General features: G+C 42.7%; 2 protein-coding genes, 1 long non-coding RNA gene and 1 pseudogene across 4 annotated transcripts; 2 read left to right on the forward strand and 2 right to left on the reverse strand.

Moving 5' to 3' along the window:
* Positions 1 to 3336: 3336 nt before the first annotated feature.
* On the reverse strand, positions 3337 to 75106 carry BAZ1B (bromodomain adjacent to zinc finger domain 1B). The gene is made up of 20 exons (XM_045048043.1): positions 74713 to 75106; positions 66686 to 66802; positions 61371 to 61515; positions 52569 to 52770; positions 48323 to 48444; positions 45790 to 45987; positions 36105 to 37806; positions 29446 to 29584; positions 28826 to 28956; positions 26708 to 26813; positions 25657 to 25755; positions 22659 to 22836; positions 20560 to 20742; positions 12680 to 12827; positions 11504 to 11651; positions 9214 to 9329; positions 6791 to 6936; positions 5579 to 5682; positions 4880 to 5252; positions 3337 to 4370 (listed from the first exon to the last, which is right to left on the reverse strand). The coding sequence occupies exons 1-19, from the start codon at positions 74817 to 74819 to the stop codon at positions 4895 to 4897; spliced, it is 4449 nt and encodes a 1482-aa protein (XP_044903978.1). The 5' UTR covers positions 74820 to 75106; the 3' UTR covers positions 3337 to 4370; positions 4880 to 4894.
* A 228-nt stretch (positions 75107 to 75334) lies between these two features.
* Positions 75335 to 83085, forward strand: LOC102901253. Its single transcript, XR_442127.4, has 2 exons — positions 75335 to 76480; positions 82851 to 83085. It is a non-coding gene; the product is annotated as an uncharacterized LOC102901253 (long non-coding RNA).
* A 1290-nt stretch (positions 83086 to 84375) lies between these two features.
* On the reverse strand, positions 84376 to 103489 carry BCL7B (BAF chromatin remodeling complex subunit BCL7B). Of its 2 annotated transcripts, none has more exons than XM_045048056.1 (6): positions 103398 to 103489; positions 97926 to 98001; positions 88751 to 88847; positions 86381 to 86551; positions 85716 to 85795; positions 84376 to 85451 (listed from the first exon to the last, which is right to left on the reverse strand). In XM_045048056.1, exons 1-6 carry the CDS (start codon positions 103478 to 103480, stop codon positions 85359 to 85361), a joined length of 600 nt encoding a protein of 199 aa, XP_044903991.1. In that variant the 5' UTR covers positions 103481 to 103489; the 3' UTR covers positions 84376 to 85358. The 2 variants fall into 2 exon arrangements, with proteins under 2 accessions (XP_044903991.1, XP_003998603.1); XM_003998554.5 differs by lacking the exon at positions 103398 to 103489 and adding an exon at positions 101342 to 101564.
* Positions 103490 to 106122: 2633 nt separating this feature from the next.
* Positions 106123 to 106827, forward strand: LOC109495040 (annotated as a pseudogene).
* Positions 106828 to 120273: the final 13446 nt, after the last annotated feature.

Genomic DNA, 120273 nt, shown 5'->3' on the forward strand with positions numbered 1-120273 from the left:
CAAGGCCGACTGCTTCCTGTGAAGCAGGGCTGAGTGCCTAAACCCAGGGCCTCTCAGGCCGGAGCTCTTTGCCCTGCACCAGCCACCAAGCTCTGCGGGACAAGAAGGAAGCCAAATGGAGACCCAACAGGCTGTGTCAGACTCCCATCAGGAGCTAAGGAGAATTAAGGGCTGTCCCTCAGCACAAGCAGCAGCCCAGAGCCCCCAGGAGAACTCTGCCGCCTCGGGACCTTGGGCTTATGCATTTCATGCATGGGACGGCCCAGCCCATCCAAATCTTTCCGTCTCAGAGCACACAGGAGGCCCTCTTGCCTTCTTTACGGCAAAGCCAAGTGACCCTAACACCTTGTAACTCCCTAGGAGGGTCCTTGACTGACAGATTGCGCCTACTGAATGTGACAGGGTTAGGGTTAGGGTTAGGCTGGAAGGGGAGACGGTGGCTGCGTGGAGTTAGGCTTGCAGGCCAGGTCTGCAGGGAGTGGCCCCAGTTCACCCCTGTCCCTTGCCAGTCAGCGGCCCTGGGAGAGATGATGCTTGACTAAGTCCCACCCAGCAGAAAAAATTTGGGCTCCCAGGACAACTGGGAGGGGGGTGATGGAGGGTAAGGGGCTCTGCCAGCAGCCTCTCAGCACTTGGGGACACTGGAAGGTCCCAGACCCCGGGAGAGAAGGAAGGAATCGTTTATTAAAGACCTTTTACAGAAGTCCTCCATTAGATCCTTCTCTCCCCATTTTCCAGCTGGGAAGTGTTGAGTGGCTGGCTCAAGGTCACGCAGCCAGGTAGCGTGCAGCCTCCAGAGCCTTTGTGATTTCCACTGCGCCACGGATTCCACCTGGGTGGGCAAGGGATGGCAGGTGTTATAACCTAGGGTGGTTTTGTCCAGAGAAACACCCCCCCACCAGCCCCCAAGAGGAAATTCCAGAGCCCAAGGGAAGTGTCTCGGAAAGCAACACCTGCTGGCCAGTCACTGTGTGTCCCCGGCCCCTCCCTGCCGGGCTTGTGCGTGGGAGACCCAAGTTAAGGGAACTCCTTAGCCCTGACCTATTAGTTCCAAGGAAATGATTCAAAGTTCACAGGAATCAGTGGCGGTGATCTTGACCAAGGTCAGCCTGAGGAGAGTGTCAGTGGCTGCTCACGGCCACACCCCAGAGGCAGAAACTCCAGGACTGCCCTGAGTGTGAAAAGGTCTGAAGGCTCCGGGCAGGGGCAGTGGTGGAAACTTCTCTTCCCACCTGGTTGGAGTTTCTCAATATCCTGCTAAAGAGGCCCTGGCTCCCGGCAATCCAGATACCACCTCACTGCCACACACCACCCCCCACCTTCCCCAGACACCGCAGCAAACCCCCCATCCCCTGGGGACACTGCCACCCCACACACACACCCGCAGCACCCTCCCCCATCCTCTGGGGACAGGGTCTGAGGAGAAAGCGCAGGCAGGATGGGGGAGAGGTCTCCGTTGATTCCCAGGAGCAATGCCTCAGACCCCGGTCCTCAGGAGGAAAAGTTCTCTTGTCCCCTCTTGCAGTAGTCAAGGGAAGTTAGGCGGCTCCCCGAGGTCGAGCCCACAGCAGGGAGGATGGGCTGATGGTTTAACAGGACCAGGGTGCTGACCTCAAGAAGACGTGGCCCCCGGAACACCATCCTAGGGGAGCCTGAGAAGCTGACTGAGGAGAGGACATCACAGAAGTGGCCGAGCCCCTGAGTCCCGCCTGAGTCCCGCTGTGACTGTGTAGGAAATGCACAGAGGCCCACAGCTCCCTTCCCCAGAGCCTGAGCACTCGTCAGACCGGAGCTGACCTTGGGGCAAACTGCTCACTCAAGCCAGGGGCCTGGCTCGGAGCTCACACTCCCCGAGTGTGGACTCCACAGAGCAACCCAGGGTTTTGGTTTCTCCTTTTTTTAAAGCCCATTTTAGCCACCGCTGCCCCAGGTTCAGGTGGTCAGGAGTCGGCAGTGTCCCTTCTTGGTCAAGGGGCTCACAGAGTGTGCTCTGCAAAATCTTTGAATTCCAGAAGCAGATTGCCACCTAGCAGTGACCTACTGAACCAACCACTCTGACTTGATAAAAACGCCCAGCATAAAAAATAAATGGAGACATAAATAAAATTGCTTATGTGGTAGAACTGATGAAGCAGAGTACAAGGGAATTCATATTTTCACTCTTTTTTGCGTTATGTTTGAAATTTTCCTGGAAAAGAAGTGTTTTAAAATGTCTGGGATGCCTGGGTGGCTCAGTTGGTTGAGCGTCCCACTTCGGCTAAGGTCATGATCTCACAGCTTGTGAGTTCGAGGCCTGTGTCGGGCTCTGTGCTGACAGCTTGGAGCCTGGAGCCTGCTTTGGAGTCTGTGTCTCCCTCTCTCTCTGCCCCTCCCCCGCTCATGCTCTGTCTCTGTCAAAAATAAACACTAAAAAAAATTCTTTTTAATGTCAGCAATTACCCCTAAATTAATTCTTCCATCCCCAAATTCCCAGCTAAGCCTTTAGAAATATTTGTCTCTAATTACTAGAAAAATGTTTTTAAAGTTTGTTGTGAGAGAGAGAGAGAGCGAGCGAGCGAGCGCTGGGGCAGGGGGGCAGGGATGAGGGCAGAGACAGGGAGAGAGGGAGAATCCCAAGCAGGCTCTGAACAGTCAGAACACAGAGCCTGATGCAGGGCTCGAACTCACAAAACCATGAGATCATGACCTGAGCCAAGATCAAGAGTCAGACGCTTAACCAATTGAGCCACCCAGGCGCCCCCCCCCCCCCCGGAAATTTCCAATGACAATTTTGGGGGTTTCAGAGACCAGGCCAGAAGCTTGAAAGTCACACTCTGATTACTGGGCACCAGAAATCTCTCCAGGAAGCAAAGAAATGCAAATGGATGTGGCCTGTGGTTAAAAAGATGGTCAGAAGTCCTCTGAGCTCCGGGAAAGAGCCCTGGGGGCCACATGTGCCACTACCGCCCCCACAAACACAAAGAAAGATTCACCAGAACTGCTGCTTCTTTATAAACACAAGTACATAATGTTTATTTGAAATTCCAATTTATTACAAGTTTACCCTTGAACGGGGCCCTTCCTCCTTAAAGACAATTAAAAAAAAAAAAAAACAACAAACAATTCAGGTGTCACTGAAGTGGGAACACAGGATTCTCACTGTTAACAAGAACAGACTGGCTCTAGGGTAAGAGGCAGGGGGAGGTGTTGGTGGCTGGGATCACGGAACTGTAGCGTCAGTGCTAACTCCGAACCTGTGGGAGAAGGGACAGTAAACCTATCCAGCAGCCACTGGAGCAAATCCCCCCCGGTCTCTGGGCAGGGTAGGCGGGGCGAGACAGGGAACACACCTTGAAATTCAGTATTAAGAGGCTTTATTCTCAAGTTCTAGGAGCTGCAATCCCCTTGGTGGACATGTTTTCCCTTAACTTAAATAGTTACAGAAGAGCTGAGGTGCTCACATTTGCTAAATTCAAAGCTGGTAGAAAAGAAAATTAAACCCTGTTTTGCATTTTATCAAAATCTGCCATAAAAGGGAAAGACGACTAGGAAGTCCTGCCCAACCAGAGCCACTAACGCCAGACTCCTTGCGGAAGGGCCGGCAGAGCTCCTCCACACCCCCCCACTCCCACCCCACGCGCAGCTGGCGGACCGGCAAGATTCAGCTTCGTGGGGACACGGTGGGGGGAGGCGGGAGGTGGCGGCTGTAGATGGAGGCGGCAGAATCGGCGCTCGGGGCAGGCAGAGGGACAGCCCTTCCCCCCCAGGTCCCACCACCTGCCCCGATGACCCTCCAGCCCGGCTTCTCTGAAGGAGAGAGGATGGGCTGAGGGAGGAGACGGGGCAAAGTAAAGCGAACACGTTATCATATAAACTGTACTGTACATGTGCCAAAGCAAGATGACAGAAATATCTTACAAGATGTTCTTTATACAATATCACTGCTGAAACAAGCAACTTTTAATAACTAGAAAAGTCAATTAAAAAAAATTAAACATTTAAATTCTTCCTGCTTTTCTTCTCCCCTAAGAGCTTGTCTGGTACGTGGGTGGGCTGGGCTCCAACACCCCTCTGGCCAGACCCATTGAAGTAAAGGTTATATGCATGATTATAAGCAGGACTCCAGTCTCTAAGTGAAGTGCCTTAGGTTTTTTGTGGGTTTTTTTTAGTTTTTTTTTTAAGTTTTTTTTGTTTTTTTGTTTTTTCTGAGGGGGTGAGGTGGGGTGGGGTGGGAGCAGGGAGAGAGCGGTCACAAAGAGGGGGAGGGGTTAGATTCAGGAATGGCTCCGGGACGTGTCCCTTTACTCTGCCAAGAGCAACTCAAAGGAGCACAAGTGTCTCATGATGCTGGTGAATACAGAACGTGGTGTGGCACTCACTGATAGCGTCACCTGAGGGAGGGGGAGCGAGACACAGAGGACGGGCTTGAAGAAACAAGACTGGGTGTAAATACAGATTAAAAAAAACCAATACCACCTCCCCAGTTGGCCTGATTACCCCCAATCCTTCTATGTAATGCAGTAACCCCTCCCCTAGAGACCAGAGGCTTGGCACTGTTGTGGTGGCCAAAGCGAGAGGGACCCCGGGAAAGAAGGTTAAAGGACAGGGGCTCACGACAAGGGCTGTACCCCCAGACCCTCCCTGGACACTTTCAGGGCCAAGGCCCTCGTCTACCACCCGCCGTGTCTCTGGGCAGAGACCACCCAAGAGCAGGTTCTCCAAAGAGCTCTGCGTGCGGAGGGCCCTCTGGAGAGCTGGGGAGGGCGGCAGAAGCTCGGGATGACGGGCACTTCAGGACTCCCCGTGACTCCCTCCCTTCCACACTCCTGTCCGCCTTCCTCTCCCGCCCCCAGCTCACCCTCCCCAGCTCTCTCCATTCCCCCCACCTCAGCTCCCTTACCAGGGCCCTGCCTCTCTATTTCTTCTGCCTTCGTCCCCTGGACTGTCCAATGGGCTCTGACTCACTGTCCCCTTCATCTTCAGCAAGCCGATCGGGAAACTTCTTGCGTTTCCTGCGGACATATGGGTGGCCAGGAAGGTGTTTATGCAACAGAGCCACCAGACACTGTTCTGTCTTCACCATACAGTTTAGCACATGGCTGCCCCGGCAGTTGTAGAGCTCAGCATTGGTAAACACTTGCTTCATGTCAGTAAGAAACTCCTGCACAGAGCGGTAGCTCCCACAGGAACATTTGTTCTGCATTGTCTGGAAGTCCATGGGGTGGGTGATGACATCATAGTAATCCTCGGCCTCGTCTCTGGTCACCGGCTCCCTGTGGAAGAGAACCAAACGGAGATGTGAACGTAGCCTCGAGAACAGACACAAACCTTGTTATCAAACCACCGCTCCCAGAACGCCCGCCCCTGCGGAGATCGGCCAGCTGGCAGGCGGAGAAGAGGTGCGTCCACCTTGTACAAAGTGCTCTCCCTTACCAGTTTGGGAAGCTAACTCTTCCACCACTCACACATGGCCTAAACAAAGGGATCGGGGTGGATCCCACGGCCTCCGCTCAGCACGCCCCGGGCCAGCTGCCTATCTGCACGCTCTGAGAACCCACAGGTGGGTCCTGCTTCCCTGTGCTGGAGACACAAAGCCCACCTGAAAGGCCAGCTGAAGCGGTACTTCACAATCTTGTGGAGGATCTCTTCACACTTCTGCAACTCCAGGCTTTGCCTCCGGGAGCTCCGCTTGGTCTGGAGTACCTGGCACCAAAAAAGAGAGACATGTTATTACAGGTCCAAGAGAAGAGTGGACGGAAGAGAAAATGTGTGTAAGGAGTTCAACCATTTTCTTGGAGCAGAGATAGTCAACATCTGACATTCAAGTCGGGGAGTGCGCTCAGCCAGGGGGCAGGCGTCTTCCCATCAGCCCACTTGCCTCTTCCCTGCAAAGGGGGCAGCAGAGGGCAGGCAGCAGTTGCCGTATTACAGCCGTCCTGCTGGAGGTCAGCTAGAGAGCCCACTGTCACCAGGACGGCGGCCTGAGAGCAGATGGACCTGGGATTATGTGCACACCATGGAGGGGTATAAAACAGCAAGTGCGGAGAGCTGGACTGGTTACAGGGACCACTGGCGGCTAACTCTGTGGGGGTGGAGGGCCTGAGGGAAGAAAAGCGAGAGGCACGACTCCTTTCCCGGGCTCTCCTGCTGCAGGCATGTGGGAGCTAAGTGGCTGAGGAGGAAAGGGCGGGTGTCCCCTCCAAGGAGTTATCACTGCTGCGGCTCACAGTGGTCAGAGCCACGGGCTTGAAGAGTTAGTTAGGGTCGGGCCAGCAGAAGGATCTCACAATGCCCCCGAGCTCCCTAGAGGCTCACTTTATGCCCCCAACCCCAATTTGCTCTGTCAGAATAAGTTAATTTTCAAGAGCCTCTTTATTGTTCTTGGAAGCTCAAGTAAAATCTGAAGTAAAACCACTAAAATTACATTGGTTGGGGGAGCAGAGGGGAGGGTAACACCCCTCCACGACAACTGTCGGCAAAAGACTCAAGAGTGAATGAGGCTCCAACATTGCTGACATTCCCACAATGGAGACCCAGCCCCTCTGAGCCACTGGAGACACATGGATACTATTTTAAAATCCCTAACAAGTCACAGGCTGCCTATTAACTAGGGGAGACGATATCTGCAGGCTACAGCAGGGGAATGCCGGACATAGCTGCTCCCGAAGGGCCTGCTGCCTCCAGGCCCACCCATCTGCCACACGCAGCAGCCTGCAAAGTTGGGGAGGGGGGCGCCAGGGGGAGGCTTCCACCTGTTGCACACTGGCGGGGGAGGGGGGGAGCGTTAGAGGGAAGGGGAGAAATCACTTACCAGCTCCTCCACCTCAGCGTCGTCCACAGGTGGTACCTTCGGCCGAGACTTCCTAGCAGGATGAGGCTTCTTGCCTGGCCGTCGTCCTGGCCTCGCTGCAGGAGGGATGACACCATGCTTGCCCCGGACAGTCTTTCGAGGTCTCACTGAAATAGAAAACATGGATTTGGAGTCGAACAGCTGAGGAAGAAGGGAACACATCTATGGAATGGGAAGAGCACCCAGCCGAGCAAAGCAACGGCTCCCCGTGGTTGTAAGGAGCTCTTACAGTTTCTCTCTTGCCTTACCTAACAGGACACTTTAAAGGTAGAGAAGGAGATGAACGGATAGCTTTCATCAACTGCCAAAGACCTGCTAAGAGTCTCTTCGGCAGGCTCTCTTCAGAACGGCTCTCTCTGCCCCACTGTTCACAGTCACTCCTGGGAACGAACGAGTCAGTGGTGAGCTGACTCACCCAGGAGGAGAGGCCGTCTGCTAACAGGTCTGCCTGGAATTCCCACAGCCCCAGCTCAGCCTGTCAACGTACGTCCTTACGTGGAGGGGGACTCTGAACGTAGAACACTTCCTAGTTCCCCAAGGAATCCTACATTCACCACAACCTTCTCAGAGAAAAGCAGATACCTATGCAAAGTCTCCCTCATCGAATCCAATTTCTGGCTTACCCTAGTCCAGCTTTCTTGCATTTCTGCAAGAAATGCACAGACAGTGGACCAGGCCACTTCCACAAGAGCCCTTGCCCACAACCCCGAAAGGAACAATAAAGAATACAAAGACCCCCAAGATGACCTGTGTCTCAGGTTTACAACAGGTGGTCAATGTCAGACAAACCAACATTTCTCAATATGTCCTCCAGGAGCGATGCTCCATAAGGATTAGCTCAAAGCTTCTCCACTGAACACAGGGAGGTGACATGTGGACAGAGACGGGGATATACACAGTCGGTGACACAAAGAATCAATAAACAGTGTTTTACATTCACTTCTGGACCCTGATAACCCTTCATAAGCTATTTTAAGGTCTCTAAGCTCAAGACCAGGCTTGAAAGAGAGAATAAAAAACTGACACCAAGGATGAAACTCAAAATGCTAGAGACAGCCACCAACCCAGGGCCTCGAGCTATACTAAGGAACACATCTTTGGTGGCCTAAAAGGTGCAGCAGACAAAGGGCTCAGAGGTATACTAATACTTCCTAGACCCTTTTGGCAGACAAGAACCTAGAAACCTGGAGAGAGAACAATTCCTTGGAAAGAGAAGATAACTCACAAGTGAAAGCATCCACTACTCCGAAAACAAACCAAATGAGTACACTGTTACATTCAGAATCTATTCCCAGACAACCGTGCATCTGAACTGCACTCTCTAGCCAGCAGATGAAGTCTCTTCCTGTAAGGGACTACGTGTCTCCTTACCCTGGATAACTGGAAAATTATGCCTGGGGAAAAACAACAACAACAACAACAACAACAACAAAAACCCTATAGGAATGAGAGAAATTAATGGGTCTCAAATTAGAGCCCTGCAGGACTGGGAAGATGGGGGCAGGCGGGCACACCCAAACCTCTCAAGGTTTTAGCAGCACCACCGCCAGAAGACTGGTCACACCAAACACCTTCTCAGACTCTATACCAAGATGTGAATGTTCAGAGTGCTGTGATCTTGGGAACTGTATCATCTGTTCAAAAGCTCATCAAAATCTTGACTTGTGGTCTCTTTTCTACCAACCTACAAGGAAGGGTATATACTTTGCAAAGGAGAAGGCTGTTGAAAGTCTAGACTGCAGGACTTTAGGCTTAATCATGAAAAGGACTCATGAAAAATGACCATCACAGAAGTGAGAGAGTCAACGAAGTAAAGTGTAAATGATGAGGCCTCCCCAACCCTGGCTCTGCTGGCATCTAGTGAGAAACAGATCTGAACCTTCCAAACAACCACCCTAACCCATGAGAAAACAAGTCTTCTCTTTTTAAAACCAGCAAACCTATAGACCTGCATGCCACATAAATGAGAAAAATCACTGTAACCAGAGAAAAAAAAATCACTTCTCTGACAGCAGCACTGAACCAGAGGCTAAAACAACCGTTAAGAGATGACAATGGGCCTAGACCTTCCTTACCCATTGTCCCCACTGTCCCCATACACTGAGAGGTTTGAATCAGGAGACTCGTCATCAACACACTTGGGGGCTTGAATTCCACTCAATCTTGGACCAACTGGACCTACCATAGGGCTGATCCAACCTCCCACTAGGAAAGTGGTTAAATGGCATCTTGAAAACCCATTTGAAACCATGGCAGTGGAGTCACCCACCCCACAGCCACAACACGTGAGAGCAATGCTGGGTGGGGGTCCGCTGCCAACGCAGTCTTCCTAAGGCAGCCTGGAAAACTGTGAGGTCAACTATGAAGGCAAACTGAATACTTACATCGCAAACCAGCCACCTCATAATCTTCTTCCTCCTCCTCCTCCTCCTCCTCTTCCTCCTCTTCATTGCTCTCATCATCTTCACTGTCCTCAGAGGCAGACTCTTCAGTGTAATTCCTGTGGGGAGGGAAAAGCACGTAGGGAAGGACCGTGGTTCTAGGCCTAAGCGCTCCTGAGGAAGGATGAATTCCCACACCCCTGTAGCTTTCTCCTCTTCACCAACTAGGCAGGTTTGATGACAAGGCCAGGACACAGGAAGCAGAACGAAAGCCTAAGCTTCAATGGCATCTCTCCCCAACCAGGCCATAAATGCTTTGGATGAGACACCAATAGCACCAGAAATCAAGCCCAAAGTACAACCGCACCTCTCCTCACATAAAACAACACAAAACCTGTTTCTTTTGTCTCAACAGAATCAGCCAGGTAACGTAACATTTCAGATATGAAAAGTTGCTCCCGACCTTGGGGCAGACTGAACGAACGAGCAGCCCGGACAGGTGTTGCTCCACCTTGACGGCCCCGTTCCAGGAGTGGGACAGCTTACAGATGACCACGACATCAAAGCAATGCTAATCCCGGCTCTGAACAGCTGGTCTAAAGCCCCGCCATTTCAGAGGAGTGTGCCTTACTCGGCTCTCAGTGTGGCTGGAGCGGAGTGAGAAATAACTGAGTAACGCTGTCACATGGGGTCAGGATCAAACAGCTCTGCCCTCTCGGAGACCAAGCCAGAGCACCCAGAAGCTGCCCTTTCACAACCTCCAACTGCAATGTGGGAAACAACGGGATTAACTTGGCCAGTATGAAGGCATCTCCTCTTTACAAGGCCCCGGTGTTCGGCCTTGTGGGGGTCAGGGTGGTGAACAAAGCACCACCTCCACTCTCGGGGCAGCAGCAATCTCCTGGAAGACAGTCACTTGTAAGCCTAATCATGGAGGCACGATGCACCAAAGACCGCGAGACTGGATGCTCACTTGGAACACAGAGGAGGAACAACTAATTTTACAAAGACAAAAACACTTCAAAAAAGTGAAATTTTAGGTAGGCCATAGGCAGTTCCCTCAGTACTGGGGAGAGGGAATATTCCCAGCTAGGAGGAACACACAGAGGCAAGGATACCCAATGAACAGTCTGTAACAAGCACACAAAATGGGAATAAGGGCTCATAAAAACAGACCGGGGAGGGATCCCACATCAGGCTCTCAGCTGTTAGCATGGAGCCTGGAGCCTGGAGCCTGCTTTGGATTCTCTGCCTCCTTTTCCTCTCTCTGCCCCTCCCCTGGTCATGTTCTCTCTCTCGTTCTCAAAAATAAATAAATGTTAAAAAAAAAATTTTTTTTAACACAGACTGGGTGCACCTAGGGCTCAGTCAGTTAAGTGTCCAACTATTGGGTTCAGCTCAAGTCATGATCTCACGGTTTCATGAGTTTCAGCCCTGCCATTGGGCTCTGTGCTGACAGTGTGGAGGCTGCTTGGGATTCCCTCTCTCTTTCTCTCTCTGCCCCTGCCCTACTTGTGCTGTCTCTGTCTCTCTCAAAATAAATAAACAACAACAAAGACCAGCATTCTATAACAATCTCAAAAATTAGGCCCAGGAATTTGGACTGTATTTCTAGAGGCAGTGGAAAAATTAAGGTTTTTAAACAAGAGAGTAACACGAACAGATCTCTGCCTTATGTAAACTGTTCTGGTATCACCACAAAAGCTGGACGAATAAGAGGGGGAAAGACTGGAGGTAAGGAATTAAGAAGCCACTGGAGGAGCCCAGATGAGAGAGACAGGAGGGCCAAATGACAGCAGGGACCATGGAGAGTACACAGCAGATGACTGATTTTGTAAGACGTCTGGACACACAGATAATGTCTGGCAAATGAGCACGGAAGTTGAGAGAGAGGAAGACTTTCAAGTTGACAGCAAAGTTGTAATCGTGATCAGGAAGGAAAACAACAGGTATGCGTAAGGAAGGTCAGGAGTTTCGGGATTTTTAGTGGTGGGTGGTTGCAGAAGTGATCGCAAATCAAGAAGTGGCCCAAGTGGAAGTAAAAGGCAAAAGGAGACATACTGCTAGGCAGGATCAAGAAGACACAAAACGTGTCTCACAATGAAGATGAGAAATGTCAACATTAAGCTAAAGTGAAATCAGAGTCCTTTGAGCTCTTACTGTAATACCTTAAATGATCAGGCTCCATACGCAAAAGATGAACTTACAGCTCCTTAGAATAATTCAGTTTGAATAACTAAAGCTTAATTATAAACCAGCCATTTCATCTGTTTTTAAAAGAAGAAATTCTCACCTGCCACGGGAGTTGCGCCTGGCAGTAGCAGGCTGGCAAGCGGGGCACTGCCACTCACCATCTGGCACCTCATAGAGGGCTGGCCTCAGACAAAACAGGTGGAAGGCTTTGTTACATTCATCACACAAGATCAGTTTGTCATCCTCACCTGCAAGGAGATAAACTTGTAGAGCACTGTCCGGAGCACAGCAATGGTTGGCAAGCTGTAACAAAGAGCCACTCACCCTCCATTAACGCCACAGGGGAGCCAACAGTCTAGCAAACTGTTATCCCTTTTTAGAAAAAATGCAGTCATTTCTGAGAAGAAATGAAGCATAACTACACTACTCGTAATTTAACACTCAGGTCTTCTGGCTTCTATCCCCAAATCCAACTCCATCTAGGAGAGGACAGTTAAAAACATTTACAAAGTGGCAGCAAATACCAAGTCCTAGCAGGAAATGTCACTGCTCCTCTCCCACTAAGAAACAAACCCCCATGAAGTATTAACATTTCCTATCCATCCTCTTCCTCGATACCCATCTGATATCGTTCTCTTAAATCACTCGGTTTCAAAATATATGAAATCAACCTGATATGGTCACTTCCCTCTAGAACATTTATTCTAAAACAATGTTGAGAGCAACTGATGGGTTTTACACAGGATCTTTTCATCCTTGGGAAGGGAATTAAATCCTAACCTAGTTCACAAAATAACTTCAGCCACTGAGAAAGCACTTGAGGGCTATTAGTCATTAAGTTCCTTTTACACGGGTTCTGAAAGCTACAAGCATTAAAGAGTCCCAAACCCCTTGCTCTGTAGGACTGTGACAGTTGGCCCAAACCTGAGTATTCTTCCCAATGCACAAATACTGCCCTCTGCTGGTAGAATATCTTACTTCATGGATGACTAAAAACTCAGATTTAAAATTGTAGGTTAATTTTGTTCCCTGTAGAAAATTTAAAGATTGGCAAGATAAACCGCTCTTATATTCAAAACTGAGGAACAAAGGATTTTCTCTGATTTGCTGTCATGTTACTTCAAAGGGCAGCATTTTACAGATCTCTAGAAAAAGGCAAATTCTGTTCCATTACACTTGAAAGTTGTGCACAGAAATCTTCAGGGGGGGAAATATCTTTGGAATGGAAGCCCCAGTCCCTATTACACTCAGACACACAACACTGATTTAAATATACCTTTCTTTCGACAAACTTTGCATCTAGCATTTTCTGCTGACATATCCCACTTGATACAGGCATCAAGCATCCCAAGTAGAACATGCATTCTGGAAAAAGTCTGAGCTTCACGGATTGCTGTCTTCCATTTCTCCAGAGCAGACGCAACCTAAACAGAGACCACATCAGGTCAGCGCTGCCACAGCGACCTCAAGGACATGACATGCAGACTGTTGGCGAAATGCTGCCGGAGAGCATGAACTGACAGCATCAGGAACAGGTGGAGGGGTGAGAGAATGCTGGATACATTTAACTCCTAGGGCTTTTCCAGTCTCACCCGTTTAGTTTATAGAAGAAATCAAGGCTCTGAAGAGTGGGAAAAACTTACCAAAGGTTACATAAAGAATTAAGGCAGGGGATGGGGGGCGGGGGAGGGTGATCAGACACCTGTCTCTTCCAGTGAAATCCACTTAAAGATTGAGTGTCATTTAAAAGCACGAACACTTGTGTACACGCTAAGCGTGCAGTGACATCATGTAGCTACCGCAACTCTGGTCAACAAGATGATCGGTTTCTGCGTTATGTGCCACAACCCCAGTTTACAGGGCCTGGAAATTATAGTAAATACTCTCCATGAAACATTCTACAACACTTAAAAAATATTTTAATTTTTTTAAAATGTTTCTTCATTTTGGAAAGAGATAGTGTGAGCAGAGGAGGGTCAGAGAGGGAGACACAGAATCCAAAGCAGACTTCAGGTTCTGAGCTGTCAGCACAGAGCCCGATGCAGACCCAAACCCACAAACTGAGATCATGACCTGAGCCGAAGTCAGCCACTTAACCGACTGAGCCACCCAAGCGCCCCAATACTTAAAAATACTATGCACTAATCTGAAGTATTCCTCTTGACTTTATCACCAACTTGTAAGTGAAAATTTCAGAGGCCCAGGGCTCAGACTCACTTCTTCCCGGGAGTTACTCTCAGCATAATAAGCACTGCCTCTTCCCATCTTCAGAAAATGCAAATTAATTCAGAATAAGCCAGGGAAAACACAGTTAGGAAGGGGGAGGAGGGGTTAAAACTCTCAACAACAGGGGCACCTGGGTGGCTCAGTCAGTTAAGTGTCCAACTCTTGACTCGATTTCAGCTCAGGTCACGATCTAAGGTTCATGAGATTGAGCCTGCATTGGGCTCTGCGCTGACGGTGTGGAGCCTGCTTGGGATTCTTGCTCTCCCTCTCCTTCTGTCCCTCTCTCACTAGCACGCATGTGTGCCCTCTCTCAAAATAAATAAACTTAAAAAAAAATTCAATGATAAACACAACCCTCTCTCCTATAAAATATACATTCTAAGGAAAACCAGAAATGCCATTTTTGGATAATTCCTTTATTGGTATTACTGTTTCATTAATCAAAAGGTGTTTACATCTTCAAAACATTTCTTACCTCAATGATGAGGTAAGCATCTGCATAAACAAATGCCTCTAAAGGGATTATCATTCTCAGACAGTCAGAAAACACAGCAGCGATGGACGAGGGAAAGCTTGGGAGCTACACCGGAAGCTGAGAGATTAGGTCATCCTACTGTCATCCACCTTGTGGGGATCGTATTGCTTAACCCGGCCAACCTGGCCGTAACTGAACTCAAATTCAGGGAGCGATGCCTACTGCTTTTACAACTTGGCTACCAGGCCTAGCTGACTAACAATACCACTGCTGCACATCTCTGCTCTACCCTAGGCAGAGGTCTATTTTAAGTAATATAGTCTTTATCTTGTAGGAAAGGCTAGTTATCCTGGAAGCCCACAGGCTTTAAAATAGAGCTGCCAAGGGACAAAGACCGTTGAGCTACTTCTGAAGCTGTGGTGTGAGGTTTGAGAGTGGGGAACAAAGGCTGCCCTTTCTCTTTCTTATGGAAACAGAGAACCACAGAGAGCCCTGTGTGTATCAATTCACGAATAACAAGAATACGTAATATAAATACAACAAAAAGTCTATTTAAGGGGCAGCTAAAATTCTAGTAGAATCTGGCTCATTCCTTACTCCAACTCCACTGCAGATAATTTCAACATCTGCCTTCAAAATACAGTACAATTTCCTTCCTTCCCTCCTCAGAGCTCCTCAGTAAAATGTGAAGTCCACAATCGCAGCTTGCCTCGCTGGGCTGGGCTGTTCCCATGATGCCAGGGAGAGCTGACCTATGGTACACAGATTCTTGTAGCATGGTTAACAACCCACATGCCTTCAATGGAATACAAATTTAAGAATTTTAGGTTCAGGGGCACCTGGGTGGCCCAGTCGGTTAAGCATCTGACTTTGGGTCAGGTCATGATCGTGCAGTTCCTGAGTTTGAGCCCCGCGTCATACTCGGTGCTGACAGCTCAGAGCCTGAAGCCTGCTTCAGATTCTGTCTTCCTCGCTCTCTGCCCCTCCCCCGCTCATGTTCGGTCTCTCACTCAAAAATAAGTAAACATTAAAAAAAAAAAAAAAAAAGATTCAGTCCTTAAAGAGTGCCCTAACAGACAGAAATGGCTCAAATGGGCTTTGCTGTCCTCTAGTGGACAGATGCATGAGAGCATTCAAGAGTCCTATTAGCATATAGTACCCTTTTTTTTTTTTAACTATTTCCTATGAATTACAAGATTTGAGTGCTCAATAGCACATCTGGCCTCGTTAAAATAAAAAAAAATTTTTTGGAAAGATCCTGGAAATAGGCTTACTTAACTTCATTTTAATACAGACTTGAGACATAATTTATGTTAACAAGTTCACCTGTAAAGAAACAATGGTTTTTCATGTATTTGCAGAGCTGTACAACTAGCGGCATAATCTTAATTCTAGAACATTTGCAGCACCCACTAGTAGCCACTCCACATCCTCCACCCTAACCCACCACTTCCCCAGACCTAGGCAACCACTAATTCACTTTTGGTCTAGAGATTCTCTTATTCTGGACATTCTGTATACCTTTTGTGACTGACTTCTTTTACTGAGCATAATTTTTCTAGGTCCATCCACATCGTAGCATATAACAATACTTCATTCCATTTTAACTGCTGAATAATAACCACTGAATGGATAATTCACATTTTGTCTATCCATTCATCAGTTGAGGGACATCTGGGCTATTTCCATTTTTGGGCTATTATAAATAATACTGCTATGAACATATGTGCACATTTGTATAATCTTCATTTACTATTTTTGCCCGAAGTCTCAGCAATTTGGGGCCAGGTCTCCTTCACATTTCTAGATCCCCAATCCCAGTGCTCTTGACATCATAGATACTGGATAATCACTAGCATCCTGTTAAACCCACTGAGTTATCCACTTAGACCAGCCTACATTCCAACCAGCCTCTAATTTTGAGGGCAAAACATTAGGCATTCAAGATTTGAAAGACCATCCTGTTCTCCTGTCACTGTAAAAACTTCCAAACAGTCCAGCACATTAAAACAAAAACCCCACACCATATTCAAGACACTGGGTTTTTTGTTGTGCTTTTAAAGACACCGTTTTCAAAACAGATATACAGTGGCAACAAAGTTTTGACATTCGACACTGGTGGTATCCAGTAAATCCTCTAGGTCTTACAATGCTGCTGGAGGCTAAACACATTATTCTGATGGAAAATTCAAATCTCTAGCATGTTTAAATAAAATTGGTCCCTAGGTAGAAGTGGATGTAACAGAATCAAGGGGAAGCCAGCTTACCTGCAAAGTTCCCATTAATCCTTTCACTAACAGTAAAAAGGCAATATCCTATCTTGGTTAGGATATGACAAGGCTTTCAACCATATTCTTCCACAAAAGAACATTTAAAATGGAAAAACAGATAATCAAGTTTAGGGACAAATGCATCCAAAGTAAATAGCCTAAAAGAACTCAGGATTTTGCCAATTTATACAACGGCTTTCCCACTTAATGCAAAAAAAAAAAAAAAATTAAATAAACATTAAATATCTGAAATCATCAACTATTACAAAAAGGGATTAGAGAAACCATCTACTTTTGTAAGTAAGGAAACTGAAGCCCATTTTAAAGACTGATATTAGTTCAAGCAACCACCTAGTGCCAGCTGAAAAACCCTAGCCTGTGCTAAGTGGAAACCTTCAAAGCAAAGGGCAGTGGAAAATTTCAGAGCTGTGGCAAAGCTGACCTTTGGTCGGGAACTGCAGGCAGGGCATAATGCCATTTTAATGGAGAACATTGTTGAACTACTTAGTAGGCAACCTAATTGATTTTCCAAGAAACTCTTCCATGCTTTCCATTTGTGTACCATGTGTCTGGGCCCCAAGGTTAAACCAGCAAAACGCTCATATTTTCCTCCCCGATCAAGTTAAGAATGAAGTCTCATATGACAAGCTAAAAAGAGGTTACTTTGCTATGGGGAGGAATATTAAAAAAGAACTTTTGACAAGAATTCTATAGCTACTGCTGCGCAATGAGAAACTGTTACTGGCAAAGAAATGTCAAGGGAACATCACATCAAGAGACTCTTCTGGATACAGTTAAAAATAAAGCCCATGCAGTACTCAGCAAGGCTAAAACTGAGGCCTAATGAGAAAAGACTTAGCAAAGGAGACTATTAACCATCTAACATCTTAGACTTCATCTAGAAGCTTACCTGAATGCCGTGCCACCATCAAAAGAGAACACAGAGAACTGGGAACTAAATCCCAGGAAGATACCAACATGTGTGGAGTGTTTGAATCTAAGTCATGAATTAACAGTTAAACCTTTATTTGGGGTGCCTGGGTGGCTCAGTCTGTTAAGCATCCGACTGCAGCTCAAGTCAAGATCTCACAGTTCATGGGTTTGAGCCCCGTGTCGGGCACTGTGCTGACAGCTTGGAGCCTGGAGCCTGCTTCCGATTCTGTGTCTCCCTCCCTCTCTGCCCCTCCCCACTCACGGTCTGTCTCTCTCTCTCTCTCTCTCTCTCTCTCAAAAATAAATAAAAACATTAAAAAAAAATAGTTAAACCTTTATCGGACTGAATCTTAGCTCTCTGCTCTGCTTACCTCCTTCCCAAAAGCATCCTTTTATCATGCTTCACCCTTGGCCTGAGGGAAGAAACGGAGAGTAACTTGACAACACTGTACAAATACCTGAGGAGCTTTAGAGAATAAACTCATTCTGTGTTCTGTATCAATTTGGAGGGAAAACAAGGACCGGCTGGCCCGTGAGGAGAAAGCCAATGTCAGCTCAATCTAACGAAGCCTATGCGCCCTTCCACAACTGGATTAACTCCTACTTATTCCTCAAAACCCAGCTGACATGGCCTCTCCTCCGGCCCCGCTTTGCCCTAGGTACCCCTCACAGGCAGGCTGGCTCCTGCACTTTCTCATCAGCGCTCGGATGCCACCAAGACCATCCTTCCCATGCCAGCGGGACTCCTTGAGGGCAAGGACTTCTGGCTTCTACTCATCACCATCACCTCCAGACTTCCCACACGACTGGCACAAGGCAAGTCTTTACCAGATGTTTGTGAACAGAAGGAAATGAGGGAGTGGAGAAAAATAAAAAACAGGGAAAAGTGTTCTTCTATGGGATAATGCCTGGGACCACTCCCTTCATGTAGTGTTTTCAAATTCTTTTCTTCCTAAGTAATCTTAAGCAGAAATCTAATAGACAAAACAAAAAAATGGAGCTAATTATTCTAATAAAGAAAAACCAGAGACATTTCATCAGTAAGGAATTAAGATACTCAGAAAACAGTGTCATGTGGATCTATATGGACTGAAAGCAGACAGACAGAGATTATGCTGAGGGGTGAAAAATCGCAGAACATTATGCAGATGACTCCATTCTGTACAACTGCCATAAAACTATCTTCATATGTATACAGAAAACACACCAAAGTACTAAAGACTGATATCCTTGGGGAGCAACACCAGGATAGGAGTGGTTTCATGTTTTACGGTACCTCTCACACTGGATTTACTTACAATGAGCATGTTACTTTTAAAACTTAAAAACCAAAAAAACTGGATATCCACATGCAAAAAACTGAGGTTAGACCCTTACTCTACAAAAATTAACTCAATATGAATAAAAAATTCATTTAATTATTAATTTTTTTGAGAGAGAGAGAGAGCACGCGCGCACACACACCCGTGTGCACAAGCTAGGGAGGGGCAGAGAGAGGGGGAGAGACTCCACGCTGTCAGCACAGAGCCCAACGCGGGGCTCGAACCCATGAACCACGATATCATGACCTGAGCCGAAATCAAGAGTCAGGTGCTTAACTGACTGAGCCCCCCCAGGTGCCCCTGGATCAAAGATTTAAGTGTAAGAGCTCAAACTCTAAAACCTGTAGAAGAAAACAGAGGGGAAGGACATTGGATTTGTTGACACTGGATCTGGCAATATTTCCTGGATGTGACACTAAAAGCAGAAGCAGCAAAAGAAACAACAGGTAAGGTGAATTCTGTCAAACTTTAAAACTTTTATACATCAATGGACATCACCAAGAGAAGTAAAAGGCAGCGCACAGGATGCGAGAATGTATTAGCAAATCACACACGTGATAAAGGATTAATACCCAGAACGCATAAAGAACCTACATAACTCAACAGTGAAAAATATACAACCCAATTAAAAAGCAGCCAAAGGACTCAAAGCAACATTTCCCCCAAGAAGACAGACAAAAGGCCAACAAAAACATTGCTCAACATCACTAATCATTAGGGGAATGCAAATCAAAACCACAAGAGATCACTTCACACCCATCAGGATGACTGCAACCAAAGAAACAGAAAATACCAAGTGTTGGCAAGAATGCGGAGAAATCAGAGCCCTTGTGCACGGCTGATGGGCATGTAAAATGGTGCAGCTTCTATGGAAAACATGACCGTTCTTGAAAAAATTAACCAGAATTACTATAATGATGCAGCAATTCTACTTCTAGGTATACAGCCAAAAGAACTGAAAGTAAGAACTAGAACAGATAGCTGTACACTGGTGTTTAAAGCAGCATTACTGGATGTGAGGGCCACCGGCTGCAATATCTGTCATGCCAGTTCTCCAGGATGGATCTGGCACATGTGGTGGGCTAGCTGAGTGTATCCTTCCTCCCTCACTGTACAGCCCTCCTGAACCTTCCCCCATAGAGCAGGACCATTCTTCAGTCAAGGGTATACAGTGGCACTCCCCTGCTAGAGGCTCCCAGCAAGCTCTCAAGGCCCACAGCAGCATCACCCACTAGAGCCAAAAGGTGGAAGTTACCCAAGTGTGCATGGACGGATGACTATGGAATGTAGTATATACACAGAATGGACTATTACTCAGTCTTAAAAGGGAAATTCTGGCACGTAATATAACACAGATGAGCTTTGAAGACGTTATGCTAAGTTAAATAAACCAGTCGCAGAAGGACAAATAGCATGATTCCACTTCTATGTAACGGTGCCCAGACTAGTTGAATTCAGACGCAGAAAGAAAGTGGTGGTTGCCAGGGATTGAGGGGAGAGTGAAATGGGTAGTTCAGTCTTTAAGGGGCAGAGTGTCAGCTTGCAAAGGTATAAAGGTTCTGGAGATGGACAGGGGAGATGGCTACATAATACTGTAGGTACTTGACACACAACTGACAAAGAGCACAGAAATGGCTAAAATGACTAAGTGCTCATTACGAGTATTCTACCATTTTTGAAAACTTAAAAACTGCTACCACCTTTTAAAAAGAAATCAGCTCTGGCAAAAGGGGCTGGGGACACTCTGAGCCATTATCCAGCTCTGCTCCACAGACGAATCTGAAAACCACAAAATTTAGTGAAAGTGATAAAAATGGACCACTGGTGCAGGAACAGTGCTTACAGAAGGTAAAATCACAGGGTGAGACCATTTTAAAACCAGACCGCACTCTTCCACAGTCATGAAACTGCATCTTCATGAACAAAATACCTTTGCTTCCTCTGCCATTTTCTTCTCTTCATCCACCTCTTCTGTCTTTGCTGAATCTTCGCTTTGGAGTTTTCTTCTCTTTTGTTTGGGAGCCATGAAGCCTTGGAGAAACTTCTTTATGACACTGGCTTGTAGGGCAATCACACACTCACCAAAATCCTTCAGTTTCTCTAATGAGATCACCTACAGGAAATGATGGAAACACCAGAATGAATGAAAGGCCAAGATGGAAACACCAGAATGAATGAAAGGCCAAGATGCGAGGAGACTATCCTCAACTAAATTAAAATCAACCTGGACCCCAAATGGGTCACATAGCATGAATTTACCTCGGTGCCTCAGTTCAGTGGGTGGTTTATACATTGAAAAGCAACTTATTACTTTCCCTGGCAATGGGACCCACGGGATGCTGAAACTTGCTCCCCTCAAGAAGTCATTCATTCACTCAGCAATTGAGTACCTACTATGTACAAACTGCAGTCTCAAGGCAGAGAGAAAATGAGAAGGAAAATAAACATTACCTGACCCACCAGCTTACAAACTATGTAAGCCAGGTAAATATGCTTTCCATACTTTTTCACCTAAGCCTCTCATTTATGTCCTGGATAAGGAAATCATTTTGATTCAAAGCATGCACTTAAGTGAACACTACCTTCTCAGTCACACAAAACATGTCAATTAGAGATAGCATTTTAGAACAACAAAGAAATAAAGATGAATGATGACAACCCGATGTTAGCAAGGTGTGAGCCTGGGTCTGGCACAAAGCAGGCAATGGATAAATATTTGATAAATAAACAAAAAAGTATATGTTGATTTTGAAACTGGCAAAATCCTTTAGGGTTGAAGAATACTTTAAAAACATCATTAAGAACAACAAAGATGTTTAAATCCTTTTTCTCAGGAAATGTGCCACGCATTCATAACCAAATTACAGAGAAAAGGCTGGGGGTGCCTGGCTGGCTCAGTCAGTGGAGCAAAAGACTCTGGATTTTAGGATGGGGAGTGTGAGCTCCACAATGGGCATGGAGATTACATACATACATACATACATACATACATACATACATACATACATAAATGGAGAGAAAGCTGCATATATGTTTTACTAATTCTAATAGTAAAGACACAGAAATATGGAAGTCTGGCTGTAAGACATCTACCCTCTCAACTCCTACCGTTATTATGTACCCCGAAGTAATATAAAGACGGAGAACAATGGAATGTATTTGTAAATTAGGAAAAATGGGGAGAAAAGATGCAACTGCTCATAAAAAAATCACACAACTAATACTTGTTTAATGCATACATATAATTTGAAAAGACCCACAAATGTTATTACCTTTGGAGTTATATGGACTTTATCATTTAAAATCAGTAAAAAGCACTTTACAACAACTGGTGGATAGTATTTTCCAATCTTCTCTCAGGCTGTGGTATACTAAACCTACCTCACATGGAACATGGGGTCTCCTGAACTGGTTCATCCACAGCACGTGACAGTCTTTTGGAGCAGTAAATGACAAGACCGTAAATGGGCCTTGAAATGTATCCATTCACCAGCACCAGTGCTACCCAACATTAAGCAAACCCTTCTGAGCCAATCAGTGACAAGGATGGACAAATGGGAATACACAAACATGTTTCAGACCTTAAAGCATAGGCACCAATTACATGGGAATGTTAAATAACAGATAGGTTAAGCAATGTTCCAGAACTGTGACTCCAAAACCAGTTTTCTATTCAACTTAATAGAAAAGAGATTTTTGGAGAGCTTGGCTCAGTTGGTGGAGTGTCTGACTCTTGATCTCGGGGTTGTGGATTCAAGCCCCACAATGGGTGTAGAGATTAAAAATAACATCTTTAAAAAAAAAATAGAAAAACTCTTTTTGAACAAAGGATCTAAGTGTATGATGAGATTTTCCAGATATCAAAGGAAAAATACCACATGTACACAGAGAATTTTTGGTTCCACAGGTCTTTCAGGACAAACCCACATGTGATTTCCGGGGTCATCTGGGGAAGTCAAGAACATCAGGGCACAATTCCGAATTGAGTTTACATAAGTAACAGATTTCATTGGGTGTTTATGTTCTTACCCGGGCTTCAAATTCTGATGTTTCTTCCACATAACCAAGTCCCCCCTTTTGTAACCTTGTTGCAACTTCAATGAGATCACTACGAAGAAAGTTTAAAAGCTCCTGGTTGCCATCACAGGATTTTAGACCCAAATTTGGCTTCCGGGCCAGATGAATAGAATGAATAATGTCCTGGTACCTAGAAAAGTTGGGGTAGAGGGAAGGGGAAATAAAGAAACATTTCAAAACGGTCTATAAATTTCAACGACTTGAATGGCAGGTCTCATTTCTAGAAGACTTACTCAGACTGTTTTTATCTCTCCTGGGTGTTTCTTCAGACCCACGGTTTCTTGCACAAATTCTCAAATTTTTCTTACTCATTTTAAAAACACCCTTCTTTTATTCTGTATTTGATAATCCCAGTATCTGAAGTGGACTGCTTTACCTGGCTCTCATTCACATTTCCTGGTCTGGGTTTTGTTTTGACCTTTTTACCTTGAGTTTCTTGGATTTCTATCTGTGGAAATTCTTTGAGGCCTGGTTTGAAGCTTACTTCTCCACAAAGAATGTGCACTTGCCCATGTCAGCTGCCAGGAATTGCTACCAACCTGAGATAACTTTAAATCACCTGCCTGGAATTCCTTACAACATAGAAAAAAACATGAAACTGAGCAGACACCCTATAGAAGGACCTTCAAGTTCACTCTCACACTACAGATTAACCTGCTGAAGTCCCAGCAGCAGACTCTCTTCTCTGTTGGCTTCTTACAACAAAATGAAAACTAAAGCTCAAGGTCATCTCCACTGAGTTAGACTAAGTTTCCATTTCGTTCATTCCAAGCACTTTTCATATTATTTTCCTCTGAATACAACCTTCACTGTATCCCATGGGTTTTCTTACAAAGGATTTCCCTTTCCTTGCTTTCTAGAATTCCCTTTTATTTTCTTCTTTGATACGTTATCTAGGAATACATTTAACTTTAAGATCCTTTGGTTATCTTTAAAGAATTTATTTCTAACTTTATCATAATCTGATCAGAGAATGTATCCTGAAATTACTTTTTTAAAAAAAAATTTTTAATGTTTATTTTTGAGACAGGGAGAGGGAGAGGCAGAGACAGAACATGAACGGGTAGGGGCACAGAGAGATGGAGACACAGAATCTGAAGCAGCCTCCAGGCTCTGAGCTGTGAGCACAGTACCCGATGCCAGGCTTGAACTCACAAACTGTGAGATCATGACCTGAGCCAAAGTCAGACACTTAACCAACTGAGCCACCCAGGCACCCCTTACATCTGTTGAAATTGCTTTTGTGGCTGAGTATATGATTATCTTTTATAAATGTTGATGGATATAACAAAAAACTTCACTTCTGTTTCCAGCTGGCCTGGTATCTATCATTTTGTTTTTAAATTCCTTTTTTATTGAGATAATTGAGTGCACACTCTATATCCTCCATCACTTATTTTCTTGAAAAGAGCATATACATTTTTGCTTTATAAATTTGAACCTCAAATGGTTTGTGATACATTATCCTATCCTTATCCCCTTGGCCACCCAAAGGAAATTCAAATAACCACCAACAAGAGAACAGATAAATTAGATTCACAAAGATTACACAAATTCACAGAATCATATATAGAAAGGAAAATGATGGGAGTTCAGTTATAAAAATCACGGATGGAACCTGAAACTAGTATATTGTATATCAACTATACTTCACTTAAACACAATGATTTTTTAGTATAAGAATGCTAACTAAAGAACATTACATCTCAAAGACCACATATGCTTGATAGCCTTTAAAAAGTTCAAAATCAGCAAAACAAGATATGTGAGATTTTTTTAATGTTCAACAAAAGAAAAAAGTTTAAGTTTTGTTTTTAATTCCAACTATCAAAAATACTTTATCCAAACAGAAGGAAAGTCACAGAACTATATTCCTTTGTGATTCTATGTATTGACATTTTTCCTTGTCTTTCTTAATTTGCCTGGTCATATCTATATTAAAACACCATGATTCAGAATGCAATTTTAATTAATCTCCACATTAAGTAGGAGACTAAAACTAGTATACTGTACCCACCATAACTCACAAAAGTCTGGAGAACTTGCAACATACTGAATGGTATTTTCCTTCTCTCTTCAACCAAACCTAAATTAAACCATGAAAGCATGCACTTGATACTAAAGGCAGCCTTAAGCCAAAACTTTGCCCTTTGACAGGAACAACGGCTAGAGCAGGACGGACACTAGCAAATCTTAGATGTAGACAGTTGTTTTGAGGGGCTTTTTAAGACAGAATTCACATTAACATTAAACTCACCATTTTAAAGCATACACTTCAGTGGCTTTTATGTTGTGGAACCATCAAAACTACCTAATTCCGAGACTTCCATCACCTCATGAAGAAATCCCACACCTGTGAGCAGTCACTCCCAATTCTCCCCGTCCCCCACCCACTGGAAAGCACCTGTATATTTTCTGTCTCTATGGAGTTGTCTATTCTGAAAGTCTTACACAAATGGAATCCTAAAACATGTGTCTGTTTACCTGGCTTCTTTGACTCCACCGTTTCAGCCACGTTGTAGCATGTACCAGTACTTTCTTTTGTCGCTCAATTTACGGCGATGCTACATTTTGTTCATCCATCAGCTGAAGGACATTTAGGTTGTTTGCATTTTTTGGCTATTTTCAACACTGACAGAATACTTCCGAATGCCAACTGATGTGGCACTGACCTTGCAAAGATGCCTAACCACAATGAAGACCTCAGCTCGCTGCACGGCACACACTAATCAACAAATAACCCTGCCACCCTGTACATACGTTAAAGTTTAAAAGCAGACTTTTCCAAATAAGCAGGAGTCAAGAAAATACCAAGCAACAAGGACATTAAAGGGTTACAGACACTTTTAAAAAATGTATTTTAACAGCTTTTATGAATAAACAAACAAAGATCCCCTAAGATATTTAAATGCTGAAGAGAAGCCGTGAGGAGCAAGATGAAAGTCCTTACCTCTTCTCCAGTCTCTCTTTAAGTTGACTTTCTCTTATTCCCTGAGGGTGAAGGCAGTTTAGCAACTCATCCAGTTCCTTCTGACTATCACATAAAAACCTGCAAGGAGCAAAACAGACCTAGTGACTCTGAAAAACAATCAAATACTAAGAAAGAGATCTACAGAGATCTAGGGTTGTTGGTGGGAGTTGGGAGAGAATTCCAAACTTGCTTACAAGTAGAATAATTTACTATTTCCATGAAGTGTAATGTTAAGTTTACCCTAGAATATTGAAGCCAATGTTTCCTACTAAAATAGACAAATTTTATAAAGTTAATAAGCACAGTTGTCACACACCTTCAAAAGAGTAAACTTATATACAAAACTAAAAGATACAAGGTCATTAAACCAAAAGGTGGATCAGAGGTGGAACAGTTAATGCAATCACAAAGTGAAAGGGACCCTCTCAAAACCTAGCTCCCTGTCTGAAAGAGAACTGACACAAAAGATTATTACTATGTATACAATATTTTATTCTTTAATTAATAAAGATGAAAATCCTAAATCTATTCCCAGAATTAAAAGCACTGCCAACGTAACGTAAGATCTATTATAGAACATACACAGTTACTTTATAAGGGGGAAATAAAATTCCAAAGCTTAGAAAAAATGTATTATCAAAAAAAAAAAAAGTGTGCTTTTAAAGCAATGAGTTTACATATTCAAGAAATCAAAGTCATACAAAATGATCTTAATAATCACTGGTATCACTATATTAAATATTTTCCTTCTTTTTCTTAATTTATTATCTTGGGAGAGAGTGTGAACATGTGCACACAGGTGTGTGATCAGGGAAGGAGCAGAGAAGGAGGGAGAGAGAATCCCAAGCAGGCTCCACGCTGTCAGTGCAGAGCCTGACGCAGGGTCTGATCTCACCAATCGAACTGTGAGATCATGATCTGAGCCAAAATCAAGTCAGAAGCTCAACCGACTGAGCCACCTAGGTGTCCCTAAAATATTTTAACGTGAAAAAAGAAAAAAACAGAGCAACCAGATAAATGCTCACATTACCATAGATTCTGTCCTTGTTTGGGTATGGTGGTCTCCACAGCAACTTCTGCTGATGGGCCAGGTTGTACGTTCATGCTTACGTTTTTGCCTAGGTTTGCTTTCTTACCTAAAAAAAATTAAAACATTTGGTTGAATATAGTAAATCCCCAATTCCTACTTTCAAACCTCAGTGGGACACAGTGCCAAAGCCAACAACTAATAACACAGATGCTGCATATTGAATATAGCCAATGTACAGCAGGTGCTAGTTTCTCTTAAACATCTTATGTACAGCACATCATCTGAGATAATTGCTCTCTATGCAGCTGAACAGCTGCACAGTCCAAGGTTCAGAGTGTGGCAACTTAGAATGGAATGGGAGCACTGAATAACTATCAAACAATTTACTTCTTGTACATCTGTAGTGAAGTAGAGACAACTGAAACATATAAAACCATAAACTTACCCCTGGAGGCTTCAAATGTCAAACATGATTAACTTTTTTGTAAACCAGCTCCTATCTACCATTAGGACATGAATACAGACAGATCTTAAGCCAATGTGAAGCCTGTACTAATACTCTCATGGCTCCTGTCCCTTGCTCCCATTCTGCCCTCTTTACCCTGCGGGCACTTTCCCTGCAATAGAACACATGACCCTGTAGTCTTGAGTCAAGTGACTCTGAAGTGACCTTGCCATGCCTGAATGAGGGAGCATGAAGAAACAACATCCGCCAGGATGCGCTGGAAGTGAAGGGACTGATGTCCATCCTCTCTTGAGAGCTAGAACTACGGAAACCTGATTTCTAAAGACAGCCATTAAGCTTTTGAACATCATAAAATCAGCCTCTCCTCCTGCTGGAAACTCTCCCCCAGATGTGAAGATCCGGACTTCACATTTACTGCTCTCAAATACAACTGCCCTCATGTGGGTATTTACAAAGTTTACTAAAACTAGATCTTTCTACTAAGTACTACAATCTAACACTTAATACAATGTGCAATATGAAAATACCTGTGAAACTTTGAGCTATATATTAATTTCTTTAACAATTTTGAGTTTTAAGTTTGGGTTAAGAGTTTCTCTAAAATGAAGGAAAACTGCATTTTACAAAAATCTCTCCAAGAAATATAATGATCTAATATTTGAGAAGTAATTTGCATTAGGTCGTAGAAAGTAGAGCTAGAAGGAAGCTTGCAGATCATTTAACCCAGGGGTTCTCAATTGGGAGCCACGCTGCCTCCCAGGAGCCATGTGGCAATGTCTAGGGACATATTTGACTGTCACTATTGCATCTAGTCCACTGAGGCCACGGATGCTGCTAAATATCCTACAATACACAGGAATGACCCCCAACTACAAAGAATTATCTCACCCAAAATGTCAGTAAGGTTGAGAAATCCTGACTTAACCTCACCATTTGGTTTTTTTCATTAAAAATTTTTTCTTTTAATTTCTTTCTTGAAATATTATACATATTATATATGTAAATGTTGTTATATATAATATATATTCAATATATACCTCAAGAAAAAAAGTGCCCCTCTGTATTTATTTTACAAACTGAATAGACCCGTGTAACTAGAACCCAGATCAAGAAAAAGAACATCAGTATCCCTTTATGACCCTTTCTCCGTCACTTATTTTTAGTTATTTGCTGTTTCCCCTCACTAGAATCTTAGTTAAATGACATTCAGGACCTTATGTGTCGTGTTTGCTATCTTGTAGCAAAACATGAAAAATTGGTTGGCACACACAAGATGCTCTATAAATACTGAATAAGTAAGTTTTGGAAGATGTGTAACTGCCTTCTTAGCCCCTTCACCTCAATTCCAGCCATTAAGGTACCTATAAAGAAACTTTTAAGGAACAAAGTTTGAAGACTACTTGTATAAAATCTAATACCCAAATATCCTAATATTCAAGCTCTTTTCACACTATACCTGGAACAAAATTGGTAATCAAATGTTAGTTTCCTTCCTTCTTCCGTGCATTTCACATTCTCCCATCCCACTCAAATACATCTACCTAAGAAGACAATAAAGAATTCTTTCAAATGCAAAAAGTGACAGAGAAAAGACAGTCCTTATTAATGACCCTACTCAAGCAGGGTAAAAGAACTGGTAGATATATACATACTTCGGGGACAGTAATCCTCATCAGGAGAGTCCGCACGGTCTTTGCGGTGATTGAATCGGTAGTCGATGCTGTCATGTACCCAGCCTTTTTCAATGAACAATCCTGGAACTTCATCTGAGAAAAGCCAGTATCTATAAATCACAACCATATATTAGTAAGACAATGACAGATTATGAGCATGACTGTTAGTGGAGATGATCACACAATATCACTGAAAATTCAGATAGATACAAATGATAAAGTAAGGCACACAATACCAACATTTTTGAAATTTGAGATTCAAAGCTGTAATTTTTATAACTTCTAATATTTCTGTTTAGGTTCCACACAATGTACACATGCAAAATGTATCGCTATTTTTAATAAACTCTATTTGAATTACATTTCGCAAATCACAATAATTTAAGTTTCATATTTGTAGTATCTTCAAGAACAGGGTCATGTCTTAACTTTGTAACTAGCATGTGGCACAGAAAATATTCAATAAATGTGTGAAGAGCAATTGTTTCTGAAATCCATAAATAGGGAAGCCTGTCTATTCTTGGCACTTTAGGCAGTTTCATAACTAGGAACAATATAACAGCTCTAGAAGATAACAAAAATTAAGTTTAGTAACTTACCTGTTATGGTTTCGATCTGTACCAATAGGAGTCCTGCGCATGACCAGCTTTGCCTTGGCAATTCCTTCCTGGAAAGCCTTCTCAGCAGCTGCTTTGTGCTTTCGTATTCGTTCTTCTTCAGCTTCACGTTCTAGTTTCACTGTTACAGATAAAAGAATCAACTAGATTTTTTTCCCTAATAAATTCCATTCTTACAAATTAAGTAGAATACAGAGTAGAAAGTAGAAAGTCGATTTTCTGTCAAACCTTATTCGTTTCCTTCTCCTGATTCTGATCTGTTATAAGAAATGATGTGCTATAAGGCTGGTTGCCCTATGTCCTTTGAATTCTGATGATACCGCAACCATCGACTCAATGCAAAATCTTTTCTCTTCAAAATGTAACTTCTTACTAATTTTAACAATCAGATTAGATTAATTCTATTAATAATTAAAAATGGAACATTAAAACAGTCCCTAAAGGGAATTAATTGATCCTCAAAATTATGAGAATGAATAAAACCAGAATAGTTATTTTGAAAACATATTTTGATATTGAGGAAGCTGATTATTACTCAGCTTATTAGCCTTGGTGACAAGCAAAAAGAACTGAGAAATCAAGGGCGGGCAGGCAAGCACTTGTGGATAATAATCATCACTGCATACTGAATACCATTCAGGGGTTGGTTATTCAGCAAGTTACTACTGTTACAGATGAAAAAAAGAAGTTTTACTCAATTTATTCCCGATCATTCATCCACCCAGAAATTTCTCTCAACAACAAAAGCAGCTCAATAATCTTTTCTTTTCAGTTTTTCTATAACTGTCACAAATTTTGAAACAGTAAGTATACAGTGCTGCTATTTACAAGGCCAGAATTTATAACACTGATCTTCTAACAATGACAGCCTCTACAGTATGATAAGAATCTGGAAAACACATCAATCTACAGATGTTACTTTAAACAAGACAAATCTCAGTTATTTAAAACCAACATGATACTTGTTACCTTTAACAAAGTTTGCTCTCCTGAATGGAACTATGTTTGCAACAAGGATTACAGTAAATATAAGTACAAAGGTAATGATGAAAACAGTAATGGCTTCATCACAATACAAGTTCTTTCTCCTACGGCCACAAATAAACAAAAAACTCAGGGCAAGTCATAAAAAGAAGACCAAATTTAGTTTCAGAGGCTATAGAACTGAAGGAGACACTGAAAGACCTGAATTCTAATTCAAGTACTGGCCTTGGCAAAATATTAACAGTTTCTGTCCCTTATTTCTCTACATCAATTAAGAGTGCCATAAATAAATAAATATCAACTGCCTAAGATAAATATAACACACAGAAAGAAACACTTCAAAAATCCAAGAAGAGGGGCGCCTGGGTGGCGGTTTAAGCATCCGACTTTTTTTTTTAATGCTTATTTGAGAGAGAGAGAGAGAGAGAGAGAGAGAGAGAGCGCGCACGTGAATGAGGGAGGGGCAGAGAGAGGGAGACACAGAATCTGAAGCAGGCTCCGGGCTCTGAGCTGTCAGCACAGAGCGTGACTTGGGGCTTGAAATCATGGACCATGAGCTCATGACCTCAGCCAAAGTCGGGACACTTAACCTACTGAGCCACCCAGGCACCTCATGACTCTTGATTTTAGCTCAGATCATTATCTCATGGTTGGTGAGTTCTAGCCCAGCATTGGGCTCCATGCTGACAGTGCTGAGCCTGCTTGGGATTCTCCTTCCCTCTCTCTCTGCCCCTCCCTCAATTGCCCAGGCTCTACCTCTCTCAAAATAAATAAACTGAAAAAAAGAGGGGGGTGCGTGGGTAGCTCAGTCAGTTAAGCATCCAACTTCAGCTCAGGTCATGATCTCATGGTTCATTAGTTCGAGCTCCACGTTGTGCTCTGTGCTGACAGCTCAGAGCCTGGAGCCTGGTTTAGATTCTGTGTCTCCCTCTTTCTCTGTCCCTCCCCTGCTCACACTCTGTCTCTCTCAAAAATTAAGTAAACATTTTTTTTTAACTTAAAAAACCATTAAAAAGAAAACTCAAGAAGAAATCATTACATTTCTGGTGAAACACAGCTAAAGTGTGATTACATACATATATATATATACATACACACACACACACACGTATATAATAGTTACATATATACAATTATTACATATATAAAATATTATATACATATACACAGTGACTATATATATATATATATATAACTTTAAAACTGGAAAGTACCCACATATAAATGCAATGTGTATATATATACATGTATATATATATATATATACACATGTATATATATATATATATGTGTGTGTGTGTGTGTGTGTATATGTAAAAACATTCCAGCGGCCTTACTTAGTATAAACTAAAACCTGTTTTTGGTTTTTTTTTTAGGTTTTATTTATTTACTTATTTTGACAGAGCACAAGCAGAGGAAAGGCAGAGAGAAAGGAAGAATCCCAAGCAGAATCTGTGCTGCCAGCACAGAGCCCAATGTGGGGCTCAAACTCACAAAATGTGAGATCATGACCTGAGCTGAAATCAACAATCAGATGCTTAACCGACTGAGCCAGTCAGGAGCCCTTAAAATCTGTTTTAAAAGAAGTATTACATATACGTGAAAGAACTACTGAAGTTATTTCTACGTATCTGTCTAATTCTTAGTATCCAACTTTGACAAATAAATGGTTTTTATCATCTTCATTTCACAAGCTGGAAACTTTCCTAAGGTTGGATACTGTAACAGCAATCAAAATAGCTTAAAAATCAAAAAAACCCCAATAAACATAGCAGGTTTACTGTGGGTAACAGCAACTATGAAACTTATTTTGTGTACATCATAAGACTGAGCAAATAAGTACACACTGATATTGATGGATACACTAAGGTTCTCATGATGTTATAAGAAGGGAGATACAAATACAGAATGAGGGATGGCAAACCGGAACCCTTGGGTGTCAAAATTTAGGAATAAATTTAACAAAGTACAAAATGTATACTTTGAAAACTACAAAATATTTGTTGAAAGAAAGTAATGATCTAAATAAAGAAAACATCTGATGTTCATGGATCAGACGACAAAATATCATTAAGAGAGCAATACTCAAAACTGACCTATCTACAGGGACCTATCTACAGTCAGTTGAGCGTCAGGCTTCAGCTCAGGTCACGATCTCACAGTTCAGGAGTTTGTGTCCTGCATTGGGCTCACTGCTGTCAGTGCAGAGCCTGCTTCAATCCTCTGCACGAACCCCGCCCCCCCGCCCCCCCCCCCCCCCCGCTCCTTCCCTGCTTGTATTCTCTCTCAAAAATAAAACTTTTAAAAATTTGTTTTTTTAATGTTTATTTATTTGAGAGAGAGACAGAGCATGAGTGGGGGAGGGGCAGAGAGAGAGGGAGACACAGAATCCGAAGCAGGCTCCAGGCTCTGAGCTGTCAGCCCAGAGCCCAATGCGGGGCTCGAACTCACAAACCGCGAGATCATGACCTGACCTGAAGTCGGTCACTCAACCGACTGAGCCACCCAGGCACCCCAGAAAGAAAACATTTTTTAAAAAAAGGAAATGATAAGGGCGCCTGGGTGGCTCGGTTGGTTGAGCGACTTCAGCTCAGGTCATGACCTCGCGGTTTTTGAGTTCGAGCCCCGCATCGGGCCCTGTGCTGACAGCTCGGAGCCTGGAGCCTGCTTCCAATTCTGTGTCTCCTTCTCTCTCTGCCCCTCCCCCACTTGTGCTAGGTCTCTCTCTCAAAAATAAATGTAAAAAAAAATTTTTTTTTAAAGGAAGTGATCTACAGATTCAACACAATCTCTATCAGAATCCTAGCTGCTTTCTTTGCAGAAATTAACTGATTCTAAAACCACTGTGGAATTATAAGGGACCCAGAACATATAAAACTATCTTGAAAAAGAACAAGTCAGAAAATTCACACTTCTCCAATTCCGAACTTATTACGAAGCAACAAGAATCTAGACAGAACTTATTACAAAGCAACAAGAATCTAGACACCGTGGTACTGGAGCTAAGGACAGACAGATCAATACAACAGAACTGAGAGTCCGGAAATAAAAACAACGTGTCTATAGTCAAATGATGTGTTTTTTTTTTTAAGTTTATTCATTTATTTTGAGAGAGCACAAGCGAGAGCAAGAGTGAGGGAGGGCAGAGAGAATTAGAATCCCAAGCAGGCTCCACACTGTCAGCACAGAGCCAATGTGGAGCTTGAACTCACAAATAGTGAGATCATGAACTGAGCCAAAATCGAGTTGGATGCTGTAGCCAACTGAACCACCAAGGTGCTCCACAGTCAAATGATTTTTGACAGGGGTGTCAAAATCATTCAGTGGGGAAAGAGCAGTCATTTGAATAAATGATATTACAGCCACATGCAAAAGAATAAGGTTGGGTCCCTACCCTCATACCATATACAAAAATTAACTCAGAATGAACCAAAGACCTAAATGTAAGAGTTAAAGACCTTGGATTTGGCAACAGATTCTTAGATATGACACTAAAACTAAGAACAACCAAAGAAAAAATAGATAAATTGGACTTTCAAACTTAAAATTTGGGCTTCAAAGGATACTACCAAGAAAGTAAAAAGACAACACAAAAGCTGGGTGAAAATATCTGCAGATCATAGATCTGATAAGGGATTTATATCTAGAAAATATAAAGATCTCTTACAATTTAATAATAAAAAGACAACCCAATTTGAAAATGGACAAAAGATTGGAATATTCCTGCAAAGAAACACAAATGACCAAGAGGCACATATGGAGATGCCTGATATCACTAGTCATCAAGGAAACACATATCAAAACCACAGTGACATACTAATTCACAACCACTAGAATCAAGGAGTCATTTAATAACAAGTGTTGTTGATGCAGAAAAATTAGAATTCTCGTACACTACAGGCACATCTGTATGTAAAATTGTGCAGCCACTTTGGAAAATGTCTAGCAGTTCCCCCAAACAGTTGAGGATAGCGAACATATGACCCAGCAATTCAATTCTGGTATATACCTAAGAGAAACAACAACGTCCACACAAGAACTCATATACCAATGCTTATAGCAGTCTTCATAGTAGCCAAAAGGTGGAAACAAATCAAACATCCATCAACTAATGAATGGATAAACAAAATGTGGTATATCCAAACAATGGAGTATCATTCAGCCATAAAAGAAATGAAAACTGATAACTACCACAACATGGATGAACCTTGACAACATTATGCTGAGTGAAAGAAACCAGACATAAAAGACCATGCATTCATTATAGGATTTCATTTATATATGTCAGAAAAGGCAAGTCTGGATGGACAGGGTGATGATAGCTAAAGAGTACAGGGTTTCTTTCTGAGATGAGTATGTTCTAAAATTATGATGAAAGTTACACATATAAGGGGGAGGGGGTGCCAGGGTGGTTCAGTTGGTTAAGTGTCCGACTCTTGGTTTCAGCTCAGGTCATGATCTCAGTTTGTGAGTTTCAGCCCCACGTCGGGCTCTGTGCTGACAATGCAGAGACTGTTTGGGATTCTCTCTCTCCTCCTCTCTCTGACCCTCCCCTACTCACACTCTCTCTCTCTCTCAAGATAAACTTTCAAGTTTATTAAAAAAACACTCAGGACACCTGGGTGGCTCAGTCGGTTAAACATCCGACTCAGCTCAGGTCATGATCTCGTGGTTCAGGAGTTCGAGCCCCATGTCCGGCTCTGTGCTGACAGCTCAAAGCCTGGTGCCTGCTTCAGATTCTGTGTCCCCTCTCTCTCTGCCCCTACCCCTCCCCTGCTGGCAATCTGTATCTTTCTCAAAAATAAAAGAAAACATTAATAAAAAAATTTAAATAACACATTAAAAAAACAACTATGAGTTATTCACTTAATGGACACGTTGTATGATATGTGAACTATTTAATAAAGCTGTTTACAAAAATGTTCAAGTGTGCCTGGGTGGCTCAGTCGGCTTAGCATCTGACTTTGGCTCAGGTCATGATTTCATGGTTCGTGAGTTCAAGCCCCACAATGGGCTCACTGCTGTCGGTGCAGAGCCTGCTTCAGTTCCTCTGTTTCCCGCCCCCCTCTACCCCACCCCTGCTCACAAGCATGGGTGCTCTCGCTCTCTCTCTCTCTCTCTCTCTCAAAATACTGAACATTAAAAAAATGTTCAGGTTTGACAGAGTTATCAAAGTCCCAAATTTTCACATTCTTAAACCTTAACAAGGGAAAGATTAATACCTGAGTTGGCAACTGTGCTGAGGGCTTCAAAGACCCTGCCATTCAATTGTTGTAACAATCTTAACAAGCATGTTAAGGGAACTGAGGCATGAATAAGTAACTTGCCCAAAAGAATACAGCTAAGTCAGAGGTAAGGTTTGAAACCAGGCCAGCGATTCCCAAATTATAGGTTATTTCCACTATGGCCATTTGTGATTTTGGTCCTTTACTAAATCCAGAAAAGATGCCAATGTCACATTAATCTCAAACCATCCCTCACTGCAGAATGCCAGGCTGAACACGCCTGCCAGAATACTGCCTAAGTGGGGTCTGGGTTACTGCATACAGAAATAACCGAACAACTGTGACAAAGAGAGACTGTACCCTGGCAATTTGCTTCCTTCTACTACCTTCTAAAGGGTTTCCCTTCTGCTCCCAACACAAGGCTTTCTTTACCTTTCATTTCTCTCTCCTGGATCTCCCGCTCCTTCTTAGCCTGGATGGCGAGCAACCGCCTGCTCTTCACCGCGCTAATCATGTCTTCAGCTCCCACATCTACCTGGGGTTCAAACTTCACAACCTCTTTTTTCCTATCAGTTTTGCCCAGCCCATTCTCCTCTTTTCCATTTTCCTTGTTTCTGGCTTCCATTTCTTTCCTTTTCTGTTTCTCTGCTCTCTTCTTATCATTCTCTTCCTTCAGTACAGCAAGCCGCTCTTTCCACAACTCTGCAGACATCTGCTGTCTGGTTTCCATGTGGTCTTGCACCGAGTATGTCATGAGGATGCGGTGGCAGAGGGCCGTCAAGATCTGGAGCTTCTCTTCTGACGTCAGTTCAAAAAACTCCGAGGTCTCCAGCTTCTCTAGGAACTCATCTTGTACTTCATTATCCTCGAATGGTGCTGAATCTTTATTGTCGTCCGTGTCTGAGCCCTCGCTTTCTTCCTGAACATCAGATTTGCGCAAGCAGAGCCGCACCAGCTCCGAGACAGAATGTAGGGTCAGAGGGATTTCTGACAGCTTCATTCCCAATTCGCCATAGTCTTCTGCTATTTCATCTTGCAATAAGGTCTGTAAGAGGATGACCAACACTCTATTCAGATATAAAAAGCCACCTTTTTCTGCACTCAAGGCTTCCATGAGGGACACAGCAGTAATAGGATACTGAGCATCTGGTAAGAGTAGCCCAGAGTAACAGCTCAAGAACTCCACCACCATGGCCACGTCCCCAAACAGTGTGTTGGGCAGCCCTTCGGGGGTATCCACCAACCTAAACGCCGGAAGGCTTTTGCCAGTTAACTCTTGGTCCTCGTACCTCTTCTGCTTTTCCAGTTTCTCAAGCATTTCTTTCTCTCTCCTCTCCTTGGCTTTCTCCTTCAACTTTTCTTTCAGCTCCTCTCGTTTCTTTTTCAAATATTCTTTGCGCTGCTCTTCAGACATAGAGGCCCACCGCTTTTTATGTTCTAGAAGCTCAAAGCGTTTTTGAACAATACTTCGCAGCTCTTCTGGGAGACGAGCTCTATCTTCACTGGAGAGCAGACGAGCTGTTTTCGAGATAACACAGGACAGGGCACTCTTCTTGTCCTCCCTGTCTTTGTTTTCTTTGTAGTAGGCAATAAGGTGTAGGGCAGCAGGAGGCAGATGTTTATGGGGTTTACTAGAAGACCTGGGTGTACCCCCAGAATTCCGTGGGGCTCGGGTCATCTTCTGAGTGCCTTTGGCCATATCCAACAAAGTCATCTGCTTCATTTTGGTTTTAGGAGTCTTCAAGCCCTTTTTAGGAGATTTGGAATTACCTGTGGATTTCTGTCCATTAAGGATGCCTTTGCTTCTACCCTTCACTTTCAAAGGTTTGTCACTATGCTTCCCTGATTTCTTGGCAGGTGGGCCTTTCTTAGGAATGTGAAAGTTGGCGTGTAGCTTGTTGGGTGACATCATCTTCATCACTTCTTCCAGATGTTCTTCTGGAGACTTGGAATTCTTTGAGTTCTTCACTTTGAGTGGTGAGCCATTCAAGGATTTCTTCAAATGTACGTGACACCATAACTTGGGATTTAGTGGTGAACTCAGAGAAGAGTTGTCTGTCTTGGATTTTTTTGAAGGCTTCCTATCTGGGGATCCAGTATTCTTCCTCTTAGTAGAAGGGTTGAGAGTCATGTACTAGAATTTAAGAACAGGAGCAAAATTAATTTTAAAAACTAATTTAAAGAAGCAACACTTAAGCATCATAAAGGCCCTCTTCCCCAGCTATCCAGGTAAAGATACATATTCATTTCTGTTCAAAGACACCATGTCCCTAAACAAAGACATGAATGTTAGTTGATGTTTTGGCCCTATCAATACAAAACTGATAGCCAGACTTAAAAATCTATACTCTTAAAATTAAACATTTTTGCTATGTAACTATATGTGTTCTGTTTATATATGGTGCTAGCAATTCTTAGATATTTTAATGACATCTGTGAGCCCTTTCCCCAGAAGCAACATATGATAATTCTGCATTCTATTTCAGAATCCATCTGTGGATCCCAGACTGAGGATACCTGATTTAGAAAATGGCAACATCTAAAGAGTTAATAAAGTATTACTCTGGATTTCTTATCATTTAAACCTCTGTTCCCACTAGGAACATTCTATGCTTTTAAGTAGAAAAATTTAAGTATTTTTGTCTAAATGCAGAAGCATATTTTCTTACTTACAATACCACAACAAAAATCACTGCTCATAAACAGGGAGCCCTCCCGCCCCTGGTTCCTCAAACTCCCCTTTGTCCTGTCGCCACACATCGAGAACTCATTCCCGTGAATACATTACTAACTATAAGCCCTCTATATTCTCAACCTCATACAATCCCCTCATGTCCTTCAAATTCACTCCCTCTAGTAGCCCAACTCTGCAATCCTTTAATCCCTGCCAGGACCTTAAATCCATTAGTTCTACCAAACTTTCTGCACACTCGCTTCCTTGTTCTTCTTACCCACATTAAATTCCGGTCAGTTGCTATAATCAATCTTGCATGAACCTCTGGTTCCCTGGCCTCTCCTGCTCTACTACACCTAGTTCCCTGGCCCATACATGTTCAGCTTACACAGGCATGGAATTAAAGATACAAACGCAGTGTGTGGTCTCACTTTAAATTCAGAACCAGGTACCTCAAATGCATCCTGAATACCACCCTTAATATATTCCTTATCGATTTAACATATTCCTTTAGTCCATTCACTTCCCTCTCCCCTGGACACATATCTATCTCCTATCTCTTCAAACCACCATATCCCCTTCATAGAGAATTAGTTAATAGGTTAGAACCCAGTCAACTTGTCATAATACCATGGTTTCTGTTTAACAGTGGATTTAAAAAAAAAAAAAAAAAAAAAGCTGTGGATTTTCAAACTTAAATTTTTTTTTTTTAACATTTATTCATTTTTGAGAGTGAGAGAGAGACCGAGCATGAGCGGGGGAGGGGCAAACAGAGAGGGAGACACAGAATCCGAAGCAGGCTCCAGGCTCTGAGCTGTCAGCACAGGGCCTGAGTGGGGCCCAAACTCACGAACCGTGAAATCATGACCTGAGCTGCAGTCGGACGCTTAACCGACTGAGCCACCCAGACGCCCTGATTTTCAAACTTTAAAGAATGTAATTACAAAGAAAAAAGCTTGGCAGCTAAACCGTAAACTAAATGAAATAATAACCAAGCAAAGTAAAAGGAGAGCCAATTTCAAAAAAATTCTAGTGACTAGGAGAAAGATTAGAAAAGCTTTAGAATATTTGATTTCTGTTACCCAGAGGGCACTCAGAGACCTGAGCCTAACTCAAAGTTTGAGTGGGAAGGACGAACTTGACAGAAGCTGCATATAGACAGCAGCCTGGAGGCAGCTGGTAAGACAGGCCCACAGGAGAGGAGACTGCAGGTGAGGAAGCAGCTAAACACTATGGAACATGAAATGATGAGCTCCTTTAAAAAGGCGAGAAGGAAGTGCTATGAGGAGTACACCCCAGGGATGATAGGAAAGAACACCCATGCTCTTGTCAGGAGTAAACAGGTACGGTAAAATTTAATAAGCTGTACTGCAACACCAGGTAAGATTTAAACATTATGGATCTAATCACCAGAGAAACAAACTCACAGAACCAAGGCAGCACAAGTAGGAGAAATATGGTCTGCAATGAATGAGTGGACTACACCTAACATCCTCCTTTTGATTAAGTCCCCAGCTTCAAGGATTTTATTTTTTTAAGTAATCTCTACACCCAACATGGGTTTAAACTCACAACCCCAAGATCAAAAGTCGCACACTACACCAACTGAGCCAGCCAGGCGCCCCAAGTCTCCAACTTTTGCCTTTTACGGACAACAGGCAATTACAGATTATTGTTCCTCTAGAGGGCTGTTTTTGTTGCCTGACTAAAACTATAAGTTTTGTTCCCCAATTATCATCCTCCATATCAGCTGACAAAGAGGCTACATAGTTTATAGAACATAAACAATATCTATCTGTAACTCCGGGGATATTTTCTCCAGAAGCAGAATTTCACAGTCCTAGTTCCCCAGAACTAGATTTCAAAATGTTAACAAGAGTGAGCAAAGATAGCTTATGTGAGACTCCACTCTCCGCTTGGACAGTAATAGTACCAGTACTCGAAAGACCACCCTACAAATCATAGACTAAGGCCCAAAACTACTCTGGCAGGAACTAAAGACAAATGTGTTAACTAAAGACAAGTTAGCCATCCTCTTCAACCAGCCTTGGAAAATCTTCAGAGTATAGACATAACAGATGGATACTTTTTCTAATGCTCAGGATAACAGGCTATATTTAAAGTCATTCTAAAATGAAATTTATCACTAAAAAGGAGACTAGCGTGAGACTATGTTTCATTTTTACCATTTCAAATAGGTATCATTTAATAGGGCCTATTATAATTTGGCCACTTCTTAATTTACTGATTACTTTTCTATTTAAAAAGTCCCTCAAATTTTCATAAGGTTTAAATTTCTTCTATTTAGAAGCATTATACTATGCAGAATTGATGTAAGAGCTGGGATGGCTTAGCCATGAGAGGGTCCAGCAACCCATTTATTTTTATTTGTAAGGTGTGTTTTTTGGCCAAATCACACCATATAATTTTTTTTCTTAAAAATGAAAGAAATTAACTCACCCAACCCCCTCCCAACAGGCCGGCTCCCCGCGTGAGCAGTCCTTCAGTAACTGGATCATCTCAGCATAGGGCATGCTGGGCAGTCACAGCCACATGGGAGCCGGCATGGCTGGACTCAGGGGGATCTGAAAAAGTATAAAACCACTTATGTGCTAAGGGTCTCCCTATCCCCCATTCAGCATAAGTAATCTATTGGAATAGTGCACAGAGAGGGAGAAAAGAATGGACACCCAGAATAGCAGAATTACAGGTTTTAGGCAAGGCCCTTTCTAAGTGCTAAACAGGAACAAAATACTGATGAATGTCTCACAATGTGAAAGCCTTTAAGAAAAAGTGTATACAATTCTATACCTGCTCCCTGTCAAGTGAAACAAACCACCACCCCAAATAAGAAAATCTATTAAATAAGATAAAGATGAAGAAACTTTATTTATAGCAGCTCACTCAGATGCTAAATTTAACGTGATAGTAAGTGGCCAAGAGCCCTGCACTGGAAAACTCCAGCAATCTGTATTCTAATATTTACTTCTCTCTACATTCACCCCAGGAGCTGTGGTAGGAGTTTCAAGGTAACACTCACACAATGGGCTCGCCTCAATCTCTAGATGTCTTTATCAGCAAATGTGCAAAATAGGTTACCATAAAATAGTCTTAAGTACTTCTAAAGTTAACTTATTTTTAAAGTGCTTCTGCTCTAGTCTCTAACTCAAACAGAAAACTCCAAAGGCAAATTTAAAGAAAAACATCAAAACCCTGAACATCTACTTGAAACATTAATTAGGAGAGATAAGAAACATCTTTAAAAATATATAATGTCATTAAGTAATGAGACAAAATTAAATTACATCAGGTGCCTTTTAATATAATTCACTCTAAGAGGCACACAACATCAATTCTGTGGTATCTCTACCAAAAACCCATAACCTGAATGTAATTATATGGAAATAACCCTGAATTGAGAAGCATCATATAAAAATAACTGAACTGTATCCTTATAAAATGTCAAAAGTTTCTGAAAGACAAAGAAAAGCTGAGAGACTGCTCTAGATCAGAGGAGACCTCAGTCTCCTAACAAGTCACAAAACAAGGAAACATAATACATGATACTACACTGGAGCCTGTGAAAACAAAAACAAAATTTAGCTAAAAAGACAATATTGGGACAAATTTCAAAACATGCGTAAGAACTGCAGATAACAGTATTGTTTCAATGCTAATTTCCTGTTTTGATACCTGTACTATACTTATGTTAGAAAATAGCCTTGTCAGGGCACCTGGGTGGTTCAGTCAGTTAAAAGTCCAACTTCGGCTCAGGTCATGATCTCACAGTTGGTGAGTTTGAGCCCCGCATCGGGCTCCGTGCTGACAGCTCAGAGCCTGGAGCCTGCTTTGGATTCTGTGTCGCCCTCTCTCACTCTCTGTCCCCCTCCCTCCCCCTCTCTAAAATAAATAGATAGATAGATAGATAGATAGATAGATAGATAGATAGATAAACGTTAAAAAAAAAAAAAGTAGCATTTAGCCATTATATATTGATCCAAAAGCTTCCCTACTATGGGGTACCTGGGTGGCTCAGTGAGTTAAGCATCCAACTTTGGCTTAGATCATGATCTTGCAGTTCAGGACTTTGAGCCCCCCGTTGGGCTCTGTGCTGACAGGTCAAAGCCTGCAGCCTGCTTCGGACTCTGTGTCTCCCTCTGTCTCTCTCTGCCCCTGCCCCTCCAGCTTGTGCTCTCCCTCGCTCTCAAAAATAAATAAATAAATATTAAATTTTTTTTCTTAAACCAAAGCTTCCCTACTAGGATATACCAATCTAAAATAAGAGTAACAAAACACTAGAGCTGCAATGTTATTACCAAAGGGCAATGAGCCAAGATAGCAGATTTCATCTTAGATGACTGGGATCACACAAATAAATGCCTTATAAATCACTCCCCCAAGTCATTATCCCTAAACTCAACTGTCCACTGCATTTTTTTTCAATGAATGGTACTTCTTAAAGAGATGACTTCACAAGCCACACACCTATTATACCTATACTAAATATCACAGAACATAAAATGAGTAAGATAGTTCTTCTGTTCAAGTTTTATGTTCTAGAGTTTGTAAGACCACAAACACACTCTCATGATCACAATAGGCCCTATTCGGCTCACACTCCAAAATTCCATATCCCTAAATAACTTTTTCCTCTCTCCCACCTAAGCTCTCCCTGCTGGTCCTTTCCTCAAACTACTGCTCAGAACTTGCTTCCTCTCTCCAGGTCTCCTCTCTCTCCACAGTAGCTACATTCAGCAGCCTGGCAGAATATCAAGTTCTACAAAATCCAAAGAGAAGGCAAAGAGAGAAAAACAATTTTTTCAAGCTATTGACTTTGGAATAGGCAGATCATAGATCTGATCAACGTGAATCCTCAAGGCATTATTTAAAATCTCCTTTAGATGAAGAAAGAAAATCCAAAGCATTGTTTTATGGTCTACTTATCTATGTCTTTACTGTATTCTGTCCTGGCTGAGATGCTATAAGTTCCTTAAGAAAACTACAAATAGGAAAAACACAACTTATATGCAAAACTCAGGAGACAAAATCAGCGACGGATTAAATCGTACGGGGAGATAAGAATTACTGTGTAGAATGGTATTGTACAGGAGTCTCAATTTCTCTAAGCATAATCACTGACTTCAGGCAGCACTTTGTTCTAAACAAGCTTACAATTCCTAACCTCAATCTTATAGCCAGGTTCTATTAAGTTAGTATCTTAAGACCTCATTAGAAAATTTGAGAATAGGTGATTTATTCATACACTCCTGGAATTCTAGTCTCTGGCTCCTACAGAAAGTGAGTTAAGCATCCACAGAAAGTGTGGATCAGCTTTTTTTGTTCTTATTAGCCCAAAAGACCTTTTACCCATAAATAATACTTAGTCTTTCTTCTTCTTAAGTCTTTCTTTCATGTCATTCACATACTTAAACTAAACTAAAATACATAAAAGACAGCTGTTAAGATTTAACAAGAGGAAAATATTTAAGGACTCAAATGATCCGAGGGTCTAAAAACTCATTCAGCGATGATTTTATATAGGATTTTCATACAGTAATGACAGTAATCTTATAGCCACTGAAAGCCTTACCAGAATTCCAAAACTCTATAGCAATGAAATGACAAATAATTAAAACTTCCCCTCAGTAAATAAAAAACTTTAGTACTGATCTAGAAAAAGCCAATTGGGGCGCCTGGGTGGCTCAGTCAGTTGGGTGTCCGACTTCGGCTCAGGTCATGATCTCGCAGTCCGGGAGTTTGAGCCCCACGTCAGGCTCTGTTTTGACAGCTCAGAGCCTGGAGCCTGTTTCAGACTCTGTGTCTCCCTCTCTCTCTGACCCTCCCCCGTTCATGCTCTGTCTCTCCCTGTCTCAAAAATAAATAAACGTTAAAAAAAAAAAAAATTTAGAAAAAGCCAATTAATTAATTTCTAATTTTCCTTTTTATGCAAATAATAAAAATTTAAAGAGCATAGGAAGAAAATGCTTGATCATGCTGGTCTGGAATAAGAAAACATGCTAAATATTAAACTATGGTTGGAGAAATAAAATTATTTCTCAATATAATTTTGTCAGCAAAATCAGTCTAAAATAATTGAAGTAATTTAATTGTATGCCTCAAGATGTGCTTCATTTTTCAAAATTGAAAGGAAGGGGAAAAATCTGTTTTAAATGGATCAGTAGCCCTCTGCCAGTCCTATCCTGGCCCAAAGACAAAGGTGAAATATCAGTATGCAAATCAGTAAAGTTGCCAACGAAAGACATATATACTCTCAAAACTTACATTAAAAAAAAATCTTATTGGAGGGGCACCTGGGTGGCTCAGTAGGTTTGAGCATCCAACTTCGGCTCAGGCCATGATCTCATAACTTGTGAGTTTGAGCCTCACATCGGGCTCTCTGCTGTCAGCACAGAGCCTTTTTCAGATCCTCTACCCCCTCTCTCTCTGTCCTGCTTGCATGCACATGCACATTCTCTCTCAAAAATAAACAAACACTGGGGCGCCTGGGTGGCGCAGTCGGTTAAGCGTCCGACTTCAGCCAGGTCACGATCTCGCGGTCCGGGAGTTCGAGCCCCGCGTCGGGCTCTGGGCTGATGGCTCAGAGCCTGGAGCCTGTTTCCGATTCTGTGTCTCCCTCTCTCTCTGCCCCTCCCCCGTTCATGCTCTGTCTCTCTCTGTCCCAAAAATAAATAAACGTTGAAAAAAAAAATTAAAAAAAAATAAACAAACATTAAAAAAAAAATCTCATTGGAGAAACCCTGAGATAGAAAAGACAATCAGAAATCTGAGGCCAAGGTCTTGGCTTTTGTCATTTTAGTTTCTGTTGGTTTTAATTAGACTACCCTCAGTTCCTGCAACTGGAAGATAAGACTATGTGTATGTGTATGTAGGTACGTATGTGTGTATATGTATATAAAATACACATACATCCAACACAACATTGTAAGAATTATTAGGAAGATCAAACGAGTTGATTAAAGAAAACAAAAAACAAACAAACAAAAAAACATTTTCAAGAGGGAAATGCTAGGTTTTCTACTAATCTGCCATACAAACTAATACCCATTCCAAGTCTTTTTCAAGGCTGCTGATGTGTTTATCTTATCTGATATACAAAATCAGTTTTCATTCTTAGGAATTAATTTGTAAAAAATTTTTTCCTATTTATATCATACCTCATTCCAAGAAGAATCTGAGGCAAAAAACCGTGTGTGTGTCTGTGTGTCTGTGTTTTAATCAACCATAGTAAAAAATAAATCAATCTAGGAGAGATTTTCAATATCAACCCCACATCATCATCTACATAAAATAGATGGATGTCAAAATTTCTGAATCCATTATCTGATGTTAAGAGCTCAAAATCTAATCTAACTGGAGCCACTGAAGAAAACGAACTCGTTTAAGTGTTCTACCTTGCTCTTCAAAAATTAATAGGGACCTTACCTTGTATGGATCAAGTAAAAAGTCACTGAACTTGCTAGGCAGGGAATATTTCTTCACCAATTCGTCTTCTACCACCCATGGTGCATTTTCACCAGTACCAGCCCGTAATGCGTTATGCCGTATAAAGTATCGAAGTATCTCCTTATTTGGTGGGCGTTCTGTACGAATCAAGCTGTCTGCTGGCACATTACTGATGATCTAGGTTAACAAATATAAATAACTTACCACTGGGGTTAAAAGCAATTAACCACTGAGAACAAAGATTTATGTTCTTTCCAGAAAAATCGTAACTCCCTCTATAAAACAGGGCTATAAACTAGATGAAAGAAAAATAATTTTCAGAAACAGAATGTTAAATTAAACACATCCCTAGGCAATTTATCTGTATGTATCAAAGACCTAAAACTGTGCATACCCACTGAACCAGCAATTCCTCTTGTTAAGAATTTAGAAATAAACGGACTGTCAACTGCTAATAAAAGGAAGGGGGGGGGGGAGGGAAAACTACATAAAGGTACATCAGTAAGGGATTCATTTTTTAAATTAAAATACATCCATACAATGAATGAATGCAACCATTATATGCATATAATATATACATGCATATAATTATGTATAATATATTACATATAATATACACAACCATAGGGGGAAAATGTTTCTCAATCAGGACGAATTTATCAGAATCGTCTAAGGTGCAGATTCTTGGCCCCCAAACTTACTGAATGAGAAGAATCTCTGGCAGTAGAGGCTGGGAATCTAGATTTTTTAATAAACCCCCTGAAGACTATCATACACACTACAGTCTGAAAATACTATTTTGGAAAAAAATTTAATGACATCACAGACGTTTACCATATAGTAAATGAAAAAAGCAAGTTACAAAATAGTGTGTATAGAATCCTCTCTTTTTTTCCCCCTAAAATTTTATTTTTAGGTAATCTCTATACCCAACATGGGACTCAAACTCATAACCCCAAGATCAAGTATCATACTTTACCAACTGAGCCAGCCAGTGCCCCGACTCCTATTTTCAAAAGTCACTTAAAAGCTGGGGCACCTGGGTGGCTCAGGTCCTGATCCCAGGGTTGTGGGATGGAGCCCCGTGTTGGGCTCTGTGCTGAGCATGGAGGCTGTTCAAGATTCTCTTTCTCTCTCCCTCTGCCCCTTGCCCCTACTCAATGTTCTAAAAAAAACAAACAAGCTAACCACCATTAACCACATCTATATTCACCAAATATCATCTCTGAGCACAGGATTAGAAATATCTTTTACCCTTATTTGTATATTCTATCTTCTTCTATTTACTACACGTAAACAAAGCAATTTACATTCTTCACACTCATCAGTAAGAATACAGACGATAATCAGGGAAGTGGATGAGACTCCCTAGTAATAATATTTTAACTAGCAACCCTGCTGAAGGTGAAGAAACTTAGTGAAAAACTGGATTTAACATCCAATTTTCAAATATAAAGAAATCCTAACAATTTAGCAATGCCTTCACATCAACTATAAAACAAATGGAGTCAAAGTGCTGGGGGCGATCAGATGACTCAGTCAGAAGAACATTCGACTCTTATCTCAGGGTTGTAAGTTCAAGCCCCACGTTGGGTATAGAAATTACTTAAAATTAAAATCTTCAAAAAAAAAAAAAAGTCAAAATAGAATAAGACTCGTCAACTTTTTGAGGTGGGAAAAAAAATCCAACACTCTGAAGAGCCAAAAGAACTGGGTTATACTCCTTCCCACGCTCATTTACTAAATTAGGAACTTTGACAGAATTCTTCAACTTCTCAGGCCCTAGCTGTTTCTTCTATAAACAGTTGAACAGGAAGACAAATGTGCAGTTATCTTCCATATCCAGCAGCCCATCTTGCCTCTTTCTAAATACAAGATTTTACACATACAGGTATACAAGTACCTGAAACTAATATGCCATATTTCATGGATTCTAAGACACTATCAATGAAAAAACACAGTGTTTTATATGCCACTAAGAAAACAATTCTTGCCCATTCATTTAAGCAATGTCCTGACTCTGGACATATTAAAAACATTCAAACCTTAGAATCAATAAAACTTAGCACTAAGTTATTTTAAGGGTATTTACTGTTTTAGATTATTAGCTTCACAGATACCTTGTAAAAGTGCTGAGGAGAACTGACTTGGTTTCTGAGTTTATTACAAATTGCTTTATTTTTAACTGGGAAGAGCTATTTCCTGGAGAAAGTCCGTAACTGCTGCGAACTGATTCTTATTTTTCAAACTGAGTTTGAAACTCAAATGCAAATTATTCTTAGACCCTAATAATTCTTATTAAAAGAAAACAGTATGCTATCTCCTAGGGGAAAAAAATACAATTTAACTTAAGGTCATAATTACAAAGACTACAAAAGCCTAGAATTTACTGTAGAAACACATTCATTCACATTTTTCTGTAGCACATTTTCTCCGAGAAAACTGGCCCTATGATATTTTCTAAAATAGCATTTTCGACATTTAAGAGGTTTAATATAAAGTGCCAACTAACCTTATCTTCATTTTGTAATTTCACATCATATTTGTGAGGCAAAAATTTTGGCGGAGCCCATTTCCTTTCTCCTTTTTTTAATGAAGTAGGGAGTTTTCGTGGAGATCTACGTGCTCTGTCATCTAGTCAAATCAATAGAAAATTAGTGAAAAAAATACGTCTTTAATTTTATCCATTCATTTATTAATAATCTTATTGAACACCTACTCTGCACCAGGCACTGAGTGATGAGACACAAAGATGAATCATGAAGTCCTTACCTCAAGCAGATCAAGTCTGTGAGAGTCTACAAAACTTACAATATAATGTGGCAAAATACTGTAACAGAGATTGGGACAAAAAAAAATACTATGAGAGCAGAGAGGAGCAACTCTAACTTGGTCTGGAAGACAGGCAAAGGAGAGGCCTAGAACGACTAGAACTTGTTCAAAGACTATAAGCCGTAAAATGAGTGAATATGATCTAGGCTATAGTAAAAACATCAGACTAAAGACACGGAGGAGCCAAATTATAAATAACACTGTACACCTTTTTAAAAAAAACTTTAAATGTTTATTTTTGAAAGAGGGAAAGTATGAGCGGGGGAAGGACAGAGAGAGGGAGACAGGATCTGAAGCAGGTTCTGTGCTGACAGCAAAGAGCCCAATGTGGGGCCCAAACTCATAAACTGTGAGATCATGACCTGAACCGAAGTTGAACACTTAACCGAGTCACCCAGGTACCCCCATTATTTTTTTTTTTTTTTTTAAGTAGGCTCCATGTCCAATGTCCAGCGTAGGGCTTGAACTCGAGACCCTAAGATCAAGAGTCACATGCTCTACCAACTGAGCCAGCAGCCAGGAGCCCTAACACTGTATACCCTTTAGAGACTGGAATTTGTCTCATGGGCACTAGGGAAACAAAGGATTTCTTGTCTAACTAACTAGATATACATTTTGAAAGATTACCAGTCTGAAAAAAACTGAGAAAGAAAATAACACTTTTGAAACTTAGAAAATGAGTAAAATGGCAAGGTGAGACTGAAGAATGGGAAATCACAAGATGTAATGTAATACTAAACACCTGAATTAATGTAACTGGAATGGAGACTCAAAGAGTCAAGAGGTATTTAGAATAGAAGACTTGGTAACCACCTAGATGTGGAAATGCTAACGGCTTCCAAGTTTTCTGCCTTAGGGACCAAGGAGACGACAGTGTCATTAACTGAGTAAAAGAATGCTGAAAGACGAGCAGGATTCTTGTTGACATGCCTTGGGAAGACAACATAAGCAAGACGATTAATTCAGCTTTACAGGTGTTAAATTTGAACTGCTTGGGACATGCATGTGAAGACTAGATCTAAAGTTTAGGAGTTAAACTGATGTGGTCCTGGAAATCGTCAGCCTTTATACAGATTAAGAATTTAAACTGTGGACGGAATGAAATGTAACAGTACACTTCTGCAGAAAAATTAAAAGGCAGCAAGGGTGCCTGGGTGGCTCAGTAGGTCAAATGACCAACTCTTATTTTCAGCTCAGGTCACTATCTCATGGTTCATGAGTTTGAGCCCCATATTGGGCTCCTCACTGATAGCACAGAACCTGCTTGGGATTCTGTCTCCCATTCTCTCTCTTGGTCCATTTCCCAATCACATGCGTACACTCTCTCTCTCAAAATAAATAAATAAACTTAAAAAAAAAAAAAGGCAGCAGGCAGCTCTTCCTGCCCACAGGCTTTATCCCCGTACTTTAATAAAACCACCTTTTTGCACCAAAAAAAAAAAAGGAGAGGGAACAGAAAATTCCTATGAAAAATAATTTAATGAGAAAAGGAGGTTAAAAAAAAACAAAACAGGAAAGTAGGGGTGCTTGGCTGGTTCAGTTGGAAAAGTATGTGACTCCTGATCTCAGGGTCATGAGTTCAAGTCCCATATTGGGTGCAGAAATTACTAAAAATAAAAATAAAACAGAAAAGTAGTTGGGAAACCTAAGAGACTATGGTACTAAATAAGCTGAAAGATATGAGAGTGACCAACTGTTAAATGGAACAGAAAAGTAAAAAAAAAAAAACAAAGAAGAAATCAGTGAATTCTGCAATTAGGGGGTCACCTATAACCTTATTAGGAACAGTTTTAGGAATAAAGAGGCAGAAGTCACACTTATACATAACAGCGTAAGGAATAAACTCATGGTCAGAAAGCAGAGACAACATTCTCAAGAATCTTACCTTGAATGAATTAAGACAGAAATAGAACAACAGGATCAAGGGAGGATAGTTTTTGTTTTTAGAAAATGGGACTTTATAAGTTAAGAATGATTAGAAAAAGGGTTTAAAACATTCTATAGTAGAGTAATAAGTTTACCTATTCCTTGAAAAACTAGGAGGGAATGGAATTCAAAGAACAAGTATCTTCGCCAATTGGAAAGTCCACTCCCTTCTAAGACGGAGGAAGAATACAGAAATTGCTACCAGAGAGGTTAGGAACACAAAGCTGAAAAGTTCCTGCCCTAATACATTATTTCTGCCCCCCACAAAGTAAAAGGCAAGGTCACATGATGAGAACATATTTTTCATACTGGAATTTGCCTATCATATTTCTATGAAAATTCTAATCAATTTTTCCCTGAAGACATTCAGAGTACACCGTAACATTCTTTAGCTCACCTACGACGCGTAACAATATACTAGAAATGACATTATATCCCAATAATTAAAACCTGAACTAAGGCACAGGCTCTAAAAAATAGCCAAAGCCTAAAACCAGCAGTTCCTGGTACATGATGCTTAAGGTATAAAACTAACAACTGTAACACATCATTGGTATGCCAATGATTTGATTCTATAAGAAAAGAAGTGTTAGAAGACCTAACAGCCAACACTTAACCAAAACACTTATCCTCCTCAAATCTTAGGATCTGTGAAAAACACACATATTATAAACCTCCAGTATCAAAAAGGAGAAAAACTGAAAAACACAGACATTAGCATTCACAGTACACAGTGGAAAACAAAACTAAAGTATCAACAACTGCGGGGGAGGGGGACAGCTACACAACAATCTCAGAAGCTGCCTTGGGAGTAGGTAAGGACATCCCTCTAAAACCATCTGCACATATCCAAAACATCTGGAGACACAAAACAGAAGGCAGACGGTGGAACATTCTAATGCAACATTCTAACTCGAACTTTATGACAGTTAAATAATGAAGTAAAATTACTGGATCCTCTAACAGTCACAGAGAGGAGATCAGTATACACAAACCCTCTTGAGTAATCCTATTTTTGGAAAAAGAAGGGACCCAAATAAATTATTTGGTTTATTTACACAAATTATAAAAAAAAAAAAAGAAGGATTCAGAGGCTAAAAAGTCTCCCCGGTGAACAACATCTCTGTTTCTCAACTTTCAACACATCATGGTTAAGGTCTCCAGGCCCCTAAAATTTACTTTTAGAGTTTCACAATTCTGGCAATTCCTATCTGAGAGGGACCTGAATTTATGCAGATAAAATGAAATCTCTTAAAAGCACCGCAATGGCTTACAAAATGAAAAAAGAAAAAAAAAAAGAGCGGGACCCTTGGATGGCTCAGTCGGTTAAGTGTCTGACTTCAGCTCAGGTCATGATCTCATGGTTCAAGAGTCTGAGCCCGTCAGGCTCTGCACTGACAGCTCAGAGCCTGGAACCTGCTTCGGATTCTGTACCTCCCTCTCTCTCTGCCCCTCCCCTGCTTGTGCAGATGGGCTCTCTCTCCCTCTCAAAAATAAACCAATATACAAGAAAGAGAAAGAGAAAGAGAGAGAGAGAGAGAGAGAGAGAGAGAGAGAGAGAGAGAGAGAAAGAAAGAAAGAAAGAAAGAAAGAAAGAAAGAAAGAAAGAAAGAAAGAAAGAAAAAGAAAAGAAAGGAAGGATGGATTCGAATTAGCTCCTCCTATTCCAATCGCCCCCCTTCCACGCATCCTTATGAATGTCCAACTTGGGAGAAAAGGAAAGCAAACTCTTTCCCATCCTGAGTAGGCAGGTATGTGCACACAGATTTCTAAGCAGCCAGAGGTAAGACTTCCCCCTGGTCTTAACTGTGTGGGGAGATTTAAATCTCGATTCCCTTAGTGGATATTTTAATTGTTTTCTGAATCATAAATGAACAAAAACATATCTATTTATCTATAAAACTTAATTACAAATTTAATTGTTAGAACTCAAAAGATTTATGGAGGATAAAATAAACAGAGTAGCATAACTCACTAAGGAAAGCTAGCATCATACATACTAATACTCTCTCTCCTTCCTTCATCCTCTTTTACAATTGGCTCCTTCTTCTGATGATCCTGAGCAATTTGGCTAGAATTCTCTTTGTCACTTGAGGGAGAATCACAGGCACCGTCTGATTTCTTCTCAGTGGCCTCTTCATCCACTTTCTCCAAAGGATGAATCTTCACAATCCTCACCTTGAGCATTTTTTCCTTCCCAACCTATAAAGGAGACAAGAGAGAATCAAAGATAATAAAGAACCAAGAACCTAAAGATGTTTAGAATATATTATCCAATATGTATCCCACTTCACCTGACAAAAAAATTCACTGAAAAAGTAGCCAAGTTGTGATTTTTTTTCCAACTTTGTTTCTCAGACTTCTAAACGGCAATAGGATACCTTAAAAAATAAAATGATCACAATCTAGTTCATAATTCATGTACCGATGTACTAAGGCTAAAAGGCCATCACTACACTAACCTGACATATGTGTAAACACAGTTCAAGAACTTCCATTTTGTTAAAAAATCAACTACGTAGGGGTGCCTGGCTGGCTCAGTCAGAATAGCATGCAACTCTTGATCCTGAGGTTGTGAGTTCCAACTCCACGTTGGGTGTAGAGATTACTTAAAAATAATATCTTTGATAAATATATAACTATACATACGAATATCCAATTATTTTAGAATCATCTGTTGAAAAGACTATCTTTTCTTCACTTAATCACCTATCAAAAATGAGCAGCGTGTGTATACATGGATGGACGTATAGGAGTCTATTTCTGGATGCTATTGTGTCCCAATGAATCTATTAGTCTATCTTTACAACAATTTCATACCACCTTAATACTTGAAAATAAGGCTCAAAATCAGACAGTATTATACCTCTAACTTGGTTGTTCTTTGTCAAAGTTCTTTGCATTTTCACATGAATTTTACAATCAGCTTGACAGTTCCCATAAAAAGCTTCTGGGATTTTTTAAAATAATTTTTTAATTTGAGTATAGTTGAAAAGCTGCTAGGATTTTATAGCATTTGTGGTGTATCTACACATCACTTTGGGAAGAACTGCCATTTTAACAATACTGAGTTTTCTGACCCATGAAGACAATATCTCTCTCCATCATTTAAGATCTTGTTTAATTTCTCTCAGAAACATTTTATAATTTTTAGTGTCTAGGTCTTGTATGCCTCTTGTCAGATTTACTCCTAGAGCACAGCATATTTTTGATGTTATCATAAATGGTACTGATCTTTCTAAATTTCAATTTCCAATTGCATGTTGCTAACATTGGTTTTCATATTATTTACCCTATATCCTGCTACCCTGCTAAACTCACTTGTTAGTTCTAAGAGGTTTTATGGGAGATTCCAGATTTTCTACATGGACAATCATGCTGTCTACACATAAAGATAACTATACTTCTTCCTTTACAATTTAGATGCCCTTTATTTCCTTTTCTTGACATACAACTAGCTAGAACCTCAAATACAATGTTAAATGGAGTAGGAGAGCAAGCATTCAGTCTTTTACCATTAGGTATAATGCTAGCTGGTGACTAATCTGTAAATATCCTTTATCAGGTTGAAGAAATTTTTTTTTTTTTTTAGGTTGAAGAAATTTCTATTTGCAGTTTGCTATAAGTTTTTATTAGGAACTAATGTTGGACTTTGTTGAATGCTTTCTTTGTGTAAACTGGAGATGACCATATAGTTTTTCTTGGTTGTTCTTAACTGAATTATAAATAACTGAGCCCAAATGTCCATCAACAGATGAATGGATAAAGATGTGGTACATAAATATATACAATGGAGTACTACTCAGCAATCAAAAAGAACGAAATCTTGCCATTTATGACAATGTGGATGGAACCAGAGGATATTATGCTAAGCAAAATTAGAGAAAGACAAGTATCGTATGACTTCACTCATATGAGGAATTTAAGATACGAAACAGATGAACATAAGGGGAAGGGAAGCAAAAATAACATAAAAAACAGGGAGGGGGACAAAACATAAAAGACTCTTAAATATAAAGAACAGAGGGTTACTAGAAGGATTGTGGGAGGAGGGTGGACTAAATGGGTAAGGGGCATTAAGGAATCTACTCCTGAAATCATTGTTGCACTACGTGCTAACAAACATGGATGTAAATTTACAAATATATTTTAAAAAAGAATTATACAGGGGCGCCTGGGTGGCTCAGTCGGTTAAGCGGCCAACTTCGGCCCAGGTCATGATCTCGCGGTCCGTGACTTCGAGCCCCGCGTTGGGCTCTGTGCTGACAGCTCAGAGCCTGGAGCCTGTTTCAGATTCTGTGTCTCCCTCTCTCTGACCCTCCCCCGTTCATGCTTTGTCTCTCTCTGTCTCAAAAATAAATCAATGCTAAAAAAAATAAATAAATAAAATAAATAAAAAAGAATTATACATAAATTTACAACAACTTTGCATTTGGAGGATTAACCCCACTGGGTAATGATGAATTATCCTTCTCCTAAGGAAGTGTTGCATTTCATTTGCTAAAATTTTGATTAGAAAATTTTCCATCTATGGGTACCTGGGTGGCTCAGTCAGTTGAGCTTCTAACTCTTGATTTTGCCTCAGGTCATGATCCCAGGGTTGCGTGATCGAACCCTGAGCTGGGTTCTGTGCTGAACGTGGAACCTGCTTGGGATTTTTTCTCTCCTCTCTCTCTCTCTCCCCTCTGCCCCTCTCCCCTGATTGTGGTCTCTCTCTTGCTCTCTAAAAATAAAAACAATAAAAATAGGAGTGCCTGGGTGATTCAGTCAGTTAAGCATCCAACTTCAGCTCAGGTCATGATCTCACAGTTCATGGGTGGGAGCCCCACGTCAGCCTCTGTGCTGATAGCTCAGAACCTGGAGTCTGCTTCAGATTCTGTGTCTCCCTCTCTCTCTGCCCCATTTCCACTTGCACTCTCTCTCAAAAATAAACATTAAAAAAAAATTTTTTTAATAAAAATAAAGAAATTTTGCATCTATGTTCACACAGGAGTTTTGTGAACACAGAATTTTTTTTTGCCTTAGTCCATAGTTTTTTCTTATAATGTGTTTATATGGTCTTAGTATTGGGGTAATACTGACCTCATACAATAATGTGCAAAGAATTCCCTCCTCCCTCCGCTCTTCTATTTTCTGGAAACATCCGGATAGAATTGGTGCTATTTCTTCCTTAAATGTTTGGTAGAACTCACCAATGAAGACATTTGGGCCTGGAGTTTTGCCAGATAATTTTAACTACAAACTCATTTTCTTTAATAGATATAGGACTGTTAAGGTTTTTATTTCTTGCTGAATGCATTTTGGTAGTATCTTTCAAGGAATTTGTCCATTTAAGTTGTCAAATTTATTGGCATAAAGATGCTCCTAACATTCTCTTATAATCCTGTCAATATATGTAGACTGTAGTGACATCATCTAATTCCTCATATTGGTTAATTTGTATCCTCTCTTTTTTTCCTGAGAGTTTGGCTAGAGGTTTATCAATTTTACTGATCTTTTCAAATTACCAGCTTTTGGTTGCACGACTTTCCTGTTTTCTATTTTACTGATTTTCACTTTGATCTAAACTTATTAAATCTTTTCTTCTTGTTTTCTTTGAATTTGAAAGCTCTTCTTTTTCTTAATTTCTTAAGGTAGAAGTCAATGATTTGAGAACTTTCTATTTTGTTTGTTTAAAGTTGCTTGGTTGTTTAGTGCTATACATTTCTCCTAAGCCCTACCATAAGCAACATCTCACAAATTCTAATATATTGTGTTTTCATTTTTTTTTTAATGTTTATTTATTTTGAGAGAGAGAGAGACGCACATCCAAGCGGGGAGCGGGAGGGAGAGTGGGAGAGGGGAAGAGAGAGAGAGAGAATTTCCCAAGCATGCTTGATCTCAGGAACCGTGAGATCATCACCTGAGTCAAATGCTTAACCAACTGAGTCACCCAGATGCCTTCATTCACATTCAGTTCAAAACATTTTCTAATTTCCCTTTTGATTTTCCCTTAACTCTGAGTAAGTTAAAGGTATGTTATTTAGTTTCCAATTATTTGTAATTTCCAATTATTTGCAGTTTCCAGATAACTATTATTGATTTCTAATGTAATTCCATTTTCATCACAGTATATTCTCTGTAGGACTTGAATCCTTTTCAATTTATTTTATGGCCCAGAGTATGATCCACCTTGGTAAACTATACATTTGAGAGGAATGTCTCTTCTGCAGTTATCAGGTAGAGTATTTTATAAATGGTAATTAAGTCACATTGGTTGATAATGCTAACTCAAGTTTTCCATATTCTTGCTGACTTTCTGTCTCCATTTTCTATCAGTTACTGAGAAGAGAGGTGTTGAAAACTCCAACCATAACTATGATATCTATTTTTTCTTACAACTCTATCCATTTTTGTTTCATATATCTTGAAAAACTCATTAGTAAATGCATAAACATTAAAGGCTGCTGTGTCTTCTTAAAAAACTGACCCCTCTCATTATGAAATATTTAACTAAAATTCAAATTAAAAAAAAAAATGTAGGGGCGCCTGGGTGGCTCAGTCTGTTAAGTGTTCAACTTCAGCTCAGGTCATGATCTCGCAGTTAGTTCTTGAGTTCAAGCCCCGCATCAGGCTCTGTGCTGACAGCTCAGAGCCTGGAGCCTGCTTCAGATTCTGTGTCTCCCTCTCTCTCTGCCCACCCTTGCTCACACACTCTCTCTCTCCCAAAAATAAACACTAAAAAAAAAAAAAAATTAAAAAAAAATTTTACCTATGGTAATACTTTTTGCCCTGAAATCTACTTTGTCTTATATTTACATAGCCATTCCAGATTTCTTTCCTTTTGTGAGAGAGAGAAAGAACACACGCACGCACACACACACACACACACACACACACACACACACACACACACACACACAAAGCAGGGAAGGAGGGGCAGAGGGAGAGGTAGAAAGAATCTCAAACAGGCTCCAAGCCCAACACAGAGCTCCACACCGGGCTCAATCTCAATCTCACAATTATGAGATAACGACCTGAGCCAAAATCAAGAGTTGGGTGCTCAACCTACTGAGCCACCCAGGCACCTTGCCATTCCAGAATTCTTTTTTTTTTTAAGTTTATGTATTTACTCTGAGAGAGAGTTGGGGGAAGGGGAAGAGAGAGAGGGAGAGAGGGAAAATCCCAGGCAGGTTCCACACTCTCAGTGCAGAGCCCAATGCAGCGCTTGGACTCACAAACCATGAGATCATGACCTGAGCTGAAGTCAGCTTAAGTGACTGAGCCACCCAGGTGACCCCAGATTTCTTTTAATGTTAAGATGATACCTCTTTCTCCATCTTTTTACCATTATCCTATTTGCATCGTATAGGCAGCATATAATTGCATCTTGCTTTTTTATCCAATCTGGCAATTTCTATCTTTTAACTTAAATGTTTAGATCATTTATATTAAATAATTATAAATACCACTAGGCATAGTTGCTTTCTATTCAGCATCATGAAAACTAAAAAAATTGTGCTCTTTAAAAGACACTGTTAAGAGAACCAAAACACAAGCCTCAACGGGCGACTGGGTGGCTCAGTAGGTTGAGTGTCTGACTTTTGGGTCAGGTCATGATCTCATGGTCCATGAGTTTGAGCCCCATGTCAGGCTCTGTGCTGACAGCTCAGAGCCTGGAGCCTGCTTCGAGTTCTGTGTCTTCCTCTCTCTCTGTCCCTCCCCTGCTTGCACTCTCTCTCTCTCAAAAAAATAAACATTAAAAAACAAAAAACATAAAACACAAGCCCTAGTGGGGAGCAAATAAAGAACTTGTATCCAGATCTAATAAAGGACTTGTATCCAGAATAAAAAAGTCTCAAAACTCAAAAACAAGAAAACAATCCAATTTAAAAATGGACAAAGATTTTTTTTATTTTTTTTTAATGTTTATTTATTTTTGAGAGAGAGAGAGACAGAGCATGAACGGGGGAGGGTCGGAGAGAGGGAGACACAGAATCTGCAACAGGCTCCAGGCTCTGAGCTTTCAGCACAGAGCCCGACGTGGGGCTTGAACTCACGGACCGTGAGATCATGACCTGAGCCGAAGTCGGACGCTTAACCTACTGAGCCACCCTGGCGCCCCAAAATGGACATTTGAACAGACACTTCATCAAAAGAAATATATATAAAAGGATAGCAACAAAAATATGAGAAGATCTTCGACATTATTAGTTATTAAAATGATATTTGGGGACACCTAAGTGGCTCAGTCAGTTAAGCATCCAACTCTTGATTTTACCTCAGGTCAGGATCTCCGTTTTGTGAATTCAAGCCCTGTATTGGGCTCCGTGCTGACAGTGCAAAGCCTGCTTGGAATTCTCTGCCTCCCTCTCTCTCTGCTCCTCCTCACTCCCTCTCTCTCTCTCTCAAAAGTAAAATAAACATTTAAAAACACCAACAAAAAAAGGTATCTAAGAAAAAAAATCCTTGGTCAAAAGGTATGTGCACATTCAATTGTCTTCAATAATGTTGAAGTGTTTATCAAAATAGTTCCACATTCTTGTCAAAACTTGGCATTATTTTTACTTTTTCTTATTTACTAATCTGATATGTATAAAATGGTCCTGCTATGCTTTTTACTTGATTTCTTGGATCACTATGTTTTCATACGTTTTATGGGCATACAGATCCCCCAATTTTAATTTCTCTCTCCCCCTTTGTCAAACTTTGCCTCTTTCACCTTCCAGATGTGTACAGCATATTTTCCTCGTGCCACTCCAAATCTGTCTCCATTCTGGTCTACCTTGCTCTGGGCTTATACAGGCTGATCTTTGTGGCCTACATCAAAGGGCTCCCTTGTCCTCTAGATTTTGGTGAGTTCAACCCATGGGAAACAAGAGCAGAAAATCAGATAGTGGAAGAAAAGTGATGTCGGGGTATTTACTCCCATCTCCCTGTGAAATGGGTCGCACCTTACTACCGAAATACTCTTCTCTTCCACAACTACATTACTCTCTTCTTGTTCCAGTACCCACTCCCTCCTGTTTCTTACAATTTTCTTACAATGCTTATATAAGCATTTTCTCACTCTGAATACAGTCATAAGTTCACAACCAAGAGGCACCAAAGCTAAGGACAAAACCAATACACTGAGAAGCCCAAAGAAGAAAGGCAGAAAGACACAAAGCATAGGTCCTTGACAATATTTCCCAACCTCTATGCCACATCTGGTGTCACCCACCTCTAAGACTTACATGAGATAACCAAATGTTTTCACTGCCTAAACCAATGCTATACTACTCAATGCTATCCACAGAGTATCATCATCATACCCCAGAGCTTGTTAGAAATGCATACTTTTAGGGCCTATCCTAGACCTTCTGAACCAAACTATCAGGGGATGGCACCCAAGAATGTATATTCAGAAGTCCTTTAAGTGATTCTATTTAGGCTAAAGCTTGAGAAGTACTGGGCACTGCTAGTTAGCTACTTCATTACATACAGACGAAATCACTCTTAACTGAAAACATCAATATCAACAAGTTTTGTTTTGTTTTTAATTTTCTTTTTTGAGTGATCTCTACACCCAATGTGGGGCCTGAACTCACAACCCCGAGATCAAGAGTCACATGCTCCACCAACTGAGCCAGCCAAGCGCCTCTGAACACGCTATTTAAATATCTAAGTGAGTGAATGAGTGAGGAAGGGAGAGAGGGAAGGAAGAAAAGAAAACAAAAGAAAAGGAAACAAAAGAAAAGAGAGAAGAAAAGAAAGAAAAGAAAGAAAAGAAAAGGAAAGGAAAGGAAAGGAAAGGAAAGGAAAGGAAAGGAAAGGAAAGGAAAGAAGGAAGGAAGGAAGGAAGGAAGGAAGGAAGGAAGGAAGGAAGGAAGAAAGAAAGAAAGAAAGAAAGAAAGAAAGAAAGAAAGAAAGAAAGAAAGAAAGAAAGATATTTGAGCCTATTTACTACTTCAACATTTCTGTGCATATTCTGCAAGACATTATGGTAAAGCAACCAGCCTAGTGTCCACTATATATATTTAACAAATGTTAGTTCCCTTACTCCTGAATCTTACTTTAAGCTTTCAAAGCATTATACAGGGATTGCTTTAGTTTTAGGTTATTATCACTTTAGTAATAGTTATCTTTGTGCTATTTGGGCTACAAAATTAAAAAACAAATATAGCAGGGGTGCCTGGGTGGCTCAGTCAGTTAAGCATCCGACTTCGGCTCAGGTCATGATCTCACAGTTCATGAGTTAGAGCCCCTCATCAGGCTCTGTGCAGTCAGCAAAGAGCTTGGAGACTGCTTCAGATTGTCTCTCCCTCTCTCTCTGCCCCTCCCATGCTCCTGCTCGGTCTCTCTCTCTCAAATAAAAACAAAAAAATTTAAAAAAACAACAACAACAACAACAAAAAACAAATTTAGCAGAGAAAGAAAAAAGTCAACTTGCTCACTATTGTAGTGAAATGACATTCTTTGCTTTTGGTACCACAGATTTGGATTAAACATCTGAAAGTCTTTGAAACAAAGTATGAAAAAATTACACAACCAAAAAAAGTCAAGATAGCAGTTATCAAAAAGGGCTAAAACAAGGAAAACAAGGATGCAGCAGTACACAGTGTAACAATTTTTGTAATATTAACATAATGTTAAATAGTCCCAACAATGATTATGGTTCTAAAATTTGGCCCTTATAATATCTGACACTAAGCAAAGCAAACTTCAAATGTAACACAATTTTGCACACAGAAATGTACTCTATAATCTATACTAGAAGCTCTAATCCTGACATATGGTTATGGAGTCAAATTGTACCAAAAAAGGGGGGAGCAGGTACTTACCTCAAAATCACACTCTTCTCCCACAGCATATTTGGTCATGATCTCCAACCAAGCAGTATCTACTAACTTCTCTAGAGAGGCTGTGTTATGGTGAACCATTTCCAGAACAAGTTTCTCGTACCAGGCAGGGAATTCTTCCTTCAAACTAAACAAACACATTATTAGTTACCAAGAAAATGCAGAAAAACCTATCTAGAGAATTAATTCAAGTTAATTCAAACATTTCTTGGGGCGCCTGGGTGGCTCAGTCGGTTGAACATCTGACTTCAGCTCAGGTCACAATCTCGCGGTCCGCGAGTTCGAGCCCCGCGTCGGGCTCTGGGCTGATGGCTCGGAGCCTGGAGCCTGCTTCCGATTCTGGGTCTCCCTCTCTCTCTGCCCCTCCCCCATTCATGCTGTCTCTCTCTGTCTCAAAAATAAATAAACGTTAAAAAAAAAAAAGATTTCTTTAGCAAAGCTAAGTGAGGCACTGGGGAACACAAAGATTAAAAACCATGTGGCACACAGGACAAAGAAGGAACTAGTAAAGAACTCTGTCAGGTGGACCTATCCAGGTTAATTTTCTCATCTGGAAAATAAGAGTAACAGCCACATCATCAGTAAGGCTGAACATTTTCCCATTTGTTTTTATAGTAGACTTCCCTTTTCAGGTATGAATTATTTATTCATACCCTTTGCCCATTTTTTGTTAGAAGACTGTAACTTGAGTCTATTTGTGTTACACCTTCATCAAGAAAATGCTTCCCTATGCATTCATTCAGTTAGTACCCACAATGCCTCAGGAGGGGGTATAGAATTTTGATTTTATGAGTAAGGAAAATAAATCAGGAAGGACTGGAACCATGACTTGAACTCCAAAGCTCTTGCAAAAGTGAAACAATTAAGTGCTACTTTCTACTTATTAAACTCACGAACATGCCCAGTATAAGCAAGGAAAGAGTGCAATGTGCATTCATGCACAGCTGACAGCCTAGGTTTCTACTCTTTGGGAAAGCAGTTTGACAATTATCAAAAGTGTCAACTTGGGGCGCCTGGGTGGCTCAGTCGGTTAAGCGTCTGACTTCAGCTTCATGATCTCACACTCCATGGGTTCGAGCCCTGCATCAGGACCTGTGCTAACAGCTCAGAGCCTGGAGCCTACTTCAGATTCTGTGTCTCCCTCTCTCTCTGTCCCTCCCCTGCTCATGCTCTGTCTCTCTCACTCTCAAAAATGAATAAATGTTAAAAAAAAATTTTTTTTAAAAGGGTCAATATGTGCACAAAGATGGTCATTGCTGGATTCTTCATGATAGCAGAAAATGGGAAGCAATCTAAATGGAAACTCATTAAGATCTCCAGTTCTGGTGGCGCCTGGATGGCTCAGTCGGTTGGGCGTCCGACTTCGGCTCAGGTCATGATCTCACGGTCCGTGAGTTCGAGCCCCGCATCGGGCTCTGTGCTGACAGCTCCAAGCCTGGAGCCTGTTTCAGATTCTGTGTCTCCCTCTCTCTCTGACCCTCCCCCGTTCATGCTCTGTCTCTCTGTCTCAAAAATAAACAAACATTTAAAAAAAAAAAAATTTAAGATCTCCAGTTCTGGCCAGATCAATTAATATTTGTGTTGCAAGGCAAAGAAGGACCAGGCATGAGAACATTCGTACACATCCAAGTATTAGGCTTACTATCATCATATTCCCACTCTGTTCATAACTAAAAATGTTCCTCCAACTGACTGCTAGATTTAAAATCTCTTACCATACTGCCTTAAAATTTACCTGAGTTATATCTGCTTTTCCCCGGTCCCAATCAATAAGCTTCTAGTCTCCCTGCCTTTGTTAAGGCTTTTACCTTTGTCCTCTCCCCACCATCCTCCCTCCCAGCTTAATCATCCTCCAAAGATGTCCTCAGACTTCCTTAACTCCATGAGGCCTTTCCTGGCCCCTATAAATGCTTATTAATAAGCCTCCCAGTCACCAAGCTTTTTAAAACTTCATTGTCCACAGCTACTTCTGGGGAGTGAGGATGGACGATGATGTTCAGATTCTTTTACTAACTCTGTAGTGTTTACATACTTAAACAAGTATGCATTACTTTTATAAACCAAAAAAAAAAAGATTTCTTCTTGAATAAAAATTGCATAATCATACTTTTTCAGTAATCCCTCTCATCATTCTCTATATTCTGTTCACTACCAAATCACATAAAACATTCCACCATCTGTGTTTTTTAGAACTTCACTCTGCTGTAATGGCTTCTAAGATCAAGTAAGTTTGAGATCCACAAGGTTAAACCAAGCTTTACTGGAGGTGTTCTGAAAATCTTAAAATACCCTAAGTATTATGACTTTTCAAGAAGTTTGTGGCAGTTTTCCAAAGTTATGGCCCAAAACCCTCTTTTCAGGAAGGATTACAGACTCCAACTCATTATTTCTATTCCCAATAATGCCATCACTCTCTACCTGAATACTATCCTAGCAAGCCCACATCAACTTCCCACCTGCTTTTCCTTCTTGAACTCTTCCTACACAGTTCCCAGATTAATCTCAAAGCCTAAACATCAATCACCAAAACCATCCCATGTTTCTCTCCTGTTCAAAAATTACTGCTGTCCTCCTATTGTTCACAGAATTAAATACAAATAGCTCATCTTGTCTTCCATAATCTGGTACAAACTATTTTTCAAGTGTTACCTTCCTCATAGAGCCACATGAAATTTTCTCTAACAATTCCAGGTTAGTCTCTACCCTCTAAATTCCCACTGCCTCTTTGTGTGGAGGAAAGCAATTTATTTATATTTTGAAACTGAATTCTCTTATTACTCCTAACAGTTTTTTATGGATTCTCTTTGGATTTTTCCCAAAGAGTAACAATAACTGATTTCCTCTTCAGTACTCTTCATACTCTTTGTTGTAGGTTAATGGTCACTATCTTTTATTTACATATAATTTTCACACACACAACTTTTTGTCTCAAAAAGATACCCAGAGAAGGCAACATTATCTCTATTTGCAAAAAGCAAACAGTAAGTGCTCATATAGTGCAGAGGATAGTGTCTCAGCACTGTAACCAATTCAAGAATAAGTAAAATATGAGACCTGCCCTCAAGAAGTCCACAAGCTAGGAAGGGGAAAAAAATACTTTCAAACAGAGACGGAGGCAAACCATAAGACACTCTTGAATACAGAGAACAAACTGTGGGTTGATGAGGGGCACAGGGGCAGGAAAAATGGTAATGGCACTGAGGAGGGCACTTGTGGGATGAGCACCGGATGTACGTGATGAATCATGGGAATCTACTCACAAAGCCAAGAGCACACTGTACACACTGTATGTTGGCTGACTTGACAATAAATTGTATTTAAAAAATAATAATAAATAAATAAAAAGATTTTCTTCTTAAAGTCCACAAGCTACTGTAGGGGTCAGCAAAAGCCCAAGGGCCAAATTCAGCTGACCACCGGTTTTTGTAAATAAAATTTTCTTTTATTTACAGCCATTCACATTCATTTACATTTTACCTATAGCTGTTTTCACTGTACAATGTCACAGACAAATAGCTGAGACAGAGACCCTAAAATATTTACTAAGTGACACTTTACAGATAAAGTTGCACAACTCCTGGTCTAGTACACTAAACAAGACACATATGTAATTAACACTAATCCAGGGATGCCTGAGTGACTCAGTCAGCAAAGCATCCAACTTTGGCTCAGGTCATAATCTCACGGTTCGTGGGTTCAAACCCCGCATCAGGCTCTGTGCGGACACCTCGGAGACTGGAGCCTGCTTTGGATTCTGTGTCTCCCTCTCTCTCTGCCCCTCCCCCTCTCGCACTCAGTCTCTCTCTCTCTCTCTCTCTCTCTCTCTCTCTCTCTCTCTCTCTCAAAAATAAATAAACATTAAAAAACAAATTTTTTTTTAGGGGGGGCCTGGGTGGCTCAGTTAGTTAAGCAGCTGCATGACTCGGCTCAGGTCACGATCTCAATCACAGCTCTTGGGTTCGAGCCTCGCATTGGGCTCTCTGCTGTCAGCACAGAGCCCACTTCAGATAGATCCTTGGTCTCCCTCTCTCTCTCAAAAATAAACAAACATTTAAAAACTATTTCTTTTAAAGTAATAACACTAACCCAAAATGGAACAATGTAAGTGACCAAGCAAAGAAGAAACAGGCACCAGATTAACAGACTCAACTAATTATTAGTCAGTGATGGAGCCACTACTAGAACTAGGTCTTAACTGAACCTAGTGTCATTACACCAGGAAAAAAGCAGAACAGTATTAGATTACTAAACTGTATGCTCTCTGCTTATCTGCTACCAACAGAAGTCAATGAAAAGTCCACAGAAAAAGTTTCTATTCCCAATTCCCGAAAGAGTTCTGTTTTATTATCACCCCTAGTTTCCATGTATCTTTTGCAAGCTCCTACTGCCCAAATTCTGAGTGTTTTCTCTGAGAGAATACCCACATGAGTAGGCACTTTCAACATACACAAGTGTTTTAAGTTTACGTATTTAGAGAGAGAGAGATAAGAGAGAGCAGGGGCGGGGCAGAGAGAGAGGGAAATAGAATCCAGAGTAGGCTCTGTACTGTCAGTGCAGAGCCCAATGTAGGGCTTGAACTCACGAACCATGAAATCATGACCTGAACCAAAATCAGGAGTTGGATGCTTAACCGACTGACCCACTCAGGCACCCCAAACTGTGAATTTTTTTTTTGATAGCCACTGTAAAGACTGTCCTAAATTTCAAATGACCACAAAATAAAGAAAATTTTCTCATTTGCTGCCCCTGTATTACTTCCAAATTGTGTCAGCTTCCTTTGCTTAGAACATTTCCAGAATATTTACAAGGTAAAAGTATAGAGCAAGAACACTTAAGGGGCGCCTGGGTGGCGCAGTCGGTTAAGCGTCCGACTTCAGCCAGGTCACGATCTCGCGGTCCGTGAGTTCGAGCCCCACGTCGGGCTCTGGGCTGATGGCTCGGAGCCTGGAGCCTGCTTCCGATTCTGTGTCTCCCTCTCTCTCTGCCCCTCCCCCGTTCATGCTCTGTCTCCCTCTGTCCCAAAAATAAATAAACGTTGAAAAAAAAAAATTAAAAAAAAAAGAACACTTAAAAGCCTGGTAAATACCCTAAATAAGTGTACATACAACGATATATTCCACGTACTTTGTTACCAGCAAAATGCCACTAGGCAAAGGCACTCAGATACCAATACATTATACTAATGTATTCTAATGTATGCCCATAAATTTAAATACAAATACTGCTTTACTGTTAATATTCCCTCTTTCCCAATAATTTGAAGATGGTGCTAGAAGGGCAATGCTTCTATTACTTACAGTTCAGCAACTTCCTGTTCCTCCTCCCAGGCCTCCTTGTGTGTTAGCTGACTGCTTCCGGTACTCTTACAGGTCCAAATGCGCTCACTGTACCTTTCCAGGCGGGCCTCATACTCTCTGTTAGCAGTCGCTCAGGAAAATAATAATCAAGCAACTGAGAAAACTCATCCACATCCACAAATTACTTACACAGAAAAAAGTCTATAATATGGCAACCTTTCTATATTGTACGGCGTAAGGTAAAATTGAAATCACAGTTTTCAAGTGGCAAATCCAAACAAAATTATTAAAGCCAAAGTATGATTCAAATGGTTTGTCATGTTTTTGTTTTACAAATAAAATATTACCATTTTAGTACAAATGTGATTTATTCAATTCACCTGTTTCAGATTCCCACAGCACTAAAAATTTGTAAAACAAAGTAAAGGTAAATTAAATACAAGTTGTAAGGAATAAGAATGCAAGGTACATGGAATTGTTACCTAACTTAGATGGTCAGCAAGTTTAAGAATCTTCCATAGAAAGAGGAGAGGACTACCCCAGTCTCACAGGCAATTTGAATAGCCCTGTATACCAGCTAATGATCCACTTACTATAAGCTTCCAGCCTACTTTGGAAACACCTGTTGAGGTTAAAAAATAAATTCCATAAAGCCCTAAAAATAATTTCGATATCATATTTATCCAGCCTTTATGTTGCCTTCAATAATACTACACTCACAAGTCATTTACCAGACATTGTTCGGTCTTTGTAAGGCAGATGGAGGAAGAAAACATCCTACAAGTTAGTGCCATGTAAATGGTAACTTTCCACGTCGTCCCAACTGGAATTCACTATCAGCCAGACACATTCAAATTCAAACGACAAGTTAACTAATTTATTTTATGCACAGCAACAGATGCTACCCAAAAAAATAAACTGACACCACAACTAGAGAATTAGCTGCCAATCTCTGTACTTTCCAAGTGACACTTTTTATAGTAGTTGAAATAAAAGTATTTAAGCAGCTCCCTCTGTAATACTACCTCACAACTCAACAAGTAATTCATTTTAAATATACAGAGATTCTTTGAAATCAGTGCAAAGATAGATGACAGGGACAAATGCATAGATAACCCAAAATAGTAGTTTTAGCCAATAGTATGAGCACCTTCCCTTACTGTAGCATTCTCTGGATCTGCCAAAAACAAAACAGTTTAAGTCTATTTTCCTCACCAGAGAGGTAATACTAATATTTAAATGATTAAACAAAATAGAGTACCAGTAAAAACCAGGAGTCAAGCTTCCATATAAAGCTATACAAATTCAATCTCACTGAAAATTTATAAAAATTTATAGAGAAAAAAGGAAATAGCATGACTTCCAAAGTGACATTATCATAACTAATCAATAAGATAAATTATTATGTTTCTGTCTGTTTGCACGGGGAGGGGGGAGGTGAATCATGACAGGAAGAATCAGAGGCGCCAGAGTGATTCAGTCAGTTAAGCGACTTGATTTCGGCTCAGTTGATTTCGGTTCTCACGGTTGATGAGTTTGAACCCCACATCGAGCTCTGCGTGGACTGCAGAGGCTGCTTGGGAGTCTGCCTCCCTCTCAAAATAAATAAAAATTAAATTGAAAAAAAAGAATCAGAAAGTGGATTTATTAAAGCATTTAAAGAGCTTGATAACATTCTAATACATTAGTTATACTGAAGAAATTCACTGTGTAATCAGAGAGAATGTGAGATAAAACAAATAGATCTTAAAGATTATTAAGTTTCTGTTATTAGCTGTTATTTTTAAAAGTAGGAGTCATGTGCCCAGTGATTCTCTTTTGATCTAGACCTATGCAGCCAACATACAACTCGGGTATCACCTAGATGCTCAAATCCAACTTTTTCTAAACTCTTCTTTTTACCCCCTTCCCTTCCCTCCCCTCCTAAACTTGCTCCTTAGCAATTATTCCCAATCTCTCTTAATGGCCCTTGTGTCCAAGTCAGAAATGAGGGAAGCATACTCAGCTCTTCAATCCCTAATTGCAACCACTTAGGTTTTTCTCAGTTCAGTCCTTCCTCTTCCACAACAGAGCCATTATTTAAATTCAGCCTCTGATCCTCCCTTCCCACCTAGCCATAACAGTTTTAAACATTTTAATTGACCTCACCGGTAATCCTCCTCAGGTCCTTTGTGCTTCTCACCCAAACATCCTTTTACTCAATCTTATTTGTTTTTAAACCCAGTTCTACAGCTTACTTTAAAATCTCATTTGCCCTCAGGCCCCTGAAATGCAAATACGTTCGCACTGGGAAGTAATCCTCTGGCTCCCACATTACTGAAAATCACTCCACCAATCAAGATTTTGTTGAGCTTTACTTAGTGGTTTTTATTCTTTCTTCTTTTTTTTTTTTTAAGTTTATTTTTGAGAGAGAGAGACACAGAGCACGAGCAGGAGAGGGGCAGAGATAGAAGGAGACACAGAAACCGAAGCAGGCTCCAGGCTCCGAGCTGTCAGCACAGAGCCCAATGCGGGGCTCAAACCCCCAACCAACCTTAAGATCACAACCTGAGACGAAGTCGGTCGCTTAACAGACTGAGCCACCCTGGTACTCCTATTAAGAAGAAAAAAAGGGGGAAACTTTTTTTCTCAAACGATACATATTTAAATATTAAATTTTTTTGCTGATTATAGTTTTTCAAACAAGACCCTTCTACCTGGATACACGGCTTTCCCACCATCCTTTGAAAATCACTATCAACATAACATTCTCATTCGCGGTGGCAGTATCAATGCCCATAACTTCAATTACTATCTACATGCTAATAATTTCTAGCACCCAAACTAAACTTCCTATCTTCACCCCCCATTCCCAGTCAAAACAAAAAGAGAAAAAACACCAGATCCTCTTCCAGCGTTCTCTATTACCAGAGAATGACCAACTAACCAAGTGATAACCAAAATATAATCCTTGATTCCTCCCCAGTCAATTATCAAATCCTGTCAAATCTACCAAATTTATTTCTGTAATCTATTGTACTTCTCAAGGGCTAGTACATTTGTTCAGATCACCATTACCTATTGCCTCGTTTATTTAGTAACTGCCTCACTAGTCTCAGGGCTAGATTCTCAACACTGCAGCCACAGTGAGCTTTCAACCTAAAAGCCTGCTTCCATCCTGATTGAATTTTTTTTCAAAGTTTATTTACTTTAAGAGAGAGAGAGAGAGAGAGAGAGAGAGAGAGAAAGAGGGAGGGGGCAGAGAGAGGGAAAGAATTTCAAGCAGTGCAGAGCCTGATGCAGGACCTGATCCCATGAATCATCACGACATGACACAAATCGAGTCAAAAGACAAAAGAGTCAAAAGATGCTCAACCAACTGAACCACCCAAGCGCCTCCTGCTCCAATTTTTGAACAGCCTCCAATATATTTAAGGCAGAATCCAAACTCCTCAGCCTATCTCCCAAGGACTTATATGGTCCAGCCCCTTTGTGTATCTCACCACTAAGCAACTCTATCTCAATTCCCATTTCTTCACTCTAGCTATATAAAACTTCTTTCCATTAAAATTTAAGAATCTTCAAGTTCACAAACTCTTCTCTTCTTGATCTATCTACCCTAATCATACTCTAGATATGAACTTAAAAGTGACTTTCCCCTGAAACATTCCCTGAACCCTGAAGCATAGGAGACCGTATTATTTACAAATATTCACCTCCCTTCCATAAAAGGATTCTACATCTCCACCCTCTGCCCTGTGGCTTGCAATGCCTCCTATGAAGAGTAATGCCCATTCCCTCCCCACTGATGTTAGCCTCGGTCACATGCCTTGTTTTGACCAACAGATGAAAAACATGACAGATGCCACTTCCAAGAAACTCAAAAAGCCACCATAGTATCCTCCAGATCTTTCTGCCACCAGAGGGGAGCCTGGGTGGCTCAGTCGGTTGAGTACCCAACTCTTGATTCTCAGCTCACGTCATGATCCCAGAGTTGTGGAATTGAGCCATGTGCATCGGGCTCTGCACTGAGCAAGGAGCCTGCTTAAGTTTCTCTCTCTCTGGGGGTGCCTGGGTGGCTCAGTCGGTTAAGCTGGAAAACATTTAATTACTTGTGGCTCACATTATATTTCTATTGGATAGCACTGTCTACCTAAGATTCACATCTAGGAATGCATGCCTTCTGACAATACATGAAAAATTTAACTAGTAATCTACGATTAATTCCGAAAATCAAAAACTTAAAGTCCTACAACCCAACATAGAATATTTTTAAGTTTATGTAACTCTGCTCTGGTTGTTACTTTGTCTTATGTTAATAGAAAGAGAAAAAAATTAAAAAGAGAAAAAAGCCCATTAGAAGGATACTGAGTCAGCTGCCTCTAAATCCTATTTCAGATTTTAGGTTACCAAAATAAGTCACTTACTCTCAAATAACTACTCAGAGCAAATGCCAATTGAGGTTTTTATGTTCCAGCCACTGTTGCACATATAATTGCAGACAAAATGTCAAAGCAATTCTCCAAAGGTTGTGTAAGTTATAAATGACAAGATATTCTCAAATCCTATATATCTCATTATGCATCTACTTTTTCATGAGTTCAAGAGCTACCTCCTCACAATATGCTGCTTCATTGTTCTCTTTAGCCTTCTTTCAATGAAAGTACTTGATAGCCTGAAAGGAAGTGGCCCAGAAAAGTACAGAGGTTAAATAAGCATAACTATAACCCTAAGAGTTCTAAGTGAAATGACAAAGCACCAGCTCCAGATTTGCTTTTTATCCTATTTTCTGTCTCTGGAACAGTCTGTCATCAAGTTAAAAACAATTCTAATCTAGTTTAATTTCTCACTCTTAAGAAATTAAATTATAAAAGCCAACCTAAGAAATCATTATTCCAACTGTCCAATAAAATCCTGGCTTGCAACTACAATTTAACTCCAGCTCTTACAACTTGGCTGTAGTCACTCTTGCCTAGAGCCTGATTAACTATGTTCTAATAGCCCCTCCTCATTATACCATCTAAAAGCTCTCATAGGGGCATCTGGGTGACTCAGTCGGCTAAGCTTCTGACTTCAAGGGCTCAGGTCACGATCTCACAATTTGTGGGGCTCATAGGTTCTAGCCCCCCCCCACACAGACTCTGTGCTGACAGCCCAGAGCCTGTCTCCCTCTCTCTGCCCCTCCCCCATCACGCTGCCTCTTTGTCTCTCAAAAATAAGTAAACATTAAGAAAAAAATAAAAGCTCTCATATATTAATATTACAAGGTTATGAAGTAGATGTTCCCAAGCTTTACAAAGCAGGACAGTAAAGCAATACAACAAACATATTACCCTCAGCAGGCTGCTTGTAGCTTCAGTTTCTCCTTAAAACCCATCTTGACTTACTCACTGTATTATCCTATTGCCAGATAATAACATCAAGAACTGATTCTGATAATCTTTCCAAGGAAGATCTAGTGTATTGCCTTAGTATTAACCTAGGAAGTAACGTCCCAAAGATTCAAACCTATAATACAAAAAACGTAATCATCAATATATAAAACCTAGTCATTAAACGTGTGCATCATTCACAACTACCACTGGAAGTTTAATGAAGAGGTACAATAAAGCCTTCAAGAACATACCATCACTTAAAGCTTTAAGTCAATAAAATGTTATACTGATTTGCTATTGCATATACACGCAATCAAAAGGCAGGTATTAGGAGAAAATTAAAGATCAAATCCTATTAAAAACATAATTGTAAATATTAAGAACTGGAAACAGTATACTTTAAATGCAGCTGTTAACCAACCACATACCTGTTCTCTATGAAATCACTAAAAGCCCAATAAAGAAACAGACCAACCTGCCAACCACACAGCACAATTGTTTAAAACCATCCTCAAAGAGCTTCCACTTGTAGAAATTCCCATGCAAGCAATTTCCCCCTCAATATGCAATGCAATGTAAGGACTCCTTTGTTAAAGGGGTTGGTTCTACATACTGGTATAGGAAATACTTAAAATGAAGAATTTTTAAAAATACCTAACATATAAAAGGTGCAGGTTTCAATTTTCAATTGTCATCATTAAGAGAAATTCCTCATATATATCATTACATTTCACCTATTTCTGTAAACGATATGAAAAAGCCTGTACCGCCAATTCTAAAAATTTAGCTCTCTTTTAGCCATTTTTCACATGGCTCAACACCTATCACAGACTTGGAACTTGTCTCTATTGAGTGTGTCTTATGCTACACTCCAAGCAGACATAAAAATAAACATCTGGTAATACTAGTGTGTGAGTATCCACCAACTGCTCAAAAAATGATATTTGAATAACATTTGAAAAGGATATGGCAGATTCCCACAGTAATTTTTTTTAACCACACTGATGGGGCTAAATATTTTTTTTACAAAGTAGGATACCTTTAGAATAATGATGGATTTAGCGCTTGGAGTACTTCTCCAAAGCTTCCCAAAAGTCCTTACAGGACAAGAAAAAGAACCAGATTATCATGGAATCCCTCCCTAAAATGCACCTTATCTCATACCACTGACAGAGGTTGACTAACATGAAAAACCAAGCATTCCACCTTCTTTTCTGGATTTGCTTACAAGGATAAGGTAGAAAGGCACTGCATTCTACTCCTAACTCTCATCATCATTTCAGAGTGTTTGACCTTTAACAAGTCCACCAACCCTCTGGGTTCACTTGGCAAATGAGGCTAGAGAATCCAACCATCCCCAAGATCCATTTCAGCTACAAGATGCTCTAGCTATATTTCTCCAAGAGCTTTCCTACAGCACAGGCTCACTTTCCAGGCCCCTTTGTATGTAAACACCCTACAGCCACACACTGCACTGGAACAACAAACGGGCTATCCTGTAAAAGATCGTATTGTATCAAAGAGAGGATCAAAATGAAGTGAAATCAAATGATATCATCGCTCACATGGACACTTCCTCCCATACAGAAGCAAGCAAGCAAACAGAAACTAAGAAATCAAATCCTTCCAAAGGAAAAGAGCCGATAAAACTCAATATATTTAGCCTTCACTGCTGAAGAAAGCGTTGAAGAAAGCAAGCAAGCAAGCAAACAGAAACTAAGAAATCAAGTCCTTCCAAAAGGAAGGGCTGATGAAACTCCATGTATTTAGCCTTCACTCCTAAAGAAAGCGTTGATTCAGAAATCTACTCCTTTTTTACACTTGTGCTTCCAAAAGGACTCATCTGGCATCCATAAAAAAAAAGTAAATAACAGTCGCACAACTAGAAGACTTCAAAGCTTACACAAGAAACCTTAAACAATGATTAGAAAAGAGGATGCGTCTTATTTAAAACATCAGCCTCCTGTTCCCAAAATACAACATAAAACCGTTAAGTAGGTCTTGGTATTTTTTATATGTTCATTTAAAGGCAGATACCGATCTCCTCCTCAATCGTCAACATTTCAAACCTGTGCACGCCGGGGAAGGCAGGCATCGTCTCCTCCAAGATAACTTTTTCTTCCCCTTCCCCGGTCTGGAATTCGTTCTGGGGTATGTGCCTCACGATCCTGTCAGCTCACGACCAGCCTGAAGTCCACTCGGGAGGAGAAAAACCCAAGCGCCCCCGCGGAGATGGGGGGAAAAAAACGCACAAAAAAATCTTGCACAAGCCGGATCACGAGGCCGCGTGGGTACAATTTCAAAAACTTCAAGAGAAAGGTTTAATTTAAAAAGGAAAAGCAGCCAAGGAACCCCGTCTCCCGTTCGTACTTAGGGCCTAATGCCACCCGGGGGAAAGGGGGGGCCGCTCCTCGAAAACGAGGCCCGGGGACAAAGTGCGGAGCCGGGAAAGGATGGAGGGCACGGGGCCCCGGGCCGGCCCGCGCCCCCGCCCGCCCACCCACCCCGCGGAACGGCGGGCTCGAGCTCCCGCCCGGGGGTGCAGGCCCGCCGGCGCCGGGCGCGCTGACAGCTGCCACAGGGGCGGGCTGCGCGGCCCGCCGGGCCCGGCGAGCCCCCGGCCCACCCCGCCCCACCCCGCGGGCGGCCTGGCGGCCAGGCTGGAAAGGATACTCCCGGGTGCGGAAAGCCTCCTGAGTGTGCGCGATGGTGAAGAGCGGCTCCTCGCCGGGAAGCGGCTTCACCAGCGGGAAGGGCTTGCGGCCCAGGAGCGGCGCCATCGCGGCGGCGGCGGCGGCGGCCCGGAAGGCGGCGGCTCCTCGGCGAGCCCGCGGCGCAACACTAGGCCCCGCGGCCCGGAGCGAGCGCCTGGCTCCCGGGGGTGGGGTGGGGGAGGGGAGGGGTGAGAGGGCGGCGCGAACTCGGCTCCCTCAGTGCTGGCGCGGCCGCGCGAGGGCCATGCAACGGGACGCAGGGACACGGAACTCCCACGCACACCGCTGCGCCGCCCGGCAGCCTCCGGCCCAACCTTCGCTACGGGTCCCCGCGTTCGGCAGTCACGACTCCTCCTCAGCTGCACCGGAGGAAATTATTGAAAAATGGCGGGAGATTCCCCTCCTCCCCCCTGCCCGGTCAGCGCGCACACTAACTTGCTCCCCTGTGGCGCCGGTGGCGAATGCTCCAATAGGCGGAGAGCCGATCAGCGCTCACGGTCTACTGGCTCACGGGAGCTGCCGCTCTGCGCTTGGGTCCCGCCCCCTTTCCGGGCCGCGTAGTTGGGTTGCAGCGCACCAGAGGGCAGTATGAAGAGGTGAAAGGTCACGTTATGTAAGCGCTGGTGACAGGCCTGCGGGCCTCCAGCGGCGGAGTTGAAAATGGGGGTCAGCGGGGGACCGAAAGGCCTGGAATTCAAAGAGGTCAGACCAGAGAAGCCCCTTAACATATACAGACACTGCGCCATCTGTCACCGACGGCGACACCGACATCCGGGCACCACTGTCCGTGTGGTGCGCCGGAGGGGGAGGGGGAGCGCGCGGCCAGGGGCTTTGTCTTTCCACCGTGCTCCGCCCCCTCCTTAAAGGCGCCGCGTTCGGCCACGCCCGGGGAGGCGCGGGTGGGGCGGAAAGAGAGGAGGGGTTGGCGGGAATAAGCCCCAAGATCTTACCCAAGCGAAGGTTCTCCTGAAGAACAGCTTGAGCCCCCAGTCTTGCTCACCCCAAAGTTAACTTCTGGAAGAGAGTGTGGTGGAGATGTGGATACTAGTATGGTGCTTGTTTTTAGGGGCTTGGTGGAAAGGATCATACAGGAGCTTCTTCGGAAAAATATACTAAAAGACATTCCTAGTAAAGATACATCCATTAACTCTAATAGTCTTTCGCAGCACCTCCAAAGTTGAGGGCTCTGGACTGGGAGCTTCAGAGGAAAAACAAAAAATAAGACAGAGACAGTTCTGAGAAAACAAGAGGCACGAATAATGCCAGTTCGGTGAAGAGTGCTGTCGGAAGTGCACAGTCCGAAGACAGCAGTAACTCCCTGGAGAGTGACGACATTTGAGCTGCTTCCCCGAGCACACTACACCCACGTAGTCCAAACTATGTCCTACCCAGGACAAGCCGAAACACTCACGGATAATTCTCTCCCTAATTAAATTGTCCCCTTCCGTTCAAAGATCTTCACTGGCCTCAGAACATACCTCCCCAGCCTGTTCTTCAACAGGGCGGAGAAAGCGGGGGTGCATGGCAATGCCAGACCCTTTTCTTCTCATCTTGAGGTGGGAAGTCTCCCCCCAGGGAAGGGTAAGTACCAGGTCAGTCGCCATCCCAATGGAGCCTCCTCTGGTCACCTAGCAGAGATAGGACTGCATCCTCCTTCGGTAGCTATTTCTTCTAAAAGGATTATGAGCAACCTCGGAGGACAGGACATTTGAGTCGATTGTGAAAAGGTGAGTAGCATTTCACTAAGCAGAGAAATGAAGGACGAACATTCTAGGCAGAAGGAGCTGCAGAGCCTTCTTGATAGATTCGGGACAGCACACCTTAAAACGTAGGGATTTTGAGGTGGAAAGTATCAAGATATGAGGGTGGCAACGGAAGTGATCATCCGGGCCACAGCGTGTGATGGCTAGAGTGACGTAGTTATTTGTGGCAGGGATACCGAGGGACCGAAATGTAACAAAATCAAGGGAGACAGGTGGACAGATTTGAGAGGCACAGACGAGGTGACTAATGGGACGGACATTTGCAGGACTAGATCCCCGGTAGCAGACTACACACAGGATAAGGACTCCAACAACATTAAGAGACAAATTTTGGAAAAATTGATATTTCAAAACAGTGTCTAACTGCCCATGAGAGTAGGGACCGTCATCATTTCAGCGCTTGGGGCCACTGTAAGCTGAATCCAGCCTGGCGTTGATAAAGCAGAGATCTAAAATGGGAGAATCAGCAGGGACCTGGGTGGCTCAGTGGGTCAAGTGTCCGACTTCGGCTCAGGTCACGATCTCTCAGTTTGTGAGTTCGAGCCCCAAGTCAGGCTCTGTGCTGACAGCTCGGAGCCCGCTTGGGATTCTCTCTCACACTCGTTCTGCCCCAGCCCTGCTTGTGCCCACTCTCTCAAATTAAATAAATAAACTTAAAAAAAAAAAAATAGCAAACTTTAATGTGACTTTTGCTTGGTGTGTCCTCCACTTCTGTGGGTCAAATTTACAAATGATAAAGTTGATTAACATGAGATTTTACCATCTTGTCCTGAAGATGTTGAGGAAAAATATAGGGGGCACCTGGCTGGCTCAGTCAGTGGAGTATGTGACTCTTGATCTCAGGATCATGAGTTCAAGCCCCATTTTGCATAAAGCTTACTCAAAAGAATAATAATAAATTTAAAATTTTTTTAAAGAAAGAAAAAAAATGAAAGAGACTGTTAATGTAACTATCAGTTTCCTGCTCTAATATTTTCATTGACTCTTGTTGCAGTCAAACTTTTTTTTTTTAGTTTTTATTTTTAACATGTATTTATTTTCGAGAGAGAGAGAAAGAGAGATTGTGGGCTGGGGAGAGGCAGAGAGAAGCAGAGACACAGAATCTGAAGCAGGCTCCGGGCTCTGAACTGTCAGCACAGAGCCTGATGCAGGGCTCAAACTCACAAGCCTCGTGAGATCATGACCTGAGCCTCTCAACCAACTGAGCCACCCAGGTGCCTCCTCAGTCCTCAGACTCTTAACCCAGCAAGCCCCTACTGGACTACTTCCTCCTAATTCCCAGAATTCATTAGCTTTATTCCTACCCACCGCTGGAAATGGACTTTTTTCTCCTCTGTGCATTTCAACCCAATACTTCCTTCCTAATGCCTTTTCCCAATTGTTCCAGCCCACATCCGCTTTGACTATACTCTCAAGTTGTTTTTTTTTTACCATAATTTTAGCAAAATTCATTGTTCAATGTGTTTTCTTTCCTAACATTTGAATAAACAAGTTAATCCAAAAAGGAAGAGATTAAAATGTGTAGCTTCCAGGGATCTGCACCAAAGCTTCTATTGCTCCAAGTCGGCTATGGCTGCTTAGTCGCAGGAATAAGACTGTCCAAGGAAGTGTAGCCATTTCCCTACATGGATCTCCACTGGGTAGTTTTAGGACATGAGCTCAGTCAGCAAGATCTGTTTCTGTGGTCTGTATCATGTGGAGCTATGCCCTGCCACATAGTCCTCATTCATTGATGCAGGCACAAACCTTTGCTTAGACAGTTCGGCTCCTGCCTGGGCTTTTCCTCCCTGTCCTGCTGGTTCCTTAAACTCAAAACATCCCAGAGCCACAATCTTACCGTCTTCCTTCCCTCCATCATCTGCTTTATCAGAATGGTTTTCATTTTTATTAACGGCCCACCTTCCTCACAACCTCACGGGCTCAGGTTTGACCTCTCTTGAGCTCCACGGGCATAGGATCAACCAGACAATGTCAGTTCTTGAGCTGTCCTTTTCCTGCCATCCCCACAGCATCCTATTTCAGGCCTCTATTATTTCTGGCCAAAACTACTACCATAATGCCTTTCTTCTTTTGAAATGTTTTAGGGGTGCCTCTCAATTGGTAGAGCATGCTACTCTCAATCTTAAGGTTGTGAATTCAAGCCCCACGTTGGGCATGGAACCTACTTACAAGTAAAAGTTTTAAACTCCATTAAAATTATGTCTTTTTTATGGTAAAATGAACATAGTTCCCCAAAAGAAACATTTAAATGTACTTTAAAAAACAACAACAGGGGAGCCTAAGTGACTCAGTCAGGTAAGGTCCGTCTTTAGCTCAGGTCATGCTCTCACAGTTTGTGAGTTCAAGGCCCACCTTGGGCTCTGTGCTGACAGCTCAGAGCCTAGAGCCTGCTTCAAATTGTGTGTCTCCCTCTCTCTGCCCCTCCCCCGCTCGTATACGGTCTCTCTTCTCTCTGTCTCAAAAATAATAAACATTAAAAAATAAAAATAAAAAAACAACAGCAATAAAAAACATCAACAAATAGTTCTACAAAAATCAGCCCTAGAGCACTTTCCCCATCCACTTCCTGTTTCCTCAAGCACTCATTTTCAAATTGTTAAACTGTGTTAAATTGGTAAAAGGAAACTTCATTGTTTTTAATGTTTTATTTTTGAGAGAGAGAGAGCAAGAGAGAGTGCGAGTGGGGGAGGGGCAGAGAGAGAGGAAGACACAATCCAAAGCAGGCTCCAGGATCTGAGCCGCCAGCACAGAGCCTGACCCAAGGCTCAAACTCCTGAACCACAACATCATAGCCTGAGCCGAAGCCTGAGGCTTAACCAACTGAGCCACCCAGGCAACCCCTGGATTCCATTTTAATGAGGTTTCCTAGGGGCACCTAAATGTTTCAGTCAGTTAAGCGGAGGACTTCAGCTCAGGTCACGATCTCACAGCTTGTGGTTCGAGCTCCACATGGGACTCTCAGCTGCCAGCTCAGAGCCTGGAGCCTGCTTCCGATTCTGTGTCTCCCTCTCTCTCTGCTCCACCCCTAATCACACACTCTCTCTCAAAAATAAACATTCAAAAAAAAAATCTATGGAAGAAATTTCCAATTTCTTTTTTTTAAGTTTATTTATTTTTGAGAGAGACAGATTTCGAAATAACATATATGTTGCTATGTTTGTTTCTCAGTTTTAATGTTAGCTGTTGTCATTCTTCAATGGAAGATGAGGTCTCACCTCCCCCACAAATACCACACACATTCAATCATATTCCCCAAATAATTATTGCAGTTGGTTAAATCCACACTCAGTGTATAACTTATGATTATTATTCATAGATGATCCACATGGTGAACTGATTACATTTCTTTTCTCTTGTTTTCACTGGTTTGCATCAGTCTATTTCCACTTCCTTTTCTAAGTACCTATCACTACTCTATCCCTCAACTGACACAACTCTAAGTCTCCTCTCAATACATGCAAACCTAGCAAGTCTTCCTATTTGTCCCCTGCCTCTTTCCTTTCCTAGGCATTTCGAACACAACCTCACTCCCCTGCTCTGGGCTTTCAATGGCTGGCTCCCTAAAGTCAACAAAGTAAAATCAAGCTCTTTGGTCTGGCCTTCCAGGCCCTCCACAATCTGTCCTCAGTCTTTTTCCTACTTCCCTCGAACCCCTTACTCCAGTAAACTAGGTTTATCTAGGTTTCTAAATACCATTCCCCACTAAAAGGATCCAGGGCTCCTGGGAAAAAGGAATGGGCTAGCAAAGTTCAAGGTGAGTCAGGAACAACTTGTGCCTAAAAGGAATGGGCTAGCAAAGTTCAAGGTGAGTCAGGAACAACTTGTGCCTAAAAGTAAAGAAGTGCTCAAATAGAGATGGGGACATGTCAAAAGGACTCGGGAGCCAGCATGAAGGGATTCTAACTGACTAAATCTGGGACAATTTGAACATTAAAAAAAAAAAAAAAAAATGACAGCAACAGATTGTGGCACATTGAATGTAAGGGGAAACCATGAGCCATAGTAATATTCAGAGAGATCGCTTCTAGGCCTTTTGGCTAAGATCAAGTGCAGAGAAAGGAGGGAGGGAAGGAAGGAAGGAAGGAAGAAAGGAATGGACGGAGGAAGGGAGAAAGAGGAAAGAAAAGAAAGGGAGAAAGAAGAAAGAATAAGGAAAAGGAAGGAAGGAAGAAAGAAAAAGAAAAGAAAAGAGGAAGGGCAATGTGCTATTTACAGAAGGCTGCCAGTGAATGAATGTGAAAAGAATGTTAGATTTAGAAAACTCACCATTTTGCAGACTCTAGTGAAGTAACTTGATTCAGAAATGGACCATCAATGGATGCTAAAATCACTGGTCTAAGTGAATGGTCTAAGATTATCACCCGCCCGCCCCCCCCACCTACAAATTACTTATGTAAAAGTGCCCTGAAAATGGAAAGATCTGGCAGACACCTTAGCCAAGTGATCGATCTCAGCATTACCAATAATGAGACAAAAGGATGTTTCTCTTGATTCAAGGCAGTGAAAAATACGTATCAACTCTGTAGCATTCTAACCAAAAACATTCCACCTGAAATCCTTAGAAAATAGAAAAACCCAGTTTGTGGGACATTCTATGAATAACTGCCTAGACCCTTCAAAAATAACGATGACACAAGATACACCAATCCACCCACCTCCAACTTCTAAAAGGAAACTAAAGAGACATGAGAACTGCGTGTGCAATGTGTGACCCTAGAGTTAGATCCTGGATCTGGGGACAGGGGCTAAAGAGAACTACTACCGTTATTGGAACAGTTGGGGCAATTTAAATATGTTCATATTAAATACTATTATCGTATCATTGTTAAGTTTCTTGGGTATGATCGTGATACTCTGGTCATGTTGAGGAATGTCCTTGTTCTTGGGACATACAAGCTGAAGTATTCAAGGCTAAAGTGCCAGAATGACAGCAACCGATTTCAAGTAATTCACCTTCCACCCCCCCCCAAAAAAAGAAAGAAAAAAAAATGTGTATTGAGATGCCAATGTGGCAAACGTTAATAATTGGTGAATCTAAGTGAAGGGTACGCGTAGTTTATTGAACCATTTCTTTCAGCTCTCTGTAGCTTTGAAAAGTCTCAAAGAGCTGGAGAAAACAGAAACTCAATTCCCTGGTTACTGCTACCCATTAACCCCGTGCTTCACTGCCACCATTTGTCCGCATTAACCTGCCCACAAGTAGTCTCTCCTCATAACCAGAGAAAAATGTCAAGGCCCAGCCTCGAATGCCACCTCTCCGAAAGCTTTCTGTGATCTCCAAGCCTCAAAGTTTTTCTCTGGACCCTGACAGTACTCTGCCTTCTCCACCCACCGTGGCACAGGTTCCTGCCTACCTTCTCTACCTCACCAGACTGGAAGCTCCTGCAAGGCAGAGACCTGTCTACCAATTGTAATTTATATAGAGAGACCCCAGAATGTGCTTTCAATATTTGTAAAATAAACGCCATTTTCCAAGACGACAAATACCTTAGGCATGTGGAAATCTGCTCCCAGGTGCTCAGCTTTTCCATGCTCCAAATTCTCTTGTGCAGAACCCATCAAGCTCTATTGATCTTTCTTTGGGCTTATTCATATTCAATGAATTTAGTTAGTGGGCTATCTATTTTTAAGAATTCAAGTGTGGGTTCCAGCAGTCCGCAAGCTGTCATTGGCTCCACAGGGGAAGGGGGGGTGCCCAGGCAAAAAAAAAAAAAAAAAAAGAATTCAAGTGTGGGGGCACCTGGGTGGCTTAGTTGATTGAATGTCCGACTCTGGGTTTCAGCTCAGGTCATGATCTCACAGTTTGTGAGATCGAGCCCGGCACCAGATTCTGCTCTGACAGTGTGGAACCTGCCTAGGATTCTCTCCCTCTCTCGCTGCCCCTCCCCTGCTCGCGTACTCTCTAACTCTGAATAAACAAACATAAAAAAAAAAGTTTTTTGGGGCTCCTGGGTGGCTCAGTCGGTTAAGCATCTGACTTCGGCTCAGGTCATGATCCTGCAGTTCATGAGGTCAAGCCCTGCATCAGGCTCTGTGCTGACAGCTCAGAGCCTGGAACCTGCCTCAGATTCTGTCTCTCTATCTTTGCCCCTCCCCCACTCACACTCTGTTTCTCTCTCTCTCAAAAATAAAGATTAAAAAAAAAGTATTCAGTATTTCAGTAAGTTTTCATTAAAAAAAAACTTGCAAAAAGTCAATGTAAAATTGGAAAAAAAAAAAGTTTTCGAGTGTGCATATACATTGGGCCTAATAATACCCAGAAGCATTTTTTGAGTTATTTGTGAGTAACTTGTGGTCATTGCTTGATGTTTCCTCATCTCTTTTTCTTCTCCAGCCCTTACCCCATCAACATTCTGGGACGGTGGTGGAGACTGCTAGCCTGATACCTTAGAGTATCAGTGAAGTGGTGCTAAGGTGATGTCAACAAAAGAAGAGAATGGTTTCCATCTCACCTTTTCCATTATCCCACATGTTCCTTCGTGGACTCCACACCTGCTACAGTATGCTCTAGAAGGTTCTATGCAAAGGTCCATTCCCTAGCCAGGCTGTCTCCTGAGGGATAGGATTCCTGGCTTCCTGTGTTCCCAGTTCTAGCACTCGGTCACAGAGTAACTGCAAATGCCAACTGCTATCTCCTATTAGTTTTCTCTCCTGCCTTCCTTGTGTGCCACTTGATTTCAGTAATTGTCATTTACAGAAATGATTTAATTCTTTTTCAAATCTTATTGGTCATTTTTTATGATCTCAGTACACTTTTAATAACTTCCTTTGTTTAAACACATTAAACTATACTTTAAAAAAAATTTTATGTTTATTTTTGAGAGAGAGAGAGAGAGAGTTGCAAAGTATGAACGGGGGAGGGTAGAGAGAGGGAGATACAGAATCCAAAGCAGGCGCCAGGCTCTGAGCTGTCAGCACAGAGCCCAATGTGGGGCTCGAACTCACAAACCACGAAATCGTGACCTAAGCAGAAGTCAGACGCTTAACCAACTGAGCCACCCAGGTGCCCCTAGAATATACTTCTCTTATGTACCACTTACAATTCCCTCTCTGTGACATTCATTTGACAACTTAATAGTACATACTTCTTTTTTTTCTTTTTAAGTAAACTGTACCCTCAACAAGGGGTTCAAATTCACAATCCCAACATCAAGAGTTGCATGCTCTCCCAACTGAGCCCAGTTGGGAAAAAGAGAAAAAAGAGAGTAGGGATGACAAAACAGGGCAGCAAAACTTGGGATGCTGGTCTCATCCATGATACCTGGAAGCCCCTGAGAGAGATCAGACGAATTACTTTAGGGAATACTGAAATGAAATTCTTGAACATACAGAATGTAGAATTCTTTTCCACTGTGACATGACTTTATTGGTCTCCTTAGGAATCAAGAGCGCAAAAAAGAACTGGAGGGAAAGCAGAGCCTTGGGGGAGTGGCAAACACGGAGCACCTGCCTAACGGGTCCAAGGTCATGAAAAGTTTTGGAGAAAGCTAGCAATGGCCACACAGTGTTGTGAATGTACTTACTACCACTAAGCGGTACCCTTTTAAATGGTTAAAATGGTAAATTTGATGTTGTATGCACTTTACCATAATCTAAAAAAGTAAAAATGAAAGAAAAAAAACCACTCATGAATGCCTCCTAAAGACCTGGAGCCATGGCAAACATATGCTGGTTGCATTCAGTGTGCAGAGGGACGGAAGTGTAAATCAGACTACATGACAACTTCAAGAGGGATCTCCAAATCGCTTCTATCAGAAAGCTCCTCTGTGGGAGTAAGACAATTGGCAGGCACTCAGCCATCACCCCACGAGGCCCTGCCCCCACAACCTTCAAGAAAGAAGCACTCAAATACCAACAAGACGTATTTCAAATAGTTTAATTTTAAAAATATTCTATTCAGTGCTAAAATATGTCTTCACTCACTGTTGCCCATTTCCATTTTCTTAAACTTTTTTGAACAAAAAATAAAATCACAAAGTTCAATTAAACATGCAGATTTCAAAGAAGAGGGAACTTTCTAGAAAGTCTGAGCTGAAGGAGTACTGTGGGGGATGGGTACTGTTGGCAGAACCTCAAATCCTTGCTGGGGCAGAGTCTGTGGCAAGAGGCAGGGAATGCTGGAATGAAACATACAGGTGAGACCAGGGAAAGCTGTGTGTGTATGTGTGAATGTGTGTCTGCGTGTGTCTGCGTGTGTGTGTGTGTTGGGGAAAGGGGGTGGTTGCAGCAGGGGACAAAGGACTGTCAGCAGCTGGAGAGCCCATGAGAGGCAGGATAACCTCAGGAATGGGCAGAAGTGTCAGGACAGAAATCTATACAGACTTTTCCGCCCTCGTGCACAGCCTTCCCTTCCCTCCAAAGTCTCTACCAGGTCTTCTCCAACAGCAGCTTACAGGCCCCTAGCCTGATAGGAAAGTCCATGAATCTACAGTCTCCATTCAAGTTCAAGTAACCCTGGGCACTCTCTTCTCTAGAGGGTGCCTTCCACATCTCCTTCCACATCCTCCTGTAGAAGAGCCAGCGGCTCAGTCCAGAGGTTCTGGAGCAGAGACTGCTACCTGGAGGTGACAGATGAACCTTGGGATGGCTGACGCCCCAGCCTACTTGGGGTGCAAAAAGAACATGAGCGCTCCTCTTCTCAGGAGCAAGCAAACACAGGTGCCAGGGACGGGAAGATGATGCTATCACCCCAAGTCCTATGTCACCCTTCCAGCCCAGAAGGCTCCTATGTGCAAGCTCTGGAGCCCAGTGCTTGCCCTTACCCCAGCAACAAAGCACGGCCAGAACCAGAATGCAATAAATAGAGGCAGGGGGCCAGGAGGCGAAGGGCGCCAGGATGGTGCTAGCTTTCTGATGCTGTCTGCGGCACTGCGGGTTGGTCCACACAGAAGCGTTTCAGGGGTGGGGCACCTGAGTCTTCCTCTTCCTCAGCAATCTAGGAGCAGTCAGAGCATGAAATTATAGGACCATCCCTCTGTACCAGAACCTCCCCATCCACCCTAATTACAGCCCAGAAGCCCACCCCCAACCTTCTTGCAGATAAACAAACCTCTTCCCCTACCTTATAACCTGGAGACACCAGCTTCCCTTGCTGCCTCCCCACCCTGGTCATAGCACATCCGATGCTGTCAGCTCCAGTTCGCATCAACAGAGTCCGGACTTGTTTTTAGAAATGGGGAAACCCAAAGTGGCTTCTTACCTGTGTCTCTAGTGGAACTGGTTCTTCCTTCGTGAGGGTGGGAGGTTCATCAGCAACTTCTGAGGCGGGCAGGGAGGGCTCTGAAAAAGCAGCAATGTCAGTATAACTGCAGGGCCTCCTGAGACAGGAGACTCCTGTGGAATCTCCCTCAAGCTGGGGGAGCTTCCCTAAGAGCTATGTGGAGGCACCTTGGGGAAGAGCAACACTGGCCAGAGAATCAATATATGTCATCAGAAGAAATTTACAGGATATAATGCAAAGAGCATAATCTCTGAAGTCAGAAGGAATGAAACTGGAGACATCCGGTTCCACCAGTTGCTAGCTATGTGATCTCAGACAAGCAGTTTACCCTTTCTAGGATTCTACTTTGTCATCTGTACATGGTAGAGATGACAGCTGCTATCTCATAGGGTCTTTGAGAAAATTATACCAAGTATCAAACATGAAAAGTGCCTTACACAGAGCCTGGCACTCAATTGTGTTGCTTGTTTTCTTCTTTCATTCTGTGAGAGAGGAAAACACAACCCTTCCCAAAAACAGCTCAAACATTGACAAATGGCTCAAGGCTGCCAGGTCCATCTTCTCTAACCTCTTCCTCTAAAGAACAGAAACATCAAGAGCACAGGCCCTTCCAAGATGCTCATCCTGGGCCAACTGCGACTCACCCTCGAGGATCTCCTGGCCCAGAGTAGGGGGCTGGGAGTCATCTGTGCGGAAGTCAGAGGTGTGTGCTGGGCTCAGGGACTCACTCTGCTGGGGGCTGGGGCTTGAGTTGGTGCTGCTGTCCACCTTGAGTTGATAGACGTCAGACACAGAACTCTGGTTGCTGTTTTCATCTGAAAACCAAACATGACAAAGGCAACAGCTGAGAGTAGTCATTTTTCTTGAGAGTAACGGTACAAGAGCCAAGAGCCTGGTGTCTCCTTAGACAGCCATGGGCACGACCAAACACAATGATCGCTGCTGCAGATGCCCCCAGAACCGAAGGCAAACAAACAAAGGTAGGACAAATTATCCACAGTCTAAGAGAGTTCATTTAAACATTTTCTGTTTCACAACATATATTCTCAGCGCCAGATGCAGCCAAAATCTTTAAGTTCATGCAACATTTACATTTCTGGAAGGTCAGGGTATACTTAGTAATCCCTGCTTTCTTACTCACCAAGTATAGTTTGGACCGGGTATTTTCTCACTGTCCAGTGGAAAGGAGTGATGTAGCTGTGCCTCTCAATCTTTCTCACAACACGAGAGGTGTAGAAAATGCTAAAATCTGCCTGGCATTCTCGGCTATCTCAAGGAGCGTGGTGGTATCTAGAGGCGGTCACTCGGGCCCTTCAGTGGCCCAGGCTCTACTTGGCCACCTCAAGGACCAAGAAATTCCCATCTGGCATAGTCTGTCTGAAGGCTTAAAATCACCACCTAAGTTAAAAACTAAGGAGTCAAAAGCTCCTTCCTTTCCCTCCCCTCCAGCAGCTGGTCACCAAATCTGGTCCAGCCTACCGCTCTGACATCAGTGGTGTTCATTCCTTCCTCTCCTGCCACCTTAGTTCAGGCCTCCTTGTCTCTGGCTTGGCCTCCTGCAACAGGCACCTGACTGCCCTTCCTTCAGTCTCCCGTACTCCAGCCCACACTTCACGCCGTTGCCAGAGGGATCCCTCTAAATCCTTCAGCGGTTCTCTGCTGCACAAAGGATACAATTCAAACTCCAGGGCTACCCTGGGCAGGCACAGATAGCCCTATCACAACTTACAAAATCTTTTCTGACCTACAGGCTTACTGACGACTGTTCCTCCACACAGCAGGATTCCACACTGCGGCCTCGGCTCCAGCGAAGCGGACTAACCTAAGGCCTGCTTCAAGCACAGGTGTCGGGTATGACCCGCTCTTTCTGGTCTTCCTGGAAAGTCCCGATACATGCCACCAATCGGCTCGAGCACCACTTCCTCCATGTCCCAGGTTCCTCTGGGTGACCACCCTATTATGCTCCTGTTGTACCCTGTGCACACCTACATTTACTATTTTACACACCAATTTCCATTGTGCTCTGTGCAAGCAGGCTCGGGGGCTTACTTGTCCTGTCCTTGGATCTCCAGTGCAGTACCCGGTACCTGGCACACAGCAGGAGTTCAGTAAATGTTCACTGAATGAAAAGGATGCGATGTAGGCCAGATTGAGGAAACAGAGCCTCGGATGTCTCCCAGAGCTTTGTGATTATTGGCCACCCCGCACATAACTAGAAAACTGTTCCCTCGTATTCTCCTTCCTCCACCATGCTCACTGACCTCGGGTGGCTGGGGGAGATAGGGAGAGGATCCCTGCACACTCCCAGCCTCGTTCCAAGCCCTTTCTAGTCTTTACTCCTACAAAGACCACGATCTTCTATGCTAAAACAGAAGCAACATTCTATTGTAAAAAGAATAAAGCTCTGTCACTTTTGAGCTTAGGCAAACACCTCTTCTCGGAGTATCGGCTTCCTTTAATAGGGATGATGATAACCGCTTACTTTAGGTCACAGGCCGAGGGGAAGAACAAAAATGAGAAGCTCAATGCTTCTGAACAGCAGCCACCACACAGGTGTGAAGGCAGTACTGAGACCACAGTGCTGACACAGGCGGGACACTTACTGCAGGCTGGTTCCAGAGGCGGAACTTTGCTGACAGTGGATGGGAGAGGCCCTGGCTTTGGGTGGCCTGGTCTAAGGCACTGTCATCCTAAAACATACAGTCTAAAGAAAAGAGTTTCTCATCCAGAGAACCAGAACCTGACACGAAGCCTGTCACTTACTAGTTATGTACCTCGAGATATGGAACTTCATCTCTCTGAGCCTCGGTTTCCCTACATGGAAAATGAAGCTGCTATCATCTACTGTGCAGGGTTGCCGTGAGGCTTAAATTAAAAGACTTGATGTAAAGTGCCAGCAAGATACCAACAACACAGCAGGCACTGAAGTGACACGCAAAGCTATTCTTCTCATTATTAATGGGTTCATCTAAGTGCTGCTTTTCCTGCAAGGAAGACATACGGATGCAACTCACCCTGGAATTCAAGAAGGAGAGAGGAATTGGCTGAAGCATCAGAGGGAAAGCCATTAGGTTCCCGGGCTGCTGAACTGTTCGATTTTGACTTTTCTTTCTAGAAAAGGAAAAAAAGAGGAATATGACACAGCCAAGTGGGAGACCCACAGAGAGGGAGAAGGGTGCTAGTAAGACACCACAGAGGTCTGGATTACGACTGAACAGGAATAATGACAACAGTTTGAGAATCCAGGACCCAAGGAATAACAGAATCCTGGACAAGGTGTCCCCAAGTCTCAGTGTCTCTATGCTGTAAAACGGACCCTTCCAGCACTAATATGACTCAAAAGTGAGAAACAGACACGTAGGCTTCCACTAGAGCTCCCTGCGGTTCTCTTCTGCTTCCTGCCCTGAGCGAATGCTCTATCCAACTTGTTCCCTGTGTGGATGGACAGGAAATACAGAGTACTGATTTGAGAAGGATTCTTGTTTGGGTAGCACAGCAGGAAAAAGTGAAAGAATGGACAAAGAAAGGAGTCGCTTTATATGTAATGCAAGCAGTGATGGGACAAAGGGGCCCCTCTAGTACGATTCCTGACAATCAACCCATCCACTCAAAATGATCACCCCATGTCTACCTCTGCCTAGAACATCATTTCCTTCGAGCAGGATGCAGGTTACACACATGGGTGACCACAGTGCGGAGGTAAGCACCAGTTGCAACACAGGAACCCACAGGAAAGGAAATAATCCATGCGAACGTTTGCAAGTGAGAGCAGCCAAAGTTTAAATCTGGGTAATCTCAAATTTACTAATTTATACTTTTTATACAAGTCTATTTATTGCACATGCATTTAATATTTGGTAACAGCTCTCAATCCTCTCTCTGCAACGAGTCAACTGTACATACTCGTGCACGTCTTTCCCTTCATTTTTTCCACATGCAGACATAACTTTAAGGCAATTACACTTTACATTTCACCACATGAACTACAGAAACACAATTTTTACTAGCTGCATTATATTCCATAAACCGTAATTCACTTAATCGCTTCTTACCTATTGGTAATTTTTTATAAATGTTTGTTTATTTTGAGAGAGAGAGAGAGAGAAACAGAGAGAGAGAGAGAGAGAGAGAGAGAGAGAGAGAGAGAGAGAGAATCCCAAGCAGGCTCCACGCTGTCAGCATGGAACCCGACTCAGGGCTTGATCTCACGAGCTGCAAAATCATGACCTGAGCTGAAATCAGGAGTCAAAATGCTTAACTGACTGAGCCACCCAGCTACCGCTCACCTATTGGCCATTTAGCTTTAACTTATTTCGGGTTGTTTTGTTTTGTTTTTTTCGGTTTGTGTTTATTTAATGCCACTAGGAATAAAGCCACAATGCTCAACTTTCACTTCTTCTCTGGGTCATTTTATTTTGATAAATTCACACACAAAATATTCCTTCTAGATCAAAAAGTATAAACATATGATGTTTCTTGAAATACACTGTACCTCATGACTCTCTAAAAGGATCATAGAAATGTATTTGGTACAGATGCCAACATCTGGCTTCATCATTTTTTTCTGATCTCTCATTTGTTTTAATTTTAATGATTCTGTGTTCGGTAAGATACGTATTCAGTTTGAAAATTCTGAAAATACAGAAAAAGGAAATCACCTGTACAACCAGACAACCTATCTATATATTTGTATGAAGATGGATCATGATATAGTATTGCAACCTATTTCCCTCCCCCAATTATCTGTATTAAAAACATTTTCCAGGGCACATGGCTGGCTCAGTCAGTGGAGCGTGCGACTCTTGCTCTTGAGGTTCTAAGTTTGAGCCCCATGCTGAATGCAGAGAGGACTTAAAAATAAAATCGTTAAGGGGCGCCTGGGTGGCTCAGTCAGTTAAGGGTCCAACTTCTGCTCAAGTCATGATCTTACGGTTTGTGGGTCTGAGTCCCGCGTTGGGCTCTGTGCTGACAGCTCAGAGCCTGGAGCCTGCTTCAGATTCTGTGTCTCCCTCTCTCTCTGCCCCTCCCCCACTCACATGCCCGCCCTCCCCCCCCCCAATAAATAAAAACATCAAAAAAATTTTTTTTAATCTTTAAAAAATGTTTTCCCCTGTCACTTGAATACTCTTCTAGAACATCTTTTATAATGGTTACAAAGCTTTACAAGATAACAGGTGCATGATAACTTAATGAATTCTCCACAATACAATCTATTTTGTTTGCAATTCTTAAACACTCTGAACCATATTATAATGCTCAACAATGTAGACGTACCTTGTACACATCATGATTATCTCCTGAGAATAAGTTCCTAGAGATAAAACTTCTAGATCAAAGGGATAAACGTTTTGAAAACGATCCCCCCCTCCACTGTACTGAGGTATAACTGACAACTAAACTGGTAAGGTATTTACAGTGCACACTGGGGACATGCCAGGCCATACACTGTGGAAGGGCTCCCGCCATCCAGTTCATTAGCACCGCCATCACTGAAAACTTTTCAATGTACATGTGAGAGCAGCCTAACCTGTGTAAAGTTTGTACCAATCTACCCTCGTCAACGGTGTCTCACTCCCTTGGATCTTTCCCACTTTCTCTTCACCAATTTGATCATCGTCTCCTATTTTGCCTAATGTAGCAGATATATACTAGTACCTTAGAAGATGGCACACCACTGTGAACCACTGGAGGACAGATAAACTGATGGACCTCAGCAAACACTGCGAGAAGCCCTTGGGAGACACAAAGGGAACCAGGTCCTAGGCAGGGAGAATGTGTTGTTGTTGTTTTAAATGTTTATTAATTAATTCATCTATTTAGAGAGAGAGAGAGCCTAACAGACTAAGACACCCAGGTGCCCCTGGCAGGCGGAATCTGAATTAGGAAATATGTGAGAAATGCATTGGGGCAGGGAAGGGCTTTCTACCAGTGCACCCCCCTCTCCACATACCCAAGAGATTTAATTGTCTGACCTTCGACCCCTAGTGGGTAATGGCACCACTAGAGCCAGAGCTGGATGAAAAATAAAGGGTGGCTCCAGAGCTCCCCTAACTTTCACCCAGCAGCTCTCTGGGGCTGGCAATGACAAGGAAGGCTGGCGGCTCCCAGATAAAGTGGCATCTGGAAGACTGGTACTAGGGACTTCCCTGGGAGGCAGGGGGAGAGGGACAGGGGATAAGGGAAAGGCTGAATCCCAAGGCTCACACAATGGCCTAAATTCACTCAGAGGAAGGAAAACCAGAGCCTGGGCTTACATCCTCCCTCAGTTACATACTTCTAGCCATGGCAGCTCAGAGTCCCCCGGGAATAAAAACTGAGTGCACAGAAGAAACTAACCAGACTCCGGAGGAAACAAGCACCAGGAAAGACGAGAAACAGAACAAGCTACACCGGAAGAAGGACACTAACAGGACACGAGAATTTCAATAAAACACTGTAGGTCTCCTCAGAAAGAAGAGGATACTGGAAATTTGTTCTGAAGAACCACCAACTTGAGGAAATTTGGTGTGAATGATGTAATTGTAATAACAGGACAAACATACAAAAAATAAGCAAGGATACAGAAAATTTGGGTAATATAATAAATGCTTGTTTATTGTTTAATTTCGTACCTAGAGAGTATATTTGTTTTAATCACAAGTGAATGGTCCAAAAATCAATCACGTACTAGACCAGATAAAAAAAAGTCCCGATAATCCCAAAGAACGAATATCCTACCAATCCAATACAATCAGAACACCACTTTTAAAAAGACAGCTAAAAAATAATCCCACACAGGGGCACATGTGTGGCTCAGTCGGTTGAGCGTCTGACTTTGGCTCAGGTCATGATCTCATAGTTGGTGAGTTTGAGCCCCGTTTCGGGCTCTGTGCTGATGGCTCAAAGCCTGGGGCCTGCTTTGGATTCTGTGTCTCCCTCTCTCTCTGCTCTTCCCCCACTCATGTTCTGTCTCTCTCTCCTTCAGAAATAAATAAACATTAAAAAAAATTCTTTTTTAAATCTCACATCTAGAAATTAAAAATCATTGTATTAAACTTTGGATTGGAGCGCCTGGGTGGCTCAGTCAGTTAAGGGTCCAACTTCGGTTCAGGTTGCGATCTCATGGTTTGTGAGTTTGAGCCCCACTTCAGGCTCTGTGCTGACAGCTCAGAACCTGGAGTGTGCTTCGGATTCTGTGTCTCCCTCTCTCTCTCTGCCCCTCTGCTGCTTGTGCTCTCCCTCAAAAATAAATAACCATTAAAAAAATAATCAAAATAAAACAAATTTTGGATTAAAGAGGGAAACTAAAGAGGAATTTATAAAAAACTTAAAACAATTACACTATCGATGACATTTTGATATGCATATATGTCAAAATTTGGGAGACAACTAATGTGAAAAAAAAATTTGTTTTCAGTAATCTCTATGCCCAAGGCGGGGCTCAAACTCACAAGATCAAGAGTCGCATGCTCCACCGACTGAGCCAGCTAGACATCCCTAAAGTGAAATGTATTTTTTTAAAAGAAAACAAAACTGGAAAAAAAAGTGCTAAGTTTAATACAAGGAGCTAGAAAAAGTACAACAGAGTAAACCCAATAAAACATAAAAGGAAAGAACAATGGCAACAACTAACGAAACAGAGAACAAAGCAAACAAAAGATGAACAAAAATTACGAGATTTTTTTGATAAAGATTTTAGGAGAGACAATAAACTCGATCATATTATGGAAATATGAATATTATGAATAACTACATACCAATACATTTGAAAACTCTGATCAGTGTTCTTCAGCAGGGGTGTTGCTGGCATTTGAACAGGGCCAATTAATTCTTTATTATACAAGACTGAGTCATGAACTGCCAAAAGGTTAGCATTACTGGCCAACAGGGAAGTGCCCTGCCTCATTTCTACACACTTCTGGGGAAATGAAGAAAGGCGGAGGACCTAGCACTGCACTCTCCTAAAGAACCAATTTCTGGGAAATACATAAAATGCAAAATAAATGCCAAAAAAAGAGAAAATCTAAATACACCAATCACCATTAAAGCCACCATAACAATCATCCCTCAACCAAAAGCCCAGAAAGTACTAAAAGTGAGTTCTACCAAACTTAATTTTGTTCTAGAAATCAAAAGAGAGGGGCAATTGCCTAATTTGTTTTAGGAGGCTAATGTAATCTTAATGCCATAACAAGGTAAGGATAATATATTAAAAGAAAATTATAAACCAATTTCACTTATGACCCAGATGCAAGTACCTCAAATGAAGTATCTTAAATGTGAACTGAACACCAGCTTATATGTGGGGAAGCATATCCAAGTAGAATTTCTCTTTGGCATGTAAGAATGTAAAAGGGTCTGGGGCGCCTGGGTGGCGCAGTCGGTTAAGCGTCCGACTTCAGCCAGGTCACGATCTCGCGGTCCGTGAGTTCGAGCCCCGCGTCGGGCTCTGGGCTGATGGCTCAGAGCCTGGAGCCTGTTTCTGATTCTGTGTCTCCCTCTCTCTCTGCCCCTCCCCCGTTCATGCTCTGTCTCTTTCTGTCCCAAAAATATATAAAAACGTTGAAAAAAAATTAAAAAAAAAAAAAAGAATGTAAAAGGGTCAACATCAGAAATTTTATTAATTCACCATACTAATACATTAAAGATTAGAGGAGGCAAATCACATGAACATTTCAGTAAGCTCAGGAAAAGCAGCTGGATCAAGTCTAACATCTATTCATAATTTTTAATAAATCTTAGAAACCTAAAAAGAGAAGGGAGTATTTATTTTATTATTATTATCGTTAATATTTCAGAGGTAGCACACACTAGCGCAAGAGAGGGGCTGAGAGAGAGGGAGAGAGAGAATCCCAAGCAGACTCCATGCTCAGCGCTGAGCCCGATGTGGGCTTGATCCCGTGACCCTGGGATCATGACCTGAGCCGAAATCAAGAGTGGGATACTCAACCAACTGAGCCATCCAGGCACCCTGGGAAGTTTTGTTTTGATAAAGGCTATCTTCCCAATAAACCTACAGCAAGAGAGAAAACTCGCCCTACTTAATATTAATACTAAAAACTGATGGTAAATAAAAATCATTCCAGTGCAGCAGGAGATAAAATTACAACAAAACAGAATGGAGAGCTGAAAAACAGATCTAGATATGAATATGGCACACAACACAGATGACATCCCAAGTCAGCGGAGAAAGAATAGATTGTTTAGTAAACAGTATTAGGTGAAAAAGCTCTCTGTATGAAGGAAAATTAAAATTAGATCCATATCTCCACCATTAAAAAACAACAATAGCCAAAAATCTAACAGGACCAACTCTTGATTTTGGCTCAGGTCACGATCTAACAGTTCATGAGTCTGAGCTCTGTGTCAGGCTGTACACTGACAGTGCGGAGCCTGCTTGTGATTCTCTCTCTCCCTCTCTCTCTGCCCCTCCCTGGCTCACACTGTCTCTGTCTCTCTCAAAATAAATAAATAAACCTAAGAAAAAAAAACAAAACCTAACAGAAGATGGGAGATGTTCTTTATGACCATGCAGTGGAGAATAATTTTCAAACAAGATTCAAAAAGCAAAACCCATATGAAAAAATTTGTTTGACACAAAATTAAAGGACATTATTGACAAAGTTCTCAGACAGGTGACATGTCAGACAGATGCCTGCAATGTACAAAAGTGACCAGAGTTTTCTGTAGCTATCAATGAATCCATGCAAATCAGAAAAGACAGGAAACCCAATACAAAAAATGCAAAAGAAATCAGAGAAGAGGTATTTAAATGGATAAAAGGAAGTATGAATGGAAACCTGAAGAGAGACAATTATCAACCTCCTGAGTAATCAGAGAAATGCAAAATAAACAAAGAGCTTGAAGACTGGCAGGACTGGTTATATCAAATGCCATGAAGTTGTGGCAGTGTGAGCCCCCGGGTACCCCTGGGGAAGTGTACTAACTATGCTGGTGCAGCCCTTCTCAGGAGAGATTGGGCAGCAGTCAGTAAAAACGATTCGTGTGCACGCCCCGGGACAGCAATCCCACTCCTGGGCATCTAACCCACGAGTCCTCCAGAAGAATGGGATGGTTTAGGGGATGTCATCTGTGCTACCAAAAAGCTACAGCTTTTGGTAGAAAGTACAGAAACAGACCCATATTTGGACACTTGAAATACGACAAAGGTGGCTCTACAGAGCAGGAGGAAAAGAACAATCTTTTCAATAACTGGCGCTGGGACAAATGCACATCCACGTGGAAAAAAATGAAATCAGGCCCTTACTTCAAAATACACAGAAATCAGTGCCAGGTGTGTTATAAATGGGAACTGAATAATGAACTTTTAGAAGACTATACGGAGATGATCTTTGTGGCCTCAAAGAAGGAAAAGGTAATTATTAAAAAAAAGATTAATTAATTCGTCTACATTAAAATTCAAAACTTTCAGGGGCCTGGCTGGCTCAGTCAGGATAGCATGTGACTCTTCATCTCAGGGTCGTGAGTTCAAGCCCCACCGTGGGTGTAGAGATTACTTAAAGTAACACCTTTAAAAAAAAATTTTTTTTAAAGTTATGTACTCAAGGCAGCCTAAAGAGAGTGCAAAGACAAGCCATGGAATGGAAAAAGGTATGAAGAGTATACAATCGATGAAGGCTTTGTGTCCAGAATATAGAAAATTCCTGTAAGTCACAAGGAAAAAAACAATCAAAGAGACTTAAAGAGCCACTTTCTGAAACAGGAAATCCAAAAGGTTCAGTCCTAAACATTAAAAACATGTTCAAACTCGTTAGTTTTTACATAAGTAGTCACCAAACTAAAATCACAACTTATCTTTATATATAAGTAACAATACCAACTGTTGAGGATTTGGTGCAATGAGAACTCTATTCCTGGTGGGAATGTAAATTGGTACAACCACTCTGAGAAACAGTTTAGCATTAGCTACTCAAGGTCAACATATGTACACTCTAAGACCCAGCAATTCCACTCATAAGAATATCTCCTAGGAAAACCCATGCACAGGCTGACCCATATACTGAGTAAGAATGTTCACAGGAGCATTGTTTCTATTACCCCAAATGGCGAACAACCCAAAAAGCCATCTACAGGAGGATCAGAGAAGTAAATCAGGACACGAGGCCTATAATAAAATTCCAAACAGCAATGAAAAGGGACAAATGCTCCAAAGATAACATGAGTGAATGTTACCAACCTAACGCCGAGCACAAAAAGCAAGACACAGGAAAACAGATACTTCATGATGCTGTTTATATAAACTTAAAAATGTTTACAAAGGACTAGAGAAGTGGTAAGAAAAGCAAAAGTAGGAAAGAGAATTCTAGCGGGGGAGGGGACACCATCAAGAGTCAAACACAGGCCTCTGGGGAAGTTGGCAATGCTCTGTTTGTTGACCTGGGTGGTTTTTACAAGGGTACTAGTTTTATGTTTTTTCATTATACTGACCGTACATTTATGTTTTATATACTGTCTGTACGTGTTTGATATTTGAGCTTTTTAAAAACAATTAGAGAAGAAAAGTTGGAGACAATCTACATGTTTGTCACTCAGGGAAAGTAGATAAATGTGGTCATTGCATATAAGAAAATACAATGCAAGATTCGAAGTTAATAATTCTATTCACAGCTACAGAAAGCACAGTGCTCTATAAATTTTAAAATATGAACATGATACAATGCTGTGTATTTTTCAAGAATACACAGCTATCCACATAAACCCATGGAAGAGGAATTTAAAAAGTATATATATATATTTAAAACACATATAATGTACTATAACGGACAGCTATTTGGCTAAGAGCAAGAGTCAGCAAACTTCTTACAAGGCCATGTAAGAAATACTTTAGACTTCGCAGGCTTTTAGGTCTTATGGCAATGACTCAACTCTGCCATTTGAACTCAAAAGCGGCCACAGACAACAAGGAAATCAATAGGCATGGCTGTGTACTAATTAAACTATACTATCACAGGGAGCAGGCTGAGGGTGTGGTTCATCGAGCCTTGAAAAAGAGGAATGGGTTAAGGAAAGGAAATAAAAGGGGGTAAAGAAAGAGAGACTTTCCATGGATCAACCACAGAGGGCGCCCCTGACGTACTTGCAGCTCAATTCTGAGGAAATAAATTCCTTTATAATTAAGAGACAATCAAGGAAAGAAAAGAAGGAAGTAAATGGTACCTTTTTGTTGTTTTGATTTTCTTCCACACTTACCTCCTTGCTGTCTGTTACAGGAACCCATTTAAATATCCTAAGGGATGTGTCACCCACAGTCACCCACTTTTTCTCCCTGAAAGAAAGACACTTCTTAAAACCAATAAATAATGAAACAGATTTTCTGTTCATAATGTGATTTTATACTTCTCAGCAACTTATTCCTTCAATCTTTTACAAATAACTTTTTTTAATGTTTATTTAATTTTGAGGGGGGGCGGATCTGAAGCAGGCTCCACGCTGACAGCAGAGCATGACAAAGAGCTCAAACTCACCAACCGGGATATCAGAACCTCAGCCCAAGTCAGATGCTTAACTGACTGAGCCACCCAGATGCCCTCCCACCAATTTTTAAATTTATTTTAGTAACCTCTGCACCCAACATGGGGCTCAAACTCATGACCCTGACATCAAGAGTCACATGCTCTTCCAACTGAGCCAGCCAGGCACCCCACATTCCTTCAATCTTAAATGCCTTCCAAACTTCCTCTCCATCAAATTACACTTTACCTTTTGATGCAAAATCAACCCTTCCAAAAAGACGTCTCTATCAAATTCCTTTGGGTCCAAACCCTCTACTTGCCTTTCCTCATGTGCAGTGTACCAAAGCCCTTCTTATCTCACTGACGACACCAAGTACTGGCACATTTTCACACTCTGGTATCTACCTGGCATTACTTCTTTATTTTCCAAAAATTAATTCAATTCCACTGATGTTTACAAAGCCCTATTATACAAGACCCTGCAGAAGACAAAGGATGTGTTAACATACGGTCCTGACCTCAGGAGCACAAAGGAATAAAAAGTCAAGTAAGGAAATCAGTGTAACACATGAAGGTGATAAGGAAGTTGAGAAGGCTGCAAGACGGTTAAGATGAGGACATCCCCTGGCAAGGAGAACTCCTAGGACCCCTGTGGAACTCTAGGTTGAAACACAATTCTGTTTAAAAATAATCACAGGAACAGAACAGGATGCTTCCAAGTCTTACACTGGTTTCTGAAAGAGGTGAAGACTAAGCCATAAAAAGACTGCTTTAAGGTTTTATCTTACAAAGGAAGTTACTTAAAAAATGAGTTTTCCCCCCATTCTTGAATAAGGACGAGATTATGGACAAGCAGAGTTGGGGAGCCTGAAGTATGACTTCTGAAAATTTCAAGTCCAAATGTGAGGTTACAAAAAAAGCAAAAAAAGTAACTGTGTGCCTGCTGATATTGAGAATGCTGTTCAGCAAATAGAAGAATGAACTACATACTTAAGACATTGAAATTAATTCCTATACAGAGCACTCCACTTTCTCATTTATTCAATAAATATTTGCTACACATGACCCTGTGCTAGACCCTGGGCACACAGGGAGCAAGATATACGGTCCCTAGCCTCACAGAGCCTCCATTTCAATTGGAAACAGACACCAAACAACGCATTTCACAGTCGCTTAATCATTAGGCTTAAACACATCAAATTTCCACTTGTGTTAAGTTGAAAAGTCAAATATAGGAAATATCTTACAATTCAACCTAATACAATTGAGGAAAGTACTATGAAAGGGACCTGATTTAGACTGGGGATTTTGAAAGGTGTCCCTTGAGAAAGCAATTAAAAAAAATTTTTTTTAAATGTTTATTTATTTTTGAAAGAGAGAGACAGAGTGTGAGTTGGGGAGGGGCAGAGAGAGGGGGAGACACAGAATCCAAAGAGGGCTCTAGGCTCTGAGCTGTCAGCACAGAGCCTGACAAGGGGCTTGAACCCATGAGCCATGAGATCATGACCTGAGCCGAAGTCAGATGCTTAACTGACTGAGCCACCCAGGTGCCCGAGAAAGCAATTTTTGAGCAAATCTAGTAGTTAACTAGGCAAGGAGGAAGAGAGGGTAGAGAAGGATGCCTGGCAGGACATGGCTCCAGCTGAAAGATGGCCATCAACCCCCAGAAAAAGAGGGCAGTTTGAACCAGGTGGGTGAGGTAGGAAGGATCATCTTTGACCTAAGAGCAAGAAGGGTTCACTGAAGCGTTGTTTCTTAAGCGGGGGAGTGCTATGATAATATTTACACTGGAAAGAAAGTGAAATCACTCTGACTGCAATGTGATGAATGGACTGAGTAATGAGGAAGAGTTGAAGCAAGGAGACCATAGAAGCTAAGAGTTCCAGGTGAGAGGATGGTCATCTGGCCTAAACTGCAGGTAGGAACAGAAACAGCCAGAAGACAAAGATGTGCCGATTCTTAGGTTTCACCAAAAAACCCTAGGATTAGATTTGGAGGGGAAAAGAAATCATTGTTTAACTAGTATGTATGCGTCCCAACTACAATAAAGTCTTTACATATAAAGAGATAAGGAACTTAAACTTGAGTAGAAATGAATAAACACGCAAAAGAAAAAAAAATTCCAAGGTAACAACGCCTCTAAAAGGGGGTGGAGGACGAAGGGCTGGAAGTCTCCCGCTGAGGGAGTTAACCCCTACTTGGGCTTTAAAACTATTACTAGTTGTCAGCTAGAGAAAAGGGCTCATGAACTTGGTGCAACAGTTGTCTGTTAAAGTTTAATGCGAAAATACATCAAAGTTCCTAATACAAAATAGGCGGTTTGGGGTGCTTGAGTGCTCGGTTGAGCCACCGACTGTTGATTTCGGATCAGATCATGATCTCCCTGTCTGGCTCTGCGCTGAGTGTGGAGACTGCTTGGGATTCTGTCTACCTCTCTGTCCTTCTCCCCCACTGGCTAGCTCTCTCTAAAAAAAAAAAAACAAAAAACAAAAAAACAAAATAGGCGGTCAACCGGCCCTGCAATGAACATTACACCAGCCGTTTCCAAATAAGGGTGGGGTCTCAACTGCTTAACCAACAAGCTGGCAGCACCAAGAAAAAAACGCCTACCCAGTTGGCTGCGTGTGGACCGGTATCAGGAGAAAGAGAGGGAGTTTGATTCCGATGACCACGCCTGTTCTCGTGACAGGTAGGTTCAGCGTGAGCTCTCACCAAACTTACAGCGAGTTACTACGTAGAGCGCTCGGTCTGGCCGGCGGGGACCCCCCCAGGGATTGTTAGAGATATTATTTGGGGCAGTTAAGAACGCAAAAAGCCTCCTGAAGCAGGCGGGCGCAGGGACAGAACCGCGGAGCCCGGCGTCCAAAAGCGGTCGCGCGGCCCCAGCGCGGCCGGAAGTCGGCAGACCCTCTGGGAGACGCGCGACCCTTGGGCAGGTGGGCGGGCCTCGTGAGCCGGGCGACCCGCTGATTGGTGGCAGCCGCGCGCCCTCTGACCTCACGCCGACGCGAGCTGCACCCTCCTCCCGCCTTCTCCCGCTCCCCCCCTCCCCCCAAGCGCCTGCCGGTCGGCTCCCACCCAGCCAGCTAGTACCGCGCTCCTCTGGGCCAGGGCCGGCGACTACCACCGGCACTCTCTGCCCCAGCCCCTCACCATTTCCGCACTTTCTCGATGGCCGCCATCACCTTCTTGATGTCGTCCTTGGCCCGACTGCGGGTCTCGGCCCGGACCGACCGGCCCGACATGGCGGCAGCGGGAGCGGCGGGGGCTGGGGCACTGCTCCCAAGACACGGGGAATCGCGCGCCTCACGCGCCGCCGCCCGCCCGCCGCAGCAGCGTCACAGCGGCAGTCTCCCCCTCCGTGCGCGCGTGCGCGAGGAAGCGCGCGCACCCACCCGCCTCTTGGGGCTCAAGGCCTCAGCGCGCCTGCGCGCCCCGCCCCGGGCGTCCCTCCCTAGGCGCCCCGGGAGTCCCCTCGGCCTGGGCCCCCACGCAGGCCGGGGTGCGCGGCGGCCAGGCGGCACGTGCTGTTGGCAAGGCGAGGTGCGAGGCGCTACCGGTGGGGGTCCCTGGCTCTCAAGTGGTTTGGATGTCGGCATCTTTGTCCTCTGGCCCGGGTTGCTGCCATTACCTATGCTTTATGCACTTGACCCTGACGGGTGCGGGGTCCTGTTACCTCTCCAGTGCCCTCGCTTTTCAGTTATACTGCGGTGCTCTAACCACAGAATTTCACACCTTTCTTCGGGATGCCTTCTGACTTTTGCACACACCTGTTCCCTACTTGGAAGTTTCTCATTGCTTTACCTGATTAACTGACTACTTACTCGTTTAACCTCCAGCTCAAACTCAGGGAAACCTTCCCCGATATTCTCGGGTTTCACCTAGCATGCCACATCACTGCCTTATTTAATTCTGCAATCATTAACTGAATGGTGCCTGCCTTGTACAGGGCTCTGTGCTCAATGCAGAGATCGAAAATCTGGGGTTTTGCCTTCAAAGAGCTTCCAGTTTAGAAAAACCGGTAGACCGGAAAGCAGTCATTTCAAATGTCATTTTATAAATGATAGGCTTAAGGAAGTTCAAGATGCTATAACAGCCCTAATCTACAGGAAGGGTGTCCAGAGGCTTCTGGGAAACTATAACCTTGAAGCTGACCTCTGAAAATAGGGTACATGCAATTGCTCCGAGGCCTGTGTCCACAGACATTGTAGAACATGTTCAATAAGTGTTCGGGTGAATGTTTAGTTTTGAGTATAGCTCCCTTGCTCTCCCTACCCCACCCCCCAACAGGCATTTATTGATGCCTGCAGTATTAATGGGAGGGTCCTATAGTAGCTGTCTCAGGAGACCTGAAGGAAGCAGGTGACAGTTTGCGTTGATTGGTTGGTAGTGGCTACTTCTCTCACCGCTAAAGAAACTTCCTTCTGTGTGCCCCAGAGAAATGCCTCGCTAACTCTGAACTTGACACAGCCTGACTATATTCAGCCTTTCATGATTAACTAACATCATGGCTTGATAAGCATATGCTGTCTTGCTAATGAGAAGCCCACGAATAACGGCTGCCTGACTGAGGAGTGGAAGAGCTAAAGCAGCATGTGAAGGGAAGGGATGATTCTAGAACTAGTGGAATGAAAGGTGGCACATCTGTTTCTCAAGCCCAAATGATCCAAAATAATTCAATGTAAGTGCTGCCTGAGCACCTGTCATATGCCCTATGGCATATAGGACACTGTGATGCCAAGATGAGTAAGACACACTCCCTGCCCTTGAGGTGAGGATAAGGAAAGCGGTGAGAAAATAAAACAAGGCAGAGCATGGCAAGTGCCGTGAAAGAGGCCAGCTCCCTAGAATTCTCCAATCCCGTTCGGAGGTCCCCCTGGTTTAAACACACAGCTCAACTCCTGACAGTCATGTCTAACTTCTCTCTCACCCTTGTCCAAGTCCTGGCCAGTCTTCCAGCTGACGTTTCTCACCTATTGCTTCTCTCCACTCCAAGGCTGCTACTCCTTCTAGCAGCTCTAGCCTTCTGTGCCCATCTCTCCTCCAGCCCGCCCTGCCAGTCAGCCACCTTCCTCAGGTCATCCCCTGCTCTGAAGACCCAGTGAGCTCCCTTTTCCTGCCCACATTTGTGCACCTAGCCCTACATTCCCCCACCTCATCTCCACTGGGACTCTTCCTGCATAAGAGAATGATTAAAGTGAGTACCTACCAACTACTCCCCACAGGCCACACAAATGCCCTCTGTTGACATCCTTTTCTAAAATAAAAAAATAAAAAATCACACATTGACATTTTTTAGGTGCAAGCCCTGTGCCAGCTGCTGAGGAGGATGCAGAGATGAGTCAGCCCAGCCCAGACCTCTGCCTTGGGCAACTTACATTCAAGACAGTGACTTCCTCTCTCAGAGTAAAAGCCACTATGGTGGCCTGCAATGCCCCATCTGTCCCCAGACCTCCTCTTACTAACTCTCTGACTTCCTCTCCTATAACTCTACCCTTTGCTGTCTCTGCTCCAACGACACTGGCCTTCTTTGCTCATCTGCAAACATCCAGCAAAGTTCCTGCCTCAGGGCCTTTGCACTGCAGGTCCCTTTACCTGAAACACCCATACCATATATATTTCATGGCTCATTCTCCCACATCCTTCAGTTCTTTACTCAAATGTTATCTTCTCAATGCAGCCTTTCTTAGCCACCTGTGGAAGAATGCAGTATCCATCCCCCTGGCACACTCTGTATCCCCCTTCCACAATTGATTTTTCTCCAGAGCATGCATCACCACCTGAAACACTATTTTACTTGTCTATCTTGCTTATTATCTATCCTTCCTTTCAGTAGTTCTGTGAAGGTAGCAACATGGTCTGTTTTGTTATGTTCACTGATTACCCCTAGTAGCATCTGAAACAAGAGACTGAGGGCACTTGGCTGACTCAGTCGGTACGGCATGCGAGTCTTGATCTTGGGGTCATGAGTTCGAGCCCCATGTTGGGTGTAGAGATTACTTAAAAATAAAATCTTTTTTTTTAAATAATAAAATAAAATGAAACAGAGCCTGGGACTCAGTAGGTGCTCATTACATATTTGTTGAATGAATACCCCACCTCAATGCATCATCTTCCATGAAGCCTTCCCCAGGTCACTCTGAGTAGGAGGAAGGATGTTTCCCTTCCCTGAATCCCCACAGGACCCTGAATACAGTCTGCATTACACTCAGCAGCAGGGATTTCCAGGACAGGCAAGAGAAGCCACCCTGAGGACCACAGGACACTGGGTGTACGTCATCCCTCATATGTTCCCAAAGATCCTATGCTTAACCATAATTTGAAGTTCTTGTTCATTTGGTCTTTATTTACTTTTTAAACACTTATTCATTTTTGAGAGACAGGGAGCAAGAGAAAGAGAGAGAGCAGGGGAGGGGCAGAGAGACAGAGGCAGACACAGAATCCGAAGCAGGCTCCAGGCTCTGAGCTGTCAGCACAGTCTGACACGGACTCGAACTCATGAACCGTGAGATCATGACCTGAACCGAAGTCAGATGCTTAGCTGACTGAGCCACCCAGGTGCCCCTCATTTGCTCTTTATTATCTGCTATCCCCTGGAGCATCAGCCCTGGGAGGATGGGGACCCCGTGCTCAAGTCCACCATTACATCCCTAATGCCTAGCACGACACTTACGACAGGAGAGGTACTTACTAAAGAGTGATGGAGAATGAATGAATGAATGAATGAATGAATGAATGAATGAATGAATGAATGCCATTCTTTCCCAGCAGACTCTCTTCAGGGCCCACCATCCACCGTGTTCTCCCTCTCTGCCCTGTCCACGTGACCTGTAGAGCACCCCACTTTCCCTGTCAGAGTGACATAGCCCCACCGCAGCACTCCGGCTCCCTCAACCAGCACATGTACCTACGACCCAGCACACTCGCGACGACTGTGGCTCTTCTAAAATCCTTTCTGTGGCTCCCCATTGCCTCGGTGCAAACTTACACTGTGGCATTACTCAGGTCCCCCGATATGACCTTGGTCACAGGGAAACAAGAATGCTAGGAGAGAGAAGCTGGGGTCAGAATCCCAGCTCAGCCACACACTTGTGTCATGGCTTTGCCATAGTCACCTAATCACTCTGAATCCCAGTTTCGTCTAGGTTTTTGTTTTACTTTTCTGTGAAGTGAGTTCGCTAACGACGGCTCTGTACCTCACAGGGTTGTTCTGAGGATCTGGTGAGAGTGGATGAACTTGGGAAAGTACAAAGTGCCTTGCAGGCAGAAATGCTTTTCAGTTTCCAGTGCCACTGCTCTGCCTGTACTTAGTTCCAGCTAAACAAGACGTGTTCCCCGTTCCCTGCACAGACGTCGCACATTCCCAGCTCTGTGTGATGACTCACACTGCCTCTCCCCTGAGCAACGTTGCTCTCTCTCTCTCTCTGAACCTGCTTACCGCCCTCCTTTTGAAATGCCCACCTCTCAAGACTCACCTCCTCCACTGCGGTCCTCGAAGCATGTAATCCCACCCTTGCTCGGACCCCCAGGGCACTGGGTTCACCTCTGTCGGTCCCCTCCTTTTATTTTACCTTCTGGAAAGCTGAGATCCTCACCAGGCTGCTTCAGTGGAGGACAGGGCCCGAGGAACCTGGTGATGCCCATGGTTCCAGCCTAGAACCCTGAGTGCCCATCTCCCATGCTGGTATGTGCGAGAACCTGTTTGAAGACAGGCCTCGAGGAGGAAGAGCCTGAACTATGCTGGAGTTCTTCTCCCTTCCCTCCATCTTGGGTTGTGTTACAAGCCCTGTTGAGAGAGAAGACAGAGGACCAGGATCAGGGTGGTCTTTCTGTGAAAGGCACTTTGCAGCTGTACTCCCCTACAAGGCCACAGAGGCCCAAGAACCAGTCCTGAGGCATAAGGGAAACCTACGAGTGCTTGTGAAGGACTCCCCATGCCTTTGTAAGCTGGGACAGTGAACTGGAATTCCTTGAGAGGTTGTATGGGCTAAACATGGGAGGTTCAAGAAGGACTTGAAAATATTCACAGGCGGTGGGTCCCTCATGCATTGCTAATGAGCAGTGCCAGGAAGTGAGAAACAAGAGTACAGCCAGCAGTGAGGAGCTTCGCACCGTGGGAGCGCTCTCCTTTCTCTCTCCCGGCCATCCTGGGGGCGGCTCTGGGTTGGGGCCGGCCGCACCTAAGGCAGGAAGCCGGTGGCTGCAAAGGAGATGAAAAAGTCGCCGGAGTCAATCAGCTCTAGGCTCCAGCTTGTCATGGAAAGTGGGATGTACTTGCCAGGGTACGAGCTGACTGAAAATGATCAGACGTGGCGAAGGGGAACTGGGCACCCTCGCCGACAACTGCCCAGCCTTGAGGAAACCTGAAAGAGAATACTGGGCCATGTTGGCCACAACGACGGCGGCAACAATGCTGAGCTGGGCACGGCTTGTGGGAGATACGAGAGTTTGCACGCTGGCTATCACTGATCCAGGTGATTCTGACGTCATTAGAAGCATGCCAGAAGAGACTGGTGGAAAGTCAATCACACAAAATTTCTCTTTAATAAAACTGGCCAGGGCGCCTGGGTGGCTCAGCGGTTACGCGCCTGACTCTTGGTTTCGGCTCAGGTCACCATCCGGCGGTTTGTGGGCTTGAGCCCCACGTCGGGCTCTGCGTCGACACTGCAGAGCCTGCTTGGGATTTTCTCTCGCCCTCTCTGCCCCTTCCCTGCTTGTGTGTATGCATGTGAGCTCTCTCTCTCTCTCTCTCTCTCTCTCTCTCTCAAAATAAAGATATTAAAAAAAAAAAAAAAAACTGGCCAGAGCCCATTAAAAAAAAAAAAAAAAAAAACAGAAAAGAAAAAAGAATACAGCCAGTGAGGGCTAGACAGAGGCAGAGAGGGTCCAGTGCTGCCCCCAACTGTGATGACTACTCCTCCCTCCCCCCCTCAAGAAACTTGTTAAAATGCAGATCCCTGGACCCTGTCTCCAAGGTTTTAATCTCCGTAGTTCTGTGATACAGCTTGGGCACATGTATTTTATTCTCATTATATTTATCTTAATATATAACACATCCACCTGCTGGAAAATTAAAAGGTTACAATGATGTTAGTAATTTTGAAGCTGGGTGATGGGTACATGGGGTTCGTGACCCTGTTCTCCCTCCTTTCATTATACTCTGAAACTGTCTATAATAAAACATTTTTGTAAAGATACGCAGTGAAGTTCAAAGGTTAAAACAATAAAGCAAGTCCCTCCCTTTCCTACAGTCACCTTGTGGTCACCCTGTTCCTCACTGCCTCACCTTCCAGAGACAGTCTACACCCATGGTCTCAACCTGGATGCACCTGGGAAGTTTCAACATGTATTGAAGCCTACTCTCCACACACACACACACACACACACCCCAGTCCCCACCCCCCCTCCAGAGATACTGATTTAAGAGTCTGCAGCCTGGACATTGGGGCTTGTTTGGTAAGCTTTCCAGATCCCTCTAAAGTATGGCCAAGATTGAGAGCTACTGGTCCACACAGTTATGAACACACATACAAAAGTACATATTCCTTTGTTTTTCCACACAAATTATAGCACACTCTATGCATTATATTCTACTTTGATTTGATTTTACCTAATATACCATTGTATTTGTTTTCTGTTGCAGTGGTGGCAAATGACAACAAACTTACTGGCTTAAATAGCGTAAGTGTATTGTCTTTTCTTTTTCCCCCATGATAAGTGTATTCGTTAATCCCCATCATCTACTTCACCCATCCCCTACCAACCTCCCTTCTGGTAACCAGCAGTTTGTCCCCCCATAGTTAAGAACCTGTTTCTTGGTTTGTCTCTCTTTTCCCTTTGTTCATTTGCTTTCTTAAATTCCACATATGAGTAAAATCATTTGGTATTTGTCTTTCTCTGATGGAGTTATTTTGCTTACCATTATACTCTAGCTCCATCCGTGTCATTACAAATGGCAAGACTTCTTTTTTATAGCTGAATAATATTCCATTATATATGATATATATCATATATATATGTATGATATATATGTGTGTGTACGTGTATAATATATACATACACATATATAGCATCTTCTTTATCCATTCATCAATCAGTGGACACTTGGGCTTCTTCCATATCTTGGCTATATGTAAATAATGATGCTATAAACATCAAGGTGCATGTGTCCCTTTGAATTAGTGTTTTTGTATTGTTTGGGTAAATACCCAGCTGTGTGATTACTGGATCGTAGGGTAGTTCTATTTTTCATTTTTCGAGGAACATCTCTGTATTATTTTCCAGAATGGCTGCACCAGTTTCTATTCCCACCAACAATGTGCAAGGGTTCCTTTTTCTCCACACCCTTGCCAACACCTGTTGTTTCTTGTGTTGTTGATTTTAGCCATTCTGAAAGGTGTGAGGTGACATCTCATTGTAGTTTTGAGTTACATTTCCCTGATGATGAGTGATGTTGGCCATCTGTATATCTTCTTTGGAGAAATGTCTGCTCACGTCTCCTGTCTATTTTAAAATTGGATTACTTGGTTATTTGGTGTTAAGCTGTCAAAGTTCTTTATGCATTTTGGATACTAACCCTTTATCAGATATGTCATTTGCAAATATTTTCTCCCATTCAGTAGGTTGTCTTTTAGTTTTGTTGTTTCCTTTGTTGTGCAGAAGCTTTTTTTTTTTAAGATTTTTTTAATGTTTATTTGTTTGTGAGACAGAGAAAGACAGAGTTTGAAGGGGGGAGGGTCAGAGAGAGGGAGATACAGAATCCGAAACAGGCTCTGGGCTCTGAGTTATGAGCACAGAGCCCGACATGGGGCTCGAACTCACAGACGGTGAGATCATGACCTGAGCCGAAGTCTGACGCTTAACCGACTGAGCCATCCAGGCGCCCCAGAAGCTTCTTATTTTGATGTAGTCCCAATAGTTTATTTTTGCTTTTATTTCCTTTGCCTAAGGAGACATACCTAGAAAAATGTTGCTGTAGCTTATGTCAGAGAGATCACAGCCTGTGCTCTCTTCAAGGATTTTTTTTTTTTTTTGGAAAATTGTTTAAAGTTTATTGATTTGTTGTGTGAGAGACACAGCGGGGGCTGGGGGGCAGAGAGGGAGAGAATCCCAAGCAGGCTCCACCCTGTCAGCACAGAACCTGACATGGGGCTCGAACCCATGAATCGTGAGATCATGACCCAAGCCTAAATCAAGAGTTGGATGCTTAACCAACTGAGCCATCCAGGCATGCCTCTCTTCAAGGATTTTTATAGTTTCAGGTCTCAATCCATTTTGAGTTTACTTTTGTTTGATTTTTTAAATGTTTATTTATTATTTTGAGAGACAGAGAGAGACAGAGTATGAGCAGGGGAGGGGCAGAGAGAGAGGAAGACACAGAATCTGAAGCAGGCTCCAGGCTCTGAGCTGTCAGCACAGAGCCTAACGAAGGGCTGGAACTCACAAACTGTGAGATCATGACCTGAGCCAAAGTCAGAGACTTAACTGACTGAGCCACCCAGGTGCCCCAATTCTGAGTTTATTTTTGGTGTAAGAAAGTGGTCCAATTTCATTCTTTTTCGTGTAGCTGTCTAGTTTTTCCAACACTATTTGTTGAAGAGATTGTCTTTTTCCTACTGCATATTCTTGACTCTTTTGTTGAAGATTAATTGACCATATAATTGTGGGTTTGTTTCTGGACTTTCTATCTTGTTCCATTGATCTATGTGTCCATTTCTGTGCCAATACCATACTGTTTTCATCACTGCAGCTTTGTAGTATAACTTGAAATTTGGAATTGTGATACCTCCAGCTTCGTTTCTTTTTCAAGATTGTTTGGCTATTTGGAGTCTCTTGTGGTACCATACAAATTGTACGATTATTCTAGTTCTGTGAAAAATGCTGTCGGTATTTTGATAGGAATTACATTAAATCTGTAGATTTCTTTAAAAAAAATTTTTAATGTTTATTTATATTTGAGAGAGAGAGAGAGTGTGTGAGCTGGGGAAGGGCAGAGAGAGAGGGAGACACAGAATCCAAAGCAGGCTCCTGGCTCTGAGCTGTCAGCACAGAGACCAACGCAGGGCTCAAATTTGTGAACTGTGAGATCATGATCTGAGCCAAAGTCAGACACTTAAAGGAGTGAGCCATCCAGGCACCCCTAAATCTGTACATTTCTTTAGGTAGATGTACATTTTAACAATATTTGTTCTTCCAATACATGAGTATGGAATATCTTTCCATTTTTTAAATGTTTATTTATTTTTGAGAGAGAGAGAGAGCAGGGGAGGGGCAGAGAGAGAAGAAGACACAGAATTTGAAGCAGGCTCCTGGCTCTGAGCTGTCAGCACAGCTGACAACGCCTGGTCTGAACCCATGAACAGCAAGATCATGACCTGAGCCAAAGTCGGACGCTTAACTAACTGAGTCACCCAGGTGCCCCTATCTTTCCATTTTTTTGTGTGTGTTATCTTGAATTTCTTTCATCAGTGTTTTATAATTTTCAGAGTACAGGTCTTTAACCTTCTTGGTTAAGTTTATTTCTATGTGTGCGATTATTTTCAGTGCAATTGTAAATGGGATTGCTTTCTTAATTTCCCTTTCTATTGCTTTATTAGTGTATAGAAATGCAATGGAATTCTGTACACTGATTTTGTATCCTGTGACCTTACTGAATTCATTTATCAGTTCTAATAGTTGTTTTTTGTTGGTTTTTTTTTTTTTTTTTGGAGTCAAGTTTTCTACATATAGTATCATATCATCTGCAAACAGTGAAGTTTTGCTTCTTCCTTGCCCATTTGGATGCTTTTTATTTCTTTTTCTTGTCTGATTGCTGTGGCTAGGACTTCCAGTACTATGTTGAATGAAAGTGGTGAGAGTGGACATCCCTGTCTTATTCCTGATCTTAGGGGGATAGCTCTCAGGTTTTCACCATTGAGTATGATGTCCTCTGTGGGTTTTTCATATGTGGCCTTTATTATGTTGAGGTGTTCCCTTTAATTTTTTTTTTAACGTTTATTTATTTTTGAGACAGAGAGAGACAGAGCATGAACGGGGGAGGGTGAGCGAGAGCAGACACAGAATCTGAAACAGGCTCCAGGCTCTGAGCTGTCAGCACAGAGCCCGACGCGGGGCTCGAACTCATGGACCGCAAGATCATGACCTGAGCTGAAGTCGGCCGCTCAACCGACTGAGCCACCCAGGCGCCCCAAGGTATGTTCCCTTTAGACCTGCTTTGCTGAAGGCTTTTATCATAAACGGATGCTATACTTTGTCAAATGCTTTTTCTGCATATATTTAAGTTATCATATGGTGTCTATCCTTTCTCTTGTTGTGATGTATCACATTGGTTGATTTGCAAATATTGAACTACCCTTGCACTCTGGGAATAAATCCCACTTAATCATGGTGAATGATTTTTTTTTTAATGTATTGTTCAATTTGGTTTGCTAATGTTTTGTTGAGGATTTTTGCATCTATGTCCATCAGAAATATTGGCCTACTGTTTTCTTTTCCTTTTTTGTAGTGTGTTTATCTGGTTTTGGTATGAGGGTAGTATAGGCATCCCAGAATAACTTTGGAAGCTTTCCTTTTCCATTTTTTGGAATACTTTGAGAAGAATAGGTATTAACTCTTTAAATGTTTGGTAGAATTCATCTGGGAAGCCATCTGGTCTTGGACTTTTACTTGTTGGGAATTTTTTGATTAGTGATTCAATTTCATTGCAGGTAATTGGTCTGTTCAAATTTTCTATTTCTTCCTCGTTCAATTTTGGTAGGCTATATGTTTCTAGAAATTTATCCATTTCTTCCAGGTGGTCCAATTTTCCGGCATATAATTTTTCATAATATTCTCTTATAATCCTTTGTATTTCTATGGTCTCAGTTGTTATTTCTCCTCTTTCATTTCTGATTTTGTTTATTTGAGTCCTCTCTCTTACTTCTCTTTTTGTATTCGTTTTTCTTTTTCTTTCTTTCTTTCTTTCTTTTTTTTTTTTTTTTTGATGAGTCTGGCTAAAGGTTTACAATTTTGTTGATCTTTTCAAAGAACCAGCTCCTAGTTTCATTGATCTGTTCTGGTGGGTTTTTTTTTTTTTTTTAATTTCTAATTACTTTATTTCTGCTATAATCTTTATTATAATTTCCTTCCTTCTACTGGTTTTGGGTTTTTTTTTTCTTCTTCTTTTCATAGCTCCTTTAAGTGTAATGTTAGGTTGGTATTCTTCTTGCTTCTTGAGGCAGACCTGTATTGCTATAAACTTCCCTCCTAGAATAGCTTTTGTTTCATCCCAAAGATTTTTGGACCATTATGTTTTCATTTTCATTTGTCTCCATGTATTTTTTAAAATTTCCTCTTTTTGTTTTTTGTTTGTTTGTTTGACCCATTCATTGTTTAGTAGCAGTTATTTAACCTCTATATATTTATGCTCTTTCCAGATTTTTTTCTTGCAGTTGATTTCTGGTTTCATAGCATTGTGGTCAGGAAAAATTCATGGAATTACTTTGATCTTGAACTTGTTGAGACTTGTTTTGTGGCCTCATATGTTACCTATTCTGGAGAATGTTTCATGTGCATTTGAAAAGAATGTATATTTTGCTGTTTTAGGATGGAATGTTCTGAATATATCCATTAAATCCATCTGGTCCAATGTGTCATTCAAAGCCACTGTTTCTGTTTGGATGATTTGTCTATTGAGATAAGTGGGTTGTGAAAGTCCCATAAGTGTATTGTCTTGTAGAATCAGAAGTCTCACATGGATCTCACTAGCCTAAGATTAAAGTACATTCCTTCCTACAGGCTCTGAAGGAGAATCTGTTTCCTTTCTTTTTCCAGCTTCTAGAAGCTGTCCACTTTCCTTGGTTCATGGCTCTTTCCTCCATCTTCAAAACCCAGCAGTATCAGGTTGAGTCCTTCCCTTGCTACTGTCTCTCTGATTTTCTCTTCTGCCTTGCTCTTCCACTTTTAAAGATGTTGTATCCCTGTGTTACATTGAGCCCACCCAGATAATCCAGGATAATCTCCCTATTTTAAAGCCAGTTGATTAGCAATCTGTAATTCCACCTGCTACTTTAATTCCCCTTTGGCATGTGTCCCTACAAAATTCTTATGCTAAAGTCCTCCACCTCCCCACTCTCCTGATGGTGTTGGGAGGTAGGGCCTTTGGGAGGTGATTAGGTCCTAAGAGTAGACCCCTCATGAATGATATTTGTGCCCCTATAAAAGAGAACTCAGGGGCACCTGGGTGGCTCAATCAGTTAAGTGTCCAACTCATGATTTCATGGTTCATGAGACTGAACCCCACATCAGGCTCCACGCTGACCATGCGGAGCCTGCATGGGATTCTCTCTGTCCCTCTCTTTCTGCCCCTCCCTCTCTCTCTCTCAAAATAAATAAATAAACTTTTTAAAAAAAGGACCTCAGAGAGCTCCTTTGCTCACTTTCTGCCATGTGAGGACACAAGATGATGGTCATTTATAAAACAGCAGGCATGTTCTCACCAGACATCAAATCTGCCAGCACCTTGATCATGCTTAGACATCCCATCCTCCAGAACTATAAGAAAAAATTTCTGTTGTTTAAGCCACCTAGCTTACGGTGCTTTGTTATAGCAGCCCAAACTAAGACAGCATGTAACCTAGCAAATTCACAGGTTCCAGGGATTAGGATGTGGGCATCTTTGAGGAGGCCATTATTCTACCACAGCATAGAGATTCGTCCATATCAGAGGCAAATGTACTTTTTAAAAGGTGATCGTATGTATAGCCCAGTTTGGAAGTCAAATTGGGGCCCAGTTCAGAAAGAACATGCAAGGTTGAGTAGTGAGCTCTAACCTGTATGTGTATGTATATACTATATACACACACAATAGATATAGATATATAGGTATAGATTTTGTATAAAATCTATTTGTTTGTTTATTTATTTTTATTTAAATATTCTCCTTACCTTAAACATAAGCAAACAAAAATACTCTTTGGGATTTTAACCTAGGCATGTACAGCCAGGCCTGCCTTCTCCCCACAGCCACAGGAATGAAACATCTTGTGTACTTCACACACAGCCCGTAGAAGTCTCAGCAACTATGTATGGAAGGAATGAAAGAAGAAAAAAAGAGGGAAGGAGCTCTCCTTACCACCCTCCTGATCCTGGGTCTGCCCGGTTTTCCACCTGCCTCTCCGAGTGGGCCTGTTCTATTTTCTTCTCCAGCCTCTGTTGGGACTTCCACTCACCTGTAGAGATAGGACACACCCTCAGGCAGGGCAGTGGCGTAAGGAATAATGGAGGTATTTCTGGAGCCACAAAGAAACCCCAAATATTATAACAAAAGTTGCCCCTATTGCTCTAATCACTTAGAAAATTACAAGGGCATGGGAGCTGTGAGCCACGAGCCATGGTCGAAGACCGAAATATGTATCTCTTATTACGAATCGTATCACAGGAGTAACTGAAGAGATATTCTGGTTGCTCTGTCTTTTAATAATAACGTAGCGTGAAAATAAATAAAGGAAACATCATTAAAAATGGAGCCGGGGCGGGGGGTGCCCAGGTGGCTCAGTTCAGCTGGGCGTCCAACTTCGGCTCAAGTCATGATCTCACAGTTCGTGGGTTCGAGCCCCACATCAGGCTCTGTGCTGACAGCTCAGAGCCTGGAGCCTGCTTGAGATTCTGTGTCTCCCTCTCTCTTTCTGCCTCTCTCCCACTTGCTCTCTCTCTCTCAAAAATAAATAAAAACATTAAAAAAAAAAAAGGGAGGAAGTTTACTTTACATAGCCCAGCAGGAAGGCAGCTCTCTTTGCCCAGCCCAGCCGATGAACTCAGCCAATGAGAAGCTGTCACTACCCTAAACTCTTGTAAACAGCCCCTCTCAACTTTTTCTTTCCTCCGTAAATGTAAGGCCCTCTTCATTCTGTACTAAGTGTACTAATCAGGACCGGCTAGCTGTTGTAACCAACAACCCCGCACATTCCATGCCTTTAACACAACACAAATTTATTTCTTTTTCATGGTCACAGTACAATGCTGGGGTCAGGGAGAATCTGCTCCACAGAGTCGTTCAGGGGCCCAGTTTCCCTCCATCTACTGACTCATCCATCTACATCCTCGGCAGTCTCCACTGAATCCTCTGCTCCCGTGGAGCAGAAAAGGGAAGCGAGAACACGGAGAACCACAGGAGGGTTTCTAGAGACAGTCCCAGACTCAACAGATCACTCTGCACACATTCTAGGACTCATCACACGGCATCACCTAATTGCAAGAGAGGCTGGGAAGTGCCTAACCTTGTATCCAAGAGAAAGAGAAGAATGTGGCAATCTCTGCCATAGTGGGCAAACTTGGGGTGTAGCACATCAACAAGAAATTCACCTTTGCCCTGGGCTTCAGATCACAAAAGGCTTATGAGGTATGCAGGGCAGAGGCCACGTTGTTAGGGTGAACTACGCACTCAGGGACCAGAGACCAGTCATCGTCACCTGTCATCAACATCTCTTTCACTTTGGGTTTGTTGTGATGGTCGCTGTTTTCCCTGCCTCTGGGCTCCCAAAACCACTGAAACATGCCTGGACCATCAAATCCACTGGCTACATGGGGACAGTTTTGTGTACATGTCTATGTCCCTACCTAAAAATTGTTTTGCAACCTGTAAATGCCAAGGCAGAGGACTTGGCATTCATTTAAGATCTGCTAAATTAGCTGGATCTAAAAGACATAATAGAAGATGAGAAGGGGGACCTTTTAGTGGACAGAGGGAAAAGCAATCATGATGTCCAGCAAGCAGCAAGGAATGGGTTGCTGAATTCTGCAACATCACGGCGGCCTCTGGATGTTTTGTCACTGATGCGGAATGAGCCCCCCCAGCCTTGCTCCCATCAGCTGATTCCCCAGAATCAGTAGGAGGAGATGATGGTTCTGGGTTCCAGGGATTCCAGAAAGTCTTAGAGCAGGGGAGCAAGCAGGTATGAGGGGTCTGGTGGATTGCAGCTGCCCGCACCCCACCCTTACTGCATGGGGGTGAAGGCTTCTTGGTAGCTAGTAGCTTGTGCCTTGAGTTCAAATTGTCTGCACGTGATGGAGGTGAACTGAAGTCCTGGTAGATGCTTAGGGTGGCTATAGCCTCCAAACCCCAGGGTTTGACCTTCCGGTGCTAGAGCTTTAGTGATCTCCTCACTCAGGAGTCATTAGTCCCTGGAAGAATCACACTCCAGTGTGTGAACTCACAAGATGTCATCCCAGCAAGTAATGGAAGGCTTTCCATTGGCAACGCAGTTGCATGGTGGATGGGGTAAGCGGAGGCCATAGTGAGCTCATTAACTGTTGAGCAATAAGTCTATGTGTTCATCGTGTTGGCCAACAAATATGAAGTGCCAACTGTGTGCTCACTTGCATGGGTACACTAAGAATAGAAAGAGGTGCAAGCTATGGAGTCCCCGTCCTCAAGGAACTTGCCTCTGGATGGCAAGATCAGAGACAGTGTGGGGTAACATTAAGAACAAGCTTGAACCCTACACTCCGTCCTGGGGTTGAATTCTTACTTGCCATTTAACCTCAACAAACCTCAGTTTTTCCATCTGCAACATGGGGATAATTGCTACCTCACAAGAGCTTCTCTGAAATGAATGAGAAAATGTCATGAGAGTTTACTGTGAATACTTTCAATGTATCACATGATGGCCTTACTGGTTTTGTAAAAGAAATGCACACTCGTTGTAGAAAACAGACCACACGGAACCAAAACTTTATGCACCTTTTTCCAAGACCTTACTCTCTGAAACATGACTTTGCTGGAGCAGCTGTAATTATGAAAACACATCTATGCAGAAGGCACTACTCAAAGCTTCAAGTATCACAAAAAGTTCAGCAAAGCAGCTGGTTTCCTCGATGCTCCCGAGGCACTGGTTGCAGGCAGTGGGAAGGCCCCACTGCCCCCGGGAAAGTGGTCAGGATGAGGGTGGGGCTGGGGCCAAGGAGAGGGAGCGAGGAGTCCCTGGGATGTGACAGCCAGCCATCCCATGGATGGATGAGAACTCCGCCTTTACCTCTCCCTGTATTATGTGCTGTAAAAACCTACAAGACACGTCTGTTCCTGACCCTCCCAGGCTCTTGGGAGTTTAAAGGATGTGCCCCAAACCACAGGCTGGTTAAAGGCTTCGGGATCCGTGGGTCCTGCTGGAAAGGCCACTTCTGAAGGGAGGTGTCCAGAATGAGCACCCAGGTGGGCACTCAGGGATCTTGAGGCGCTGGGGCAATTGGGGAAGGTTCCAGGGAGGTCGAAGATCTTTTATTCAACTGACTGGCTCTCCCTTGGGCTCAGAGCACAGATAAATAACAACACAATGTGGGGCAGGGATGAAGGAATGTTAAGGTTTGTGAAAACAATGAGGAGCCATTGAAGTTAGTCTGAGGTAATGAGAGGAAAGCAGTTTCCAAAGACAAACTCCTGAGCCAGCTAAGGTGATGGCCTGTGTGGTCAGCTGGAGGATTTCTGGTGCCAAGCGGCGAAAGGATAGCCGGAGAGGGCCCCCGGATGACCACTGGGCACAAGCAAGAGAACACTCACCTGTAGGGACAGGACACACCCTGGGCAAGGCGGTCCTGTATGAAGAACATTCCAAATGAAGGCAGGATAGCACAGTGCAGTGCTTCCCAAACTTTGGTATCCGAATCAGCTGGGAGCTAATAAAGAACGCAGAGGCCCAGGCCTGGTGAAGCAGGATAGGACCTGGGCCTTTGTTGTTATATCCCAGCCTCCGGTGATTCTGACACCTGCCGCAGCTTGAGAACCTTTCAGAACATGAGCTCTGGACCCAGACTCCGTGGGTTTGAATCCCAGCTCGGCCATGTGTCTCCTCAGCGATTCTGGCAATGCTATAGATCACTGTTTGTGATCTGGAACTTCGAACAGTACCTATCTCAGAACTGCTGGGAGGGAGGAATGAGTTGTTAGCAGCACAGCCACTGGAACGGTGTCAGGACCATAAGATGTACTCTGGGAATGGTAGTCACTATTCTCCAACCTGTGTCATCTGTGGCAGAAAGCTGCCATTAGAGAGGAAAATTAAAGGAATTGCAGGGTGAGAGAGGATATTCCGTACATTTAACTGAGATTTTTACAAAAACAGAAAACCCTACTCAGCTAGCATATGTGACCAGCCAGTGAGCAGCTTGAGACGTCTGAGTGAGAAGCTGAGCGCCCAGGTTACCATGACAGCAGCCAACAACAGGAGGAGGAAAAGCTCTCTCAGTTTATTAGAGAAAGCTGGGGTGCTCAGCTCCCCACATGGCTTCCTTCCTGTTGGCTCGATCCTGGGACGTGATGGAGGAATGATCGAGGTGGAAGAGGCTCCCACACGGGTACCTCGCCTGCAGCTGCTCTCTGGGATACTTGGAAGAACTTAAAGGGGAGACTGGAGAGCCAGTCATCAGGCCACAGGTACCTGTTAAGAAAATATACAGGGTTGCTTCCACATATCCAGAACTTCTAGAAGTACTGAGACATACTCGGCTGAACCCCCTGGGAACACACAATAAACCCATCTCCTTTCTGATGGGTTAAGGAGAGCTTAGGTGGGTGAACTTGAAACCGTAGGCAAAAAACCAAGCGTGGGTAACAGCGTTAGGTGTGGGCGAAGAGGATGCCTTCTGGGGAACCTGTCGTGGCCTCCTCCTGCTGTGCCCCTGCCCACGGGGCACAGGTTTGTGGGGCCAGGGAAACGTAGACACCCAGCGCTTGTGTCCTCACTTCACGCATCAGATGACAGTTGAGGTTAGACCTTAGACCTTGGAATCCCTGTCCAAAGTGACCCAAGCCTGCTTCTGATGCCTACAGGAGCCTCTCTCCAGGTCCATTTTCACAAAGGCAGTGCTGCCCCATTGTGCACACCCTAGGGCCCAAGTCCTGGGTGGCCAAGGGATGGTGGTGTGCAGCGACAGGGCACTTGGGAGGCGTGTGCTGGGGTTCCCTCGCAATGTGGCAAAGAACCAGGTGGGAAGAGGAGAGGCCTGGACCACTGGATGGCCAGCTGTGACCCCACACTGTGGCAGAGACTGGACTCTGAGAACTCCAAATTCAAACTTAGCCTTCCAGAATGTTACGTCAAGGTAGGAGGGTGGAACAGATTTGGGCTCAGCTTGATTTACAACTTTTAAACATTAAGACCTGGCATGTGGGTCTCCATTTGCATTCTTGCCTCTGACTTCATAAATGTTGGGGGGGTGCGCCTGATGGCTAAAGACACGTACTTTAGTACCAGATAGGCCGAAACTGAAACATCTGAGTGTGCCATTTATCATGTGCCTCGGGCAATTTACTTCAACACTCTAATAATACTGATGCTAAGGCTCGTTCGGTTCCAAGGAGTATCCCAATTCAAATGGACTTGTAAGTAAGGGATTTGTTGGTTCCTACAACTGACAAGTCCAGTAGTAGAAACCTCAGGTGTGTCTGGATCCGGCAATCTCACCAGCAACCTCAGCACATGGTCTCCACATCTTTGGCCCTGCTTTCCCGTGCTAGCTTCCTTCTTGGGCAGGACTATGCACATGGTCATAAGCTTACATCCTACTTACAAAGCAATCCCTGCAGAAAATGAAAGGTATCACTTTTCTAAAGATCTGGCAAAATCCAGGGATCTGATGATTGGTTATATGCCCACCATAGAGAGTCTGTGTCTATCCCCTACAAATCATGTGGATTAAGAGTCAGGGAAGTCGTTTTCACCAAATAAAAACTAAGATGCGGTTACCAGGAGAATAACTGTGGCAAAAATGAGTGGTTTGATGGGGGAATAAATGCTTGGCGCTCAACGTGAGCCACTACTGATGTGATGGAGGAAAGGCAAATAGACTCAAACCTAGGCATGAATACAGAACGAAAGCAAGTGGAAACCGTGTTCGTTTTCCAACTGCCCCGAATTCTGGAATGAGTTGGCAGCTTGAAGAAATGAAGCCTTGGAAGTGCACTCACAATCTCAGAAGACACACTACGGTCGTATGTATGAATCACGCTTTCGGCTGCTGTGGCTGATTCTGCAAACACCAACCTGTGCCCGTCAGTGCGCCTCAGCCTCAAAACTTGGGTATGACACCAAGCCTTGTTCGCCAAGAAGACTGTT

This window comes from Felis catus, chromosome E3 (assembly GCF_018350175.1).
Source record: "Felis catus isolate Fca126 chromosome E3, F.catus_Fca126_mat1.0, whole genome shotgun sequence".
In the NCBI taxonomy this organism is placed as follows: domain Eukaryota; kingdom Metazoa; phylum Chordata; class Mammalia; order Carnivora; family Felidae; genus Felis; species Felis catus.

Bases quoted from the DNA above. Each gene is read 5' to 3' on its own strand.
- BAZ1B (XM_045048043.1), bottom strand. From the start codon at position 74,819: ATGGCGCCGCTCCTGGGCCGCAAGCCCTTCCCGCTGGTGAAGCCGCTT. The intron at 9,330-11,503 runs GTGAGAATTTCT...CCCTCCCCACAG, and splicing joins AGGCGCAACTCCCGTGGCAG to GAATTACACTGAAGAGTCTG. The intron at 5,683-6,790 runs GTAAGTGATTTC...TTTTGGTGCCAG, and splicing joins ACGCTGAGGTGGAGGAGCTG to GTACTCCAGACCAAGCGGAG.
- BCL7B (XM_003998554.5), bottom strand. From the start codon at position 101,433: ATGTCGGGCCGGTCGGTCCGGGCCGAGACCCGCAGTCGGGCCAAGGAC. The intron at 88,848-97,925 runs GTAAGTGTGGAA...TTCCTTTTCTAG, and splicing joins CTGTAACAGACAGCAAGGAG to AAAGAAAAGTCAAAATCGAA. The intron at 85,796-86,380 runs GTGAGTCGCAGT...CTGCTTTTTCAG, and splicing joins GGGCCAGGAGATCCTCGAGG to AGCCCTCCCTGCCCGCCTCA.